Here is a 144,179-nt window from a genome sequence, read left to right on the forward strand (position 1 = left end):
CATTAAAAAATAAGTAAAGGATTTGAGTAGAGATCTCTCCAAAGAAGATAAACACATAGCCAATAAGCACATGAAAAGATGTTCAACATCATTAGTCACCAGGAAAATTCAAATCAAATCCACAAAGAGATACCATTCCATTACCTATAGGATGGCTATAAGTTAAAAGTCAAAAATTAGTGTTGGTGAGGAAGTGGTGAAATAAGAACCCTCAAATGTTGGTTTGAGGGAAGCATCCAGGGCAGTTTCCTGGGGGGAGCAGTGGGGAGTTATTGCTTAATGGGTATATAATTTCTGTTTGGGGTGATGAAAATATTCTGGGATTTGATAGTGGTGATAGCTGCAAACTTCATGAATATACGAAAAACCACTGAATTGAAATGACTCAATGATGCTAAAAAATGATGCTATTGTACGTGGATGATTTCTCAATTTAAAAAAATACCACAAAAAAAAAAATACCACATAGTCCAACGAGAAATTCTCTGACAAAGTACATATTATTGCAAAGAAACATTTGAAATATAACACATATCTATTATGTGAAAATCACACATCTAGTTATGATTTCAAAATGTTGCTTAGTTTAAAAGACAATTATAAATGCACAGTATGAGAAGCCCTTCTGAAGCTTATATTTACTACACTTTTAGATTTATCATATTTCATAGGTTCTGCTTCATTCTGCTTGGAATTTTATTCTGCGTGGAATAAAATCTAAGCAAAGAATGTAACTTTCACTAGCAATGGAACGCACTTAAATCTTAAGTTTCTAACTTCAGAAACTACAGAAACTACAGCATGGTAGTTCGCAAATCAATTTACCAAACGTACAGTTATAGAAGGCATCATAATGTAGTTACTTTAGGTCTGGAAGTCAAACGATCACAGTAGATGTTGTAGCTCTATCGCTTAGCTCTTTCCCACTTCTTCATCTGTGACTGAGATAGGTGGAATTGAAGTTCCTTCTAGCTTTAAAATTTTAAACTTACTCCATCCTATTGTGGCTTTACAGTCAAAAGAATTTTGGAAGTGTTTTCCTTGCTTGGGCATTAAAGCATTCACATTTTAAAATTTAACAAATTATTATTGTAACATTTGAAAGGGATTAAATCAATTAGACCAACTGATTGCATTCCGCTGAGAACTGGCCTGAGGCAATAGCACCATCTGGTGGTGTCTCTTCAAACATAATTTTCTAGAAGACGGTTTGACCTCTCATCAAGTTTAGATATGCCTATTTTAGGAAACAAATTTAATAATGTTGCATATGTTTAAGTTAACTAATGCTTATGTAATTGGTCTTAAAAACTTGTAATTCAACACATTCTCTCAACAAGTATTTGTTTAGTGCCCAAGTGTAAGAACAAAAGAGCAAACAAAAATACTTGCATTCATAGATGTAATAGTCTAGTGAGAGAGAGTAGACAGATAAGCATAATAAGTAAATTATGTTAACTGATAAGTTCTATCAAATATCAGGATAAGGGGGATGTAGGATAGGTTGCAATTTCAAATAAAATCTGAGCAAAGACTTGAAAGAGGTGACGTCAATTCTACACGCTTGTCTCAAGAATAAAATTCCACTGACTTACAATCTAAGTATCTAGCTTTAAATCTAGCGTGCTGCTATAATTCTGCTTCCTCAAATGTTCCTTTCTAGTAAGCAGGGACTGCAATACCAGGTCAATATTAAAAAGAAGGATATTAACATATTAACAGGATAATAAAATATTAACAAGAAGGACTGCATTTTGAAAAATGACGCTGCCCTAAAGATACATACCTTTCCTAGAGTAATGACTTTAGTATCAGGAAAGGTACAGGTGAAGAAAGGAAGGGCTCTAACGCTGACCCTACAGACCACTGCGACGCCTGAAATCTCGATAGCGGTCTCACTGTAAGGCTGCTCCGCAATGGTGACGCAGGGCTCTTCCTATCATTACTATGTAGTTCTATTTCCTGATCCAAGAAAGGAACGGGGGAAAATCAGGTAAACTCCGCAGGGTGCTTCTGGACCAGGAATTTCTGCGACGCCGCAACCTGCGCCCGTGTCCAGTCAGACAGCCGCATCCAGGTCCGACGCGCATTCCTGGTTGGCGGATTCGTCACTTCTTGGTGTCAGAAGTTAAAATGAAAATTCAAATTTCCCTACTTCGGAAGCCCTTCTTGTCCAAGAAAACAGAAGCAAGAGCAACTCTGAGTCCTTGAATCTTTTTTTTTTTTCTCTCGTGGCTTCCACAATATCTACACCCTGTCTGCCGGGGACTTGCGTCGAAAGTGACGACGCGGACGTTCAGGCCTCGGTTTCCAGCGCGCAGTCGCGGCGGCCCCTCGCTCCCGCCCTTGCCGGGAGGTCCGACGTGGAAGTTGCTGGCTGACCAAGCTTCCAAAGAAACTGTCTGGGAGCTGAGTCCGAGCCGGAGCCGGAGCGCAGGCCTAGGCGAGGGGAGGTGGCGGCGCCAAGACTCGAATAGGAGTCGCTGCCGAGGTCGGGGCCAGTCTCTGACAGTCGACGAGGGCGGACAGGCGGTTCATCATGGGTGAGAGATCTGAGAAGGGAGTCTGGGCGCACTGAGAGGCCGAGGCCGAGGGGGCTGGGGTTGGGGAGAGGAGGAACAGAGGGGCAGGCCTGGGAAGCCCAGAGTAACCGGCGCCTCAGGGAGCTGGTTGCTGAGGACTTCACTCACCTTGGCTTTTCACCAGTGTGCATGGACTCCGACTGCAACCTTCGCTTCCTGTCTCCCCGCGGCGTCAGGGGTGGGTCACCGCGGGTCGGTGAACTTTTTCCTTACCTCCTCGGACCCAGCGCCGCTTGCTGGACGGAGCTGGTCTGCGAAGCTTGGCAACATGTCAGTCGCAAGTTCACGAAGGTTTCTTGGGTGAAAGATGAGCTCTGACCTTGTAGTGGCAGCTTGATATTCTCTCCCTGGTCGCTGGGACAGCGTCAGTTTAAAATCCAAAAGGTGTTGCTCGTAATGTTTTATTGCCAACACGGCATTTATCTGCTTGCCTGTAACTTTTCCTGTAAGAGAGGAATGTGGAGGGGCTAGTGGGCAGGGAAGGTATTACGGGTCAGTGATGACGTTTTAAACTCAATTTTTGGAGTGCTAATTGAGAGATCTACATTGTCGTGAAAAGCAGCAGGTAGAGAGCTTCGCTCCCCACTGGAGCCCAAATGAAGGGGCACATTTTTAACTTGCTCACAACTCTCCAAGTGATGCAGATTCTTTGGGTTATTTAAATACCTCAGCTATTTTCTGGGGAGTTTCCATATTGCTCTGAAACATCAGAAGTGCCTTCTTGTCTTTTTGCATAACCCTGTCAGTTTTTTTTCCTACTGCCTGTTTTTAACCTATAAGAAAGGATTTTGTCAAGTCACACTCCTTATGTTACAAACTTTCAAGGTTCTCTAGCCCATGGTGGATTCTTTTTCCAGACTTGTTTTTAATTTTGTCATTTCTTTGTAAAATAACCAGATGTTGTTTGTGAGCATCATTTCTGTTGTCAGCTTTTTTTATATTGTTAGTGTAACTTTTTTCTAATCTTTTCAATTGTCTTTTGGTAAGAAAGGGCCAGAGTGCTTTTATTGGGTAGGGAGGGGTAATCATTAAAGAAAGAACTTATTTTAAAAGAGCTTCTTGTTTGATTGTAGAAATAGTAAAGATTCTGAATTTCCACCTCTGTTACTCTTAGGGGTTATTTTATTTAAACACACATCAACAATTTAATCTAGTACTGGGAGGCCCTGCTGAGACAGAGGATGATTTTAAATTTTAACTTTTTTTCAGCTGTATTGAGGTATGAATGACAAAAATTATGTATATTTAAGGTGTACAGCATGATATTCTGATACACTGTGAAATGATTACCACATTCAAGCTGATTAACATGTCCATCACCTTACAGTTACCCTTTTTGTGTGTGGGATGAGAACACTTTGAGATCTGCTGTCTTGGAAAATTTCAAGTGTACAATACATTATTTATTAAACATAGTTACCATGATGTTCATTAGATCTCCAGAACGAATCTTCTAATCAATGTGTATATCCTTTGACTAACACTGACTGTGTCATTTTCCCCACTTTCCCAGCATCTGGTAGCCACGATTCTATTCTCTGTTCACAAGTGCTTTTATATTACACAATACTTTGTATATAGGAAGCTTTCTGGTAATAGTTCATGATATGTTGAATGTAGCTTTTTATTATTTTTTTAAATGTTTTCCATCAGAAACAATTTTTGTTATTTTTGGCTTCTGTCTCAATTTCTTTGCAAGTTACATTCCTTACAGAGAATTCTCAGTGATTGAAAGTACTTATGGTACTGCTGTGGTTCAGCAATAATAACTGCTGCTCGTGTTCAAGGACTTCATTGTCCCACTACCATTCTAATTTGCCCTTTAATTTCTAGGGGTGATGAGGATATCATGTGAAGCTATCCACATTCTCTTGTTTAGAAAGTGAGCTCCATGAGGGGAGTCATATTTCTCTTATTTTTGAGGATATCTTCTGAGCCTGCCTAACATAGTATCCAGGACATGGTAACAATCAGTAATTACTAGTGTGATGTTGAATGATGTATTTCACTGGAAGCAATGCACCTATGAATGGAGGAAAATATTACAATGTTACTGAATTTAGTATAGCTTTTAAAGAGCAAGATTAAATGTTTTGTGGATTTAGTTCTTGAAATGATATTGAAATACATTTTTGTTATTTTCTAAGGTGGCTTTTTCTCAAGCATTTTTTCCAGTCTGTTTGGAACTCGGGAAATGAGGATTTTAATTTTGGGATTAGATGGAGCAGGAAAAACTACAATTTTGTACAGATTACAGGTTGGAGAAGTTGTGACTACTATTCCTAGTAAGTGTTGGTATGATAAACTAATTATAGGGGCTTTTGTTTTCCATTGAAAAAAATTTATTTCTGAATACATATGTAATGTAATTAATAAGATTTGTAGACTTCTATGAGCATAATATTGACAACATTTTTTTCATAAATTTACAGACAGTTTGGCTTAATTTATGAAACCCTGTGCATGGCTGAGTTCTGCTGTTTAGAGCTGTTGTAAAAGTTGGGTAGAGTTAAGCCACATAGTATCATTGAGAGCCAGTATCTTTATTGATAAAATGAAGATAATAGATATTCATTGGCTTTGAAAATAAAGCCAGTGAATAAGGAAAATGAATCAGGTATATAAAATACTTTGTAAATCTGAGTAAAGAATTACCAGTATGTTGATACTAAGTCATACTATTACATGTGCAGTGTTTTTTTTTCTGTACTTGTTGTTATTTGATTAAGATTAGTTTTTTTTTTAGTAATTCTATTGATTATTTTTAAAAATCTGAGTTGAAGAGACTGAGTGTTGAATTAATCTGGAATTTAAAAATATCCAGAAAAGTAACACCTTTAAATCAATTGATATCTTAGAAAAATATTCTTCAGTAGTCCTAATTTACTACATAAGAAGACTGTTCTGTTACTTGCCCTGAAGATTAGTATACTTAAACTAAGTTCAATAGTTTGTAGACTTTGCTCAAGAATACTTATGTCTTTAAGTTACTCCATCACTCAAGGTATTTCTGTTTAGTACTATTTACATTTCCAGATTAAAAAAGAAAAGTCTAGCTTTTACAAAAGAACTTTTCGAGCCGTGTCATCTGTTAGTTCTTGCTACCACCTTCAAGAAATTTCAGCTTCTTTGGTTTTTGTTTCTCAAATCGCCCGTCTGTGCTGCAGTTGAGTCATGGTGGCCCCTGCGGTACCCACAGCTCAGTGGATTGCGTTTCAGCAAATGTGGTTTATACCACGTCCTTCTCCTGTGCAAATAAACAACATTTGTAATTGAGGTTGAATATGGTGATTACACTGCTACCTAATTCTAAGGGAGACATCATGAACTTGGTTTTTACTTTTTCACTCAGATTTGCTATAGTAATTTTTTTATACTTGCCATATATACTCTTCAGCATTGTTTACCAGTATAAACTTAAATCTAAAAAATTAATTGTCCAATTATAGCTATGTTATATTTTACTTTGATTTTTTTTGTTTGTAAAATTTTATTAATTTTTATATGTATAGCTCCTAAGTTTTTTCAGCATCCTCTCCAGCTCCTCTGGATTCCTTTCATTGAAAATAATAGTATCTTGCCTTAGGCATGTGATGCCAAGCCCCACCTAAGAAGGATGGCAGGGGAAGGGGTTGAGACTCCTCCCCTTTGACCATCTAGCTGTGACCTTACTGTGGATGAATTCTTGAGGAAGTCTTCAGAGGGCCTGTGAGATTCCCTGCCTTAGTGAACTCAGCTTCCATAAAGAGGTATACAGCCATTGCTGTGCCTTACTGAAGTTTAGAATCTAGGCTTTTGTCCTATTTGCTACCTACCAAAATTCCATTTTTTGTAATGTGTTTACAACTGTCCTTTCTAAGTATAACTTTCTGAATGCTTTTGTATGCCAGTGTTTAACATAATAGGATTTCCATTTAGCTAAGAATATCTAATTGCAGAGGTGGCTGGGGGTTCTTCTATACCCTGAAAGTGGGATTGATCTTGCTTATTGTGGGGGGGAGGTGTGTGTGTTGTATAGCACAGCATACTGTCGTAAATGGAATAATATTTGAACTAATAATGTGATTCAACAGTTACCACTAATTGCTGAAACCCAGGGCACTTTGAAGACAGAATGTATCAGTCTACATATACTGTTAATTTGCTTTCTTTTCCAGCCATTGGATTTAATGTTGAGACAGTAACATACAAGAACCTTAAATTCCAAGTCTGGGATTTGGGAGGACAGACAAGCATCAGGTATGGTACAAAGGCCAGACCATTTTGTAGTACTGGGATCTTTATTGCTCTTTTAGGGTTAGCAGCAGTAAACCAAAATATGTCTTCTTTTGTAATGTAATGGGTGCCACCTAGTTTAAAATGAGGTAAAACCGCCTTATTCTCTCAATTAAATCTGAGAATTAAAGATTTTTAACTAAAAAATTAAAATCTACAGAAGTCAGTTTTTCCTATATCACTTGGATGAAAATTTTTTCCATGCAAGTCTCAAGACCTGATTACTTCAGTCAGTTCAGTTCAGTCGCTCAGTCATATCCGACTCTTTGCGACCCTCTGAACCGCAGCATGCCAGGCCTCCCTGTCCATCACCAACTCCCGGAGTCCACCCAAACCACGTCCATCGAGTCGATGATGCCATCCAGCCATCTCATCCTCTGTCGTTCCCTTCTCCTCCTGCCCTCAATCTTTCCCAGAATCAGGGTCTTTTCAAATGAGTCAGCTCTTCGCATCAGGTGGCCTAAGTCCTGGAGTTTCAGCTTCAGCATCAGTCCTTCCAATGAACACCCAGGACTGATCTCCTTAAGGATGGATTGGTTGGATCTCCTTGCAGTCCAAGGGACTCTCAAGAGTCTTCTCCAACACCACAGTTCAAAAGCATCAATTCTTCGGTGCTCAGCTTTCTTTATAGTCCAACTCTCACATCCATACATGACCACTGGAAAAACCATAGCCTTGACTAGACGGACCTTTGTTGGCAAAGTAATGTCTCTGCTTTTTAATATGCTGTCTAGGTTGGTCATAACTTTCCTTCCAAGGAGTAAGCATCTTTTAATTTCATGGCTGCAGTCACCCTCTGCAGTGATTTTAGAGCCCAGAAAAATAAAGTCAGCCGCTGTTTCCACTGTTTCCCCATCTATCTGCCGTGAAGTGATGGGACCGGATGCCATGATCTTAGTTTTCTGAATGTTGAGCTTTAAGCCAACTTTTTCACTCTCCTTTCACTTTCATCAAGAGGCTCTTTAGTTCTTCACTTTCTGCCGTAAGGGTGTAGTTTTTAAATAAAAACAATCCTCTAGTTAATTCTTGTCAGTCCCTTCCTCTGTGAAACAGACTGTTTTGGATTTCATGAAAATACCTTTTGGGCCCACCATTTAGGACTGGATGCATTCCCCAAGTATTCTGCTGCCTTTTAACTCATTTTATTTGTTGAACTACTTTGGAGTCATTTGTTAATTTTAGCCATTTCTACTTCGTGTCTTCAGTGATCAATTTAAAGTCTGTGACTAAAATTATTTTTAAAGAACCCATTTCTCTTAAGGAGTTTCTAGTTAAAGATTTATAAGATACAGTGATCAGGTCTGTATGAAACATTTTTTCATCAGTACATTTAGTGATTTTATAGATTCTTCTCTCAGCCTGTAGTCTAAACTCACTCTGAAGCTCCTTGATCCTGTGTTCTATCAATATTCTTTCTACCCATCCCCATCTGAGGCATATGATACATGTCCATCAGAAACAATCATTATGGCATTGATACTGATATGGGTGGGAAAGGATTGGCAAGTAACACCCTTCACCCCACCATAGCCAAGTCCTAGCATATAAATTAACCTATCAGTTTCATTTTCAAATAATAATATATTCTCCCTTTCTGAATTTTCTTTAGGCCATACTGGAGATGTTATTACTCAAACACAGATGCAGTCATTTACGTAGTAGACAGTTGTGACCGAGACCGAATTGGCATTTCCAAATCAGAGTTAGTTGCTATGTTGGAGGTAAGAAAACTTTATTAAAATGTGGGTAAGTCATTTATATTTCCTTGCTCTTTTTATTATTTATTGTCACATGCAGAAATAATTAAAAGGGAAACAACAGGGGTCTCCCCCACACCCACGTCTTTAGTATCATGTTCTTTTATGCAAATTACTTTCTATTCCAAAAATACTGTTGGGGAGAGAGTTGAAGACAAAAAAAAAATTGCAGTCCTATAACTTCCTTTAAATTCCTTAACTTCCAGAAAATTCAGAGCTAAACCCTATCTAAACTGAAGTGACCATTCTAAGTCACTCCTGTGAAGTGATTATTTCTTTAATGCCTTTATTTCTGGTTGTATAAATTAGCATATGGAAGCAGATTTATTATATAAGTATATAAATAATAAAGTATATTTGTTTTAGAAACACTGAAGCTCAGAAAAGTCTGGATTTTTGGCACAGTTCTGGCCTGTTTACCTCTCCCAGCTGTATCATTTTTTCACTCTTCCCTGCGTTTACAGTACCTCAGCCATACCGATATTTCTTTTCTGTGCTCACTGAGTTTGTGTGCCTGACACCTGGTTTAGGGTTTTGCACTTGCTTCTCCTGCTTGGAATTCTCTTTCCCCAAATCTTTGTGTGGCTGTCTTCATGACATGTTTTATCTCACATGTTTCTTCCTCAGAGAGGAGGTCTCAGTTATCTTCTAACCCTTTATCTTACTTTATTCTTTCATTTCTTTCCATTATTTTAAACATATTTGTTTACTTATATATGCTTCCCACCCTAAAGTGTAAAGTTCTTTGCATTACCTTGTACCCCTGATGTGTGGAACAGTGTATAATAGCTCTTAACTGAGAACCCAATACATTATATTCACTGAGGTTTGTAAGACACTGATAAGCTAACTGAATTTAGAGGGTACATTCAGTAGTCATTTAAAAGATTTTAAAATTGTTACATAAGCTTCTCAAATGTACTAGTGATTAACCTAATAATGAAATTGCCTTTGCTTGAGAAAATTAGATGTATAGGTTTCCTTTTCCCACTGAAACAATGATTCTGACTTACTCAATTATTGAATGTTTAAGTTCTAGACAACTTGATTCCTAGTTAGAAGCAAGACTTAGACTATTTTGGACTTCTGAGTTCTTGGATGATGAACTTCTTAGTAGCTTCCAATTATAAATTTCAACCTAAAGTTTTAAAGTTTTGCCTAAATTTTTTTTTTAAACAACATAGCATCACATTTATCATAAGAGTGTCTTAGACCAAATTTAAAGTATAAGGAATTTTAAGGGACTGGTTAATTGCCTTGGGTATAACATATTTTTAAAATATAAGCTTTATTTAGCTGTAATTCACATGGTATAATAAATTTTTATTATATAAAGTATGGCATAAAAGAAATGGATTATTAACTTCAGTTCACAGTTCTCAAATTGTATTGGATTGTTGTTATGTTATTTGTGGTATTAGGATTTGACTTGTGTAATCTTTCTCCATAGAAAACTAAAAATTGTATTCATTCTTTAGGAATTAACTTTTATTTGATTCAATCAATATTTATTTATTAGTGATATAAAGTACATGTGGAGGTTGAATCAGGACCTATTAAAACTTACAGACATAAAACCAATTTGTTTTACCTTTGTACATAAAAACTTCTAAGTGGAGTAAAGAAATAAAAAAAGGAGCTAGAAAATATGCTTTTAAAATAACGATTTTTTTTTTTTTTTTGGCGTTTCTTCCTAAACTCAGGAGCAAATTGATTAGAGGAAATATTTTTTTATTTTATTTAGGAAGAAGAGCTGAGAAAAGCCATTTTAGTGGTGTTTGCAAATAAGCAGGACATGGAACAGGCAATGACTCCCTCAGAAATGGCAAATTCACTTGGGTTACCTGCCTTGAAGGACCGAAAATGGCAAATATTCAAAACTTCAGCAACCAAAGGCACTGGCCTTGATGAGGCAATGGAATGGTAAGTGTCATGTTTCCAGAAGCCATTTGTGGATTTGTGTGTCCATGCATTTGTAATTTCCCTTTGGTCTTAAGGATGAAATCAGATTACTTTGCAGTTTATCATATTAAGTTCCTCCACCCTTTTCTTCCACTGGTTTTCATCTACATCTGCTTTTGTTTTAGCCACAGGTACTAATTTTAGTTAGGTAAACCACCTATCTGCTACATTTCTAGCTTTTTCCCTTACTCACCTCACCCTCCAGTTCCTTATCCTCCAGGACTTAGGTTGAGGCTCTCTGCTTCTCAAGAGCCTTCCATACCTCCGGGCCCACTGCCTTACCACACACACAGATGTCCTTGTCAGAGATCAGTGATATAATAGTACTTGTTACACTGTCTTGTAGTTGGTTTGTGCATTTGCTTATTAAATTATCATCTTGAGGACTGAGGCTAGTTTTCATCTCTGAATTATCCACATCTGGCCTGGCTATAGTAGGTAGCAGCCTGGAAAGTGGCTATTTGGTTGTTTTTGATTTTTCATTCAAAGCATAGACAAAGTGAGAGCTAAGATACACCCTTGTGGAAATTGAGTCCATAACCTCATTCTTCTAATATAACCATCTTCACTTTCATCATTTAAAGTGCTTTGGAATTCATCTTCAGCATGAAATTTATGTTATAAACAGTCATTCTCTATACCTGAACATTTGAAGTTAATTTTGTGAAACTGTTCATTTTCTCTTCACAGGTTAGTTGAAACATTAAAGAGCAGACAGTAATTCAGTCACTTTCGCTCCTCTGAAACGAGACCGCATCACATATCCCTTTGGAAACAGTGAAGTGTGCTCCACACTACTAAATGCTAAAGCTGTCTGATTGTCGGCATATACCGAACTGACTGGAACATTTATAATACATGTTAAAACTAAGTATTTGGTTGGAAGGGTAACTCATTGTGATTGAACCAACTGAATGTCTGTCCTATATAATGTAAAATATTCCTTCCTTGTTATCTTGTGTTAAGGTATATATTCTATTTGTATGCAATTCTTATTCAGATACAGTCCTATTAAAGAATGTTCTCTTAATGAGGAAAAAGCCCTCCGGTTTTTAAATTAGTGGTTCCATCCTGTTTGTATTCACACCAATTTATATCTTAATTCAGATTTTTCCCTCTAAAATGAATTAGGTTTTTCCAAATTTCCTAATCCAAAAGATTAGGCTCAATAGAGTAGGCCAAGAACCTAGCGTGGGTAATTATAGTCTTCATTTGCTTAATGACCATTTGATCTAAGCTGTTTCATTTAAAAGCTTTTGGTTATAGGCATGAAATAATTATTTTGGTGGCTAACTTCACTGACTTATCTGTAATTATTATTTTATAGTATTTTTAGCTGTTTGGAAATTTTTTTCAGATTTGGACCTACTCAGTCAATTTGTACAGGAATCCTGCCATGTTGCTAGGACATCATTTTTACATCTTCATTTTTATGGACATGGACCCAAAATGCTGATAGACTGGCTTGACTAAAGTCACCTGCAAGGGAGGTGGGAACAGGGCTTACAGAGAGATTTCAGGGTCAGAAGCTTGTCCCATGAACTATACTATAAATTCCTGGAAGTGCCAACATTGACAACACAACTTAATTCCTTATGTAAAATTAAGCTAATAGAAGTAGACATAGTAGATTCAAAATAATGTCTATAAAATTTTCCATACTAGTAGAGGTAGTAGAAATAGTCCTAAATGGTTATATTTGATTGAATTCACAACACAGTAAACAAAATTTCACATTAAAGGAAATTTTTTGAAAACAAGACTTATTTTAAGAAGCATTGTAAAGGATTTTTTACTGCCTTTGGTTCCTTCTGTCTACCTGTAATTGAACATGTAACTTTGAATGGTGAAAAGTCAAAATCTTATTGATTCTAGAGGGAGAGAAACTAAGTATTCCTGATTTTAAAAATTAGGCTTACTGCTGCTAGACTATCAAAAACAATTATTTCCTAATGGACTTTTAAAAGGAACTTTACAAACAACCCAGTCTACAGTGAGACAGAAATAAATAGAGACCTTAATAATTACTAAAATTGGGAGCAATTTTTTTCAGGCCTTCTTCCAGGAGCATGTGTTCCCAGTGTACCCATTAGTACTAACAGCATATAACTGACATTGTGTCATAGTTTGCCAGGCACTCCTGATGGGCAAACTGTCTTTTTCATGTTCTTATCCCTAACGTCCAGTATGATGCCTGGCACATTATGGCACCTCAGAATATGTTCATGGTTAAAAATGGTAGGCTGTGTTTGTCAGCTAGGAAGATAGTACACCAGCACTTTACACTTGGGTCCCTTTCTGGTCAGTGGCACATAGCTAGTGTTAGACTTGGACCCAAATGGATAAGCACTCCCCAGTGGTTCAGGAACACTGTGAAAATAGAAGTGTGGGGAGGTGCAACCCTGGCAGGCAAACAGTGCCTGACAAATAGCCGTGGTAGCAAAGGCCTGCACTTGGGTGATCCTGATCCCCCTGATTTGCCACAAAGAATAGGATGGGGTAAATAGAGCATGCACTGACATTAAGCTGGTATAAATGAGAAGGTCCTTGTGTAGTAGGAATAGCTGTACAGGTGTGGTATAGGAGGTTGAATGTTTGTATTTATAAAAATCTACTGAGTCTTGTTTCATGAGAAGCCTGAAAAGGACCAAACTTGAAATCAGAGCATATGAGTTCTAGGCGCAAAGGGCCACTCCATCAATTTCTGTTTGGTTTTTCTTTTTGTACAAATAATATCAAAGGTGTCTTAGTGCTCACATTCTATTTTATGATTGTTTGGTAGTGGTACTGTGTCATGTGATCAGATTTAAAGACAAATCGAGAGTGGAGTTCTATTATCAGAATACCTGAGATGCTCTTTAAATCGTGGACATGTAAGCTCCTTGAGGGCAGGGACCATACCTTAACTTACTGTTAGAACCCCTTGCATCTAGTGTGGTGCACCTGGCACATACTTGGTACTGGGCTCTCAATAAATATTTACTGGAATAAATATTGATTAAATACTGATTAAAATGATTAAATATTGATGAAAACAAAGCCGTGCTCAATATACTTCAGATATTTATTTTTCCTGACTTTGCCTTTAGTATTAATAACTTTTTTGATTTAGAAATTTTTTATAAAAGCAAATACCTGCACTTTAAATCACTTAGAATTGGGTCTGCTTTCCAGGATGCCCCATGTTTATTCTTTTGGGATATTACAAACACCTTGGAAGTGTGAGAACTCCTGTTTGAGATACAAACTGCACCATAACACAAATTGTGAAGTTCATGAATGTTTGAACATTTGATTCCTATGCTACATGCTGTAATATTCTAACCCCGTCACCATAAAGAGCGTGGGCTTTCAGTCCCAGGTTTAATCTTGACTTCTGCATTCAACCTGTGTCACCCTTAGGTAGATTATTTAACCCGAGAGGAGATTCCTTATCTGTAAAATAATGAGTTTAAGGAAGCTGTCAGAAAGACTTAAATAAATATGAGTTAAATAAAACATAAAGTGTAGGATGCTTTTTCCTCCCCCTACCCTTCCAAATGTATTGGATACTAAAGTATATTGCTTCTGTTTAATACATCAAGTGTAGAGAGGCAAAAGATACCATATGGTTGAACAAGATAATGCCAGACTGTTTTCCAAAGTGTTTTATAAAAAAAGTTCCCTTTCCTCCACCACGCTTGTCAACATTTGGTGGTGTCAGCCTTGTTAATCTGAAGGGTTCAAAATGGAGTTTCATTTACATGTTAATCTGCATTTTCCTGATTACTAACAAGGTTAATACAGGAGTGACTCAAAAAAAGTAACTAGCAGACACAGCTGATACTCTGACCCTACTGGTGCAGGCTGTAGCCCTTTCATCTCTGGTTGGGGAGACAGTGGTGTCCAGGCCCTCGCCAAGCCAGGGTGGCCGTTCTGAAGCTCATGAGCGCCACCACCAGGTGGTCTCACGGCAAGGACTTGCTAACCAGTACAGAAGTACCTTAAGAGCCTATTTGCTAACTGGGCTAGAGGGCCACTTACATTTCCTCTGCAACGCCTATTTCTGTATTTTGCCACTTTTTCAACTGTGTTATCTTCGTTGATTATAGGTATTTCTTACATAGCCTGGGTACTATTAATCCTTTATCAGTACAGGGTACATACCACGTCCCAGCTGTGTCTTCTTGTAAATAGAAGTTCTTAATTTTTATCACATCATCCCTCTCTAGATAGCACTTTTTGTCTTATTTTTCATCATCTGACAGGGCAAGCCCCTCACCCTATTTTCCTTTTTTAAGAGTATCATGGCTATTTTCAACTTACTATTCTTCCATGTACATTTTAGAATCAGCTTGTTGGGATAATATGAAGAACTTCTTTGGGATTTTGCTCCGATTTGTATTTAACTACAGGTTTCCAACTGGGGAAGAACTAGCAACTTATGATACTAAATCTTCCTACCCATGAATGTAGTGAAACTTCTCCATTTGTCCAGGTCTTTCTTAATGCTCACGTTTTCAGCTCAGCAGTCGCTCAGTTGTGTCTGACTCTTTGCAACCCCATGGACAGCAGCACACCAGGCCTCCCCGTCCATCACCAACTCCCAGAGCTTGCTCACATTCATGTCCATTGAGTCGGTGATGCCATCCAACCATCTCATCCTGTCGTTCCCTTCTCCTCCTGCCTTCAATCTTTCCCAGCATCAGGGTCTTTTCTGGTGAGTCAGTTCTTCACATCAGTACTGGAGTTTCAGCTTCAGCATCAGTCCTTCCAATGAATATTCAGGACTGACTTCCTTTAGGATGGACTGACTAGATCTCCTTGTAGTCCAAGGGACTCTCAAGAGTCTTCTCCAATATCACAGTTCAAAAGCATCAATTCTTTGGCCCTCAGCTTTCTTTATAGTCCAACTTCTCACATCCACACATGACTACTGGAAAAAAATAGCTTTGACTAGACAGACCTTTGTTGGCAAAGTAATGTCTCTGCTTTTTAATATGCTGTCTAGGTTGGTCATAGTTTTTCTTCCAAGGAGCAAGTGTCTTAATTTCATGGCTGCAGTCACCATCTGCAGTGACTTTGGAGCCCCCCAAAATAAAGTCTGTCACTGTTTCCATTGTTGCCCCATCTATTTGTCATGAAGTGATGGGACCAGATGCCATGATCTCAGTTTTCTGAATATTGAGCTTTAAGCCAACTTTTTCACTCTCCTCTTCACTTTCATCAAGAGGCTCTTTAGTTCTTCCTCCCTCTCTGCCATAAGAGTGGTGTCATCTACATATCTGAGGTTATCAAGATTTTTCCCAGCTATCTTGATTCCAGCTTGTGCTTCATCCAGCCCAGCATTTCACACGATGTACTCTGTGTATCAGTTAAATAAGCAGGGTGACAATATACAGCCTTGACGTACTCCTTTCCCAATCTGAAACCAATCTGTTGTTCCATGTCCGGTTCTAACTGTTGCTTCTTGACCTGCATACAGATTTCTCAAGAGGCAGGTCAGGTGGTCTAGTATTCCCATCTCTTTCAGAATTTTCCATAGTTTATTGTGATCTATACAGTCAAAGGCTTTGGCTTAATCAATAAAGCAGATGTTTACATGGAATTCTCTTGGTTTTTCTATGATCCAATGGATGCTGGCTATCTGATCTCTGGTTCCCCTGCCTTTCCTAAATCTGGCTTGAACATCTGGAAGTTCATGGTTCACGTATTGCTGAAGCCTGGCTTGGAGAATTTTGAGCATTACTTTGCTAGCGTGTGAGATGAGTGCAGTTGTGTGGTAGTTTGAGCATTCTTTGGCATTGCCTTTCTTTGGGATTGGAATGAAAACTGACCTTTTCCAGTCCTGTGGCCACTGCTGAGTTTTCCAAATTTGCTGGCATATTGAGCGCAGCACTTTCAAAGCATCATCTTTTAGGATTTGAAATAGCTCAGCTGGAATTCATAGTGATGCTTTGTTCATAGTGATGCTTCCTAAGGCCCACTTGACTTTGCATTCCAGGACGTCTGGCTGTAGGTGAGTGATCACACCATCATGGTTATCTGAGTCATTAAGATCTTTTTTGTATAGTTCTTCTGTGTATTCTTACCACCTCTTCTTAATATCTTCTGCTTCTGTTAGGTCCATACTATTTCTGTCCTTTATTGAGGCCATCTTTGCATGAAATGCTCCCTTGGTATCTCTTATTTTCTTGAAGAGAGCTCTGGTCTTTCCCATTCTACTGTTTTCCTCTTTTTCTTTGCACTGATCACTGAGGAAGGCTTTTTTGTGTCTCCTTGCTATTCTCTGGAACTCTGCATTCAAATGGGTATATATATCTGTATATATCTATATAAAATTTTGTAATTTTGCAAATCATCTGCTTGATTTACTCCTAACTTCTTCTACCTGTTGTCTTGCTATTTTAATGGGTATTTTTAAAAAGAAAAGTACATTTTAAAACTATCATTAGTGTCAAATGCTTTTTAGACAGTGAAGATACAGTAGTAGTATGAAATATTTTAATTAAAAACAAACAAATTATATTAAACTGTATAATATTATACAATCTATGCCAAAGTTTAAATAATAAAACCTGCTATGATTTTGGACCAGCAGGTAGACCAGAAAGTTCATGTTTAGGGTAAATTTGGACACTGTTAGCACAGGACACTGTTAGCACAGGGAACACTTTACTCCACCATTGCTAAATCTTTCAGGCTGTGGCTCTTTTGTCTTTTGGCCTTATAGCCTGGACGCAGGAACTCAATCTTTCTCTTCTTTGCTTCACTTTTGTTTTTGTGTTTCTTCAGCTTTTTCTTGGCAGCAATATCAGGATTAGTTACAAACTTGAAAAGAGAATAGAAATTTTGTATTACTTTTAAAGTAAATGTTAAACCAATAAAAATCAAATGCAGAAATGGACCATTTTTGAAAATCACAAAATCTGGAGCCCCAGCTATAAAGTCCCACCTCTCAAACACAGCCAATTTCTCTTCCCCCCCCTGAGCAAGTATGACACACACATGCACACACGCCTGGTTAAAAATAGTTAAGTCCAATGAACAGGTCGATTTCAAGCAGCAAGCCTACCTCCAAAGCCTTTCTCTTTTTCCGGAGTGCCCTTTTCTCAGTAGCCTGTTTCTGTACAGAGGCAAAGGCTAATGAGAAACTCTCGAGCCCGACCAGCTTTTTCAGTAGTTCTATGATTTCCTGGGATAGATTCTTCAGTGAAGGGTCTAATGACACACAGAGAGTAACAATCAGGAACACACAGGAAAGGACATATTTGAACATCTACAAAATTAACATGCATTACTTCAGCATTAAACACTGATCTAAAAGCTAGTCTCTTTGTCTCTGAGTTCCTGAGATAGGGGAATAAGCAGAAATGTTGGACACAGCGTTCCAAGGCACCTCCTCCTCAAGGATGCGGCAAGAGATCAGAGACCATGAAACACTTTCCCACGGGGATCCTGGCTCAGAAGACATTCAAGTAATTTGAGAACTGGACAAATGTTTTGTGTTACCTTTATTAGCCTGCTCAGGTCTGTGCAGATGGTGGCAAAGAAAGGTAAGCATGTATCTCTAGGTCCTCTCTAATTCATGGGTCACAGAGGCTTGGCTCTGGCTGTAACCTCTTCTTTTTGGGGCGGGGGGTGGGGTGGGGGCACGGAATCAAAGACTCTGTTAACCACCAGTGCCTGACAAATATTCGGTGCTCAGTGAGTGCTGGTTGAGAGCCAAAGCCAACCTGACCTACTCTAAGGAAACTCTCAGGGTTGTAGGAATAAGACAGCTCCTGTTTTGACATTTACTTCATTTGTTAATACTTTAAAACTCTTAACATTCACTTTACTCCCTTGCTTTCCACTAGTCCTGTTACCAAAAGAGATAACTTAAGGATCACTGAGGGAAAGGTACCAAATGAACCAGGCAAGAAAATATCCTGGGAAAAATGAAAACATCTGAACTAAAAACTATTTGATAGTTCTGCCTTATAATTCTTAAGAGACTATAGTGAAATTTGTTCATTATTGTCCACAGCACTGTGAGGTTTAGAACCACCCCAAATTGGTTTTCTTTTAATATTTAATCTACACTTAGGAGTTAAAAACATCATCCTTTAGGAGAGAAACCTTCACTCTTAGACACAAGAAAGCATATAGAAGATAGTGAAAAATAACACAAATATGCCTTATTTGTTTGCTGTTGCCTTGATACCTAGGCAAGTTTTCTTTGTTAAACTCTGGCAGAAAGGGAGGACAGAAAAGAAGAAGGAAGCATTCAGGAGAGAAGATAGGTATTTTAACATGTAGAAAAGGACGCAGAATTACCCTGCTCTGAATAGGTGCTGTTCAGTTCCCGGAACAAAGGCGCTATGATCACTGGGAGGTACGGCTTCACCTTGTCTATTCCAAGGTCCATTGCTATGGCTCCGAGAAATTTAAAGATGCATGTTCTCTGAAAGTACAGATCATTTTTCTTTTGTACTTGTAGCTACAGAGTTAACTTAGAAAACAAGGTCTATTTAGGAGCAGATATTATGCTACAGTTCTGGGTTCAAAAGGTTCTAGGGACTTGGGAGGATAGCTAGTATCATTAAAATTAAAAAAAAAAAAAAGAAAAAAAAGACTGCTTTCAGGCATTTTGCATATGCACCACACCTTTAAGGGGTTTCTAGGTGAATAAGCAGCTTCCACTGTTGCGATCCGGGACAGTTTCTGGATCAGCCAGAGCAGTGTGGCTGGCTTGCCGTGCTCTTCCTTCTCATCTGCACACGCCTTGTGTTCTTCCACACCCTCTCTGGCCGTGCCATCACCGAAAACTTCCTGTTCTTCCATGTCTTCTTTTATGTCCCCTTGCTTATCCCCAGAATCAGGTTCCAGTAAATATAAGACTTTGGCTACAAACAACAAATTCTTAACAACCTTAGAAAAAAGGGGTGTGGGGAGGGGGGGAGAGGGGAAAGGTAAGAATTAGATTCTGATTTTGCAGTAAATATGGCTTGGTAAAGCAGAAGCTAAAACAGCTATCCTACAATTAGACAATAAAAAACTGGTATTCCAATATTCTTGAGCAGTCCCGTTTTGTAAAAATTCAGTTTACCCTACAGTGTGTCCAAATCTACTTCCATGTAACTTTTATCCATTTGGCCTACTTTTGTTCTTTAAGGTCCCACTGAGTAATTTCATTCTGGACCATCCATTTACTATTTTTCAAGAGGCTTTCATCCTCATTCCATTAAATTCCTTCCTCTAGTCTTCACAGAAGTAACAATTTTCATTTTTTGAGCACTGACTAGTTGCTTTGTATACATTCCAATTCAACTTTAAAATACCCCTATCAGGTACTGCTGGGCTTTCCAGGTGGCACTAGAGTCTGCCTGCCAATGCGGAGACGCAACAGACATGGGTTTGATCCATGGGTCAGGAAGATCCCCTGGAGCAGGAGATGCGACCCGCTCTAGTATTCTTGCCTGGAGAATCTATGGGCAGAGGAACTTAGCAGGCTACAGTCCATGGGGTTGCAAAAAGTCAGACACAACTGAGCACATCAAGTACTGTTATCAGCAGAGAAAACCAAGGCAGGCACAGAGTTGCTGAATCTCACCCAAAGACAAAGTGGTCAGCCAGAAGTCAAAGGTCTTTGGAATTCAAGCCCAAGTTCTTGTATACTGAGCCTCTTCTTTCCCACATATCCCATTAAACTAAACTGCCCAGGGGTGGTACTTTCAGTCTTGTAATAATGGACCCATTTATCAAATCCTAATCTTGGGACATCTATGAAATCTCTGGTGTGGGTATTTCACACCTGTTGTGTGGAGGAGGAAATCAAGTCGGTTTTGAACTCCTTCGCCATCCTGGCCACTCAACAGAGGAGTAGCCAGGAGAGGCTGCTGTGTGCCTCTAGAGGAGCTATGTGCCTGAAGTTCCCCCAAACGTGGTACTCAGATACTACACGCTGTCCAAGACTAGCCTGGCCATCAAGAGTTAATGCCAAGAGGATCACTTCCTTCTGGAAGCTGGGCCTTTGTGAGGACAGTACCAGATTTGGAGGCCTTTTCCCCCTTAACAACCACTCCACATTGTTAACTACAAGATTAAGGTGAACTAAAATCCATAATTTCGTTCATCCTGGGTCAGTATTAGTCAATCTCTTCCTACCTGTCCTGAGTATGTATGGTTTATCAGCCTCTACTAAAATACACTGTGTGAGACCCCACCCACTGTCCACCCTGGCATGAGTTCTTTGGCCTCACTTTGCTATCCATTCCCCCTGCATTGGGAGCACAGTCTTAATCACTGGACCACCAGCAAAGCCCCCAAATGTACCATTTTTACTGGTAATTTTAAACAGAGCCAGGAGTAATCCCAGTATGGACTCGAGTCGATTAAATATGTGTGCCTAATTGATCATGTATATAATTGTTCATTTATATTTCATTTAATTCCCCAAGACTTAACTAGGAAAAACAAAAACCAAATGTGAGCTTACTCCTATACTGTTGGTGGCATAGGTCCCTTATATTTAACTGGAAGGATTATAATACTCACCTGCTCTCCTAGAGACTGGTCCAAGAATTTGGAGTGCAACTGATGGCAAGAGGCTAGGGAGATACTTTTCATCTGTGAAAAGAAAATGGACATTGGCAGACACAACACAGGGTATTCCTGACTGTTTTTGAAAAACTTTAAGTAACTGTAATAATGCAACTAAGGTAGCAGATTTTTCTCTGAATGACCACCTGCATAGATCTGGAGAAGAAAGGTTCATGAGCAGAAATTAGATGTTCCCTTCTATCTGTCATAAGCATTTTAGCTAAAGGACATGGGGAGAGATAAATCATAATCTTTAGATTACTGGTAGACAACTTTACAACCTTCAAATACTTTCCCTTCCTCTTTTCTTTTCTTCCATCCTCCCCTCTACCTCCCCTAAGAAAAATCTGCTACCTTAGTTGCACTATTATAGTTACTTGAAATGTACCAAGGGAACATTTCATGCAAAGATGGGCACAATAAAGGACAGAAATGGTATGGACCTAACAGAAGCAGAAGAGATTAAGAAGAAGTGGCAAGAATACACAGAAGAACTGTACAAAAAACACCTTCATGGCCCAGATAATGATGATGGTGTGATCACTCACTTAGAGCCAGATATCCTGGAATGCGAAGTCAAGTGGGCCTTAGGAAGCATCACTATGAACAAAGCTAGTGGAGGTGATGGAATTCCAGCTGAGCTATTTCAAATCCTGAAAGATGATGCTGTGAAAGTGCTGCACTCAATATACCAGCAAACTTGGAAAACTCAGCAGTGGCCACAGAACTGGAAAAGGTCAGTTTTCATTCCAATCCCAAAGAAAGGCAATGCCAAAGAATGTTCAGACTACCGCACAATTGCACTCATCTCACATGCTAGCAAAGTAATGCTCAAAATTCTCCAAGCCAGGCTTCAACAACACGTGAACCATGAACTTCCAGATGTTCAAGCTGGATTTAGAAAAGGCAGAGGAACCAGAGATCCAATTGCCAACATCTGCTGGATCACAGAAAAAGCAACAGAATTCCAGAAAAACTATTTCTGCTTTATTGACTATGCCAAAGCCTTTGACTGTGTGGATCACAACAAACTGTGGAAAACTCAAGAGATGGGAATACCAGACCACCTGACCTCTTGAGAAATCTGTATGCAGGTCAAGAAGCAACAGTTAGAACCAGATATGGAACAACAGACTGGTTCCAAATTGGGAAAGGAGTACGTCAAGGCTGTATATTGTCACCCTGCTTATTTAACTTATATGCAGAGTACATCATGAGAAATGCTGGGCTGGATGAAGCACAAGCTGGAATCAAGATTGCTGGGAGAAATCTCAATAACCTCAGATATGCAGATGACACCACCCTTATGGCAGAAAGGGAAGAAGAACTAAAGAGCCTCTTGATGAAAGTGAAGAGGAGAGTGAAAAAGTTGGCTTAAAGCTCAACATTCAGAAAACTAAGATCATGGCATCCGGTCCCATCACTTCATGGCAAATAGATGGGGAAACTGGAAACAGTGGCAGACTTTACTTCTTGGAGCTCCAAAATCACTGCAGATGGTGACTGCAGCCATGAAATTAAAAGACACTTGCTTCTTGGAAGAAAAACTAAGACCAACCTAGAGAGCATATCAAAAAGCAGAGACATTACTTTGCCAACAAAGGTCCATCTTGTCAAAGCTATGGTTTTTCCAGGAGTCATGTGAGAGTTGGACTATAAAGAAAGCCAAGAGCTGAAGAATTGATGCTTTTGAACTGTGGTGTTGGAGAAGACTCTTGAGAGTCCCTTGGACTGCAAGGAGATCCAACCAGTCCATCCTAAAGGAAATCAGTCCTGAATATTCATTGGAAGGAGTAATGCTGAAGCTGAAACTCCAGTACTTTGGCCACCTGATATGAAGAACTGACTCATTTGAAAAGACTCTGATGCTGGAAAAGACTGAAGGCAGGAGGAGAAGGGGACAGCAGAGGATGAGATGGCTGGATGGCATCACCAACTCAATGGACATGAGTTTGAGTAAACTCTGGGAGTTGGTGATGGACAGGGGGGCCTGGCGTGCTGCAGTCCATGGGGTCACAAAGAGTCTGACACAACTGACTGACTGAACTGAACTGATCCTCCACTCATTTAATGTTTATGGCGTTCCCACTATAAGCCAGGTGTCGTGCTAGGCCCTAAGACATGGGAGACAGATATAACATGGTCCCTGCCTAACATTTTCATGAACATGATGATCTCACTGAGGCACCAACAAGGTTATGAAGGAGGCACGACAGATAATATCTTACTTTCCAGCACTGATAAAGAACTTAAATATGTAATGGAGAATAAATATGCTAAATAAGCAAATAAAAAATCTGATTAGTGGTCTAAAATTTTTCTTCAAAAAACTTTGGCCTTGAAGGTGACCCCTCTCTAGTTACTAACACTCGTGTGGATCCACATGTGCATCAGGTTGTTGATGAAGAGTTCCTCCCAAGGGCCAACCCCAAGATAGTAACATGAACCAGAATGAATACCTCACGAAGATGAGGGAAGGAAAAGGTGTTAGAGGAAACTTACCTTTTGCTCAAGGTCAGTTGTTAGGAAGCGGATTGCAACAGGTTCCGAGACTTTCTTTTTAGTTTTTTTGACACGCCGTTTCCTGATAAGTTCCTCAGGTTGGCAGGAGGCAAAGAGCAATCCAAAAATCTGGGCTGCTGTGAGCCACACCCAGCTGTGCGGGTATCTCAAGTGGGCGTGCACGTGACCTGACGGAGCCAAAACACATTCTCAGGCGTCTCAAGGCTTTCCTGACTCTGTGGTGGTGAGCACGACTAATGTCGGCATTTCTTGAGTATCTATTATGTGCCTGAATTTAGGAACCAAAGATGAACAAAATAGTCCCTGCTTCTCAGAAGTGAGGTGGAGACTGAAATAACTAGAGAACCAACTCCTACCATGGGAAATGACATGAGAAGAGAGATCTGAGTAAGCCTAAAAACAGGTCAGTTTCATAAGAACTTAGCTTCAGATTCAAGGAGGTAAGGTAGCATTAACAACTGCAATTTCAAGTTAAAATTAATATAAATATATATATGGGTACACACTCATTTCTCCTAACTGCTGAAATCAGTGGCATCAAGTATTTGACTGGAAAGGTATCATTTATTGAGGCATTCTGTGTGCCAGCCATAGGCTAAGGGTGTTACACATATTAGCTCATTTAGACCTCACAACAGTTCTGTGAGGTTGGAATTGTCATTCCCAGTTTATAGTTCCAGAGGGGGCTAAGTAATGTGCCAAGCTGTAACAGGCAGAACCAAGCCTGGCCCCAAAGCTCATATCCTTCAATATGACCTCTTAAAGGATCTTCACTGTGCACCCTTAAAGCTCATACCCTTACGCTCCTCTCAGGGCCACTCTCCATGTACCACACTTGGGAATTACAATAGAAAAGCCTTGTGTTGGGCAACAGGACTAAAATTTTGAATGATCCATGTCATATCTGAATTTTAGTCTATGCTATATTTCATAAAGATGGTTTTACTTTTTTTTATTCAAGCAAAATTCACTTTGTGTTTTTTTGCTTATTTTATTATTATTATTTTTTTTTTCATTTATTTTTTATATGAACCTTTGCAATACCTCAAAGGAGCCATACCAGAGTAGGTTATACAGTAACTTAGTAACTGGATTGTCTTTCTCATAAAATCATGAGTTCTCTTGAAACAAATGGTTATTTAAAGCATTCACTGCAGTGTCTTTTTCCTAGTATTTAGTTTTGATTAATCAAAGCTAAAATGTTAATAATTCTAGGATCTTATTTTTTATTTAAAGAGTGTTACATAACAAATATTCCTATAGCAATGAAATGATTTTGTAAATTAGGGCACATTTACACACAATGGATTATTTATAGCCAATTAGAAGGATATATACTAAATATGTTATATATATAATATGCTTACTTAAATATAAACAGGATATAAAAGTTTATATGGAATTAGGCAACCTCAAAAAAACCCTATGGCTATTTGACAAAAGGAAGACTGGATGGAAATGTGTAACAAGTAAGTAGCAAGGAGGACTTTGGGAAACTTCTTCCTTTCTTTTACTCCTCCATAATTAACATAAATTGGTGGCCCAGTGGTAAGGAATCCACGTGTGATGCAGGAGATACAGGTTTGATCCCTGGGTCAGGAAGATCCCCTGGAGAAGAAAATGGCAACCCTCTCCAGTATTCTTGCCTGGGAAATCTCATAGACAGAGTTGCAGCCTGGAGGGCTACAGTCCATGGGGTCACAAGAGTCAGACAATACTTAGCAACTAAACAATAATTAACATAATTAATTTTTTTATTTATAAATGAAATATATTATTTATGAGATTATATAATTTGCTTTTTCTCCCAGGAAAAAATACTTTCACTGTAATCAATCTGAAAGGCCTTTTAAATCTTTTTCTTATGAACTTTCCCCCTGATATTACATATTTCTAATGTGTTTATTTTTAAAGAAAAAGGAAATACTCACTCCAGATTTTACTCAGAGTTTCAGAGGGCTTGGTAAACTGAATGATATTACATTCCTTGATGAGTTTACTTATCAGTACAAGAAAGCTGAACAGAAGGCGATCTGCAGCTTTTTCTTCAGTCTCTTCCATGATCTAAAAGTAGGAAGAATGTTAAATTAATTAAGACAATAATTTCAAAGTATTTTATGGACATTTTTACTCCAGGATGTACATCTATAGCAGGGTTTCTTAAGCACAACACTGCTGACATTTTGGTCAGGTAATTCTTTGCTTTGGGGGACTGTGCTGTGCATTAGAGGATGTTTACCAATACTCCTGGCATCTACCCATTAGATGACAGTAATGCCCTTCTGTCCTCCAGCTGTGACAACCAAAACTGTCTCCAAACATTGCTAAATGTCCCCGAGGGGCTTATGGGATTTTGATCATCATACACTATGGAAGATAACTTACTTTAATCTTCATTTCATAAAAGAAGATAGAACTGCACTGAGTTCTTACTTTTAGTAATAAAAAAAAATTTTTGACACAAATACTTAACCTGTTAGCTATACTACCTCAAGTAAAACTACAAAAATAAGCAATACTTTTACTCCGTAACAAATAACTTACATCTGTAAAGTTTTCAGGATCAACCTCCTTTTCAATCACAGGGAGAACAATTCCAAGTCTTCTCTCAAAATTGACTCCTTCACTTTCCACAAAGAAGCCACAGATCAGAGCAGCTAGTTGTCGATTTAAGCGCTACAGAAAATAAAACCATCACAAGACAATAAACTTGGGAGGCTGTTTCCAAAAGTGAAATGAAGGTGGTTATGACTCTGTCCTCAATAGTTCTTTATGATACCAGAAGTCAACAGGATGTGGATTTTTGGTAGCTAACATGAAAAATACAAAGAAATCTTCATCTCCCTAGAACAAAATTTTTAAAAATTGGTATTCATGATTATCCACTGAAAAGCGTTCTAGGCCCCCTGCCCAAAATCACATTCTGATTTTAAAGCCAGTGTTAAGTTATGATGTGTTGTTTGTATTCCACAAAGATGGGCCAGTGATGATGGTGCTAAATTTAGCAAGTTGATACAATTATTGGCAAGAAATACATTCTATAAATTGTATAAGCAGATATTCATCAATGGGGATGAATTGGAAACAAAGATATCAATGGAGATTGGTTATGTAAATTATAATACATTCATGTAGTGGAGTTAACTGGGCAACACTGACCATGTTGTAGGAATACAGGTGATTTTTATGTTATTCTCTATTTGTTGTTACTCTCTATAACTTCTTATATTTTCTAAAATTTTCCTACAAGCATATATTATTACCATAATCAAATAAAAACAATAAAGCTACTTGGGAAAAACTAATTCAACAATGTATAATATGCATTCTTAAAGTATAAACACCAAAAGCTCAGCATTTTCTTTGCAGTTTGACTATAAGCAACCCTGACCTTCTTTGCCCCAAACCAGGTGGTAACCATATCGAACAGCCAATCTTTCTTCTCAAGGCTGATTTTACTGAGTAAGGATTTGATTGCCATGGACGCCATCTTCTTACACATGGCAGAGTCATCGTTCACCATCATGAGACAGAGAGGAATAAAGAACATCCCACAGTTCTCATGGAGCAGTCCCTAAAAGAAAACAGACACTTATGAGCACAGTGAGACCAGAGTTCTCACGTATGTCCTACCAAAGGAGGCCCATGGCTCCCAGAAGCCACAGCTAAGAGTCTGTCTCCCTGATTCACAGTACCTGAGGGAACGTGTCAAAGAGATAAGCAATCATTTCCAAGGCGGACTCTCTCCCGGTCTCATGTTCATAACTAGGGTAAGAACATCAGAAGGACTTGTTAGTAACTTTAAAATTGACCAATAATTATTTTTAAGAATTTAAAATATTGCCTCAAGGTGCCAGTCTATTTCTTAAAAAGTGGGAAAAACCTCCATTTTCCCAACTTTAATACAGGTACTTATCAGACTACTTTGCAGTTTAAAATATAATTGTTAGATTTTTAGTGTTCTCCTAAGCAGACTTTAAGGACAACTGATGATCAGACTGAACTGAAAAGCAGCTTACAGAATTGCTCTATGAAGCCATGTACAGTGCTTGGCAGTCAAGCCAGTGGCTCACAGGATAACACCCTGGGAAAATGTGCCATTATGTTCTGACTTTGCCCTTTTCAAGACAGCCCACACATTAAAAGGAGAAGGAACTACCCCGCCACTACCTTGCATGGTTTATGACTCCAACTTACTTCAGCTGAGCGAGCATGAATTCCAAGTTTGGTCGCAGTTTGTCACCCAGAGGATAGTCAAGAATGTATTTCAGAAAAACCTAGAGACAGAAATCACACAAGAGAGTACTTGGAGCCCGTCTCTCCAGGATTCCTTTTTCCTGACCTGCTTTCTGGGACACACTGGTAGGCTACAAATAGCAGGGTGATCATTAGGTGAAGTCCACCTCCTGAGTCAGTAACTGTGCCTCTCCCCTCTGCCCACCTCACTTCCTCAGGTCCCGCCTGGTGAAGAGCCAAGTCCTGGCCCACCGTCAGCCTGGCTGCTTAGAGCTCCAAACTCCAGCTCACACCCTGGCAGCTCCTCACTCTGGAAGGAGGCTTTGGTGAGCTGAGTATGGACTGTGGCTCACCCTACATTTCCCCTGAAGTGAGAAGGGCAGTAACAGCAATAGAAACAGTGCTAATAACCACTGCACTCACTGAATGCCCTCTGTGTGCCACGCATGGGGTGAAGTGTTGCTCAGCTGGTTCTCATGCTCCCTTGGGCAGCAGAGGCGACCCCTTTTACAGATGAAGAGAATGGAACAGGCACAGAAGCTAAGTAACTTGCGCAGGTGGTGGTCCCAGAACCCCATGCCTAGGGTGTCCACATCCAAAGGCTCTCCTTTCAGAGCCTCCAAACTGCTGCATCATTCCACTTCCTTTATTAATAAGCTGTGAGAACTAGGCACATCATTAACCTTTCCAAAGCCTGTTTTTCCCTCGACCATAAACCGGTGGTACTGTTTCCTTTGAAGGAAAGTTACAAATAGAGGCTTCGTACGTAAAGTGCTGGGCGTGCAGCTAGTGCTTAATAAACTGCACCTGGCCCTCCTGCCTCCTAGATAAGTAAACTTCCTCTGAATATAGCCTCGGCAGCCCAGGCCCTCCTTTAACTCCGAGTTCGTATTTCCAATTGAGAACCTTCTATTTCCTGTGTTGATACGTGGTCATATATCAGGACAGATTTTTATGAAAACAAACCTGCTAATGTCATTCCTCGGCCTACTGATTTCAATGACTTTTTGTTATTCTTAGAACAAAGCCCTAAATATTTAACAAGACTACAAGGTCTTGCCATATCTGGCACCCTCCCCTCTCATTCACCTTCAACAAGCTAAGCTCTTACCTACCTTAAGGCTCATCTTCCAGCCTGCAAGGCTAAGCCTTATTTCTTCCTTCAAATTCTGCTTACATGCCAATCCTCAGGAAAGCTTTCCCTCACTGTCCCACTAAGATGGTCTTCCACTGTGTCATATGTTCTTCCATATTTTGTAGATTTTAAGAAGCACAGTTTTCTACATTTTAACGTATCAGACTGAAATTGAGATATCTTACAATGAATGGCATCATACCACTATGTCAAAGTTTTTTCTTTCTCTGAGGTATATAAGTAATGGTGTGTCTTTAAGTGATGAAATAGAAATATGACAGTATTGTTTTCCTCATGGAACTTACAATGACTGTAATTAAATAATCATTCATGGGATTTCTTTTTTTTTTTTTTCATTCGTGGGATTTCTGCTTTGTGCGTGTCTGCTATAGGACAGATAGGGACTCTGAGTGGACCACCATATGGAAATCTTTCTTGCAGGTTATCATGCTGCAGAGACAAACGTATTTCTTCATCCATCTGATATATGCCACATAAGGGCTATACTCAAAGTGCTCCTTACACTGAAGAATGGCCTGTACTTGGTATGTGAATGGGCTCCTGCGTCTCAAACAACAGCATGACACAAAGTCCTCAGAATTCAAGCAGTGCTGACATCTCTACCTAAAAACCAAACAGAGAAGGCTGGCCCGACCCTCGCCATGGGAAAAACTTCTCTCCACAAACCTGTCTGCACTGGACTCTGGCAGGTTCGCTCTGTGCAGAGATTGCCAGCTTGGATACTTTCCGCATGACATCATCAATTTCTGGGACCAACAACTTTCTTGATAAAATGGCCTGAAACACAAAACGAGAAGACATACTCATTTCATGTTTTACTGCAAATGGCCTCTTGTTTACTAAGCCGACCTGATGTTCAAGTAGCCTCAGGCAGTTTTCAAATATAATGAAAGTATCTCCAAAAGGAAAAGAATATAAGCTTAAAAAAGTGGTTATAATGGTCAATTTTATGAAATGTACAAGTAAAGTACCTGCCTTTGTATAGAGCTCACATTCAAACATTTTAGTGAGGGTGGGATGTTTAGAGAGAATAGCATCGAAACATGTATATTATCTAGGGTGAAACAGATCACCAGCCCAGGTTGGATGCATGAGACAAGTGCTCGGGGCTGGTGCACTGGGAAGACCCAGAGGGATGGGATGGGCAGGGAGGCGGGAGGGGGGATCGGGATGGGGAACACATGTAAATCCATAGCTGATTCATGTCAATGTATGGCAAAAACCACTACAATATTGTAAAGTAATTAGCCTCCAACTAATAAAAATAAATGGAAAAAAAATTTTAGTAAGTAGATATGTTAGCTTATAATTAATCAAAAAATAATAACCTTTATAAGAACTATCTACAGCTAGTCAGGGCACTATGTTCCATGTAGTTCTAAATACCTGACATGAGGCTCGTACACTGCACAGCCCAACAATCTGGTGATGCCATACCTTCAGAAGACCAAATGCAGTGGCTTGTCTTGTAGTGTCATAGATGTCCTCCTCAGCATATGCTAGTAGAACCTGAAGCTGCTTTTGAGTTATCTGGTACGACTTCACTTTCTTCACAAGTATGGTCACACACTGCAAGGCAACAACAGTGAGGTTAACAGAGCACCTCACAGACCAGCATCCAGTGGAATGAGGAGGACTCAATACAACAGCAATGTTTTTTCACACAGTATACTAACACTCTGGCCTTACCAAACTAATCTGGAAGAAATTTTGACCAAGACCATAAAAATGATGAGGAAAATTCACTATGTTGCTAGTCTTGGTCCCAGCTTTTTCTGAGTGCATGTGAAAACATCTCACCTTGAAACAATTTACCACCAGGTGGAAGTTCTGGCCCCTGGCTGCCCCAAGCTTTGCATAGTCCTTCAGCAGAATGAAAAGGTGTTTTGTCAGCTGTTCTGCTTTTGTGCCTATAGACGGCAGGGGGAACCTCAAGATCCAGATCAGGCACTGCAAAGCACCTGTGATCACCTGAAAAACAAAAAACAGAAAAAGCCAATCAACTGATGAAGTGACCAAACTCAATAATCCAGCACCCAAGGCTGTGCAGACTCTGGGCAATCGAGTTGAAGGAATGAAGTGCTCTGTCAGTCTATTCGGGAAGCACTATGCCCGAAGTGTAAGAGTAAGATAAGGAAGTTTCCTCTTTCCTGTTGGAGAAGCTTAAGTGCTTCTCCACACAATGGAAGGTACAGCCCAAACAAGTGAGAAAAGGTGCTCACTTATCACATTCTTAACCTACTATGTAAATGATTAGATGGGCTGGCTAATTTTAGCATTTCTTTTTTTGAAAATCACATTATAAATGCCTTTCCAATTTTCTAGAATGGTTCTTTCATGTAATCCATTCTTATTGAGCTTATATTATGTCACAAGACACTCTACAGAGTGTTAGAAATACAATAAAAAGGATGCCATTCTGCCATTTAAAGAACAGATAGCTGACTCAGAAATTAAGCATGGGAACTGTGACCTATAATTTGATATAGTTATGTGGAGTGCCAAAGATAAGAGAAATGTGCTGGGATCAAGTGACTACAAAAGGATCCCTGAGCCTTGGAGATTATCTAGACCAGCTGGTTCACTTGGCTCAGCTCTACCCAATAGACACCTACACTCTGATTGCTGGAATGGCCTTATGGGTCTGGATCAGATGAAGACAAAGGAAAGAGCTTAAGAGTCACAAAACCAGGGCTTCAATCCCAGATCTGCAGCTTATTACCTGTTTGACTGCAGAGATGTTCCTTTACCTCCTGGCACCTTTACTGTGAAACACGCCATCTGACAAGGTTGGCAAGGTGTGGGCTTTGGAGTCTGACAGACTGAGGCTCACATCCTAGATCTGTCATAGGTGACAAGTCACTTAGCTAAAGGCCTGGAGTTCTCATCTTTGAAGTAGAAGCATTAATAATATACGGCTTCATGGGCTGTTATGAGGAATCACGGCAGTGAGCAGTAGTGACAAGGAGAAGGAGATGATCACTGCCATGGGGACAGCACCTCTTGCCCTCAGGAAGCTGTGAGGATCAAACGAAACAACTAATGTACCTAGAAGGGCTTTTTTTGGCCTCACTGAATGGCATGCGGACCTTCCCAACCAGGGATTGAACCTGTGACCCTTGCACTGGAAGCACAGGGTCTTAACCACTGAACCACCAGGGAAGTGCCTTAGAAGGGCTTTTGTAATTATTAAGGGCTCTCCATTGTTACTAAGTTGCTGTTAAGGGAGCGATTCAATGCAGGGAACAGAGGTGGTTCATGTTGTTGTAAATCTCTTTAAACACTTAACCACCCAGAGAAGCATGAGCCTAGAAATAAGCTTTGTATTCTGCAGGACACGGGCCCTGTGACGCAACAGACTCTCACCTTCACGTCCACGGAGCCCAGGCAGTCTACCAGGAGAGACACAAAGGGGTCCAACATCTCCATGACATTTTCACCTGAAGACTTGATCTTGGAGGTCTTCAGACTAAGGTGCAACAGCTAGAAGTTTTAAAAAAATACTTCATGTTAGTTGGGCATAAGAATGAGGTTAAGGTGAAATGATTTTGAGGGACTAATGTGAAAAGTTAAGACACTTCTATCTGAAATCATAAAAAGTGCAAAGAAAAGGGAACCACCTGGGAGAGAGTCTCAGTAAATGGAGAAGGTGGGAGCTCACCCTGCAGCTGAGATTCGAAGTTCATTTACCAAATGGTTATTGCTCAGCATCCACTTTGATTCTATGCACTGGCCCAGCATGAAGGATGTGGCAATAAACCAAGATGGGCAGAGTTCTTGCCCTGATGGCTCTTGGCCAGGATGACAGACTCTAGCGAATAATTCACTATAAAAGGAGGGTGCTTTGAGAGTTCTGTGGGGACCTGGGCAGAGGGAGGAATAGATGGTGAGGTACTGGGGTGGGAAAAGTGTAGGGACTCTGGAGAACTGAAGGGAAGCCCTGCATCCAGTGTGAGGCTATTATTGCCCTGTGGCCCAAAGGAAAGACACGGCTCTCTCCTGGGAAAAGGGGAGCCAATAAAGGATGAAAAAAAATACATACAATAAAGTGATCAAATTTGTGTTTTTAAAACCTCACCATCTTTTAAAAAGATTTAAGAGTAGTTCAGAGGTACAAACTCATAGGCAAAGCAACAGTGAAAGCACTGTATTAGGTCAGAATCACTAATTCTGAGAAAGTTCTATCATCAAAGTAAGTAACAAACAGTAAATGGACCAATGCACCTTAAAACGAATTCCGTAACCGATGGTAAAAAGCGTGTCCAGTGGAAATGAGCAGCACCGGGGACTCAGCAGAAGATTAAAGGGCACAGACTCCCTGTGGGCAGCAAGGCTCACTTAAGGTTCATTCTTACCCGAAGCCCAGACTCAACAAATATGTGCATGTTGGTCTTCTTGCTCACGACAGCTTTCTGTCCGCCTCGAACTGGAGCTGGGGGGAGCAGAAGACAGCTCTGGGGTGGCAGGCGTGGATCTGGTGCAGGGGTTGCTGGATTTCTGTCAATCAAATGATGAAAACCAGTGGAGACAAACACATTGTAAGCTGCATCCCCAGAAGCTACTGTGTCTCCTTCTTGTGAGGAGTGTCCAGCACCAAATAATGTGCTGTGAGGCTTTTCTCCCTTAACCACGAGACACAGAAGGGATGATCAGGTTGCTGATCAAAGTTTCTAGAGCCCCAGAAGCAGAGGTCAGAGGGCTGAACGCACGTCTAAGTTAAAATGAACAGCAAAGGGATGCTCCCTTTGATTTCTGAAAACAAACGCCAAGGAGTCTTTCTTAGAGCACCCCAGAAGCAAAATCCAAAAAAAGTTCACAAATAAGGTATTTAAAAATCTCTGGAGGTCTAAGACTCTGTTTGGTCAGAACAAGAAGTATATATTTAAAATCTACTCTAACTTGGATTGAATAAATATCTAAAAAGTGGTGTCAGAGAAATGTTAAAATAATCGGTTGCCTTCACAGCTACTTCATTCAGCAGAAAAATAATCTTGTGTTGACATGTATCACTTGGAAGGACCTCAGTCCGAATACCACAAAGTAGTACCATCTCACAGCTCAGATAAATATACTCTTTTTCTTTTACTAAAGCCAGTTAAGAATCCACTTAAGATGCTGAGGATTGAATGGCTTATTTGAAGTGAGGACCTAAGGATAGTTGCTTTTTTCAAACTTACTTTTCTTTCTGTGTTAACAGGGGGAGATTTTCGCTGACCAAACCATAACTAAGCAACAGAATGGATTCCGCTGTCATTTCCTGGTTTACAAGTAATCCTGCTATGATTCGGCGTAAGGTTTCGTGAACTTTCCGGGCCAGTTTTAAGCTTGTGGTATTTTGCAAGATCTAAAGGCAAACACAAATACATGCTGAGGTGACAGAACTGCATTTTGATTTGTTATAACAGTATTTTCTTTTATATATTATTTCTAAAATATGGTTTTTCCTAATTAAAAAAGACGCATTCTTAATGAAATTTCAAATATAAGAATAACATAAAATCAAATTTACCCATGACCTCAACCCCAGAAATAATCATTGCCATTAGTGTATGCCTCTGGAGATTTTGGGCCTCCTCTGTCTTCTCTTTGTTGTTGAGGTCTGGGCACAGGGCTGGAGATAGGATGTGACACTTGGAAGGTGCCAGCCTTCCAAGTGCATTAGGTGGGGTGGTTTACAGACAAGCACAACATACCAACACCATGCAGTCACTCCTCGCAGGAAACCGCGCTAATGAAGACACATGACGGCCAAGCCACAGGGCTGGGTATCAGGTACTGGGCCAAATCAGAGGAACTTAATGGGCACTCAGCACCATCACCCCAGGAAAATCCTCAGCGCCTCACAGCTAGTCCTCTGCACAGGACAAGGTATTAGGAACTTTCATTACCTTGCAGGGACTTGATAATTTACATGGGAAACACATGTGCTTTGTTGACTTTCTTTCATCTTAAAAACATATCTAACATTCTTAGATCAGACTCAGATAAGCTAAATGTACCTTAGGAACAATTAGGACTTACATGGAATTAGTTAATTTACGTCATTAGATAGGGTTTTTTGCTCTAGGTTTAGTATGTAAAACTGTAATAAAGTGAATTAATAATGCTTGCTGAATGTTCACCCTTGCAACAGGCATAGCGAGCACTCTGAAGGCAGGTAAATTACAGTCCCTGCCCAGTAGGAGGCAGAATGAAAATGGAAAGAATGTGAGCTTTGAAATTCCAGCTTCAGAAAGATCTGGCATGAAACCCTGGCTTTTCTCCTTATTCATGTTCCTTCTACCTGTTTGAGCCTGAACTTTCTCATCTGTCAGACGGAAGCACTGTCAATCTCAGGGATGGCTGTGCAGATCAGAAGTAATGAAGCACAGTGCTAAGAACACTGATGTGTTCCAAAAACGCCAGTGCGCGTGCTCTTGGCAGTCTGGGAGCAGCAGTCTCACTCCAAAGGCTATTCTTAGTTACTGATGGGACTCAGCTGTGTAATTCACCTATAATTCAATTCTTGTTGCCCTTTCTTTTGCATCTCATGGTTTACATCTGGCTCCTGGATCAGAATGCCCATCTCAGGGCTGCCAGACACATGGTACGGGTGTTCTTAGTACTAAAGTGAATCATGATGTTCAAGGCTCTTTTCAAGAACTCAAGATACTGAAAGGTGGTGATTTCCTATATTACATTCAAGTCCTTACCTCTTTTAGTGGAAGGATAAGTTTGGTAACCTGATCTTTTCCTACAAACTTGCCCAAGATTTCGTAAGAATCATAACTCTTGCTTCTTCGTGCCTCCATGACTTTGGAGAGGATCTGCTTTACTTCCTTCTCTTCAGCAACAGCACCAAACAACTCGTGGTTAAAAACCTTTAAAAGGAAAAAAATAAAAAATCTTTAAAAGAAAAAAGCTAAATGGTAATTATGTACACTCAAGCAAGATATGCCAACATAAGCAGTCTCAAAAATGCATGGTCTGTTGAAGTCAAGGAAAGCATATTGGACTGGATTAAAATTAGACAATAGAAATTTCTATTAGATTTCACTTTTTTCAATGTAGCTTGGAGACCAATTACAGAAACACTTCGAGGTTTATACCAATGAAAAACAAAAGAATACTACATAGATTTACATATATAATTATATAATACACATACAGGGACTTTTTTGATATTACCAAAAGTAGCTTAATTTCCCTTTTTTCCACAATTATACATACAGTTCTGGTGAGTATACATTTGTACAAACCCCAGATCACACACCTGATTATATCAACTCAGGACCTACAGCAGGGCACCCATCTCATGTCACTTGAAACTTAGCTTTTTAAACCTCTGCCAGCCGAAGAGATGAGATAGTACATTATTTTCATGTTTCATATTTATGTTTTATATTTATTAATATGTTCATATGTTTGTTTATAGGCTATTATTGTGTCTCATTTTATGAAATGATTTGTGTTCTTTGAACTCTTAAAAAAAAAAAATTAGAATTCCTTTCTCTAAATCTTACCTCAATCATTATATCCAAACAAGAGTCCAAACTCCCGACTTGTAGCTTGTTGGTGAGGCCTTGCAGCAACATATAGACAGTGAAAGTCAGCACATGGACCTGAAGTGAGATGTATGAGAAGAGTATGGATGGTCAGGAACACCACAGTAGGAAGAACAAGATCCAGGAGGACTACAAAGGGTACACTCTGATTATATATCTGTCAGCACTGCAGGAAGCTTTGCTAAACAACACATACGTATATCAGTGTCTAAAGTCCTTTAGCCAAATGGTCTTTTTGTAGAAAAGATGCTCAGAAACACATCACATGCACAGGGTCTATCACTGTGACTAAATCAGGTCAATCATTTATAAAGAAGAGCATGCATGATAATACGCTTCAGTCGTGTCAGACTCTTCATGACCCTATGGAGCCCAGCGGGCTCCTCTGTCCATGGGATTCTCCAGGCCAGAATACTGGAGTGGGTTGCCAGGCCCTCCTCCAGGGGATCTTCCCAACCCAGGGCTTGAACCCTGGTCTCTAATGTCTCCTGCATTGGTAGGAGGGTTCTTTACTATTAGCACCACCTAGGAAGTTCATAAAGAATAGCACAAGTCTTGAACTTTTAAAAACCACCCTCTGAATTAAGGAGCCTACATGAAGAAAACAAGTTTCTGCCCTTAACAGTGATCACACCTAGCATTCCTTAGAGCTTACTATGGGCGAGACACTGTATTACTACTCACATGTACTATATCGTTTAATCCTCACTCACTCTATCTATGGTGTGGGAGAAATATCATCAGAGCTTTCACTTGAGGAAGCTGAGACACAAAAAGGTCAAGCAACTTGCCCAAGGTTACAGGAACAGGAAGTGGTGAAGTCAGGATCTGAAAGCAGATGGCGCCAGAGTACCAACAGAGTATGTTCTCTACACCGCTTCCAGTGCCGTAAGTTATCAAGGTAAACAGGTAATGACCGCGTGCTAAGAAAATACACTTGGCTGTCAATATACAGATTGGATTCTAAAGGCATAATTTCATATATATCCACTTACGATCTTTAAGTACCTTTATACATTTAAAGTGTTTGCTGGGGACACTGGATGCATGGAACCGCTACTGGGAAGAACCACCAAACTTCCAGTGAGTTTACCCCTGTTTTCTACATGGCTGTCCCCCAGCCAACATGGAAACCGTGCTAGGATTCAGAGAATTCTATGAGAAGTCCTGGGGCTTTAGGAATAGGAGAGAAAACTCAAGAATGTTCCAAGAGAATAAGGAAACCTATTTTTTATTTTTTCTTTCCTCCATTTCCTACACCCCAAGGATCCTGTGGTGGTCGTGGCAGTGGCCTAGACACAGGGGCTGCAGCAGCCACAACTCTGCAGGGAGACCTTCCTCTCCCTCAGTGGGACTGCAGTTTGGAAAGGGTGGGCCCACGAGCTGCTTTTCTCCTCTGCAGCTTGCCACTGCCTGGCCTCTGTGTGGTTACAGCTGTGGGAAGTGTGTGGCAAAGTAGGAGAAACAGCCCCAGCTTTGTAGCAGGAGATCTGAAACATGGAAAAATAAAGTGTTAACAAAGAATCAGAAGATATAAGGAACTAAGGAAACTTGAGAAGTGAAAAGAAAAATAACTGAGGTAAGAAAATTGACTGGGTGGGTCCAACAGTAGGAAGGAGACTAAAGAGGAAGGAGTCGGTGAACCTGAATGTGAATCAACAGAAATGATGTAATCCAAACAGAAAGCAAGGAGACTGAAAAATAAACATGAACCGCGCATCAGGGACGGCTGCTGCCGCTCAGTCGCTCCAGCGGGTCCAACTCTGTGACCCCATGGACACTCTCAGGCAAGAGTACTAGAGTGGACTGCCATGCCTCCTCCAGGGGATCTTCCTGACCCAGGGATCCAATCTGGGTCTCCTGCATTGTGGGCAGAGTCTATTGCTGAGCCATCAGGGAAGCCCCCAGGGATGGATGGGACCCTTCAAAAAAGTCTAATATACAGTTCACTCAAGTCCCAGAAGATGAGAGAGTGCAGTGCAGAAAAGTATTTGAAGAAATAACAGCTGAAAACTTTCCAAAGTGACCAAGAAGCTCAACAAACCTCAAATAGGGTAAAACCAAAGAGATCTGTGCTCACAATCCAACTGCTGAAAAAGAAAAAGTCTTTATAGCTGCCAGAGAAAAATAACGTGTTACTCAGGGGAAGAACAATTCATCAGAAAGGCCAGAAAAGGGGCATGACATTTTTACAGTGCTGAAAGGACGTCCTTCAGGGAAGAAGGTGAAACAAAGACAGTCACAAGGAAAAGAAAACAAAGAGGGCCTGCTGCCACCACAGTGCTCTACATGCTTGCCTAGACCGAAGGGAATGATACCAGGGAGAAATCTGGAAATTCAGAGATGAAGAAAAAGCAGTAGAAATGATAAGTATCTGAGGATTAAAAACAAAACTCTGCACTGCACTCTGTCTGCGGAGCATGCTTCTCTGAATCTGAGTAAGTCTACTTCTTACCTATCAAAACAAAACAAAGCAAAACAACTCTAACACTGCCTGAAAAGTTTTCAACATATGTTGAAGTAACACATAAACAACTATTAAACAAAGGAAGGGTGAAGGGATCTGTACTTTTACATTCCACTTGAAGTGGTAAAATATTGATTCTAAACAGATGATTAAAAATTAAGTATGGTTATGGTAACCTAGAGCAACCATTCTCCCAGGAGTCTTGGCTGGTTACCTCAGAAAAACAAGCTGTAGTGTTTCTCAAACTTTCAATCACTTGGAGATCTTTAAAAATGCAGATTGCGTAGGTCAGGGCTAAGGCCCTGATAGTTCTCCTAACAAGTTCCCAGGTGCTGCTGATGGCATGTGTCCAAGGCCCACATTTGGGAGCAGCAAAACAGCCAGGAAACTACTCAAAGAGCTCTGCATTCCACCTGGTGCTGTTACTAACTTTACAACATATATGTTTCAACTCAAAACAAATTTTTATTGTTCACATTTGTGGCGATACATTCAACAATAAGTTTATTAAGAACTCACGGAATACAAAACCTGATATCAAGTGATTTGAGAGAAAATCACAGGTTATGAAATGTAGGTCTATAAGATTCTTCCAAAAAATAAGGCTTTTTAAAAACTAGATTTTTAAAAAATATGGATTAGAAATTTTAAAATATTCTTGCCTGCACTCTTAGTAGATCAACTTTGCAAAAGACAGACCCAAAGTACCATGACTTAGCGTTTAAAGTGCAACTGTGAATTCCAACCCAATTTGAATATAAAATGCATGATGCCATTTACCTGATAGCCACGCACAAGCGTAGTCTGTAATTCTTTTAAAATATATTGTAGATAATGCACACCCAGATCCTCTATTATTTTTGCGAGGGTGCTGCGTGCAATGTCTCTGATTTCCTGTGCTCTGTTCTTGAGGAGGGCACACACTTTCAGCAAAATACTAGAACATGAGTTGAAAATCTAATTAGCAGAAACAAATAAAAATACAAATATCCTTTTGTTTCTTAATTATTCATAATCCAAATTATTCCAGTTAGGATTCTAAATTATAGCAAACTGTGACAGTGCTTCTCTTTCTAACAAAGAACCAATTTCTGACTTATCACATAACATACCTTGGCAGATTAGTTTCCATGACTTCTCTTGGGAGGGACTGCATTAGTTTAACCATGGCAAAAGCTAAAGGGACTCGAACTACTTCCTCATCATTCACAACCTTTGATCTTACGAGTTTGTGTTCTTCGTCTCTTTTAGTCTGTAAGAAAATAAATAAATAAACTGAAACAAAAGTAAATGGATTAGGGACCCAGCAACACTACAACCTTGCAGCTGAAAAATTATCTACTGGTATCAAAATGATCAAGAAGAAGGATCATGAGGGAGGAGCCAAGATGGCGGAGGAATAGGACGGGGAGACCACTTTCTCCCCTACAAATTCATCAAAAGAACATTTGAATGCTGAGCAAACCTCACTTTCGACCGCTAGCAGAAGACATCAGGCACCCAGAAAAGCAGCCCATTGTCTTTGAAAGGAGGTAGGACAAAATATAAAAGATAAAAAGAGAGACAAAAGAGCTAGGGACGGAGACCCGTCCTGGGAAGGGAGTCGTAATAGAGGAAGTTTCCAAACACCAGGAAACCCTCTCACGGGCGGGTCCACGGGAAGGTTTCGAATCTCAGAGGGCAACCTAACTAGGAGGAAAAATAAATAAAACCCACAGATTACATGCCTAAAAGCAACTCCCAGCAGAAAAGTACCCCAGACGCCTGCATCCGCCACCAGCAAGTGGGGGCGGAACGGAGAGGAGCGGGCGGCATTGCTTAGGGTAAGGGCTGGGCCCAAATGCCCTGAGGGCAATCAGAGGGAGCTATGATGAGATAGCAACTTAAACTGTGGGATAGCAAGAGAGAGAGAGAAAATTAACCTGCCCGAACACACTGCCGGCCATTCGCAGAACAAAGGGACTGAGCAATTCCAGAGAAGAGCTAGCTGGCGGCAGACCGGCCCATCCCTGCCAGAGGCAGGAGGCACGCTTCTGAATAACCAACAAATCATAGAAGAAATAAAAAAAGAAATCAAAATATGCATAGAAACAAATGAAAATTAAAACACAACAACCCAAAACCTATGGGACACTGAAAAAGCAGTGCTAAGGGGAAGGTTCGTATCAGTACAGGCTCACCTCAAGAAACAAGAAAAAAGTCAAATAAATAACCTAACTCTACACGTAAAGCAACTAGAGAAGGAAGAAATGAAGAACCCCAGGGTTAGTAGAAGGAAAGAAATCTTAAAAATTAGGGCAGAAATAAATGCAAAAGAAACTAAAGAGACCATAGCAAAAATCAACAAAGCTAAAAGCTGGTTTTTTGAAAAAATAAACAAAATTGACAAACTATTAGCAAGACTCATTAAGAAACAAAGGGAGAAGAACCAAATTAACAAAATTAGAAATGAAAACGGAGAGATCACAACAGACAACACTGAAATACAAAGGATCATTAGAGACTACTACCAGCAGCTCTACGCCAATAAAATGGACAACTTGGAAGAAATGGACAAATTCTTAGAAAAGTATAACTTTCCAAAACGGAACCAGAAAGAAATAGAAGATCTTAACAGAGCCATCACAAGCAAGGAAATCAAAACTGTAATCAGAAATCTTCCAGCAAAAAAAAGCCCAGGACCAGATGGCTTCAAAGCTGAATTCTACCAAAAATTTAGAGAAGAGCTAACACCTATCTTACTCAAACTCTTCCAGAAAATTGCAGAAGAAGGTAAACTTTCAAACTCATTCTATGAGGCCACCATCACCCTGATTCCAAAACCAGACAAAGAGGCCACAAAAAAAGAAAACTACAGGCCAGTATCACTGATGAACATAGATGCAAAAATCCTTAACAAAATTCTAGCAAACAGAATCCAAGAACATATTAAAAAAATCATACATCATGACCAAGTGGGATTTATCCCAGGAATGCAAGGATTCTTTAATATCCGCAAATCAATCAATGTAATACACCACATTAACAAATTGAAAGATAAAAACCATATGATTATCTCAATAGATGCAGAAAAAGCCTTTGACAAAATTCAACATCCTTTTATGATTAAAACTCTCCAGAAAGCAGGAATAGAAGGAACATACCTCAACATAATAAAAGCTATATATGACAAACCCACAGCAAGCATTACCCTCAATGGTGAAAAACTGAAAGCATTTCCCCTGAAATCAGGAACAAGACAAGGGTGCCCACTCTCACCACTACTATTCAACATAGTTTTGGCCACAGCAATCAGAGCAGAAAAAGAAGTAAAAGGAATCCAGATAGGAAAAGAAGAAGTGAAACTGTTTGCAGATGACATGATCCTCTACATAGAAAACCCTAAAGACTCTACCAGAAAATTACTAGAGCTAATCAACGAATATAGTAAAGTTGCAGTATATAAAATTAACACACAGAAATCCCTTGCATTCCTATACATTAACAATGAGAAAACAGAAAGAGAAATTAAGGAAACAATACAATTCACCACTGCAACAAAAAAAATAAAATACTTAGGAGTATATCTACCTAAAGAAACAAAAGACCTATACATAGAAAACTATAAAACACTGGTGAAAGAAATCAAAGAGGACACAAACAGATGGAGAAATATACCGTGTTCATGGATTGGAAGAATCAATATTGTCAAAATGGCTATACCACCCAAAGCAATCTATAGATTCAATGCAATCCCTATCAAGCTACCAACGGTATTTTTCACAGAACTAGAACAAATAATTTCACAATTTGTATGGAAATACAAAAACCCTCAAATAGCCAAAGTAATCTTGAGAAAGAAGAATGGAACTGGAGGAATCAACCTGCCTGACTTCAGTCTCTACTACAAAGCCACAGTCATCAAAACAGTATGGTACTGGCACAAAGACAGAAATATAGATCAATGGGACAGAATAGAAAGCTCAGAGATAAATCCACGAACCTATGGACACCTTATCTTCGACAAAGGAGGCAAGAATATACAATGGAAAAAAGACAACCTCTTTAACAAGTGGTGCTGGGAAAACTGGTCAACCACTTGTAAAAGAATGAAACTAGAACACTTTCTAACACCATACACAAAAATAAACTCAAAATGGATTAAAGATCTAAATGTAAGACCAGAGACTATAAAACTTCTAGAGGAGAATATAGGCAAAACACTCTCTGACATAAATCACAGGATCCTCTATGACCCACCTCTCAGAATATTGGAAATAAAAGCAAAAATAAACAAATGGGACCTAATGAAACTTAAAAGCTTTTACACAACAAAGGAAACTATAAGCAAGGTGAAAAGACAGCCCTCAGATTGGGAGAAAATAATAGCAAACGAAGCAACAGATAAAGAATTAATCTCAAAAATATAGAAGCAACTCCTGCAGCTCAATTCCAGAAAAGTAAATGACCCAATCAAAAAATGGGCCAATGAACTAAACAGACATTTCTCCAAAGAAGACATACAGATGGCTAACAAACACATGAAAAGATGCTCAACATCACTCATTATCAGAGAAATGCAAATCAAAACCACAACGAGGTACCATTACATGCCAGTCAGAATGGCTGCTATCCAAAAGTCTGCAAGCAATAAATGCTGGAGAGGGTGTGGAGAAAAGGGAACCCTCTTACACTGTTGGTGGGAATGCAAACTAGTACAGCCACTATGGAGAATAGTGTGGAGATTTCTTAAAAAACTGGAATTAGAACTGCCATATGCCACTGAAATGTTGTGAAGTAATTAGCCTCCAACTAATAAAAAAAACAAACAAAAAAAAACAAAAAAAACCTGCCATATGACCCAACAATCCCACTTCTGGGCATACACACTGAGGAAACCAGATCTGAAAGAGACACGTGCACCCCAATGTTCATCGCAGCACTGTTTATAATAGCCAGGACATGCAAGCAACCTAGATGCCCATCAGCAGATGAATGGATAAGGAAGCTGTGGTACATATACACCATGGAATATTACTCAGCCATTAAAAAGAATTCATTTGAATCAGTTCTAATGAGATGGATGAAACTGGAGCCCATTATACAGAGTGAAGTAAGCCAGAAAGATAAAGACCATTACAGTATACTAAGTTCTAATGAGATGGATGAAACTGGAGCCCATTATACAGAGTGAAGTAAGCCAGAAAGATAAAGACCATTACAGTATACTAACACATATATAGGGAATTTAGAAAGATGGTAATGATAACCCTATATGCAAGACAGAAAAAGAGACACAGATGTACAGAACAGACTTTTGGACTCTGTGAGAGAAGGCGAGGGTGGGATGTTTCGAGAGAACAGCATCGAAACATGTATATTATCTATGGTGAAACAGATCACCAGCCCAGGTTGGATGCATGAGACAAGGGCTTGGGCCTGGTGCACTGGGAAGACCCAGAGGGATCGGGTGGAGAGGGAGGTGGGAGGGGGGATCGGGATGGGGAATACATGTAAATCCATGGCTGATTCATGTCAATGTATGACAAAAACCACTACAATATTGTAAAGTAATTAGCCTCCACTAATAAAAATAAATGGGAAAAAAAATAAAGAAGAAGGATCATTACTCCCTTGGCTGCAGGAGAGGAATCTGAAGATGAGGAGACCACAGAAGGAAAAGTGAAACGTGAAATGTAGAAAAAAAGAAAATCCAAAAGCTGATGTCAACCCACGCAGTTAGGAGCCTCAGTCTGACATGGGTCCCACAGACACCCGAGTTCACAAAGGCCTGCTGGGTCCCGGACAGAATGATTACCGTAGATGCCAGGCATTTGTGAAGCCTGGGCAGGATGTCCCCTGTTATGGTTCCTTGGATATTTTTAATTGTTCTCTCCAATTCTTCCTTATTCTGAGGAAGGAAGGAGATGGACTTTGTGATACAGTCAGATTCCTCAGCTGCCGCCCCTTCATAATCAGCTGGGTCAGGGTTTTCTGGCTCTTCGTTCCTGCCCGACAAAGTCTTATCACATTCGCCCTCCTCGTCCTCATCCATGGGCTCCAGTTCCAGGGCTCCGTGCTCTGGCGACTCAGTCACTGCTGTGGTGTCTGTGTTTAGTAACAACACAAGTCAGCTTAAATGAGGAAACAACACAGGTGTATTAAGTAGTCTTTTCTAGCAACATAATAAAAAAAAAATCAGCAACTACAAGGGCACAATAAAGACTGAGAAAACAGAAGTAAGTGAGTGTTGTGGCTCTTCACTTTCTTACTTTCACTTTCACTTTCTCTTAATGAGGAAGAGACACAGGTAAACTGATAATTATAAAAAAGAGTGGAACAGCAAGTACAGGGTACTTGAGGAACACATGGGGAGGCTGTGAAAAAGGAGGGTCCTTAAACGAAAGAAAGCTTCCAAAGTACTGTGGTTCGGTTCAGTTCAGTTCAGTTCAGTTGCTCAGTCGTGCCCAACTCTTTGCCACCTCATGGACTGCAGAAAACCAGGCTTGCCTGTCCAGCACCAACTCCTAGAGCTTACTCAAACTCATGTCCATTGAGTCAGTGTTGCCATCGAACCATCTCATCCTCTGTCGTCCCCTTCTCCTCCTGCCTTTAATCTTTCCCAGCATCAGGATCTTTTCAAATGAGTCAGCTCTTTTGGAGAAGGAAACGGCAACCCACTTCAGTATTCTTGCCTGGCAAATCCCATGGAAGGAGGAGCCTGGCAGGCTACAATCCACGGGGTCCAAAGACTCAGACACGACTGAGCGACTTCATTTCACTTGCTTATTTTAACTGGAGGATAATTACTTTGCAATACTGTGATGGTTTTTGCCATACATCCCACTGTCACTCTTTTTTTTTTTTTTTTCCCAACGTAACGTATCATATTTATTACTGGTCTCAGACTGATAGTGAGGAAATAAGAAACATGAGGAGCCAAGCATTACAGTAGTGATGTTCTCACTGTGATACGGCTGCTTAAATAAGTGATCTTAACATGTGTGCCACTTTTTATGTGACGCTTCTTACAGACCCAGCTTGGTTCTTCTCCAATGTCTTCTCTTGGAGTTGTACCTAATTTTATTGCCAGTTTTCATTCGAATCCATTGAGGAATGGGACGATTCTGCTTTTGCTTCTTGGCCAGGAATCGCTTGATCCTGAAAGTCTTGTGAGAAGACATGGTGCGGACAGAACTCAACCGCACATAGGATGGCGGGGAAGAGAAAAGAGCCCCACTGTCACTCTTAACGAACTAATAAAAATCTGAGCCTCATGATATAATCGTCTCTAACCATATCAAATATGTTATTTTTCCTCTTTGTTGCATCAGTTTAAAAAGTTTTGAAGGTCAAAGTCTCTAACTCTAGTTCTTCCTGGGTAATCAACTCAGTATCTTTCATATACATGTTTTCCAAATTGCTGACAATTAATTGCATGGTTCCGATTTTAAAGGAAGAACTTCATGGTTAGGGAAGAATTTACTGTGTATTTGCCTTCTAAATATTTTCACTTTACATTTTTGTTCCATTCCATTAGAACATTTAGATGAAAATACCACTTCCAGACTACTTCAAGTAACTACAGAACATAATTAAAATGTTCTCATAGAAAAATCTTTGCCCTAAATATGTGTGGTACTCGAAAAGAGCAATACATAAATTACAAAGTACATCAATATAAAATCCTACATCCAATATAAAAGGTAAGAAAAAGAGCAACAGAATAAACCTAAGGGAAAAAGAAAAAGATACTTAATAAAAGACAGGTATGGATTGTTAGGAAGAGGAAAATAAATTCAACTAATAAAGACAATGTGCTAGTTTACATAATTTTTTAACACACATATATACATTTTTTTAATATTCTTTTCCGTTGTGATTTATCACAGGAGATTGGACATAATTCCCTGTGCGGTATAGTAGGACCTTGTTGTTTATTCGTTTTGAGTGTAATAGTTTGTATCTGCCAACCCCAAATCCCCAGTCCATTCCTCTCAGTTTACATAATTGTGAAGAAAATGGACAAAGCCCAAATATACATAATAAGAAATATGAACAAGACACTAACAGTTAGTATATTACAGAATTAAAACAGTATAATCTGGAACTCAGATATTTTCAGAATATTGATGAAATGGCTAATAGGATAGAAAAACAAATATCATTTAACATACCCCACAGTGACTAAATAACTAAACATCACTGATACCGTAGATGAATTTTTGAAATTGGTCAGAGTTGTGTCTTAAAAGCCATTATCATTTAGAAACAAGGAAAAATATCTGCTTTTCCAGACTTTCTTTCTGTCTTCCATCTTGCTTTTCTGTCTCACTCATACTCCCTCTTGCTCTCCCTTTTCTTCTCTTCTCTCCTTTTTTTCTTTCTTTTTTTGGTGTGGCTAGGAGAAACAGTTCTATTTCTGCTTCACATTTCGATGTCACCATGTCGCCAGTGATAGTAATGACTTAAAATTAGTGTCACCATATAATTTATTATACCAACTGGAATGCTTTCCAGGGTGAAAAGAAACATTTAGAATTATATGAGGACCACAAGGAAAGAGGGGGACAAATGTTGAAGCAACTTAAAACAACCATATCAGGGATAAACTAAAACAAATGAAAATTTCTATACTTTTCCACAGTAGAGAAGAAACAAATGTAATACTGGCCTTTTTATTTACTTCACTTAAGCAGTAACAGAGGTAACAACTGTTTAGCTATCCTATATTCGGAATATTATTTCAAATCAATACATGTAAATGATACTTTGGGGGGATTTTTTTGTTTCATTTTTTGTGTGTTTTGTTTTCCTTAGGGTGTTGTTTGTTGTTATATATTTTACTGAATGTGTACACAGTTTTGCCTTCTACTGAAAACTACCTTCTGATAGGTTCCATTGATTTGTTCTGAACTCAGTGTCCTTGTTTTCTTGTATAACTAGGAAGAGTAGTGTGTTTTTAAAAATACTCATAATGTGCCTGAAAAGTCTATAAAATCTCTAGAGAGGATAAACTGAAGGTAAGCCAAAGGGTCGCCCTTAGTGTTCTTGTTTTAGTCGATTTTATAGTACTACAACTGCAGTGAACTTTGTATACCTCTCCTATCATCGAAATAAAGTTCTGCTAAGTAACTTTAATGTTTATATTATAGGTGAAGGGCAACCATTTGCTTGAAAGAAGATAAACTGAAACCATCTATGCTGTTCTTATGCTCTATATTTGACTGTTAAAGTTCTGTCAATAAAGTTTCATTTTCTTAAAAAAAAAAAAAAAAAGAGTCAGCTCTTCACATCAGGTGGCCGAAGTATTGGAGTTTCAGCTTCAGCATCAGTCCCTCCAATGAATATTTAGGACTGACTTCCTTTGGGATGGACTGGTTGGATCTCCTTGCAGTCCAAGGGACTTTCAAGAGTATTCTCCAACACCACAGTTCAAAAGCATCAATTCTTCGGCACTCAGCTTTCTTTATAGTCCAATTCTCACATCCATACATGACTACTGGAAAAACCATAGCTTTGACTAGACAGACCTTTGTTGGTAAAGTAATGTCTCTGCTTTTTTTTTTTGTCTCTGCTTTTTAATATGCTGTCTAGGTTGATCATAGCTTTTCTCCCAAGGAGCAAGCATCTTTTAATTTCATGGCTGCAGTCACCACCTGCAGTGATTTTGGAGCCCCAAGAAATAAAGTCTGTCACTGTTTCGTTTCCCCATCTACTTGCCATCAAGTGGTGGGACTGTATGCCATGATCTTAGTTTTCTGAATGTTGAGTTTTAAGTCAACTTTTTCACTCTCCTCTTTCACTTTCATCAAGAGGCTCTTTAGTTCTTCTTTGCTTTCTGCCATAAGGATGGTGTCATCTACATATCTGAGGTTACTGATATTTCGCCTGGCAATCTTGATTCCAGTTTGTGCTTCATCCAACCCAGTATTTCGCATGATGTACTCTGCATATAAGTTAAATAAGCAGGGTGACAATACACAGCCATGAAATACTCCTTTTCTGATTTGGAACCAGTCTATTGTTCCATGTCCAGTTCTAACTGTTGTTTCTTGACCTGCATACAGATTTCTCAGGAGGCTGGTCAGGTGGTCTGGTAGTCCCATCTCTTTAAGAATTTTCCGCAGTTTGTTGTGATCTACACAGTCAAAGGCTCTGGCGTAATCAATAAAGCAGAAGTAGATATTTTTTTGGAACTCTCTTAGTTTTTCGATGATCCAACGGATGTTGGCAAAAACCTACATTCTTGTTCATGAACATCATAATGGCAGCCAACAGGGCTCATGCAGAAATGTCCCTTATTACAGGATGCAAACTGGGCAGTGTGGTGGGGCAAGTTCAGACCTGGCTCTGCTAACAAGCCAAGACTACAGTCCATTAATTTAACTCTTGTGAGCTTTGGATTCTTCACCAGTAAACTGGAAATGGTTTACTTGTAAGGCTATTATAAGGATTAAATGCGATAAAGTCTCATTTCTGACACTTCACTGACCTTAATAAATGACAGCTATCCATTAGCCTTTGTTTTGTTTACGGACTGTGAAGCTTTAGGAAAGTTACTTTACATCTGAAATCTCAATTTCTCATATAAAAAATATGGAGTAACTAACACCTAAGGTTCTAGTATGATTCTTATGAGGATAAATGAGAATTTCTGTGTAAATAATCTATAGCTCGGATTTTTGCCCCGTACATTTTAGACTGGACTTCTCTATTGTTAAACAAGTTTTCAGAATAATACTCAAGCCATTCATTTTAACTTCCTCCTGACTCATTCACTGGTCACTACTACAAGAGCAGAAAAAGGAAGTTAAGCTGAATTTTGCCATCTTTAATTCATAATAATAAATAATAGAAGAATAGGAAGGAAATCTGGTTTAAGAAAGTTTAAAAAACTTACCCTCTTCATTCTGAAGTTTTCTCATTTGTTCTTCAAGAGTTTTGTGGTCAAAGTGAAATGCTTCTAACACTATCACTAGCAAACTGTTAAAAAAATTTTCACAGAAACATTCATTTGATTAATAATATCATTTGACTCTTAAAAGGAAAGTTAGACTTATAAAAATTACTTTTACCTATTTTAGGTATTTTTTTACTTTAACAAATCTTAGTATCACCTCATTGATACAAATTAAAAATAAATTGGGATTACAGAAAGGTTATTTCAGAAAAGAATCCAAATTTTACATTTCAAAAACAAAACAAAATTAAGAAGTTTGGCCATACCTGACACCCAACTTTTGATTGATCTGTCCCGCCTGTAAGACATGAATGAAATGTTTCAAGTAGTATACATATGCTGACCAAGAGAGATGTTTGCAAACAGCTCCAATAACTTCTGTGGCAGCAATGGTTATATTTTCATGCTGTAAAACAAATCAAGAGCATCAGTAAGAATAAGTATCTGCAAATAAAATACACATACATAGCTAACTTGGTACAGTAAAAATCTTAGATAGTAGGTGATCAGAAATTATAGAAAGGAAAGAGTGCCCAAACTATGTTAAATAGTTTTCCTCTAGCTCTGGAAAAGCCTCTGTCAATTTCAAATGATATCTTCCTTTCATTAAAGGATTTAACACATTTTAGACTCTATTTCATTCAGACCTCCTTTACAGGTTCAAGCCTACAACTGTGAAGTAAATTCAAGGTGTAAAAGTTGATATATGTCAAAGCTAACTCTAGATTGCACTGGTGAACACTCATCAGCATGATGCTTTGGAGACAACTCTTTCAGACCTCATGAAGAACAGAAGCTGGATTCACTCTCATACCTTAACTAGGAAAGCAGAGAAAAATATATCAAACAGTTTTCAGACTTTGGACATCAGTGTAGGACAGTGACCCCTGAGAGAAAGGAAACAAATGAAATGAGCCTTATAACTCCCCTCAGCTGATTGTGTGGGGATAACTGTCAGGCCATAGCACAGGAGAAGAAACCCCAAGAGAGACCTGCATCTCCCTGAGCTAAGGGGTCAGAGTTGAGGCTGTGGAGCCTGAGTTCATAGGGCAGAGTACCAGAGAGAAGAGAGTTACACAGAGAGAAAAGCCGCCCAAGAGCCCCTTAAGCTTCAGCTGCGAATTGACCCGTACACGCTGAGTGAGGAAGAGATGAGGAGAGAACTACCAGAAAGGGAGACATGCAGCAGTCGTCAAAGACCACACAAGGACGAGAGCAGCTCACGCTCCTCGCGGCCAGGGTGACAAAGCTCCCGATACGTGGAGTACTGGGCATTCGGGCACTCAGGTTAGTACCTCAGTGGTAGGTTCACACGAGCGTCACACCAAGGGCTACTCGTGCCTACAAGCTTAAAAGTGAGCCTCAAAAGGACCAGGCTACTCACAAGCAGCCTAACTGCGTCTGAAAACAATCCCAGAAACACCCAGCACCTAGCAAAGGCAAATTTATGATGTCTGGCGTCTGATAAATAATTACCAGGCATACAAAGAAGCTGAAAAATAAATCTAATGAGAAGACAAATCAAACAGAAGCACAGAAATGACACAGAAAACCACGATATAACTGTACTGCAAATGATCAAGAAGGGAGACGCAAGCATGAGCATGTTAAGGAGACACATATGAGGCATAAAAAAGGCCCAAACTGAACTACAGAGACGGAAAAGAAAACTCTGAGGGAAGATATACTGGATGGGATTAACAGTAGATTACACAAGGCAGAAGGAAACACTAGTGAATCTGAAGACACAGTAATAGAAAAATGAAACCAAATAAAACCCAGAAGGAAAAAAAAAGCCTCAGTGAGTTATGGGATATGGGACAATTTGGAATAGCCTAATATATGATGTAATCTCCAAAGACAAGAAGGGGAACCAAAAATATCTTTGAAAAAGTAATGGCCAAAAGATTCAAAGTTTGACAAAGACTACAAATGTATATATCCAAGAAGCTCAAGGAACTCCAAGCACAAAACAGGAAGGCAGGAAGGCACCTGATAATCAAATGGCTTAAAACTAGTGATAAAGAGAAAAAGGGTGGGGGGTGGGAGGGGGAGAGACATGGGCCACTCAGAACAAAGGATGACTTCTTTTGCAAACAGTATAAACAAGAAGTCAGTTCGAAGTATTCTTAAAGTATTGCGGAAAAAAATCCAAAACCTGTCAAACTAGAATTCCATACCTAGAAACATTATCTTTCAAAAACAAAGATGAGAAAAGACAAACAAGAGCTGAAAGAATTCATTACCAGTAGACCTGCACTACAAAAAATTTAAAGAAAGTCTTCCTGTCAGTAAAATGATACAGGGTGAGCATCTGGACCTACACAATGGAATGAAGAATACTTGGAATTATAAACATGGAAACAAATACAAAAGATCTTTTCTTTAGTTTTAAAGATCTCTTTGGAAGATAGCTGATGGTTTGAAGCAAAAACAACAGTGTATTATGTGGTTTAAAGCTAACATACAGGTAAAACTTATGAAACAAAAACAGCACAAAGATAACTAACAGGCCAACAGAGATAAAATGAAATCACTAAAAAACTCATCAAAACGCAGAGACTGTCTGATTAAGTAAAAAAGCAATATTCAGCTATATATGTTACCTACAAGAAACCAACTTTAAAAAGAAAAGTAAAAATCACAAATAGGTTAAAAATAATAGAAAGGTATACCAAACCAATACCAACCAAAGCTAAACAGTTTATTTTTTCCACCTACACCTCTTTCCTGTTTTACTGCCATCTAACTCTGAGGTGCTTACTGGCTCCTTAAACCGGAATTTAGGGACACATTCTTTTACCTACTTAGGAAATTTTTAAAAATCCTTTAAACATCCTGAAAATACATAGAAAACCTATCCTTGAACAAAATCATATAATCAAGTCACAAATCCTGCTATTAGGTCCATTAGACTAAATATTTATCAAGTCTTTACCATGTGCAGGCACTGTTCTTAGGCACTGTGTCAGTTGCTCAGCTGTATCTGACTCTTTGTGACCCCGTGGACTGTAGCCTGCCCGGCTCCTCTGTCCATGGAATTCTCCAGGCAAGAATACTGGAGTGGGTTGCCATCTCCTTCTCAGGGGATCTTCCTGACCTGGTTCTCCTGCATTGCAGGCAGATGCTTTACTGTCTGAGCTACCAGGGAAACCCATTCTTAGGCATATGTAGTATAAAACTGAAGACATTCTGAGTTCAAATACAGGTGCTGACTGTATGTCTCTGAGAAAGTTATGTAACCTCACTGATTCTCAGTTTATTCTCTTATAAAACAGCGGTAACAGTCCCCACACCATAGGGTTGAGTTGCTGTGAGGATTAAATCAGAATTGTGCCTGTATCTGGTATAGTGCTGAAGAAAGGCAGCTATTGTTTTATTTCATTTCTTATGAGCCATTTGGGAAAATAATGACAATTAAGGCCTACAATACAAAAATAAAAGTATGACATCTTGGTGATGTGATCATTTCTGTGAAAGGAAATATTCTGTGGTTAGCCTTTGTGAGCTAATAATAGTGAACATAAAATAATAGACACCGTTTTTAGAGCATGTGCCTGGCACAATTTTAAGGGTTTTTATAAGATCTGTTTTATTTTATTTTATTTATTTATTTTTTTAAATTTATTTATTTATTTATTTGACTGCATGAGGTCTTAGTTACAGCACATGGGATCTTGTTCCCTGACCAGGGTTTGAACCCAGGCCCCCTGCATTGGAAGCACAGAGTCTTAGCCACTGAACCACCAGGGAAGTCCCAAGATCTGTTTTATTAAAGAACTATTTTAAGTCTCTAATTATGGTGAACAACATCAGTATGGATGCCACGAATCCCACGTATACTTTGCAGAAGTTGTCATGGTACAGGGAAAAATGTACTGGCTTCTACAGCTAAAGCCCTACCTTGAGCATTTTCTCATCAAAAACTGGCGCCATAGCATAAGGCATGATGTAATTCTGCAGAGACTTAGAAGACAGCACGACTTTGCCTTCCACTAGTTGTTTTGCCAGTTTCTTCAAGGCTCTTGCTCTTCTGTGGATCTATGAGTTAGATAAAATATAAATTAGTTACTGAATGAGCTCACCACCCACTGGCTCCATTTCAGTGTCATATTCCTCTTCGATGAAAAGATTAAAAGAGTGAAATACAGTCCAAGTGTTACATGAGCAAACACCTGTGCCTTGATTTGTTTCCAGAGACATAATGCATAGCGTTTCTTTACCAATGGATCCGAGAGCATTTAAACTTCTTAGCAAATGGCAAAGAAAGGTGACACTCTTATTACGGCTTGTGACACCACCAAGTAAAGAAGCATGTCCTTTGCAAAGCTGATGACCACAAAGACCAAGAAATGAGAAGCTCAAAACTTTTTGGAAAATTAAAATATATCTTTTAAAATGAGAACCACTGAAATGTTTGTTTCAAAGACAAGGGGGAAGAAAAAAGAACTGTCTTCTACCTGAATGTGCTTCATATTCTCAAAGAAGTCCATTTCTGGATCATGGCAATTAGTAAGCTGAACCAAGTCTTTAAATTCTGGTTGATTTGGAAAGGTTTGAATTAAACAGGAAAGCAGTGTGGTATAATCCTGTTGAATACTCTGCAAATATCAAGTTAAGAAAAAAAAAATTTTTTTTTAAAGAATTTGATTAATACAAAGAAAACACCAAAAAGTCATTAAATTTTTTTTAAAAGTAAAACATTCCCAATGTAAAAACAAACTACATAAAATCAGAAATGATTGTTCTCTTCTCCGTTTCCACTCCCCTGTTAAAAGTCTGGTAAGTATTCATACAATTAGGTATTTTAATTAAGTGTACTGAGGCTGACTGCTTTTCCACAAATTACAGCAGAACTGCAGGAAAACAAAACAAAAACCCACAGATAACAAGTACTTAATTGCAAACCCCAATACCTCTGTCTGGCTCTTCAATCCTTTCCTCAGTTTCTCTAGGAGAGAACGATGAATGATTTCTCTATATTCTTTCTCTGTGGCATTCAAAGCAGCAAGCTTTTTGATGATATTCATCAAGCACATGCTTGCATTATCACTTAAAGACATGTCTCCTAACTGGACACAGGAAAAAGCCCAAATTATACTGTGCAATAACTGTTAACATGGACTATTATTTCCCAAATAAGATTTAGCCACTCTTCTGTATAAAACTCTCTACTAAGAAATGTCCCACAGGTACTTCACACTTAAGGAAGAACAAATATAGGGGTGTGAGGAACACAGTAAGTGACTTGGAAAAATCATGCTTACCGAGAAGGGTTGATTATTTGAGAAAATACTATGAGATGTACTTTTGTAAAATTACTGCTTTTGTCTTTTGAAATTTGGTATTTTATACATCATGGGTTGTTTTTCTTTCTCTCCCCCCTCCCCCCACTTTTAATTGAAGTATGAGATACACTTTTTAATTATCTTTATTTTTCAAAGCAAAGAGAATAAAAGGTTCCCTAAAGCCAGTTTCAATATTCAAAACCAGCTGCTCACTCAGAAGGACAGAGCTGGCTGGTATAATTCTGGTGAGCTGCTCCAGAGTTCCTCATTTATAAAGAAGGTGGGTTGTAAGTGTAGAAAAGTATTCTCAACTACGCCAACCAGGCAGTGATTCAGAATCCCTCATGTTGAACTTTGATAAGATATATGAAGAATGAGCCCCAAATGGGGAGATTCCTTTTTCCTCTATTACTTAATCCTTAATATTTGACAAATAACTATAAAATATCACAAAAGATTACTGATACCACTACATAGTTAACTATTAAGCAAGGGCTTCATTTTCCCTAATTTTGAAATTTAATTCATTTTAGCAACACGGCACTTAATATATAGCTCCAAACCTTTTTATTTCTACTGTATCAATAAAAGAGGGCAACTGTCAAATGATATAGCTATTTAACTTAAAAAAATTGATATTTAACTGACACACTATGAAATTTACCCTTTTAAGTTGTATAATTCAATGGTTTTCAGTATATTCCAAAGGTTTTATAACCATGACCACCATCTAATTTTAGAAAATTTTTACCATCCCCAAAGGAAATTTTGTACCCATTATAATATAATCACTCATTCTTCATTTCTTTTTCCCCTCACAGCTCCTGATAACCACTAATTTATCTTCTGTCTCTGTGAATTTTCCCATTCTAATACACAGCTTTTGACTTTTCAAAGTGCTTCCACATATATTATTTTTTTCAAAATATCTGCCTTTCATATCATGAGAATAACAGTATGGTCTCTGCTAAATATTATGCAACTAAAAGAAATTTTCTACTAAAAATCCCACTGCCCTCAAAAACCAAATTAAGAAATTAGGTTATACGGTTGTACTGTCAAAATAATAAAAAACAATCCACAAAGTTTTACTATAAAAAACCTACCTCCATGTTATAGAAACAATTATGCATAACTGGAATTAGGTAGTTAATGTCCACAGTTTGCATCTCTTTAATGTAAGAGGTAATGCTCTGGAACGCCGAGAAGCGAACATCAAAGTTGATATCATCAAGATGTCTTTGATCAAAGGCGCTAAGCTACAAAAAATGCCAGTGAAACCGTATAAATGAAGGTATATAAATCTTAAATAAGGAAAATAATAATAGTTTTGAAGCAAAAGAGACTTAAGATTTTCTTTCTTACCTTGACAACATCAGTAATATATGTTAATCCACTCTTAAAATCAGAAAGGGTCTAAAAGGAATGAAATCAGTATATTATTAGTGAATACAACCTTAACTTCTCTGCTCACCATCTCCTCTGATTCCCTGCCTGCACTCAAAAATATATGGAAACATCATACTGGCAGCAAGAAAGCTGCTAATATGCATTCCATGTCATAGTTATCTTTTGAAAAAGGAGGGATTTAGGATAGAAATGAATATTACAGACCTGGAAAACTGTACAAAGCAATTGTCTTGACATCTTGTTCTTAATAACTGAGAAGAGTTTTGCTAGAGGCTTGAGGAAGCTTGTAGGCTCCAGACAGTGTTTCAACAGGTTTTGTATTGTCACCAGAATGTCGATTTCTGTATCCTTAAGAAGTAATAACATGGAGAGAAATCATATTTCAGTAATTCAGAAAACTGGTCATGTTGTTTTTAATATATTACTGCACAGAACACAAATAAATATGTGTAACAAGTAAAAGTAGTAGTAATTAAAAAGTTATTTTTATGGTCTTTTAAAAGTTCTTAACATTTTAACTTGACCAAAAACCCATAATAGTGTCCATCAACAGTTTCTTCCTTTAGTTCTAATAGAAAATATGCACGGTTTTAAAACATAATTTCTTCTATTTTCTAGTCAAAAAAGAAACAAAGAAAATGAACTTGCTGACAAAAACCACACACTTTTGGTTGTGCAGAAATGCGTGGTCTTCTAAAACTAAATTACTACATGGTAAGAGTCATTTAGTATAACTACTAAGGCTTTATAAATGAGGGTGAGAAATGGGGAGACTCTTTTAAAAAATAAAGACTAAACTAGGGTTTGAAAATCATACCAGAGACTCTCAGCAATGTGTGAATATGGAAACAGTTTGACTTTTCACTCATCGTTTGCCATTCATATTTAAGATCACTATCATTCACATTTAAGATCAATGCACACCTCAGGTTCCAGATTTGTTATTGATCAAAGTCAGAGGGGGGGAAAGAAACCCTGAAATGGATTAGAAGCTAAACAAAGGCAAACAAAGAGGTGAGACTTTTACTGTGATAGCAGGTGATGAAGTCTTCACTTTCTGGCCTGCCCTCACTCCTTTCTGTCCCAATTTTTCTCCCCTGTTTTCAGTTTTATATTTCTTTATGAAGTCTTCTCACAAATACTCTGAGACAAATATCTCACAGACTCTAACCAATTTTTTCACAAATAAACCTAGTAAACTGTCACTTCGAGAGCAAGTCACTGCTGTGAGTTCACACCTGAGCAACACCGCCGCGGCACAGGGAGGGCAGGAGCAGTGTGATGAGCAGACAGCTCTGCTCTTTCTCCTTCACAAACTTGCTGATCCTGGAGAAGGAAAAACAAACGGGACAGGTAAGGAAGACGTGTAACATAAGAATATTTCCCAAGAAGTTAAACTTTTCGTAGAAGAACATCAGTGAGGAAAGACCCAGGCAGCCTGTAACTGTGTGAACAGTTTCTGAACAGCACCCACTCTCCCTCCACCTTCAGGCTGGTGGCTGCCATTCCACTGTCTTTGTGACATCTGACTGTGCATTGGTAATTGCTTATTTTGCAAGGAAACAACATTTTTAAGTGTCGAGATTTGTTTTAGGCTTTATATACATTTCAATTTAACTTCCACAAAAGCTGTATAATGTAGGAATTATTAACCCCACTTTGCCCAGAGAACACTGAGGCTCAGAGAAACTGATGTCACCAAAAAGGCAGTGGCAGAGAAGGTCTTTTAAACCCCAGGCTTTCTGGCACTAATCATCATCATCATCTCACTACCACATGGCCTATGATAAAATGTTGTAAGTATATTTGATGTGGTTTTCCGTTCTGCATAAGTTAGAAATACACTAGTATAAACAAAACATTTAAAAGAAGTTCTTGGAAGATTTAACACATCATTTTCTGTTGTTGCTGAAAGTAACAGAAAAAATAAACTTTCAACAACTAAGTCCTGTAACAATTTAGAGTTTAAAATATAACCATTCTGGGGGAATTGCCTGGCGGTCTAATGGTTATGACTCTATGCCTCCACTGCAGGGGGCAAAGGTTTGATCCCTGGTCAGGGAACCACATGGCATGGTCTATCCCCCCACAAAAAAGGCAGAATCATCCTTGCACTCAGATTTACCAACCAGACACTTCATAGAAATCACAGTTACCTACTACCAGGTCTAGTAGTATATACAGAATTTTTAAGAAAATCTTTAAAAACCCTTGCAAGATCTTGACTCTTAAAAAAAAAAACACAGCAACCTGTTCTTTTAAGTTAGTTATTTTCATCAATCCCACTAAAAAACTACAACTTTATGATCTCACATAATTCAAAATTCTAACTGAACAAAATATGCAAAGGCTAATAAAGCAAATCTATTAGTCTACCTTAGAATTTTGAAAATTCTGTTATCGTTTATAATAAAGGCAGATGCCATAAAAGGTCTATTCAAGCAAAGAAAAAGAATTCTATATAAACTTAAAACTGGAGGACATTTAAAATACTGAAAACCTTTTTAGGTTTAACCTAAAACCTTTAACCTAAACCTTTAACCTTTACCTTGCTAAAGCAAATGAAAAACCACATATAATTTTAAAAAATTAAAATCCCAAGTTGTAACATTACCTTTTAAGGACCAATAGACCACTTACTTTGAAAGAATGCCAAGTTCCTTGCTGACTTGTGCTCTATTCTTCTTCTTTTTCAACTTTTCTGCACTTATTGTGGTTTTGCTGAGATACTGGAGAATAGCAGGTACATGAGGTAGAATTAATCGTCCTCCTATTGTGATAGACTCTGAAATAAAGATAAATGTACTGATTTTAATTAACTACACTCTTTTTTTTTTTTTTAATTACACTCTTAAAAGATAACTGTACAATATCTTCTCAATGCCAGAAAAGGCAGGAACTCAATTAGCATGAAAATTTCATACATTTCAACCTCTAAGATTAAATAAATTTCTTCTTAGTTAAAACATCTATGTTGTTGTTCAGTCACTAAGTCATGTCTGACCCTTTGCGACCCCATGGACTGCGGCATGCCAGGCTTAATCATTATCTAAAGTAAAAATCCGATATGAGACCTTTGAGGTTTTATTTAAACCACTTTCAGTAGCATTAAAAGAATTGTTAGGATAATATGGTAAGAACAATTCAGAGACATGATAGTGGGAATCATTCGATAATGTCCTAGAGGACAGTTGAGCTTTCTGGAGTGTAAATAATCTGAATTTCTAACTACTGCAAAGAAAATTCAGTTTATATAAACTGAATTATTAGGCATTTAATTAATGTAGGTATTGATTCCTAGAGAAGAGAAACTCTCTTAATAGCCTAGATTATCTGAAGTGTCAGATTCTATTGATTTTTTCATTCTGAGGGTGCAAATGATGCCTCAAAAGTAGAAGAACCCTTTGCTCTGTACAGCTTACATACCATCTGCACTTTCTGCGTATACACATCCTGTCACTGGCAAGCTCAAAACTGCTTCTGAGGGTTCAAAATCTGGAAGGCTAAGAAGGTCGTCGGCTATTTCCATCACAAGACTAGCTGTGGCTTCAGAGAGGTTCTTTGCTGAGAGAATCGCAAAAACATTGGTCAGGATATCACATTCTGGGTGCCCAGGTTTCTGTTTAGCCAGGAAACAGAAATATCTGCAAGAGGAAACATGGAAACAGTCACCTTTCTCAACACGTTTGTTTCTAAAAACATGTTCTTTGTGGATTTTCAGAGTTTAATGAAGATATATGTGTATGTGTGCAGATGAATGCTAGCGAATAAGGTTACTCAGAAGGGAAATTACTTTAAAATTTGATGGATAATAATTCTAGGCACCATACAAACATTGTATTATCTTGTCACTTTATGTGTATCTCTCGTATCATCTGGGCGCTTGATGTGTATCTCTCGTATCATCTGGGCGCTTTATGTACATCTCTCATATTATCTTGGCACTTTATGTACATTTCTCATATTATCTTGGCACTTTATCTATATTTCTCATATTATCTTGGTATTTTATGTATATTTCTCTTTTTATGTATATGTTAATCTTCGTAACAACTGTATGTTATGGTGGTATGCTTATCTCTACATTACAGATGCAGAAACAGAATTGTCCAAAGCCACTGAGCTAATAAGTGGTAAAACTGAGCTCTGAACTGCTAGTTCTAAGAGAAATGTACTAAAGACAGGCTATTTTTCAATTATAAGCCTTCTAGGATGTGAATGTTTATACACTCACATAAAAACCAATGTACTACAACATGAAAGTTAGGAGTACAGACCACAGGTCAAACCAACATTTGCTGATCTAGGATATGCAACCTTCAGACTAGGATCATTTGTGATAGGAAAGGTGATGAACCCATCCCCAATAATGAAAGCCTCAGACAAACAATGCCCCAAAGAGCAGGGAACACAAAAACTTTCTAGCTACACGTAAACCAGCAGTTGTTTTACAGCCAGAGATGCGTTCCTAAAAATCAGTAGGAAGGTCAGACTGAAAAAATCCAAATAGTTTGGCTTTACCAATTCATCATCACTGGAAAAAGAGCTCAAGCACTTGAACATGTTTAGTTCTGACAAACTCAAGGAAAAGTTCTAAGAGGTTATATTCATACAAGTTTGTCCAACAGATACTGGGGACAGTGTGGGCAGGCACCAAACAAGACAGTTTACATATTATCATCTCTACTGTCAATGAGAGAGAAACTGTAGAAAAGGATGAAATGGCATCCAGTGATGTGGCTCTATCCTTGATGAGGACCTAATTAACATAAAAACGGAATCACTATTGTAAAGTCTTCTTCAGTGAAAGTCCTTCATACCTTATTTGTGTAACAATGATACAACTATAAAACATTTCTCAAGTATGCCTATGAAGTGCTGCTTATAAACATCCAATGAAAAAACAAGATATGAAATCGCTTTATCCAACTGGGAATTAAAAGAGCCCTTCTGACAGTGAAGACAAAATAGGCTTTCCTGAGGAAGACAATGTCAAGGTGTACAGTTTGTTTTTGAAGACTACTTAATGACATGGGGAAATGTTCATGACAAAATATACAAGAAAAAACAAAATCAAAAAATTGCTATACGGTATGATCCCAATTTTGTAAAAACTGATGCCAAGATTTTAACATCACTGAATCAATGATAAAACATATTTTCCTTTATTCTATCTTTTGTTCTTCAAAATAGATAGAACAAACTTAAGTCTGCTTCCATCACTCTTCAGTAAATATACATTTAGTTTGTAACATAGCATCTCTGAACCATCAGTCGATGAAGGTTCTGTTAATGGCTCATAATGTCCATAAAGGGATACTGACTTGCGACCATGAGTGCTGTGTGCAAATTTAGATGGCGTTTTATAAAGAATAGAAGAAAATGACCTGGAAAATCCAGGGAGCCTATGAAATTTTTTAAGTGGGAACTAAGAAAAAGATTAGAATGCCAATTACAAATTAGTTTTTACTGATTTCCTATTTCATTTCATATTTATACATAGATACACATGTAAAAGCATTTTTCCTGGATCACACTACACCTATTATTCAGCAAATTGCACTTTTCTTTAAACTATGGATTTTGAGATTCAATTATTTTATTCTTTTTAACTGCACTATACATAGTTCACTATGTGGAAAGAGCATAAATGACACCATTAGTTCCCTTTATTAGTTCTGACTAGATTAGTCTAAGACACCACCATTTTTAAAGGTACAAAAAAAAATTTTTACCTTGCATTTCTGCACCAGATACTAATTAGTTTCAGTAGAGGAGTAGGAGAATACTGACTTTCAGATCCAAGCCTGCTGATCTAGATACAAAATAAAAACAAGACAAGATAAGAACATATGCAGACTTGAAGGAAAAAATCAAACTGAAAAGCAGAACAAGAACAGAAGCCACACGAGGATACAAGAGCCAAGAGACAAGAGATTAATATTTAAAGGACAAACTGAACTGTGAGCAACTGTGCCTAAGACCAAGTCTCTGCTACAGTCTTAGCTGTAACTACACCAGTTATCGTCACCAAGTGGGGACAACCAGAGAAATCAAACAAGGAAACATGCAACAAAAATCCCGGTGTATTTTTTCCTCATGCTTGTCAAAACCCAGAGGCATACCCTGTGAGGTGCTACAAAAGTTATATGGCATTTGCTTAAGAGACACAGTCATATTCAAATTAGCCTTAAGTATAAATGCTACTATACCACAGAAACTAGCTCTTGAGCTTTTGGTGGTAGTGGAAGCAAAGAAAAGTGTTCTAAAACTTCCAGAAACAAAGAACGGCTTGACATGACAGAAAAGGCCAGGATAAGCATTTGTGCCGGGGGTAGACTGTGTGGGTAAAGCAGTAACAAAGGAGAAAGCAGACAGCATCTGGGCAGAAGGCGGGCATCGAGGTTTACCTGGGGCCAAACTACACCATGAAACACTGCGTCAATTTCTTCTGTTCTGAACGGATAGGACTCCCAATCCAAAAAGATATCAGTTACCATTTTGATTCCAAGACGTCTTAAATTTTTCAGTGGGTTAATAAACCTCAGCTGAATCTGTAAAATAAAGATCTTCTATTAAAAAAAAATATTGTTTTTATCTTTGACTCCTCAGGGACGCACTCCTGCTCAGTCAGCGAAGAATCAAGCTAGAAATCCTGCTATTAAGTCCGTTGACTCTGGTTCTGATTCACATATTGCTTTTCTCACTGAACAAGAAGGGAATACAGACTTAAAAAAAAAAGAAAATCAAATGGTGAGATGTGTTCTATTATCAATGTCCAGCAAAATCACACGAAGTGTCCTCAAGGCAAAACAAAATCTCAGTGGGAACATCTGTTTTGCATTCTACATTGTTTTACTTTTTTATTCAAGCAATTGTCTCAAGTAAAATTCTGCTTTCTTCCCACAAATAGAACACTCTAAACAAAACTTCTTCTGCCATTATAATGCTTCAGGTTAGGAAAAATAAAATCTAAATGTTCAATTCAAATGAAAGCCACTTTTCTGGTTTTTTTTTTTGTATTTGTATTATTATTATTATTTTTTTAAAGACTATGAGTTTTTGGTTATTCTTGTTAAAATTAGTCCACGGGACTGAAGAACTTATAGTTTCTTCAAACAGTGAAATACTTTGTGCAGTAAAGGAGAATGAAGTGACTGAATTAAGGCCTGCAAAGATCTCAAAATATACAGCTCAAAGGAAAATACAATTTGGAGAAAAATAAGATTAGTCTGTTTAGAGGCATAGAAGCTAGAGTCGGCAGATGTCTAAATTAACAGCAAATTTCTTTTATTAACAGGTATTGCTACTTCCACTGGCATCTCCTTCCTACGAGCTATAAAATATAAATAATGCAGCCAAATTTTTAGGCTCAGAGTAGAAAAATATACTGAGCCTATACTAATGAGTCCAATGGTATGCTAGCCATAGTCCTGACCTCAACTTATAATCTTCCTGAACATTTACTAAACTACATGAGAGATGAAAAATGCCAAAGATATTTGACTTAGGACAAGAATTACTATAAATTAAAGAAAGGTTAACTTCAGGCAGAATTTCCACTGGATCTTAAAAGATGAAGAGATTTAGGTCAGGCAGGGGAAAAAAAAAGCCTCAGAGAGATTTCTCCCAAGCACAGAATGTTGTAAAACCAAATAAATGGGAGAAGATTCAAACCCTAATTGTTTTTCCACTTGATTAACACATTGTGAGCTCTGGATATATAAGTGGCAACTTATTTTCTACACTTGACTTTAATTAGTGACATTTAAAGCACGCTAAAATGTATGAAGACTGCACAAGTAACCTAACATAATGAACATCATCAAGTTGTGTGGCCACGGTAACATAGAGAAAACTCTTAAGCTACTTGTCATAAGAATCTGATAATCTGATGAATGGAAGTATCTGCATATGAAACTGAACATTTTAAATTCAAGAGAGTATGAAGATGCCATTAATTTGCTATGTAAACCTGAGGAATCATGATGGCTGACACACCCGTCAAGTTTCTGCCACTCACTTTTAGCTAACTATCTCATCACACAAGTTACAAAGAGTGGGCATGGCAGACAAGGCGGCGACACTGTGACAAGTCACTCTGTTTTGCCTCAGTCCACTGACAGTATTTCCATTATTCTCAGGATCACATGTGGCCAAAGATAAAAACTATGACTGATATTTGAAGAAGCATGCTATCACGATCCCCTGGAGCAGTAAGAAACTAACCTTGCAAACATGACACCAAATCAGAGGCCCCATTTCCCCCGCCCATCAGCCCCCCAAGGCCCCCATCAAGTAGAATCTGCATGTTCTATTCTCTTTTGTAACTACAGGGCCAACTGCCCAGGCTGCTCAGTGATTGTTGAGAAATTAAACTGGAGAAAAATCCTAACAATGAGCAATTGCAGACTTTAATTCCTAGAGGAATACTCCATATGACGGAGTTTATGGACATTTACAAGTTACTTCCTTGCTTAAATATACCAAAACAAAACAAACACAAAAAATGAAAACCAAATCAAAACAACCTTCAAGACACCATTTCAGAGTTAGTCAATGCCCTGAAGGATCTGAAAGATACAAAAAAGTCAATGTTTGACTTCACTCAAATACACAAGTGCAGAACTTTAACTCACTTGAGCATATTACTGTGCAATAATTCATTACAGAAACTCAAGGAATTCCTTGGACTTGTCCAAGAATTAACAAGAAAGAAGAAAAGAAGGCTCTTATCTGTCAGGAAGGCTAGCACGTCACTGTCTAATGAACTGTGAAACTGTATAAATGATCCTTTGAATTACTGATTGTTGACTCAGGAGTAAGGCTGCATTACTGAGTAACATCTTCCAAGTTAACCAAAAAGTCAGAGGACTTTCATGATTTAAAATGTCCACGTACAGGCAGTCACTGTAACTCACTATAAGACAAAAACTAGAATTGTTTCTTCCTGGGATGTGAATACTGTTCCACTCCAGGACTTTGTGCTACTAGTCATTTTCTCTGCCTGAAATGTTCTTCCAGTGGCTGGGTAGGTGTAAGCTCAAATATCAGCTCTTGAGAGGTGACCCTGAACACCCTACTAAAAGCAGCACCCATCTACCTCTAGTTTGGTCACTTCCTACCACATTCCCTCATTTTATTTTAAATTCTTTACATCTTCATGTCTTTCCCCAACACACTCATGCTTTCCTCTACTTTTGTGAATGTATGGCCCATATTTCTAACAGTTGTCTTAACGTCCTTGTCTAATTCTATCACCTGTGTCATTTCTGGGCCTGATTCTATCCACTGGTTTTTTTTTTTTTTTTTTCATTACAGGCAAAATCCTCCTCTTGCCTGCCTAATACCTGACTGTCAGACACTGTGAAATCTAATTTCATTTAAATCACCCAAGAGGTTTTGAGCTTTATTCTGGGATGCAGCTGATTTACTCAGGAAAAGTTTGATCTTTTTAGGCTCTGTTAGGTGGAGCCTTTATGCCTGGGCTAATCTGGCTCCACTACAGAGACAATCCCCTTCCAAGGACACTCCTTGATGCCACATCTCATGAGGTTTCTGCTCTGGCTGTCGGGAACATGAGCTACTCCCAGCCCTGTGTTAGTTGCAGGGCTGCTCTGCCTGCTCCCTTAGGTGGTTTTACTGCTTCTAGACATGATAAAATAACAGGGACAAGATTTAGCCTCCCCTCTCAAGACACTGAAGAATATATGAAACAATGATTTTTTGGACACTGGACAGCAGGCAACAGAGGACAGTCATCCCCAAGAGAGGAGAAACAGCGGAGATGAATCCTACACATTCCTTGGCTTCCTGCCTGCAGACTTTCAGACCTTGGTATGGGAAGGAAGTGCCCAGGAAGAGTCCGACAATCCTCCTAAAATGAGGGGACAATTGTGCAGCTTGGGGAGGCCAAGGTGGCTGGAAGTCACAAACAGAGGCCTAGAGAGAAAACAGGGACACAGAGGATGACTTACAGACATCTGCAGAGGGACCGCCTGAGTTTATCTTCCTCTTAGAACTTACCAACTGATGGTCTTCTGATCATCTGGCTGTTTATCTATAGTCTCCCCAAGGTACCGAGTCCTTACCATTTCATTTCCCATCTACAACGTTGTCTGGCAGATAGCAGGTGTGAAGTAAGTATTTACTAAATAATTAAATGGACAGGAAGTTTTGTTTGATCCTCACCCCAGTGCTTAGTACAGTGTCTGACACACAGTAGGGGCTCAATGAATAAGGCAGCGTAAAATTCTGGCTGTATCTCAGAGGCAGTTCACCAGGCACATCGATAAAACATGATTTTTAGCCAAGTTAAAATTGTGCCTATTTGTCATTAACAACAGCAGAAATCTGAGGTAAAAATCAATAGCAGAAATCTGAGTGTGGATTTTCACTTCAAGTCCTATCTCCTTCAAGAAGTCTTCAGTCCATAAAAACATTTTAAGTTCCCCTAAATTCCACAGAGTAAACTTATGTTCACATACCTGTTTCAACAGAGCATAAATATATCATCTTCAAAATCATTCAGAAAACATTTCCTAAGCACCATCTCATGAAGCCTCCAGGCAGTTAGCTATTTGGCTTGTCATGCCCAATCTTGCTACTTACCTTCACTTAATACATTGCATTTAGAGTAGGTAAGCATTTACTTTTACAAGAGCTCTGGGCAACTCTGCCTCAATAAGGACAATGCCAACCGTGTTCTCTTCATTCTCCAAACACTGAATGAATGAGAGTTAGAAGACATCTCTCACACTTTCAGGCTTCCGAAATTAAAAATCTAAGAAACATCAGTTTAACTATCCCAGACTTTGGTTTCTGAGACATAGATAGAACTAAATGCCTCCCTACTGTTTCACCTCCTTTTTAAATAGACACTTGATATAACCTGCATTTTCTAGCTATTCATAAGTACTTATAACAGTGAAGATTCCCATTAACAGGAAAGGTCATTTTAGAGAGACACCTTACATAAGATTTAGCCTAGAATGATGTCAGCTATTCAGGCTCCAGCCAACCTTCCAAGTAAAACACCGACCTGTATGAGCCCCAGAAGAAAGTGATAGAAGTCGCTCAGTCGTGTCCGACTCTTTGCGACCCCATGGGCTGGAGCCCGCCAGGCTCCTCTGTCCATGGAATGCTCCAGGCAAGAACACTGGAGTGGGTAGCCGTTCCCTTCTCCAGCGGCTCTTCCAGACCCAGGAATCAAACTGGGATCTCCTGGATTGCAGACAGATTTTTTACCAGCTGAGCTACCAAGGAAATCCTACGTGCCCACAAAGAAAGCCAAAGTTTACAGTGAATCTCGCTCACCTTTTCTCGTTGGTCAAGGATGTGTGATACAGTTGCAGTTATGCAGAGCAGCAGCTGCAGAATCTTTGGTAAATATGCGTTGATCAGGTGACTAATGTTCTTCAAGACTATCTCAAGGCTATTTAATATGCCGTGCTGACGACCCAAAGGAAGAACTTTAGACAAATCTAAATCTTCTACTGCTTGAATGACGGCGGAATGGCACTCTCCTGGTGAAACACAGAGAGCAGAGACAGCACGTGCAGTGAGATGCGAGCTCGCTCCTATTTACAATTACAGCTGCCTTTCAATTTCTCCCAATAACACAGCATTTCCTACTGTTTTAATTTACAGATGATAACATATTTTACTTATTTTTTTCTGCTTTTGATTCTTACCAAACATTAAATGAGCTAGATAGAGTAGGTTTTACTATTATCACTTTGTAGATGAGGAAACTGAGGAATAGGAGAGAGTAAGAAATCTATATCTCTAAGCCCAATTCTTCCCCTATTTATACAATTCCTCAAAACCTGAGGAATTCCATTTTATCAATATTCTGTCTATCAACTTCCCACATTTTTCCCTCTGAGCTTTCATGGACTATGCTAATTTCAGCAGTTTCAAAGAAAATACCTTGCTATGTGATAAGCTCTTTTAAGGCTGAGAATCAAATGTTTTATTTCTCTTGCAGCCGCTTGCAAATAAATAAAACAGTAGTCCTTTATAAACAGGTGCCAAACTGATTTCATAATTTACTTAAATGACCTGAATAGTTATTGCTTGAGCTTTACTTCAGATCAACTGGTATGAGATCATGAGCTTGCTGATTCATACACCTAAGTGGTTTATCCATAAGGGTATCATTTATAGCTACCCTCTTACAACAGAGGCCATTGCACTGAACAAAAACTGCATTTGTTAACAGCCAACATTCTTCACAGGGCAATATTATACTGAATGAAAACTTTTTAAATAGCTATACCTATTATTAAAAAAAACAAAAAGCAACACATTACCCTACAAATAAATCTATGTTTGCCTAAAGCAAAGCAATTATAAAACTGGAACAGAGGTATTGTAGTCAGGAAGATCTGGGTTTGAATCCCAGCTTCATCTGGATTCAAATCCCAGAGCAAAGTACTTACCTCTCTAAGCCTGTTTCCTACTTGTAAAATGGCAACAAATAAATACTGAACCCTAAAGTGGCTGCTTTAAGGGTCAACCGAGTTGTAGGTAAAGCAGCCTGTCATTAATTCTGGCACGAAGTAGATGCTCAATAAATGTCAGCCATTATTACTTTTAATTGCTAACCTTGCTTACTGGAGAACATATGACAGAACATCACATTGTATACAGTTACTAATCCACTTTGTTTAGACTGTGAGGTTAAGAGCAGAGGTTATAAATGCTCAGTTTTCTATTTTCAGCAGTGTCCATGGCACAGGAGGTATTTGACAAATCGTTATTTAGTAGGTGAATGACTCAGTGAAAGAATACATGCCAGGACAATTAGGATTCATTTCTAAGGAATTCATCGTATATGGAGAAGTACCACTTTCCAAGGGCTTCCCTGGTGGCTCAGATGGCAAAGAATACGCTTGCAATGTGGGAGACTTGGGTTCGATCCCTGGGTTGGGAAGATCCTCTGGAGAAGGGAAAGGCAACCCACTCCAGTATCTGTGCCTGGAGAATTCCCAGGGAGAGAGGCGCCTGGCGGGCTACAGTCAATGGGGTCGCAGAGTCGGACGCGACTGAGCGACTAAGCGCTTGGCACATGCTCTAACCTGGCACCGCTTCTCAAACGGCCGAAATGTACAACAGAAGCAGAAAACACGTTTTCTAACCAGGGGCTTATTAGCACAAGGCTGAGGATAATCCCAAGATCATGTGTGAGGTCCACCTAATTCAATCAAATGTAAACGTCAGCATGTCAGCAAAAAGACCACCACTGAGACTGGGAGGAGCAACCACGCCCCTGAGAAGGATGCCCAGAGCGCGGGGAACAGCCTGAGACAGCAGAGGTCTGAGCAGAGAACGCGCACTCAGAGCGCGGCAGGCGGCTGGTACCTACCGTTCCTGAAGTGCTTCACAGGCTCAAAGAGCAGGTCTAAGAATATCTCCATCTCTTCTGGCTGGCTCCCAGCCAGGAACCTCAGGACGATGGACATGCGGGTACCAGAAGCAGATTTCCCCTGAGTTTTACTTCCAGTCTTATTCTTCATTCGACCATACAAAATTCTAAAATGTCCAAAGAAGGTTATTTGTTTGCACATTAATCCTAAAACAGAGTTGTTTTGTTTTCCTAGGAGGCTGGAATAGCAGCTCAACAGATTTAAATGAATGTATTCTAAAACAGGGAAGAATGAAATAAAAATTAAATTTTTAACATGGAGATTTAAAAGTAACAACAAATAAGGCAAAGGGAAGCAGGAAGAAGAAAATGATAAAGACATTGATTGGAAGCTGGTTCTTTGGAGGAGAGAAAAAAATAAATACAACAGGCAAGCCAGAGATAAGTCTCAACAAGGAAAAATGAAAACAGGAATATATAGATTAGAAGGAAGTGAAATAAGAGAGTACAACTGTAAGTAAAACAAGGAAACTGGAAAGATTTCAATGAAATGGGTAATCTTCTGGAAAAAAACTGACATCTATAAATAGTCAAAAGGAACCTAACAAAACCTGAAGAGATCAGTAACCATGAGTAAACTTGGAGTCAACACAGTTTTACAGATGAATTGTTAAAACTTTCAAGGAAAAACAATCCCCATGATATAGTTCCACAGCAGGGAGAAAGAAGGAAATAGCCCTTTTTTAGGGATGGATCTAGAGATTATCACACTAAAGTGAAGTTAAGTCAAAGACAAATATTATATGATATCAATTATATGTGGAATCTAAAAAATAATACAAATGAATCTATATACAAAAACTGACTCACAGGCATGGAAAACAAACTATGATTACCAAAGGGGAAAGAGATGGGGAAAGGGATAAATTAGAAGTATGGGATTAACAGATACAAACTATTATGCATAAAATAGATAAGCAGTAAGGATCTACTGTATAGCACAGGGAACAACTATATTCAGTATCTCACAACAACCTAAACTGTAAAATAATCTGAAAAATACACACAGATAACAATCACTCTGCTGCATACTTGGAAGTAACACAATACTGTAAATGCGTCAATAATAAAAATACACAACCAGGGGGTGGGGGAAGTCCACAACATTGCTGAAAACAGTACCCAGTGCTGCATTAAAACGGTGTTAGAGCTGAACAAGGATTATTCCAGGAATGCAAGAAAGAATCATCAGTAAAATCTACTGATACAGATCAATGGCTCATAGAAAAAAGCTAATATGATCATTTAAATACATGTCAATAGTCATTCTAATAAAATTCAACATCCATTTAGTAAAAAAACTAAATAACATAGTAATAAAAGCTACCTTCTTAGCATGATAGAACTACTGACTTAACTTTCAAAATTTAAACACAATGGTTTTCAAACTTTTTGATATTAGGATCCCTTTTTACTCTTAAAAATTACTGAAGAGCTTTTGTACATATGTCTTCTATCTATTAGTATTTATCATAGTACAAGTTAAAACAAGTTAGCATAACTAACATTTTTAATAAAAATTGTATTTTCCAAACCTGCCCCTCCCCAAATTAGAGAGATCAGAGGCATTGTTGTACACTTTTTTCCGCTCCAAATTTCTTTATTGCCTGGCTTATTAGAAGATAAATGAATCCTCATATCTGCTTCTACATTCAATCTGTTGCAATATACTGTGGTTGAAGAAATTCCAGTCTTACACAGATATGCAACTGGAGAAGGGAAATATATTTTGTAAACTTTCAGATAATTCTTCTCAGATAATTGTGAATATTCCACTTTGATTCTACACCAAAGCTCAAGAAAAGGCAGTTTCTCAAAGGCTAGCTGCAACGTGGAATCTAAAACCATTATCAGTGAACTCTGTAAACTCTGTTACATTAAAATCCATCTGTCTACTTTGCACTATGAACAGATCTTTACCCATGAATGATTCTGTAATATGCATCAGTTACTTGGAAAACCTGAAAAAAAATTCCATGGAAACTAGTGAGCTGAAGGAGTGTTTTATGCATACCTCTCAATTCATACAGAATAATAAAAAGACAAGCACTCAAGGCTCAAGAGTCAATAAGGGCAGTGAGTGAAACCAGCTTTTATTTTTTTTTTAAACTCTAGGCCTGTGGGAATGAAGAACGACTAGCACAGTTTGGAGCTACTGTCTTGATTCATTAAGCGCCTGGAGTTTTATGTATCACTGCTTTTGTCTGGTCAGCACAATCAGGAGCACAACGAAAAAAGTAATGTCTTTATGAATAAAGTTTTAACCGCGTGGATGTCCTAAAAGCATCTCTGGGACAGCCCCCACCAAGAAGGAGCAGACCACACTTTAAGACAAGAACAACTGTTCTAGAAACATTACTGTTAAATACAGTAGCAAGACAAGGACAACCACGACTACCACCACTTCAATTAATTCATCGAGGCTCTGTAGGGAACATGCAGATCAAACAACAAAACAGTGAAGGGGGTATTTATACCAGAAAAGGGAAGACAAACTTCATCTGATCACTACTGACTAAGAGGCATGGAGTTTGTCTTCTGGTAGAGAAGATGGATAATAAGAGGCCATGTTGGATGATTAAGTATTGTGATGAAAGATTGTGGTGTGGGCTCTGAGAGGGGTGGTAAATCAAAGAGATGTTAGAGAAGCAGGTCTAGGCTAGGTCATACCAGGCCCTTAAAGGAGTAGTAAGGACTCCATTTGTTGTTCTCAGTAAAATGGGACCTCAAAAGGTTTTTAAACAGGGACTAACAAGCTGACTGATGACTGTTATTTACAATTATTTTTTGACCCAGAAAAATACAATGAAAACTATAAAAACTATAATAAAGTTTTATACATGGATGGTTAGTTTTTATATCTCATAGTTACCTATCAAACAAATGCATTATTTTTTACTATTTCTCAATGGCTTAAACCTTAGAGAAATACTGGATTTAATTTTAATGTCACTATTAAAATAACACAATGTCAAGATCTTTCCTCATATTAGGGACAAAATATTTAAAATAAGTCTCTATAACAATTTGACTTTCCCAAAAGAACCAATTATAAAAATAAATAAAATTCAAGATGAAATATTCCATTACAATTGCTGAAAGAATTTCACAACTGTTTTTGTGATCAATCTTTAAAATATCAGTTTTGAAAGAGTATAAATTACCTCATCAGAATAGGAAACAGTTCTATTCGGTGGGCTGCTTTCACCACTGTATTATCTTCAGAAATGCTAAAATGCACTATCTCTTCCTTAAAGTTTCTGTCTTCAAGCAGTCTTTGTAGGTTTTCCCTTTAAAAATGGAATTTAGCACAAATCATCACTTAATCAAAAATACTTTTTGAAAATATAATTGAGTGATAAATATATACATAAAAGAAATAGGCATTAAGAATATTTTATATTGTAGCTGACATCCATAAAAGAAAGTCTTTACATAAATACTTTCCAAAATGGCAAGTTTCAAATTTTAAAAGGTAAGAGGGATCATAGTGAAAGTCAAAGTGGCTCAGTCGTGTCTGACTCGTTGTGACCCCATAGACTGTGTGGTCCCTGGAATTCTCCAGGCCAGAATACTGGAATGGGAAGCCTTTCCCTTCTCCAGGGGATCTTCCCAACCCAGGGATCAAACCCAGGTCTCCCGCACTGCAGTGGGTTCTTTACCAGCCAAGCCACAAAGGAAGCCCAAGAGGGATCATAAGGGTTTAGTTAGTAATGCAGCTGTTTAAAAAAGCATAATATGGGGGGATCGGGATGGGGACTACGTGTAACTCTATGGCTGATTCATATCAATGTATGACAAAACCCACTGAAAAAAAAAATAAAAAAAAAATAAAAAAGCATAATATGAAAGCTTTCTTCAGTTCTTGGAGCGTAATTACGATGATTCCTTAAGTAATCACCAAGATTTTAATGCCATCATATAAGCAAGAAGAAATGACATAACCTTCTCAACACATATTTTTCAATCAATATTCTCTCTCCTACCTTATTACCTATGAAGAAGCACTCTTAACAAATATATTTCTAGTTTTCATTTCTTACCTGAAAATAGCACTATGATTACCTTAGAAAAGAAGGTAATTTCCTGGGGCCTTTAAAAAATTACTTTATAAGAGGCTCTCTGGTAAAAAGAGTAAAAACAGCATTTCTTTAGCTTCAAATAACTTACCTGTAAGGGAGAATATGTGGATGTTTATATGTCATTATGCAATCCAGTGTTATTTTTTGTACCATCTGATCCTGATGTAGCAACAACTAGGAATGATATTTTATAAAATAAATTAATGAAGTCAGATATACACATGCCATCAGACAGCAATTTACTTTTACTAATTTGCTAAATTAAAATTCTTAGAATCTAAATTTTTAGATGTGGGTTAAAGATGATTCATGACAATAGCTTTACATTGTCCTGGAGGTAACGGAAGATGAACAGAATGTATGCAGAGAACAAAACAGAAACACAACTCTGACACCGGCGTCCCACATGCCAGACTCTCAGGTCTGTCTTTTGGCCAAGGCCAGTTCCCTACACGACTTCAGGTTGACACCAACTGGATTGGTCCTGTGATGGGGGAAAGCTCTTTGCTGATAACCACAGCCAGTAAGATGCCAGGAAAGACCCAGCTCTGAGGCCTCTCTGATCAGTCCAGATTTTTGCTTCCTGTTGACAACTGAGAGTTTGGACTTCTGATTCTATAAACAAGTTATATCTGAATTACAGACAAAATAAGGATAAATTCTGCCAAAATAGTGTTTCATTTTAAAAACCTCCAAGTGAAAAGAGAAAATCTTACTTCCCCAGATGGCTTAGAATGACATCCCATGCTTACTCTGCTTCTCACATCAGTTTTTTTCTTCTGCAACCTTTTCTGGAATTCAAGGTCATATACCATAACTGCAACAGACTACTACTGCACCTACTTTCATTCAGTCTACCGGATCCTGAAACGCTAGGGCTCCATAAGGCTAACTCGCCTAGCAGTGAAAAGCAGCAGCTCTCTTGGCACAAACCCCTACTCCCTTCTAAAACCTAATTCTCATGAGACAACCAACACTTTGCTACACCCATTGTTAACACAGCCAATCAATGTTTAGTCACCCTCAATTTCTTTAAAATCCACTAAATCAGTACTGTCTAAAACTGTTCCTCAAGGTATAGACAGTATCTGTTAGTTAAAAAATATATACTTAAAATGTAGAAATCAGCCCTAGTCAACAATTACTGAAATCCTACAAGTTACTTGGGTAAAGAAAATGGTAGAGAAAAGTTCACAACTAACTACAGTGACAAGAATTAATTTTACTTACCTGAAGATACAGCTCATATAATTTGGATTCCAGATATAAGGCTCGTGGATTTGAAAACTTAGAGAAAACTTGCAAATGTGCAATTAAGTGCCTAAAATGCAAAAAACAAACAAACAAAATATACAGAGAGAAAAACAGAAAAAAGAAAAACCAGAAATAAAAACAGACATTATTTTCTTAAGATGATAGTATCTACCAGTTTTCTCTGACAAGTACTCTAAACATCTCAAATACAGTTTCACTGTTAATTACACTAGCAAGTTTTAACTACTTGAATTTAGGAAATCATTCTCCAGAAATTCCAAATCTCAGGCAGGCCTTTCCCTGAAATTCAGGCTCCCAACCTCAGAAAATCATTCAGGATGTGCTTAAAATGGTTTAAATGAAGCCAAATATAGAAAGAAAGTAATCAAAACACTTTAACATATTCCAAAATTGAACACAGATGATTTTTGGAATGATCCTTTTTTTTCTGTCTAGTTTTTATGCAGTAGACAGGAAAGTGGAACATACTACACTTCCTCACTTTCATATAACATAAAAACTGACGTCAGGCAGCAGAGGTCCAAGTTTGGATAACCATGGCTCTTGCTTACCAAGAAACAGAAAGATGGAACAATGTTCTGTGGTTGGAATTTAAATTTGAAGATGGGGATGCCTTCAAATAAGTGGTACCATCAAAACAGAATGAGCAGAGAGCTTCCACTGCATTTACATGTTCAACTTCCTAATACTTAAGACTCTGTGAAGCTTTAAAAACACTTGAGAAAACTGTTTTCTCTCTGTGTATAATTTAAAAGAGGTATTAAAACTTAAACCCCCCCCCCCCCAAAACTCTGAATGAATAAATTAAGATCAGGAGAGATATCATTTGCCTCTTTCAAGAGCCTAAGCGGGGAGAAGTGAAGAGAGTGGAACCCAAGCCGCATGCGTGGTTCTACCATTCTGAGCTGCTGACTCTGGGGAGAGCCACAGAATGTTTCAGCGACTCATTCCTCATCTCAGCAAAGAGCAAGACTTCCAGCTTTTCTGCAGGACTGAATTAAAGAAAACAAGCTGTGGCACTTCAGTTCCTAAGAGCTTAGTGAACAACGCATTTCTTTGTTCTTAGGCAAAAAAAGCAAAACTGAAAGTCTTACTAGTTAATACAGAGAAAAACAGCTGGAAATTATGACCTCTTTAGACATTGTAGAAAAACAGGGGTAAGGGAAGCACTATTATTATATTTAGCCTAAATGCCTGTGATGATTAGTCTTATGTGTCAATCTAAGTTACCGTCCTAGTTATATAACAAAACACTAATTTAGGTGTTGTGATGAAAATATTTTTGTACATGTGGTTAACATCCACAACCAGCGGACTTTAAATAAAGGAGATGACCCTTAATAATGTGGGTGGGCCTCATCGAGTCAACTGAAAGCTGGAAGAATAAAAACTGATGTTTCTCAGAAAAGGAATTCTGCCATAAGGCTGTCACATAGAAATCCTACCCTATGAATTCCACGTTTAAGACTACAGCATCAAATCCTGCCCCAGTTTCCAGCCTGCCCAGCGAATTCTCTGGTAAGCTCTGACTGATACAACGTCCCTGGAATTACTTAACACTGAGCCTTTGCAGTTTTATAAAACACGATTTTAAAATCTACTGAAACCTACACTCCTTCCCTCAACATTCACTAATTATTTTTTATGTGCCATGTAGCCTTCAAGAGACAAACAGAAGTTAATTTACAGGTTCCCATTATGTCTCTTGAAGGCTACATGGCACATAACAGGAGTTGATTTATAGGTTCCCATTAAATACCTACCAGTGAGGGGTGTGTTCCATGGGTTAATAAAATTGGACTATGAATATACTGAGATGGCCCCCAGAAGAATGTGATTATCCATTTACTTACACTTTCAACGATGGTGAATGCTAGCAACATTCTAGGTTTGGCTACAGGGGGCAGGGAAATTAATCAAGACATGGAACTTGTCTTTAAAGAGCTTTAAATTTACATGGAAGATTTATTTTAAAAAAATTAATATCCAAGGTAAGGAACAGCATCTGATCAGAGGAGCTGTGATCAAAGTTTGAAGGTGGGTAGACAACTAGATAAATCCAGTTTAAAAGACAGGAAGAGTTTCATTGAAGAGGCAATGTGAGAACTGGGCCTTGAAGTTATGACTAGAATTTCCCTTGGCAGCAATGAGGCAAAGGTACTGCAAAAAGAATGCTACAGCAAAGGTCCAAGGATAAGACAAAAGATGCACAAGTGCCTGAGTAGCTTATTCATTCACTCAGCAAACAAATATTAGGACAAACCTTTGGCCAGCTGTTACGCTGAAGCATACAAAGACAAACACAGCGATCTCCATCTTAAGGGAAGCAGTAGGCGACAGGTAGGAACAGAGGCTGGGCCGTGACCCTTCTCGCCCCTGTGCTTCATACACTATCTCCATCAGCCAGCAAGTCCTTCTGGGCCTGGTACACTTATTTTTCAGCTTCAAAGGTGATCTCCTCTTTATTAAAGTCTTCCCTTTGTGGTAGAATTATTATTTTTTTTACTGTGCTCCTGTAACTTCTTTAAAAACATTTCTTCTATTAATATATTTCACCAGGCATGAGACTGCTTCCAGCTCTGCAGAGGCTGAAGACCGTTCATCTCTGTGGCTCTGCACTTAACAGAAGAACCTCAATCCAGCTGCTGAATGACGGGCTAATAGACGACTCATGGGAAAGTCTCAACAAGTGGGCACGTGGGACTGAGACGCAGAGTGTTACAGTCACACAGCTGCACCGTCTGCTGAATCCCTGACACCTCAACTCAGACAATCTTTAAGTAAGCTGAAAGCACAGGCTCTTCATTTTTCTAAGATTTCTAACAGTTTCGGTAAATGAATAATCCAGAGAGCCAGAAAGAGAATATAACAACATGAAAAAGTGAAGAAAGCCAGAAGTAATCAAGACAGAAGTCAAAAGACAAAGTTGAGAGTGCTGACGCCCTTATTTGTAAGAGAAAAGATGTTCCATTCTGTGTTCCCCGAGCACACAAACATAATGCCCCAGTGCTATGAAGTGAACAGTAAAGGTCAAGGCCATTTAACTGCTACAGGCCCCAGGGCTCTCATCTATAAAAAGGTGCTATGAGCAGATGATTCCAAAGTCCCTCAACTCTAACACACTGCAGCTAAACAAGAAAAAATAAAAAATAAGCAAGCAAAGAAAAAAAACTCAGAAGGCTGGCAGTTTTCTTTAGGCTGTAAAAGAAAATCCTGGGAAGATGCAGCAGTTTGGTAAATAATTATCTAAGCAATTTCATCTCATTCCTGGCTACATCACAGGCGGTCACACGAGGTCTCCTCCTGCCCCGCCCTGAGCCCTGGACCCGTGATCTTTCAGCAATGCTCCACCTACTTTGCCGCAGCTCTTCTTGTCTTTTTCTTCTGTGAGGGTTCCTCCTGGGGCCCCAGCTCTTCCTCCAACTCTTCGTCATCTCTGGCGGCAGTTTCCTCTTCTGCTTCCTCCACCACCAGCCCTCTGCCTTTTCTTCGCAGATCCTGGGTTGGTGCAACCTGCAGATCTGCTGGGTAATACTCATTGCTACAGTGGAAAGAGAGTGATAGAGACAGATATCCTAAATGCTCGTGACAGATATGTGCCCCCAGCTCCTAGACTCACACACAGAAGAGACGCCAGAGGCCCCTTAGTAGAGGTCTTCTACAACATTTAAAGTCAGCCTCTCTTAAGGACCTTATTTGACAAGTCAATCACTAATTGCAGAAGAGAGCCCGCTTCATTGCTACACTGTTGAGAATAACTGAAATGTCTATTTTGGACTAGGCTGAAATTGTCTCTGGACAATTCAGTTGTGGTTCCCTGTTTCTGGAACCACAACTCGGGGAGGAGTGCGTAGGGGCAGATTACATTACAGTATTTAGACCACGCTGTATGTGTATCCCAGATACATTGTTTTGAGGATGTCCTTTCAAAAAGAAATGTCACAACAAATTCCAGTCCTCCAGGTATGGCTTGGTAAGACAGGGGGGGGACTATCAATTCTGTTGCTTTTGAGGGAAGTCACAATATGACACAGACTCGAATGGAATGTCCAGGAAATGAAAATGAGTAATGCTTCATGTTTTGGCTCCTCTAAGCTTGTGCAGTTGGTATTCATATGGGTTCTTATTGAATTCCATCCCTTAAATTTTGGTCCACTGTTGTAGGTAACTAATACTACCTTGAAGGCTATTGCTCAGTACATTACTTTTGGGTCACTTTGGTTCACTCATCTAACAATTATTACTATGTTGTCTATTCTGTGCATGACGCTGGGTTATAGATGTGAGGAAACTGATCAGACTGACTTTAAAGTCCTCACTCAAAAATATACTGACACATGTTTGAGGATAGCATCCTACAGACACACCTTAAAAAAAATATACTACAGGTTAATACACTACACCACGCCTGGAGGGTTGAGACACTACCATGCTCAATGCTGTATTCTTAGCTAGCAGGGTCTTCCCCTTAACAAATTTTAAAAAAAAGTGAATGAATGAATGAAATGAACAAAGTTGCTCTGTCCTTTACAAACTGTACCATCACTATTTAAAAACATCTGTATTACACTCTCAACGCTCAATTAACCAAATGACGTATTTTTAACCTTTACCTCCAAGCACAGCATGCTCACTCATTCATTTACTAAATAAGACAATTCATACAAAGCACTTATAAGAGTGTCTAAGCCACAGCGAGTAGTCATTATATGTCACCTATTATTAAGATACTGTTTCTACTGTTAGTCATTCATTCTTGCTGCTGGTTTGGGGCTTCTTAGAAAATGTTTACAAGGGATTCACAGTTAGTACTAATATCAAATTATTTGGAACATATTTAGAAGTGTAAATGTATAACCCCCCCAAAAGTAAAAGCCCATAATGTATTTCAAAGCCAGACTTAAAGGTGACTCTTGGGTTTTCCATTAGATTGGATCATCTACCAAGATATTGGTTATAGGCAGTAAGTGCCAATTAATCTTAAAACATTTTTTAAAAATTGTATCTTTTTAGTCATTGTCTTTTTAAACTCAGAGACTCACTTCCTACTACAGCCTCCTCTCTCCATCCCCACCCCCACAGTACCTAGTCCTACTAGAGGTAGATGTTTACATGAGGCTAAGGAGTAATTTATTTCTTTACGGAAAAACTTAAAAAATCAACATGACAGGAACATCTTACTAACACCTTTAATACCAGCTTACATAGGTACAGCTCCTTGAAATTCATAAAACAACTGATAAAACATTACTTTACATGATCTTCAAAACAAGGATGTCACTGTTTCATTCTAGAAATAAATTAAAGCCCAAAGAGTGAAAAAGAGGAAATCATTACACTACTACCGCCGTATCTATTGACCTGTGTGCATCTTTGCTTGTAACCTTTCCCAGAATGAATTATTCATGCAAACCTTTTTATTTACTCATGGGATCCTTTCTCCTCTTGCCTATTCAAAGACAGGGCTCTGGCGACCTCACCCCCTCTGGCGTGACTAACTCCCTCTCCCTCCTGGTTCACTCACACCAGTATTACATACACAGAGACTGTCTAGGCTGGACAGCAACGCCGCCAAAGGCCCTTTCCGTTCCCACACGGCCTATGCCTGCTTCCCTTCTACAAGAACTGCCCATACTTGCTGTTTCCATTTTCCTTCTCCATTTTCTCTTAAGCCCATTTTAATCATACTTTCATCCCTATCAGATTAACCAAAACAACTCTTGTTAAGGTCAATTCTAAAGACAAGTCAATTCTTATTCTTCATCTAATTGATGTCTTAGAGATCTGATTCCACTGATTACTTTAAGGAATACTGAGTGGTCTTAGTTCTTCTATTACTCTTTCCTGGCCTCCTTTGCTGGTTCCTTAACCTCTGTTGCAGTTGGTCCGTGGAAACCTTTTCTCCCTACATTTACACTCCAGGTGTGACTTCACTCCTTATCTCATAATGTTAAAATCCACCCATATACTGATGAGTCTCAAATTTAATATCTTAAAACCAAATCTTTCCTTTGAACTTTAAACTCCACATTCAACTTGAAATCTCTACTTAGATGTCTGTTTAGTATCCCAAACTTAATATTTCTTTTAAAAAAACAGAACAAAACAACTCTTGATCTTCCCCACAAATTGGTAAACTTCTGCATTTCTTCCAATCTCAGTCAATGGTTAACTTTCTTCTTCCAGTTGCTCAGGCCCAAAAAAACCTTATAGATATCCTTAATTTCTCCCTTTTTTCCTTCCTGCATACCCCCCACCACTCACAACCCCCATCCTACATGTAATGTTAGCAAGTGCCTCAGGTTAATCTAGTCGCAATTCCTCAAAAACATATCCTTTAAAATTGAAACCTGAGAAGTGTCCAGAATTCAACTACTTCTCACCGTCTGCATTACTCCCACGATGGTCAAGCCACCATCATTTCTTACACAGATTTTTGCCATCTCCTCCCAACTCTCCTCCCCAGTCCCTCTGCTCTCTCACTTCTGTCCCACAGTCCATTCTCAAAACAGAAGCCAGAAAAATTCTAGAGAAAACTTTAGTTGTGTAATCCTTGTTTAACCTTCCCAAAGGTTTTCTATTTCACTGACAATAAAAACCAAAGTCTTGACTGTCACTTCAAAGCCCCTACACAAATTCATTCTCCTGTTAAATTGTTTGCTCTCACCTCCAACTACTTTCTTCCTGGATCACCCTGCTGTTCCTTGAAAAGGCTGGCAGGCTGTGTGGTCTGCGGCCTGCCTAACCCAACTCTACACCATTTTCCCATGTAACAAAATGATAATGGAAAATTTACCTTTGACTGACTAGTACTGTTATATATTCCGCACCCCTTATCTTTAGTGTTTTAAAGCAATCTGACTCTCACAGAGCATATCTAGTCAAAGTAAAACAGTGCTGCAGGAAGTTCTTGTTATTCTTTGAGAGCACATTCCTCAGCATCATGAGAAACATTCAAGAGGTTTGAAACAGAGTGGCTGGGGTTGAGTTACCTGAAAGTACGTTTAAGCCCGAGGCAGGCAAAAAACAACGAACAATGGGGCAAGAAATCACAAGGCCATTGTGCACTGATCTAAGTCAGTATGGCCTTTCTTACTTTGCAACCTGGAATTTTTTATTAACACCATTTATGAGCTGGTTAGATTTTGATTCATGTAAGAACAAGTGAACAAAACAAGTTTATTTGTTACCCATAGAGCCAGTGCTTTAGAGATACGCTAGTGATTTGAAAAGATGACAGACGTAAGAACTCAGCCAACCTGGGAATTTCACTTTGTACCTTCTCTTCCTCACACCCTACTAGGGACACATTCCTAGGAAAGAACACTTACTTGATAAATCTCAAGAAAAGAGGGGAAAGTTCCCTGGACCGTGGCTCCACCCTTTCTGGGAACTTCGCCAGAGCGCGCCAGAGCAAAAAACGAAAATTGGTGTGGTCCAGTCTTTCCTGAAGGTCAGTTTTCAATGTCAACTGCTTGTGATAAAGAGCTCCAATGTTTCCTTCCTGAGTCTGCTCCCAATTTGCATCTCCAATAGACTTCTCCTCATCTCTTGTGTCATTCTGCAATTCTCTCTCTGAAAGAAAAAAGGTCATCATAACCACTAGAAAAATGTTACTAATAACATCTGCTCTATGTATGTCTTCCAGTGGGGGAATTTCCTTCTCTAGTAATACAAGCAAACAATAAACCGTATCCAAAGGTTACTAAAGATAATATATTTCTCATTCTGCTTCCCAATTTCATGTGTAATTAAGCAAAAGAAATGAGAGAATTCCCTGGCTGTCTAATGATCAGGACTCTGCCCTTCCACTGCAGGGGGAGCAGGTTCAGCCCCTGGTTCAGGAACGAAGATCTTGCAAGCCCCACAGCACGGCCAAAAAATAATTAAAATAAACAATCATTCCCCCCACTCCTCAGTTCTCTCCTTTAAATTCCTTTACATACCAGCATGTGTAGCTGCTTTTTCTAGATGCTCATAGTAGACTTTCCAAAACTGCTTATTTTCCATTTCATGTGCATGAGAACTAAAGTAAAGATCATAAAACAGATATGTGGTACAGGTCTTATTTTGAGAGATCTCATAGGAAAAAAAAAGTAAAAAAGGATATAATTAAAATATTAAGTTATCCCTGAATGTGGGTCATAAGCAACTTTTGTACTTCTTATTTTTCAAAATGCTTGCACTACTTAGAACTAATAGGGTTTTGAGAGGGCACACATAATATTTCCAATCTGACAAAAAGTCAGAGTAGACCACCTGAAGATAAATGCCTACAAAACAATAGATTTCTACAAAACAAAATATGCATTTTTCATGTGATTATGACAGTCCTTTTTGGAATTAAAGGGTTTTGGATACTAGATAGCAAAGGTTTTAAGAAGTCCTTATTTTTAAAGTTTGGCTCAATGATTTAATATATATATAAATAAAATTATGTAATTATTATAATCTCTACTTTATTATTATAATTTTACTGTTACTATAAAAAAATTCAATAATACAGACATGCAACATAAAGGAAAAAGAGAAAGTTCCTCAAAGTGATTTCAAAGCACAGAGAAACATATATAAAACACTTGACTTGTCAAACTCCTGGTATCAGACAGAGTAATTAATGTTTATTTTTTCTTCACCTTGTCCCACAAGTTACCTTGTCTTTAAGGTAACTATAAATACTACACACATTCAATCATTTAAATCACACCCTGGAGTATAATACTGGCTCCATCATTCTGCAGTCAGGAAAGCACAGCAGCTTATCCATTTCACCCAGGCTTACCTTATGAGTTCAATAACAGGATCCCAGAGAGCACTGAAGTTTACATACAACATGCCTAATAAATAACGAAGTGGCACCTGCAATCATAGAGAACAAGTTCAGATCAGCATCAAAATGCATATATCCTGACTTAGGACAACCTGAGGTTTGGAAGGAAGCTTGTGTTTTAAGAAAAAAACTTCTAGGTACCAATTCAGATTTCAGTTACAGGAATTTTCCTCCTCTCCCCAAAATGTCACTGGCTATTCAACAGAAAAGAATCACTAAAGCAAACATAGTATTCGAACTCACTCCAGATGTTTATGCAGGAAGAATGTATCTGAATAAACAGATCTGACTCATGATTAAACTCGCTCCTAACAAACACTGCCATCACCTGACAAGACAAAACGTGAACAGTAATCAGGAAAGTAGAGGTGCCTTAGAACCCAGCACAGTACTCTGTGAGTGGCAGCCGAGGCTTCTTGAGCAGATATGTGAGTTCTTTTTTTTTTTTTTTTTCTGATATGTGAGTTCTTAAGACTATACATCAAGAGTTTAGTTCAGAGGATCTAAAGTCTTCTCAGTCCCTTTTTGAATGACAACCATTGTCACCAGCATCCCCATGTGCTCTGGAAGCATCATGCAACACAGTAGTTTCACTGTTATTTGGGGGTGGTGTTTGTATCTCTTTTGCAGCAGAACCCTTTTCCAAGTGAAACATAACATAGGACATACGAAACAAGAACAGAACTGCTCTGACAGAAACGGGAATGCCTCCACTTGGCCTTCTTCCCAAAGGGAGCATGATATATCATCAAGGGTCATGGACAGAAAATGCCTTATAGAACAGGTAGAGTGCAGACATCCTGCTGCATCGAAAAAATCTGGAGGTGAGTTGCTATTCAGTCGCTAAGTTGTGTCCAACTCTCTGCAACTCCATGAATTGCAGCACATCAGGCTTCCCTGTCCTTCACTATCTCCTGGAGTTTACTCAAACTCATGACCATTGAGTTGGTGATGCCATCCAACCAAGAGACTAACAAGTCTCCAGCACCACAATTTGAAAGCATTAATTCTTTGTATGTGGCTGTTAACTTGACCTTGCTGCTCCTGTGGCCACCGACTATTTATCCTCACACGTGTATGTACTTAGTCACTCAGTCGTGTCTGACTCTTTGAGACCCCATGGACTGTAGCCCACCAGGCTCCTCTGTTCATGGGGATTCTCCAGGCAAGAATACTGCAGTGGGTTGCCATGCCCTCCTCCAGGGGATCTTCCCAACCCAGAGATCGAACCCAGGTCTCCTACATTGCAGGCGGATTCTTTACCGTCTGAGCCACCAGGGAAGCTCCCTTATTCTCACATACTATACACATACTCAGGAGAAGGGAGGATAATAGACTATTGTTACTATTGAAAAGGCTGCAGAGTCATTTAACTCAAAACATTGAACAGAGCTAGGAATTTAATTAAATTCTTTTTTAAAAATTCTCTCCACTTTTCTTTTGAAGATTATTTGGTATACTTCCCTTTTATAAAAAAAAAAGCTAGCTAGGCAGACCTTAAAGTAGAAATAATTTAAAAAAAAAGTATTTTACCTCCTGCAACGGCCCATCAGGGACCGCAGACTGCACTACATCATGCCTGAGTTTCCTCAAATGAAGAAGCTTCTCTCTGTAGTCGTTCACAGTGGCTGGCACGAGTTCCGCCTGGCGCAGGATAGCAAACACAGACTGACGCTCTGCAAGTCCATCCTCCTGAACAACCACAGGAAACCAAGAGGAAGGTCAGAGCTTTTATTTTTCCAAAAAGAGCATCAAATGTGCGCAGAAGTCTAAAAGATAAAAACTGGCATATATTAATGTTTTAAATTAAATAAGTAACACATTTTTGGAGTAAATGATTCTTTCTTCTTCACACTACCTACTTTCTGGTCAGTAATTTATGTTTAAGGTCTAGCACAGGCATGAAAAGTTAAAAATCTCTAGACTGGCAACATTTGTCAAAATAAAGCAAATGTATATATACTTTCACTGTACAATTCTACTTCTGGAAGCAGTCATTTGCATCACTGTACAGATATCTGTGCGAGAATGCATACAGCAGTATTACTGGAAATGATTAAAACTACCAATAACCCACCTCAGCATCCACCGAGACAGAACTGGTTAAATACAACATTTTAAACTGTGGGGCAGTGTTCAAACTTCAAAAGAAATGAGGTAGGGCTGGAGGAACTGGTACGGAAATTCCTGCGTGACACCATTTGTTTAAATTATGTAAGTATGTACTAAATTATATACGTATGTACAAAAAGTCTAACAGTCACCAAGTAACTGGATTTTCAGTGACGGCCTTACTGAAGGGGCGGGAAAAAGAATTACAATTTTTTCCCTTCAAATTTTGTGATAGATATTTACCTAGTATTTTAATTTTCTGCAAAATTAATTTTAGGAAAAAATATATCATATTACATTTTCTTAAGTTATCCAAAATGAACAGTTAAAATACCTCCATTAATTCCGGAAGCCGAACCTCAAAGTGGTTTAGGATCCTTATTGTCAAAAGTCGAATCTACAGAAATTAAAACGCATGTTTCAAACTCCAAAGTTGAAATGCAAGAAGAAACTGATAGAGTAAATGACAGCTAGAGTTAAGTTTCATGGAATTATAAACAATATACCTACCACTTGTCAAGAGTAATACATGTTTATTCTATTTCTTATTTCATATTCTAACACCAACCGACATCTTACTCAAATGGTCCATGGGACAATTAATGACCAGACTAGACTGAGAAGATAATGAAACCATAAAACCATGTTGTTTCTTTGAACTACGACACTATAAGCATCTCTATAAATAAGTGCAAAGATTCTGACTGAACTTCTAATTCCACTGAAATTAGTGATCCTTATTTACAAATAACATGTTCAGGTATTTCTATACACCTGAATGAGCAGCAGAATTACCTAGAAGTCTTTGAAAAATCATGTAGATATTTTACTTCCACCCTATGGCTGATGAATCAGAACCTGGGGCTGTGGGGACCCAGAATCTGTATTTTTAGTAAGCTCCCCAATTAATCCTGCTGTAATCAGCTTGTAGGTCAGTGTTTAGGAACCATGGCTTTAAACAGAAACCACCTCAAAGCACCATTTTCTGATTGGGGAGCTCTGACAACCCTTGGCAATACAAATAAAAACAAAAGATGCAGTACCTTGGATATACCAGTTGAAATGTTTGCTTGTAACTTGGGAAATAATTCCATTAAAGCCTCCTCTGAAAGTGGCCCCCTGCAGCCACATAAGGATAATCTCTGATAATAGAGATCAGCCAACAGCAACACAGATGGCTCCAAAGGAAACGTTCTGCAATGAGATATTTATTAGACCCCAAGTGTGCCACACACCCCAAAGAAGTCAGGCTATACTAGAAACCACAGAAGATTATCACTGATGACAGAAATGTAAGACCGAACAGGTAAAAGTTCTATGTGGACATTTAGCATCACTTAAGACATGAAGAATGTGAGGCTCAGCAATAGTGAATCACACGCTCAAGGACAGACACACAGCCAAGCGGAGGCAGAGACAGGATTATAATACTGTATTGTGACTAAAGTCCAATGCTGTCTTTTCAGCAATAAATGACAATGACATATGAGAGGATATGTAACATTTGTGGGCTGTTTTCCACGTGCCAGGCACTGAGCAGTGAGGGAAGAGCAGGGGCCGGCACACCAGCTCTGGGGCAGGGTAGTCAGCCCATCCGCATCAGCGAAGGAACCCCGAATAAGCACTTAACCACTGTGTGCTATCCTCCAAGTATCTACTGAGTGTCTACCATGTACCAGTGACTTTTCCTAGATAGAGCAGGAAACCACGGAAAAAGTCCCTTATTCTAATAGCAGAACGTAGCCCACAAGTAAATAATTAATGACAGTGGTGAGGATGGTGGACAAAAACAAATTGGGGAAAGGAAGCTGGACTGAGAAGACTGGTGTGGGGGAGAGGGGGAGGGTGAGAGGTGGTCACAGAAGGCAGAAACTGAAGAAGTCAAGAAGGGAGCTGCAGGACACCTGGAAGAAAAGCATTCCAGGCACAGGGAACAACAATGCCAATTCCCAGAGAGGTGAGCCTGCCTACGTGAGCAGAATTGAGGCAGCCACCCCAGCTGGACGGACTGGGGGAGGAGGCGTGACGGGCGATGAGGTCAGAAGCCAGGGCTAAGACTACAGAGCCCCAAGGAACACACGAGCACTGTGGGCATCACCCTGCGGGAGCTGGGTGCCACGCGAGCAGGGTTTCTCAGCAGTGGCTCCCCGGTCACGGGGACCAGGGACTTCGCTGTAGGCCCGTCCCGTGCGCTGCAGGACGCTCCTCCACCCACCAGACTCCACTGGCAGCCCCCAGCTGTGACAATCAAAAAGTCTCCAGAAGCACCCCTGGCTGAAATTCAGTGTCAGAGGGCTGTTGGCAAAAGTGACATGTGCTCTTTCAACTGAAAAGAATCGCTGTTGATGGGTACAAAATGGACAGCAGGGCCCGTATGGAAGCAAGGAACCTTGCAGGAAGCTACTGTCTTCATCAGATGAGAGACAGCGGTTCCCAGCGGGGCAGCAGCGGGTACTGCACACCGAGGATTCCGGATTTACTTAAGAACACTTTATGGGTTGTGTTGGGTCTTCACTACTGCATGGGCTTTTCTCTAGTTGCGGAAAAGAGGCCTACCCTAGTTGTGGCGTGCAGGCTTCTCATTACGGTGGCTGCTCCTGTGGAGGATGGGCTCTAGGGCATGCGGGCTTCAGTAACTGCAGTTCCCAGGCTCCAGAGCACAGGCTCAGTAGCTGTGGCTCATGGGCTGAGTTGCTCCACAGCATCTGGGACATCCCCAAATCAGGGGATCAAACCCATGTCTCCTGTATTGGCAGGCCCATTCTTTATCGCTGATCTACCAGGGAAGCCCCTGAATTTATTTGAGAGCTTTAGTTCTCCCTTTTATAATGTGAACAGTACCTCTGGTTCAGGGAGTTGTGAAGATTACATTAATTAACATACAGAAAGTACTCAGAATAAATACAATTTGCATAGTTATCACTGCACTCACGGTTTGATTCAATCTCTAGGAAGGAAATACTGCTATTCCTTTTTGAGAATAAAGTGGAGATGAACTAACTTACTCAAGGCTATCGAGCTGGTAAGTAGTAGAGACAAGGTTGAAATCTAGGTTGTCCTGGCTGTGAAGCCTCTGGCTTAACCAATAACCAGCCCACACCCAGCACAGAGGCCTCCACCTACAACCTTTACCACTAGAGCTTTCGCCAACACCCTCCAAACTGGTCCACTCCTGTCAGAGGCTCCAGGCCTCCAAGGCTACGGGCACCTGCCTGGGAGGCCAGCGGGCCTTCTGCAGGGGACAGACAAACGCTACTCTGTTATGAGTGCCTTTCTGTTTCAAAACCTCCACAGATGCTTCAATTCTTCCCTCCAAAGAACAGAGTGTGAGAAGTTTGATGATTTTTTAAAAAACCAGGGGGCAACATATGTAATATGATAAGTAGGATGATAGCGAATTCTCTCCTTAAAGGAATTTAAGGCAATTCAATTAACAACAGAGACAGGGCTGCCTTGCCCCGATTGTATTATTGCAGTAAGTCTCCAAACTAGTCTCCTTTATCCTCCTTCAGTCTCTTCTCAATACAGCAGCTGGAATGATCCTGCTTCAGCCTGAGTCACTTCCCTATCAAAAAAAAACCCCCCCATGGCTTCCCCTTTTACTCACGAGTAAAAGCCAAGGCCCTGCGATGGCCAGAGGTCAAACTCCGCCTGCCCCCTCCACTCTCCTACCACCCACCCCTAGCTCCGCTCAGGGACAGTGGCTCCCTGAGGCTCTAGTAAGGCACCTGACATCCCCATGGCTTACTCCCTCACTGCTTCTGTGATTCTGCTCAAATGTCCCCTTCTTTGTAAGGACTTCCCTAGTTAAAAATCCTATTGTTCCCAACCTCCAGACTCGCCCTATCCCGACTTCACTACTGTCCAACAGGCTACATATTTTAAAATATGTAGTTGTTTATTTTGTTTAGTATATCTTCTTGCTAGTGTGTTAGCTCCATGAAGGCAGGGAATTTTGTGTTTCATATACTGTTTCTCCCAGTGCCTAGAATAGGGTCTGGTATATGAGAAAAGCAGTAACTATTTATTGAATGAAGTAAATGAACAAATATATTTTTAAAAGCATGGAGATAAACTGGATTAGACTTTGGAAACAGAAGCAAACTACAAGATTTTCAAATGGCCTGATCTTTAGAAGGGGTGCTAAGCTGAATGGCTCCCAGTAACGGCCCTGTGTTACGACTCAAATCAAAATAAACTTAAGAGATCAAAAACTGAATTGTTTGGTATACAGTGAAGGACCACAGGGGAGTTTGCTAAATGTGTAAAGCTGAGAGAGGTGGTGAAAGAAGCAGAAATGTATGTGCTGGAACCACTGTGCAACGTCGTGACTGACATTTAACCCACTACCCTCTGTGACACTATAAATTTACATGCACAGTACAATACCTTTTACAAAGATGAATCGTCTCTTAAGACTGTATCTGAAATGTTCTTATTTTAACTGAAGTATTTAAATCGATAATAAATTTGCTATGTGAATACAGCTCAGGTAAAAAATAGACCCAAGATTTCACAAACACAGAAGCCTTTATATCTTGATTCATCATTAAGCTGAATGGAAGGTATGTCTACTCACAATAGTAAGTTCTTCACACGTTCCACAGGAACCAAATGAAGAAGTTCAGAAGATTCTTCCAAACTTAGCAGAGTATTTACAGCTTGACAAAGAACAAATAAGTTTCCTAAAGGCAGAAAAACAGGAGAGACCACATTATTTATTTCTTTGATACAATAACTATCAGACCTCTCATTTATCTACCACTTGGTATTTATAAAGAATTCCTAAATTAAAGTGAATCTGTGCCTTCTAAAGGATTTTCTGTCAAATGTCAGAATGTAACAGAAAGGAACTGAAAGAGGTTTCAAGTCTTATACTTTAACTTTCTTAAGAGAAAAATATATTCAGAAATACAGAGTAAAAATGTATGCTCCCTTCAACTGAGATGAGAAAATTCAATGGTTCTGACTGGCGTTACAAAATTAGAACTTTTGAGGAGAACAGACTTAGACTTTCCAAAAGCTAAGAAATTATCTTTGTATGAAACTTGGGTTGATTTTATGACTCCAATTTATAAGAAATCACATATCTAATGGCTACCATCTATAATCCACTCAATTTATGTTAATTAGATAATCATCTAATCCTAGATCAAAGGTTGGCAAACTATGACCCACAAGTCAGATTTTGCAGGTAGTCTGGTTTTATATGGGCAACAAAATGAGAATACTTTTCCCATTTTTAAAGGGTTGTTTAAAACAACAAATAAACAGAATATGCCACAAAGACTGAAGACTGAATGTGGCCCACAAAAGCTAAAATCTTTACTGTCTGGTCCTTTACACAAAAAAATTGCTGACGTCTGCTCTAGACCTTACAACAAGGCTATCCAACAGAACTTTCTGCAATGGTAGAAATGCTCTATACTTGTGCCAATGTGCAGTCACAATCCAATATAGCAGTCACTAGCCACACGTGGCTACTGAGCACTGGAAACTCTCTAAACATGTCTGCTTAGTATTTAACACAGAACCCAGTACATTAATATTTAAATGAGTGATTACCATATATACAGAGTAGGAAAAAAAAATACTGAGCTAGAATAAAACAAAATACGTACTTTTATTTATTTCTTAATTGCAGCAAAATTTTAATACTTATTTTGTTCAAAATGCCTACTTTTAAACTGCTGTTATCAGGGAGTGGGGAGAGATGGACAAGTACACAACAGGAATGGTGTCTGGGATAGGGCAATCTAATGCTGCCTGGATGAGTCAAAGGCCTTCCTAGAGATACTGTGCTGGAGTTGTTTTGAAAGCTAAGTACGAGTTCAGTGAACAATGACAGACCTAGAAAGGACTCCAGGTGGAAGGGACACATGGGTGAGGGTAGCTGGGGGGGAACAAGAGAGTGTCTTGCTTGGAAGAAGTAAACGCTGGAGGACAAGTGTACACTGGGGCTGGCCTGGGCACAGAAGATGCGAAGAAGACACAAGCTGGTACTCGCAGTTGTATCTCGTTTCTTTGACAATAGTAGCATTCTGCTGCTTTACCTGCAGACTCAGGCAGATGTTCAGACCATCCTGACCTGGTGACCACAGTACGAGGTGGTGACCTCGTAATTATATCTCAGCCTCTTTCTTCCCCATTTACACTCACGGGGTTCTGCCAGAATACAACAGTGGTACTGTTCTCTGGTACCCATGTGTTTACAGTTCTTCTGGGTGTGCCAGGAAAGACAGACAAGAGAACAAATGGTGATTGTAACTGACCTTTTCCAAAGCTCCCTCTGTCAACAGTCATGAAGAGTGACTCGATGAAGTAGGTGACTAGTGGTATCACCTTCTCTTTCTCCAGGGGCCTGTCCAAGAAGTGGAGAGAAAAAGGGAAACACTCAAACTGGCATTCAACAACTTTTTCGTGAAATAGCAAAAAAAAAAAATGAGTAATAAATATTTTCACCAGTTTGCTAAAATACTTTTCACAATTAAACACCATTGATTTTCTCACCTAACATGAGGTAACACGACAAGGGCTGCCCAAGAACATGAAAGGTAAGTAGTATCTTGATTCGGGGGTGACTGAATTATAGATAAAAGATGCTCCAACACTGAGAGCTGTTCCTTTCCTCCCTTGGATTTCGTCGTCTTCTGCCTTATATGGGATCTGAAAGAAGAAAAGATGAATATTTAAAATAAGAAAGGAGGTAATTGCTTTTGCCCTCTGAAGTTTGAAATAAAATTGGTTCCTCCCCTGATACCATGTATAAAATAGACAACTAGTGAGGACCTCCTGCACAGGATACGGAACTCTACTCAGCGCCCTGCAGTGACTAACCAGGAAGGATGTCCAAAACAGGGAGTATACGCGTACACACAGCCGATTCACTCTGCTCTACAGCAGAAACTAACGACGCTGTGAAACAACTACACTTCAGTTAAATTGATTTTTAAAAACTGGTTCCTTCCCATGTGTGGAGACGAGCAGGGAGGAAGGAATTGGTGCTGATGGTTGAATACAAATAACTAAACACATGTGACTCATTTACTGATTTTCAGTGACAAGGTTTTTCAAATCCATTGGTTCTGCTTTCTTTTTCTATTTTAATTTGCTTCATAATTTGCAAAGCAAGTCTTTTCCAGTTTTAGGTATTATTTCTGAATTTGAACTACTGATGGACAAGTGTTTAAGGTAATTTACTGGTATGAACTGACTTCTTCCACCCCCACCCCTTCCCTTTTTAACATCATAAAACAATTAAGGGGCTTCCCTGGTAGCTCAGACAGTATTAGAAGTTACTTCCTCTGCTGCTTTAATCTGGTAAGGGTTTACTCAACGATATTTTCTGACTTGACACTCAGTTTTAGGTACCTGTTACTTTGGCAGTATTCTTGTTTACCAATGAACTCTACCTCAGTCTTATTTCAAAGACAGAATCTAACAGAAAGAAAAGTCAAAGAAACAATAAATAAAATGATCTGCTATTATAATTTATCCTTCCATGACCAGTCTGGTAAACTTGTTATGAAATTGAAGTAGAATATCAGGTTTTTACTCCTATACCTTTTTATCATTAAAGTTAATGAAACAGTTGCATTCTGATTTGTTTCATATTTATCAGGATACTGAATGCTTAGAAACTACGATAGATAAAAATCAAGTTAATTTTATTGGTAATTTCTAAAAGTTGTTTTAGAACTTGTTTATAGTCTTTCTTGTACTAACCATGACTCAATAATCTGCAAAAAATCTTACAAATAAAAAAAGAATGAGATGCTTCATAAAGGTAAGCCATTAGTTGCTATGTCATCCCCCTGCTTTATCACACCTGCCAATGAGCTCCTCCAATAGAACCCACAATTCTCACCTCACCCTGTGCGGCCCTGGGTGATCTGACCCTCGTCTCCTTCTCTCACTGCCTCTAATTCCACTCTCTTCCCTTCGCGATGCTCTTTATCTGCCCGGGCTTGCCTTTAGTTCCTCAAACATACAGGCTTATTCCCATCCTACAGTCTCTGCAGGAACTCTCCTCTCTGTCTGGAAAACCTTTCACCCAGCCTTTCTCTGCCAGGCTGGATCCTTCTACCATTACAATCGGACCAAAGGTCCCCCTCCAGACAGGACTAGTGCTGTTCTCTATCTACTCTCTCTCAACACTCTGTTTTATTTTTCTTTTATCACTATCTAAAATTATCCTGTTTATTTACCTGCTTCACGAGCTTCCCCCACTGAGAGTGTCATCTCCTCCAGAGGAGCCCTTTTTCATTATTACATGCCAGTGCCTAGGACAGTACCTGATATGATAAGTATCTGTCAAATGACAGAATACATTTATCTCTGATGACTTTTTTCACATCTATTATCTTCTTTAATTTCCACTATAAATTTGTGGATGAAGTGTGACCAGGAATATTCAGACAAAGACAAGTTATTCTACCGGGTGACAGAAATTTTCTTAGTGATGGAAGTTTTCTTACAGAAAGAAAACACAGAACCTGTGGCACTTGCTTTAAATTAATATGCTTCCATTTATTAGGAATGACAATTTCCATTTGAAAAAATAATAAGCAGAATCCTTTCAAGTAACTACATAAACTTTGCTTTAACTTCCAAAGAGTATCATTTTTAATAAAACTGAGAAAGTAATCCACAGCACTTTTAACAATTCAAACAATGCAAAAGTGTAAATCTAAAAGCTAATAATCACTTCTTTCTTCCTCTTACCATCCTTCTGACATTAATAAAGGTAACGGTTTTGTGTATCTTGAGGGAGTTGTCAAATCTCCCCAAACTGACCTTTAGATTTAATACAATTCAAAACAAAATCCCAGCAAGGATATTTTTGTAGACATAGACAAGTTTCTTCAAAAATTTATATAGAAGAAGAAAGGATCAGGAATAGATGAAGCAATTTTGAAAACGAAGAACACAGTGGAAGGATTTAAGATTTCCTGATTCATTTTACTGTAGTAATAAGACAGTGTGGCATCAGAGGAGAAGAGACACATAGATCAATGGAATAGAAGAGACAGCCAGAAAGTTCCACACATTAATGTCCAGCTGATTTTTGACACAGACGCAAAAGTGCTTCAATGAGAAAGAAAAGCCTTTTCAACAAATCTTGCCAGAGCAGTGGACATTTAAAGGCAAAAAAGGAAACTTGATCTAAAGTTCACACCTTATCTAAAAATTAAGTTAAAATGGATCATGGACTTAAATGTAAAACATAAAAAGACTTTAAGAAAAATAGGAGGAAATACTTGAGAACTAGAGCTAGGAAAAAAGTTCTTAGACTCGACATCAAAAGCATTATCCAAAAAAGAAAAAGGGCCTCGTCAAAATTTAAAACTTCTGATTTGTGAAAAATCTTGTTAAGTGAAGGAAGATAAGCTACAGACTGGGAGAAAATACTTGCAGAGCAGGTGAAAGGATTTATATCAGAATATATAAAGCATTCTTGAAACTCAACAATAAAGAAACAATCACAATCAAGTTAGAAAATGGATCAAGGAAATGAACATATATTTCACTAAAGATGATATGCAGATGGCAAATAAGCATATCAACATCCTTAGCCACTGGGAAATGCAAATTAAAACCACCATGAGATATCACTACATCCTATTGGACTGGCAAAACCAAAAAATCAGTGACAATATCAAATGCTGATATTATATTTGATAATATCAAATATCAAATGTGAGGATGCAGAGAAACGGGATCACCTATATCACCTATACTGCTGGTGGGAATGTAAAACGGCACTACCACTCTGCAAAACTATTTGACAGCTTATCAACATGAACATGCCCTTATCATATAATCCAACAAGTCTGCTTTTAGGCATTTATCTCAGAGAAATGGAAAGCTATGTACGTGAATGTTAATAAGAGCATTATTCATAATAGCCAAAAACTAGGAATGGCATAAATATCTTTCAACAAGTGAATGACTAAACAGACTGCTTCATCCATTACCTTGGAATACTACTCAGGACAACACACAGAAATATGTTCAACATAAAAAAGAACGGGTTACTGATGCACGCAACTTAGATGGGTCTCAAGGGAATTATGTTGTGTGGAAAAGTCCATCTCCAACGCTGTACAGTATAATTCATTTATATATTATTCTTGAAATGACAAAAGTGTAAAAACAGAGTGTAAGATTAGTAGTTGCCAAGAATTAGGGATGGAACGCAGAGCCGCAGGGTAACTGTGGCTACTGAAAGTAGCACCAGAGATCCTTGCAGTGATGGAACAGCTCTGTACCTTGACTCTGGTGCTGGTTGTGAACAGACATGAGATAAAACTGCACAGAACTATATATCCATATACATTTACACACAGAGATGAGTGATGTAAAACTGGTAAACCTGAATAAGGTTGGCGGATTGTACTGATGTCAATTTTCTGGTTGTGATACTACAATAAGTTTATGTAAGATGTTGCCACTGGGGGGAAAGTACAGGAAAGGTATATGGAACCTCTCTGTCCTGTTTATTATAACCACACATGAATATACAATCGTTTTAAAATAAAAGGTTAAGAAAATAGTGACTTCTTTCTTCCACTTACCACCTTACTGAAGTTAACAATTTAACCTGTTTTTGTACCACTCCACATGTGTTCCTATGCTAATATATACTTTCGATTCTAACTTTGCAAAATGTGATGGTAATACACATACTCTCCTACAACTTATTTTTTTCATGTAACAATATATCACAGACATTTTTTCAGTTAATACATGTAGATCTTCAGTTTTTACAATATTCTGAATGCATTATTTTTAAATGGGTAACCCTACCAAGAATATAGGAAATTAGGACTTTAGAACTTACCCCACCGTGTGCTGGGAGAAAAGCAGAGGGTACTTCTCAATCGCCATGGAGCCAGCGGTGGGAGGTGCTGCTTTGTTAAGAATGAGCTTGGCCAAAATAGCCAGAGCTTCATCTCTGACTGCAGCATCATTCGTCAGGAAGCAATTCTCAATATACAAGAGAAAGCTGGGTAGGAAAAGCTAAAAATAAAAAAGAAAAATCACACTTATTAACAGATGTAAATTTCAGAACACCTAATGAAGAGAATATTCTAACACTTCCACAAAGAAAAAGAGATCATAAACAAAGACACCAGACCTCTCCACAGGAGCAAAGGAGGCAAGAAGACAATCGAGCAAGGCCTGAGAAACTGGAAGAATCAAAGAATCTGAAACGCTGTGCCTGGGGAACTGGTGGCGTAGAGTGAGGAGACAAGACTAAAGATGGACTAAAGCTAGAATTTTACCACTGTTCACCTTTTCTCAGGAGCCTCTGGAGGATGTGTTTCACCAAAATAAGAAAGTAAACTACAACGTAAGCAAGCAAGCTGTAGTAAGAGAAAGACATGGGACCCAGGAAACAGGCAAGTCCCAGCATGCCATCTGTGCAGTGGGCAGAGAAAGCAACCCGTTCAGAGTTAAATGGCTCCGGGAAGACTGTCTCCAGAAGAGAAAAGATCTGTTAAATGATCTGCTAGTTTGCTGTGTGAAAGGCATCCTACAAGGCTGTTGGAAGGCTCTATGACGAACAATTTTAAAAAAGCAATTTCCAGTTTTTAAAGAATGAGGCAACTGGAAAAAATGAAAGAGTACACAAAAAAGGAAATGTAAATATAAAATACTCCTTGCTTATAAGGAGTACTGAAAATGACCTCAACGAAACTTTGTGATGTCAACTCTCTATTGAGAAAAGTAGTATAAAAGAACTAGAATCCACCTACCCAGGAGGAAGCCTACAGATGAGGACTAAAATTAATGTGTCAAGAAAAAGCAGTATATTCAGATGACTTAAAAATATAAAGTAAATACTAGAAAAAAAAATAGCTTAAAAAAAAAAAATCATTAGGTGTGCTTGTTCCTGGTGAGGAAGATGGGGGTGGGAATCAGCAACTGTTTTTTAGCCCTGTGTGACCTTTCAAACTACATGCATAGGATACTCTGATAAAAATAAGTTATTTAAAGAAAAAGACCAAAAGGAACAGAGGAGAAGGAAAAGATGCAGCTGCCAAGAAAATCAGAGAGATATAAAGGGTCCTCACTGGGCAGGAAAGGAGCGCGCTAGGACATGTCTAAAGAAGTGGTTTTTTTTTTGAGACAAGCAAAAGTATATATTATTAAAGACTAAAGGGGAAAATGAGAGAACAGATACAGAGATAGATTTCTATGAAGTACACAGTAGGATCACCAGTTTTAAGGAGTGGCAAATGTTTGATGCGGGTGAGGGGAAAAGATAAACCCAGGATTTGATGACACATGGTTTTGTAACTTCCTAAGTGAAAAGTGTGAAAGTGTTTGTCGCTCAGCTGTGTCCAACTCTTTGCAACCCCATGGACTATAGCCTGCCAGGCTCTTCTGTCCATGGGATTCTCCAGGCTACTGGAGTGGGTAGCCATTCCCTTCTCCAGGGGATCTTCCCAACCCAGGGACTGAACATAGGCATTCCACACTGCAGGCAGAGTTCTTTACCTTCTGGGCCACCACTACAGGCTATAACTTCCTAAAAGATTATTAAAACCAAATTGGTTGCCTATTATAATTTAAAATGCTTAGCATGTGGAATAAAGTTTCACATGTGACCTAGAACTGGAATATAATTGCTTAAAAAAAAAACTTACAACATCAAATCCTTTTCTGTTCCTTTCAAAAAAAACAAAAATCACAGGATTTTTAAAACTGATCATTTCATCATGACAGAGTCAAATCCAAGACTTAATAATCTCACTCACCTGCTCAAACTGCTTCATAGCAAACATGACTTCTGAAAAATCCAAAATTAAGCGTCTTTCAAAGTTGCTTTCAAAAATCTGTGGCAAAGAATACTAATGTAAGTACAAAGAGAGTACTCTCCCATTCCTGAAAATAAAAACACCCCAAATCTTCAAGGTCCTCTAGCTTGCAATAGGAAGCACTGGGATGCTCAGTATAAGTGAAAGTAGTCATGGGAAGCAGAAAGAACTGGCTTGCTGAATCTGCCACTGCATGCCAGGTCTGAGCCCAGGCACTGGGCCCTCCTCCACAGGAGAGAAACTACCCACGTAGAGGAATGGCCGGCACATTCCCACCAGCGCTCTAAGTGCTCGGCCTTCTCCACAGGGACTTACAGATTCGAAGGGCACTGTTCTCCCAATGATCTACACAGGGACTCTGCCTAAGACCTGCTCATTCTTTCCCAGCTACACAGAAACATCAAAGGGCGCGCAACACTTTACACCTTCCTTGTAACTTTATACTGCTGCCCTACGAAGAACCAAACTGATTTTACTTTTCAGTCCCACCTCCCTCCAATTCATCTTCTTAACTCACTAAAATGCCAATCTCATTCAATTATTTCCGTTTATCATTTTTCCAGGACCCTCCACTACTTGTAGAGGAAAAAAATCCAACCTAACTTTTCAAAGCCAAGCAGAGCCTTGCTGATATGCATCACACTTCCTGTGCCCATGAGCCCATATGGCATAGATTTTTGAACACATCTTTGTTCTTCTCTCTCCTAGAGTTTTTAATCCCTTCTCTGACTGGCAGACTGATATTTAACCTTTAAGGACTATCCAAAATATAAGTCCTTTGAAAAGCATTTACTGTTCCACAATCCCAGACAGAATTAACCTTTATGTTTCAATGTGACACAAATGTCGATAGACTCACTCAACAGATTTGAACTATATACTACCAGGACCTCACCTCCCTAACCATAAAAAAATCACAGGCAAAAAAAAAGTGTCCATCCTACCATATCTAGTCCATAGCCTGCACCTGGTTAAGTAAATACTTGTTCGGTGAATATTTGCTGAGCAGATTTAGCTTTTATCATGTTTGTTTTATTTCCAATACAGCATGTGATTCACATCTCCTTAACAAGATTACAAATTCCATGAAGGCAGAGCCTTTGTCAGGCTTCACTGGTATTCCGCTGAAGGCTTACTCAATGCTAAACATAATATTAACTACTTGATTAATATTTGCTGAAGTAAATTACTTTTTCTATGGTTTCTCTGATGAGGGTCTCTGGCAAGGAAACATTTTCGCCTAGGATCAAAGCAGAAACTACACCCAAGAGCGTCTCCCGGCAAGAGGTAGAGAGATGGGCTGTTTGTAATGTTTGAGACAAGACCTGTAAAACAAAAGGGAAAATGATGCACACTTAGCAATCAGCTTCTAACAAACATGCTTTAAGCAAATTAAGTTGGGAACTTACTTTACACACATCAACAGGTTTGGTTATCTTTGATCCATTTCCATGTTTTACAAGTATCAGGTATGTTTCTAACAACCTTTTAACCTGTTCAGAACTTTCACCACAGTTAGTTTCGGTTACTTTTGTATGTAGATCCAGGAGTGATTCCTGCAAAGAATTTAAGAGAGAAAAACTATCAACTATCAAACTCATCTGTTAATAATGAAAATATTATGTGAAGCCACTCAAATTTTCATGTTCTTTTGCTATGAAAGAAAAAGACACCTTTACTGGGAATCACTAATGATAACCACGAATGTTACTCCCATCCAAGTACTAACCAGGGCTGGCCCTGCTTAGCTTCTGAGATCAGATGAGATTGGGTGAGTTCAGGGTGGTCTGGCCATAGACATAACCACGAACGTTTCTGAGTACACTGTTCCAAGTATTTCCTCACCATTCTCACAGGTAGAGAATACTATTACTCTTATTTACCAGATGAAAAGACTGAGGACTAGACACTGAAATAACCTTCCCAAGTCAAAGAAGCAGTAAGTGACAAAGCCAGTTTGCAAAGAGGCCATCTGTATAGCTCCAAAGCCTGTGCTCTTAACCACTATGCTCTACTGCATGCATCTCAAGATGCTGAAAGCAAGTAAAAATATTAGCACAGGGGATAGAGGGAATGAAAATCCTAGTTAAGTGTGTAAAATTATGGTAATGACAACTATAAAATATAATCTCCAGCAGCAATCCGCTAAGCTAAGAACAGCAGCAGTCAACTCTTGGACTCCTAGTTACACACAAATACTTAAAAACCAGAACTCACTTGCAAACATTCAAAGAATATTCCAAAATGTTCTTTGTAGATATAGAGTGCAGTGGATTTGACCATGTTTTTCAGTGTTTCTCCAACTAAAATCCATGGAAGTTGAGCTTCTGTTTCTGTAACTGGTCCGAGCTTTTGCAAAATTAGCTTTATTGCCTGTGGAAATTCAAGAGCCATGAAAATGAATATGTACACTCTTAGTCTCAAGTATTACACTGTTATTTCCACTCTTGATTATTCTCCACTCTATCTTAAAATCTGATTCAGGACAATCAAGGATATGACAGTTTGGGTGGTTAACTATGTGTCCCAAAAGAATTTCAAAACTAGGATTAGGAATTTTATCATACAACTGCCCACCCCCCATCACCTTCACTCACTGATCAATTTACGTTACTTTCCAGCATGCAGGATGAAAAAGAGAGCAGTGATATTTTACATGAGAAATACCTAATAACCCAGGGCCTATATTAGATAAACACTGCTTTTAAAGCCCTAATGCTCCCCAAATGTTTTCTATTTATTCTACGTAATCCTCTCTCTGAATCACCTGTGTATATATCATCCATTTCCTTTTTAATCCTTTTCACAAAGACTCAAGGAACTCCTCTAGCTTATTTACCTTCTCTGTACAAGAGTGAAACATATTTCTAACTCCTTTGCACATTTCAAACAGCAACTGTCCAACGCCTTCTACCTTTTCTGGATGTTCATCAAGATCAAGAAACATTAAATTGAAAAGTGCATTTTTATCAGAAACCTGAAACACAAAATGCAAATGGAAAACTGCATTTACAACATAAACATATCCAAGAGAAGAATTATTATTTGCTATTCTGCAGATTTCTATTTAAATGTAATAAGGACAAAAATTCTGAAAAGCAGAGACACTGGCAATGATTCCAAACCACTGCAGGAGTACAGCAACACCTGTGACATCACCCGAGCGCGGTGAGGTCACTGGTGTATGAAGGTGTGTACCGAGGAACACTGTATAAGGCAACACTCGACCTTTTATGAGTGTGAGAGACATGTAATAGCGATAATTTTATCATAAAAACTCTCATAAAAACAAAAACAAATGACCCTATACAATCAGTTGCTTACAGGAAACTATTATAAAAATCCCTGTTAATCTCACTGTTCATGTCTAGACTGACATGAATTAGAGAACGTATATACACCAAATAACAATAAAAGAAACAACCAGATTATTTCACATTAGTAAAGCAAAAACCACCTTATGATTAGATAACCTCAAAACAGTAATAGGTTTCCATTTTTACATATATGTCAGTCCGTAATAACCATATTACAAAAGATATTGCCTTCTGTTCATCAGATTCTTGAGGATTAATGAGCAATAAACATATAATTATCAAACTAACCTTTCTCATCAAAAAAGTAAAGCTTTCAGCAGCAAAATTTCTTATATGTAGCTTTTTATGAGCCAGAAGTGTACTATACATGCTATAAAGGAGAAAATAAGACATTTAATTAATCATTTTAATAAAGATGTATTAATAGTACATGTCAATTATGTTCTCAACACTATGCAAGGAATTCAAGGAAGGTATAATAAAATAAGCAGTTTAAAATCTCATTCAATTACCATGACACTCACATGTCAAATGGAAGACTGAAGGTAACAGACATTAAAAGTTCTAGGATTGGTTGTTGTCAGTACCAATAAAAACTGCCTGGACTTCCCTGGTGGTGTAGTGGATAAAGAATCTGCCTGCCAAAGCAGGGGACATGGGTTCAACTCCTGATCTGGGAAGATTCCACATGCTACGGAGCAACTTAGCCCCTGTGCCACAACTACTGAAGCCCATGCATCTAGAGCCTGTGTCCACAAAAGCAGCCCGCACACTGCAACTCAGGGGTATTGCCTGTTTGCCACAACCGGAGAAAGCCTGTGTGCAGTAACAAAGATCCAGTGTAGCCAAAAGCTACAAAAATAACTTCCCTTGACCAAAAGATAAAACCTTAACACAACTGAAACGCTAAAAACTATCATTGTAGAAGAGGCTCACTCTTCCGAGGGGCTTCGAGCACACAGCTGTTTCCACAGAGGAAATCTTGTGTTCGACAAGTGCATATTGCTCTTGCTCTCAAAGCTGATACAGACGGGGAGCAGGAATGACTGCAGAAGGGCATGGGAAATCTTTTGGATTTGATGGAAACGTTCTTAAACTGGATTGTGGTGATCGTTGCATAACTTTATAAATTTACTAAATAGCACTGAATTATATACAAAATAAAATTTTAAAGAAAAAAAAAAGAAGAGGACAAAAAGAAAAACCTGAATGAGAGGAAAGGGTTACCTGTATATCCTGGACATATCCTTCACCATCAGTCTCCAAAGATACTTGTACAGATACGACAGAGAGGTGAAAGCCCATTCTAACAACTCCGTGTCCTGGGTCTCCAGGATTGAAGTGATGGTCAGAAAAAAATCCCGAAAATGGGGATAGAAGTCTGTCTGCAGATCTCGGGCCAACTGTACAACCAAACTGGATGAAAAAAATAAAGGAGGTAACTGATTCTGAGACATAAAGACCAAAAACCGAACACTACAAATCTAGTTCACAAATGATAACCAATTGCTTATGATGAAAGGATTAACTGAACCTTCTAAACCAAGTCTCAAGAGAAGTATAAAATTTTTCATGTTTTAAGAGTTGAGCAAAGAAATCAGGCTAGAGCAAGAAAATACATTCTATCACAAGTTACGGTCAATCATTCCAAGACTGTCAAAAATCAGGTTCTTATAAAAGTAGAGAAAGCAAAAGAGTATGTATCCCTAAGATTCTGCTTTACAGTAATGTACTAGTATTTTAATCTAACAACAACAAAAAAAGGTAAATTCTTGCTTCTACATTACAAACACCAGATCTAAAGCACATGTAGCTATAAAGCAATCTTTCTTAAAAATCAGATAAATGTTGTCACCTTTCTGTCAACATGCTCAGTTCAGTTCAGTTCAGTCGCTCAGTCATGTCCGACCCTTTGCAACCCCATGAATCGCAGCACGCCAGGCCTCCCTGTCCATCACCAACTCTCGGAGTTTACTCAAACTCATGTCCATCGAGTCGGTGATGCCATCCAGCCATCTCATCCTCTGTTTTCCCCTTCTCTTCCTGCCCCCAATCCCACCCAGCATCAGGGTCTTTTCCAACAAGTCAACTCTTCGCATGAGGTGCCTATAGTATACTTACTCCAAAAGGGGTTGATAGGCATAACTGTTCTTGATTTGCAGGTGAGTCTTCAAACTCTGAACTATCTCATTTTGATGATACACCAGCTGATTGAATGACTGGCATTTGTCAATAACTTCTTTGTAAAATTTCCCTGGGTGAAGAAAAAAAAAGTTCTACTTTTCCATCACATCACTCTTTAGCTGTTTTGACCGTTTTCAGTGCAAATGACAGATGAATAAAATAGAAACAAAACAGAAAATACCAAAGTGTTCCGTCAGGTTCAATTCTCTCCACTTCAGCAGACCCTCAAAAAAGTAGGTTTCAACTTCCTGCCAAGATTAAAGCAGTCCATCAGACAACTCAAAGAAAAACTATAATCAAGGTAAATAAGAACAAAGATATATTAATATTTTAAGACAATGATGATAGACAAGAGTTGAAAAACTCCTCTTAGTTTTTTTTTTTTTTTTTAGAAAAGGGCATTAACTAACACACCTTAAGAAGCAATCAAGTATACAATATGGGCAGCAGATTTAAACACATGCAATAGTCACATTAAAAAAAATTTTTTTTTTTTTCCACAATTTTAGGCCAAGAAAAATGTTCACTTACAGTTCTTTCATTCTGCTTTTGGAAATATGAATTGCTACACTCTTGCAGAGAAGTAATCTGGCATTACTATTAAAATTAAAAACAGGTATGTCCTTTGACCCAGCGATTCCATTTTTGGAGATTTTCTCATAAAATTTGTGAATATATAAGTATAAAGATGTTCATTCAGCTTTATTGTAGGGGGGAATATAAAAAAGTCTAAATATCCAACAATAGGAAAATGGTTGACATATACCTCACGGTCTATACATAATAAGATATACCATGTGTCTATCAAAAAATTATATCTATTACTGAATTAGAAGGATGTTGACAGTATTCTTTCAAAGTGAGAAAAGCAGGTTTTATAGTGAGGAATATGGTAGGAACCAATTTTTCTTAAGAGAGAGAAAAAAAAAAAAAAACCTCTTTAAGTGTTTGCACATATTTATATGAAACTAAAGTTCTTTCTTCAATGACTGTCAAATCCTCAAAAATGGTTGCCCTGACTCCAGCCATGCTCTTTCCTCCACATTAAAGCCAAAGAGATCTAAAACTTACATTTGGATCATGTCACACACTCCCCTGCCTTATAATACTAGAATGATTTCTCATAGCTTCAGGATAAATTCAAACTTAGCTGGATATGAAGTCTGTCATGGTCCTTGAATATCTCTTCAGCATTATCTTTCACCAGCTACCTCTTTCACCCATTCACAGTTACCATCAACACAAACATCTCACATCCAATTATGAGCACACCAAAATGCTTTGCAGGTTCTTGAATGTGACATGCTCTCTTTAGCCTCTATTCCTTTATAAAGGTTTCTTTCTCAGCCTGAATCAGCCTTTCTTGCTTTCTTTGCCATGCTAAAATCTGTAGAAACAAGACTCAATTCACGTAACACCTTGTCTATTTAACCTTTTTTGACACCTCACTTTTCACCCCCGAAGAATCTTGGTTAGGCTCCCTTCACTGTGAGCTCCCAAAGCATTATATGCCTACCTGGATAACATCACTTAGCTGAATTCATATATTGATAACACTGAATTCACATATTAAAGACAAGGCATTCAAAGTGACAGTGAGCAGAGCCTGACTAGGGTCAAGTGAAAAACTGTAAAAACTGAGGTTGAATCAAGTTGATGGCATGTTATAAAAATGTTGGCAGAAAATTGATGCAGTGATTTTTTGAATAGAGTTATGGCTGAATTACAGCATGATCAAAAATGGAAAAAAGTTATATGGTCAAGGCCCTCCCCCCCCTTTTTTAAATAAAGGAGGAAACTAAGCCCCAGTAAAGTAACTTGCTCAAAATCTCTTTAAAACCGTGGTTTCAAGAATACAGATCTGCAGCAGGGCTCAGAATGCACAAGGGAAGGGAGAGAGTGGAGTCAGAGGTCACCTGAGAATCCAGTCAATTTTCTAATATCATCCAATAGAACTTTTGCAACGATGGAAAATGTTCCATATCTGCATTTGGTCAACACGGTATCAACTAGCCACATACAGCTACTGAGCACCACAATTTTTTATTTAATTCTATCTAATCTGTCAAGTGTGGCTACTGTTTGAGACAGCACAAGTCTAATCATTTCACGTTCATAAAAGAATTGCTTAAGAAATAATTCACATCTCAGACTGAGAAATCAACTATGAGTACTTGAAGATCAGCTAATTTAACATTCTCTTACCTCGTCATAGCTTGCAGTTCTATCAATCCGGTGAATAATGTCGATATTCACATTCCCCAGTCGCTCAGCAAATGTAAGAAACTGAAGGGGAGGAGTATATTTAAAATACATTATCATTTTATACGTTTCACATCTTGAATATGTTTTAGTGTTATATAATCATATGTTGACAATTTCCTTGTGAAAGTATAAAGTTTAAAGCTTCCATACACCGCCTCATGTTCTATCATTAGAAATGATGATATGCTTTACTTTCAATTTCAGACTTGTATTTTCAATCAATCATAAAATGTATAACTGAGTTTTACAACTAGAAGTAGACATCACTGATGAATCACAAAAGACAACTTTAAACAAACGGAACGAGGGTTAAACAAATGCACTGCACTACCATAGGAAGAAAGTGAAATATTTCCATGAGTTTATTTGCAAAATGTTTAAAATCAAATTCCCATACTAGACTGTTAAAAGATAGCAATGTGGCCTCGCCTGATCTACTGCTAGGTTTCATTCATATCCTAATGCAAGCAGAGAATCTGGCGAAGTCGTTTCACCAATTGTATTTTTAAATATACACAGACCTATGGCTGTGGAGTAACAAAAGAAACCCTCAAGAAACAAACAGAAAGTGGTGTATCAACCAGAAACTGTAGAACACCTACCTCCTCCACCGGCCCGCCTCCCCAATTCGGTCTTCAAGGATAAAAGAGCAAAAAAATTATTCCTAACCGGTTAGTCTGTGATACTGAATTTAATTCTGGTCTGAAGGGACCTCTCAAGCAGGCCAGACCCCACAAACCACAGCGGAAATCTGAAGTTCGGGCTTCCTTCCCCATCCCATTATTTACTACGCCAGGAGAGAGGAAGGCTCGTTTGCCAGAGCCTGCGGACAAGAGACTCCGGCTCGGTCCGGAGCACGGTACTTCTAGAGTCCCGCTCAGAATCAGGCCCACCGGCAAGTTCCCTCGCTCACCCGGTACGTGTTCTCGGTCTTGTGGGAAACCGGCTTTGGCTTCATGGCTGCAGAGGGGCAGCGGCCCGCGAGGATCTCGGGAAGGGTCGAAGGGATGCTACCGGCTGTAGAGAAGGAAAACTGGTTCACACACTTGCACTCCCACGTATTTAGACTATCTCACGTGCGGATTGAGTCCGTGGGAGCCGCCATGTTGGAAACAGGGAGGAGCCTGGGCGGATCACGTGAACGGAAGTGGCGGACGGAGCAGGCGCGCCAGTCCCCAGAGCCTTCTGGGAACGGCGGAGTGTCTGAGTGAATAGGTGGGTGTGGAAGTTTATCAGCTGCCTTGAGCGAAGGTTTATAAGAAAAATGTGCATTTTTATCATAAAAGAAAACCCGCCCGTCGTCATTAACAGCTGACCATCACTAACCCTCACTATGTACCCTACACCAAGCAAAGTTCTTTACCTTCATGGTTTCACAGTAAAACGCATTGTGAACGTTACATGATTCGAAATGAGGTACATATTTTTAAGTTTCTTTGGCCTACGAAGAAAGCAAGGACGAGCAGCCGGTAAGTGGCAGTCTGACAGAGGTCACTCAGCTTAAAAGTCTGATATTTTTAACCCTCCTGCCAACGCAGGAGATGTAAGAGTAGCGGGTTCAATCCCTGGGTTGAGAAGTTCGCCTGGAGAAGGGCATGGCAACCTACTCCAGTATTCTCGCCTGAAGAATGCCATGGACAGAGAAGCCTCGAGGGCTACTAGTCTGTAGGGTCGCGAAGAGTTGGACAAAACTGAAGCGACTTAGCACGCACACATCGCACAGTAACTCATGGTTTCATGCACAACCAATTAGCTTTTTGTTATTTTCCTACCAGTTTTATGTCCTGTTGTTAAACAGGGGTGTGTGTGTGTGAGAGAGAGAGAGAGATGTTTTTTCACTTCATTCAATATTTCTGGAGAGGCTGTTATGGCCCGTGCTCTGTTCTATTTGAACTGTGGTGTTGGAGAAGACTCTTGAGAGTCCCTTGGATTACAAGGAGCTGAATACAGTCAATTCCAAAGGAAATCAACCCTGAATATTCATTGGAGCTGAAGCTCAGATACTCTGGCCACCTGATGCGAAGAACTGACTCAGAAAAGACCCTGATGCTGGGAAAGATTGAAGGCAGGAGGAGAAAGGGACAGCAGAGGGTGAGATGGTTGGATGGCATTGCCTATTGGGTGGACATACCTTTGAGAAAGCTCAGGAAATTGGTAGTGGACAGAGGAGTTGGTGATGGACAGGGAAGCCTGGGGTGCTGCAGTCCATGGTGTAGCAAAGAGTCAGATACGACTGAGCGACTGAGCTGAACTGAATAATATTACTATTAATAATAATTTTGTTTGGAAATGTTTATTCTGGGGTGCTTACATCGTAAATGTAAGATATTCAGTAGACAAACTGAATATATTCCTGCCTGATGCTCAGTGTAGAGGTCAGGGCTGGAGGTGTGACTTAAATACACTTAACTGAAAGTGTGAAGTTATTTAAAGCCATGGAACTGATTAAGATGATTTAGGGAGAGAGATGATTAAAGGAGAAGGAAGAAGAGAAGAGAACCCAAGTTGAGCAATAGAATGCTCCAACATTTAGCAGCAGCCAGAAGCGTGACAGGAAAGAGAGTCAGTGACATAGAAACAGACTAGTCCTGGCCTAGAAGCAGAGCTGGTCACCAACTATAGTGAAAACCGAGGAGAGAGAAGTAGGTGCTGGGTCTGACAAGGTTATGGTCACTGGTGACTTTGAGAAGTACTGTCCAGTATGGAGGAAAGGAAGGAAAGGAAGTGAGCAAAATGTGTATGGTAAAGAGATAAAGTCGATACTGTACTTTTATATTGTTGATGTTACAGCATCCATGTTTTTCTGTGTTGTCACAGGGTTGTAAAAAATATTTTTTAATGTCTCTATAGCATGTATGAGACTTTTTAAAAAAGTTTTTATAGGAGTATAGTTGATTTACAATGTTGCATTAGTTTCAGGTGAGTAACAAAGTGAATCAGTTATACATATACTCACTCTTTTTAAAATTCTCTCCCTCTATAGTTAATTACAGAGTATTGAGTAGAGTTCCCTGTGCTATTGAGTTTTACTTTTTAATAATAAAATATAGAAGCACCCAGTGTTTGGTTGGCTTCTAGTAGGCTAATTGACTTTTTTTTTCTGTAGGTGGTTGTTTATTTTGTTGGATCACAGATTCTTTAAGGAAGTCTAAGAAAGTTGTAGACTTTCTCTTCAGAAAAAATGCTAATAAGCTCATTCACGCTAAACTGCATAGATGATTTCAAAGAGTTAGAAGTCTGCAGTTACCTGAGGGTAAAAGCCCATACTCTAAGCAATGTTCTCAACCTGTTTTTAAAATTATCCCCAGATAATTGTGTCCTTTTCCTTCTTTGTTATTTATTTTTTGTAATGAAGTTAATGGGACAATAAGGAGTAGAGAGAAACATGAAAATCAAAAAGCTGACACTTGCAAGTTGTATATTGTGTTATTACTCCTTATATGATCCTTATATATTAGCAGCTCTGGTTGAACTGTTTATTAATACACCGTGGTGGTTAAGAGCATAGATGCTAGAACCAGTTTACCTGGATTTCATTGAATCCTAGCTCTGCCATGTATGCCAGGTGTGGTTTGGGGAAAAGTTACCCTCTCTGAGCATCAATTCCTTTTATGTAAAATGGAGCTAACAAAAAATACATACTTCATAGGGGTTGTTGTGCAGAGTAAAGAAGCTAATGGATGAAAGGTACCAGGTACCATAACTGCACAACCTTTCACAAATTACCTAACCTGAGACCCAACTTCCTGACCTATTAAAAAGAAGTTACATTAATAATGATACCATTTTTAAAAGGAATTGTATTGATGCAGAGGATGGAATGAATGTTTGCTGAATGGATGAATGGGCTGCTAACTTGCAACCTGACGAGCTCCTTAAGGGCAGAAACCATGGACTTTTCCAACCTTGTATCACCAGTGCCTCCCCTGAACTTGAGGTGAATGAACGTTTGTTGAATTAACAAAGTGTACAACATTTTGTTTAACCCTGACAAACTCAAGAGTAATGTAACTTCCTACATTGGACGTGGTTTGTGTCACAGGATTTTTAATATTTCTCCCAAAGCTGTTTTTTAGGTTCTATAGAATATCCAAAGCAGCCCTGAAAAGCACCACTGTTTACTTTGGAATCTGCTGGCCCCAGCTATTGCCCTCTATGCCAACGTCTTCAATACCCCATGCCGTCCTCTGTTTCCTTTTACCACAATGGTTCTGCCTGCCCCATCCCTTCCAGTCAGTTTGCTTAGACAATAATTCTTTCATTTCTTCCTTCATAAGTTTGATTGGGAAGTCTTGGAAATTTTGCTCTTTAACCTTTGTTTCCTCAGTGCCCTCTAATTTAAAGCCCAGGGACTACAAGAACACAAGGAGTTTGCCCACCTGCGTGAACCTCAGTTTACTCACCCACAAGTGAGGGGTAATACCAGTGCCCCTCACGCAGTTGTTGTGAAGAGTCAGTAACCTAATACTTTGGTTATCAAATTGTGGTCCCCAACCAGCAACATCAGCATTGTATGGGAACTTGTTAGACATGTGAATTCTGAGGCTTCACCCCAAACGTGTCGAATCAGAAACTCTGGGGAGGAGATATTTGCTATTAAATATTTGCTATTGTCATTATTTTATTCTCCTATCCATATCACCAGGGTAGGTTGTATTATCCTCACTTTAAATATAAGGGATCTGAAGCTCGGAGGACTTCTAAGCAGTGGAAGGATTTGAATTCGGGTCTTCCAATTCCAGTGGTTTTTTTGTTTTTTTTTTACGGCCCCACATTTTTTTAAACTTTTTACTTTATATTGGAATATAGTTGATTAACAATGATGTGTTAGTTTCCGTACAGCAGAGTTATACCTATACATATCTCTATTCTTTTTCAAATTTTTGCCATTTACCTTGTTGTATAGTATTGAGCAGAGTTCCCTGTGCTATACAGTAGGTTCGTGTTTTCTATTTTAAATAGAGCACTGCTGCCCCACGTCTTAAGGGTGTGAACCAGGAGGGACAGACTTAGAGAAATAAATGCATGGATGTTGTGGTAGATGTTTGTAGATTTCGCGACAATGTTTGTTCTCTCTTCTTCTGAAAACAGCATCCTGATTTTCTTTTCAGGACTCACTCTTCCCTCATTCTCACTATTTGAAGTTCAGATAAGACACCTAGGAGGGCCTGTCCTAAGAAGTATTTCTTTGACCAACTCACTGTTTCAGGGGTGAGTGTGTGTCCTAAACTGGGCCAAGGGCCCTATCTGGAAGTTTTGTTAGTGCTGTTGGGAAAGAGGTGCTTCTTTTTCTTGGATTTTGCAAGATGATAGTAGCCTTAAGCTGTCGGTGGCCATTGTGTGACTTCATGGAGAAGTCTGCCTGAGAATGAGCTCTGCTGAAAGTAAAGGAGGGAGAGAGAGACAGGGAGAAGGGGTGGGGGGGTGGGGGACGGAGATTGAGATGAACTTATGTGAGCCAACAGATCCCTCTATCCAGTTTTTGGTCTTTTCACTTGCCCTGGTTCACAGATTCCCCCTTTGTGTGCTTAAGTCAATTTTAATTAGGTTCTGTCACTTTCACCCAAAATGATACTTAACACATCGGATTTAAACTTTTTGTGTTGCTGATAAATAAGACTGGAAACTTAAGCCTTCCTCTCAACACAAATGTTTATATGGTGAGTCAGAGTCAAAAAAAAAAAAAAAAAAAGGACAAAATCTTGATAATAGGAGTCAGTGTGATGGACTGGAAAGACTATCAGACCAGGAGTCATAAAACCTGGTTTCTAATTCTGGGAGATTCACTCAGCTGTGTGACTTTGTAAATTAATGCTGCTCTGAAAGAAGTAATGTACACATAAGTGCTTTGAATGTTCCATTTAAGTCAAATAATTATTAGAGTTTCTCCTTAAACTTCTTACATGTGTACAATGGTACGTTTTCAGTTAATTTAGTGGTGGAGGTAGAGAAGGAGACCCTTCTCGGTTTCTTATGTACCGATCTTTGATCTGGGTGATAGAATACTTTAAAGATACATTTAAAAATACATCTTTGGAAAGGCAAGTCACAGACTGGGAAAAATATTTTAAAAACATATATCTGATAAAAATATGTGTATCCAAAATGTGCAGAGAACTCTTAAAATTCAGAAATAAAAAGAGCTGAGTTTAAAAATGGGTAAAAGACAGCAATCCCACTTCTGGGTATACACACCGAGGAAACTAGATCTGAAAGAGACACATGCACCCCAATGTTCATCGCAGCACTGTTTATAATAGCCAGGACATGGAAGCAACCTAGATGCCCATCAGCAGACGAATGGATAAGGAAGCTGTGGTACATATACACCATGGAATATTACTCAGCCATTAAAAAGAATTCATTTGAACCAGTTCTAATGAGATGGATGAAACTGGAGCCCATTATACAGAGTGAAGTAAGCCAGAAAGATAAAGACCAATACAGTATACTAACACATATATATGGAATTTAGAAAGATGGTAACAATAACCCTATATGCAAAACAGAAAAAGAGACACAGAAATACAGAACAGACTGTTAGACTCTGTGGGAGAAGGCGAGAGTGGGATGTTTCAAGAGAACAGCATCGAAACATGTATATTATCAAGGGTGAAACAGATCACCAGCCCAGGATGGATGCATGAGACAAGTGCTCGGGGCTCGTGCACTGGGAAGACCCAGAGGGATGGGATGGAGAGGGAAGTGGGAGGGGGGATCAAGATGGGGAACACATGTAAATCCATGGCTGATTCATGTCAATGTATGACAAAACCCACTACAATATTGTAAAGTAATTAGCCTCCAACTAATAAAAATGAATGGAAAAAAAATGGGTAAAAGATGTGGACACCTCACCAAAGAAGATACACAGATGCAAATAAGTGAATGAAAGATGTTCAACATCATATGTCACTAGACAGTTGCCTATGTGTTAGATTGACTAAACTCTAAAACAGGGGTCTCCAGCCCCCATGCCACAGACCAGCACCAGTTTGTAGCCTGTTAGGAATGGGGCCACACAACAGGAAGTGAGTGAGTGTCTTCCACGAAACCAGTCCCTGGTGCCAAAAAGGTTGGGGACTACTGCTCTAAAACATTGGCAACACTAAATCCTGGAGAGGAGCACCACACACTCTTATTCATTGCTGGTGGTAATGCACAGTGGTACAGCCACTTTGGAAGACAGCTGCGTATTTTTTGTAAAGCTGAACGTAAGCTTATCATATGATACACCTGTCACTCTCCCAGGCATTTATCTAAATGAATTTGAAGTTTATGTCCACACAGAAACCTGCATATGGATGTTTATAACAGCTTTACTCATAATTGCCAAAATTTGGATGCATTCAAGATGTCCTTCAATTGGTGAATGGATGAACAAACTATGGTACATCGTTAAATCTGGTATTGTTCTTTGATAAAAGGAAATTAATCTAAAAAAGAATGGATATATGTATATATATGACTGAAGCACTTTGCTATACACCTGAAAATAACACAGTATTGTGAATCAACTGTACCCCAATATAAAATAAAAATTCAATTAAAAAAATGAGCTATCTTGTTTAAAAAAAAAAATGAAAGAAGCTTAGATACATATTGATAAGTTTAAAAAGCCCATTTGAAAAAGCTCCATACTGTGTGACTGCAACTTTATGACATTCTGGAAAAGGCAAAATTATAGAAACAATAAAAACATTGGTGGTTGCCAGGGGCTGGGAGGAGGGGCCAAATAGGTAAAGCACAGCGGGGTTTAGGGCAGTGAATCTATTCTGTATCATACCATGATGGTGGGTACATGACTTTATGCATTTGTCAGTACTCAAAGAACAGTAGAACACAAAGAGTGAGCCCTTGGTTAAATACAGACTTTAGTTAGTAATAATGTATCAGTATTGGCTCATCCATTGTAACAAATATCCCACGTAATGCAGTGCAATTAAAACTCAGGGACAGACTTCCCTGATGGCCCAGTAGCTAAGACTGCACTGCCAGTGCAGGGGACCAGGTTTGATCCCTGGTCAGGGAACTAGATCCCACATATTGCAACTAAGAGTTTGCATGCTGCAACTATTAATAAAAAATACCACGTGCCACAACTAGGAAAGAAAAAGAACCTGCATGCTGCAACAAAAACCAAAGATCTTGCATGCCTGCAAATAAGACCCAGTGTAGCCAAATATATAAATAAATAAAAATAAAACAAAAAATGGGGAAAATTGTACGGGAAGGGAAAGTTGGCATACAGGAGTTCTCTATGCTTTCTGTTCAAGTTTTCTGTAAACTTAAAGCTGCTCCAAAAATAAAGACCATTAGCTTAAAAAAAAATTGCATCTCCTCCTAACTCCTTCTTGTAAACCCAGAGTTCTTTGGAGAACATCATGACTACTTGAGATGGAATCTGGAAAGACAACACCCTGCTCTTGAATCCTGGGCACTCCAAGAGGAAGTCGGACCAGAATCTTATTAACACTGGAAACCAAGAAAATTTGGATCTGTGTGATTCAGAATGAAAGAGAAGCAAGTGACTCACGATGCCAAATATGGAAAAAAGTCTATTTACATACTCAGTGAATTTCTATTGAGTGCCAGCTATATGTCAGAAACTGATCTAAAAGCTTAAGAGACAACAGTAAACAAATGAATTCCCTGTCTTCATGGGGCTCGTGTTCCAGTGTGGGGAAATAAAAAATAGTAGATTATCAGATGGCAATAAATGCTATGGAGATGAATATACCAAGTGAAGAGTGTGGCAGAAACTTTTAACTATTATTCCACAGAGTTCATTCCCCTTTTCATTTTTTAGAAAAAGAACCCCTGTCTCAGCTTTTAACTGATAACATGCCCATGGCATTAGTCAGCCTTCATTTTGCATGTGGATATATAGTGCTGTGACCAAGTTCAGTTAAGTGGGGTATGAGTGGAAGTGTTTTGTGTAACTTTCAGGTCGTTAACTGAAGGATAAAGCCACTTTCCTCGTATCCTGTCTTTCTCCTTCCAGCTGGCTGGGAGATGGCACTGACCGGAGCATCCTTGGAAGCCCCGTATGGAAGATGACAGAGCCCGCAGATTTCGAGTGCTCAATTACTGACTATTACACAAGAAGGAAGTAAACTAACATAAGCCACTTTGGGTTTGGATCTCATTTCTGGGTCAGGAAGATCTGCTGGAGAAGGGACAGATTACTTAGTCCAGTATTCTTGGTCTTCCCTAGTGTCTCAGCTGGTAAAGAATCCACCTGCAATGTGGGAGACCTGGGTTCAATCCCTGGTTGGGAAGATCCCCTAGAGAAGGAAACGGCTACCCACTCCAGTAGTCTGGCCTGGAGAATTCCACAGACTGCATAGTCCATGGAGTCGCAAAGAGTGGGAGATGACTGAGCAACTTTCACTTTCACTTTCATTGCAGCTTAGCTGGTACTTAATTTGGAGAGCACCAGAGCAAAGTGGGGAGGATTTACAGTGTTATATAAGGTAATCAGGGAAACAAGCTTGAAGGAAGACAGGGAGGGAGCCATGGACATGAAGATAACTCCAGGCAGAAGAACAACAAGTGCAAAGGCCCTGAGGTGGTATCGAGCTTCAGTCTGGTCCAGGAATAGCTGGAAGTCTAGCATGTCAGGAACACAGCAGGTAGGAGAGGAAGTCAGAGAGTTGAGGAGCAGATCACATATAGCGGGTTATAGATCATACTAGGAGACTGCTGAAATGGCTTCTTAGAGAGTGGCCAGGGTCCCAGGGCAAGGACAGTGAAAGAAGGTCCATGGAAGAGGAAATCACCAGATGCCTTGTAGGAGCAGTGAAAGAAGACTGCTATGCATTTCTCGATCATCTGTAAGTTGATTTATGCTTATATTCATGGGGAATTATAGAGACAAAGACATTATGATTTCAGTATATACTCTTGGATGTATTCTATTAAACAGATACTGTATTTGTAATCAAATGCTGTCTGAGCAGGTGCATTTTCCAGAGATTCAGTGATGAGTAATCTTCCACCAAGAATAACCACAACCCAATGCCCAGGAACATCTTTGTCACAAGAACTATGCAGTCACAGTGTTACAGGCATTCCCCATTTTACAGGCTAGGGTAACCCAGAGAAATCAAATGACTCACTTGAGATGACACAGGAAACTGATGGCAGAATTGGGAACTAGAATCCAGGTGTCCTGACCCCCAATTTAGTATGCTTCCCATTACAATTAACTTTACTTCATGGTAACTACAAAAGGTGATGGTGGGTATTTCAAATCACAAAACAATCCTAATGACATTTGCCACTGGATTTGGCAGTATTCTTGCTTGGAAAATCCCATGGACGGAGGAGCCTGGTGGGCTTGGCAGGCTCAATCCATAGGGTCACAAACAGTCGGACACAACCGAGCGATTTAACAACACTTCGGTTGAGGGATCCATTCTTTTGTCAGCAGCAGATTTTCTTCCCCCAATGATTCTTTGTCCAAAGCACCATGGAATGAAAAACTGCCTTGATTGCACACAGTCAGATAATCTTGATGTAGATAGTGTTAATAAGGCCTTTTATTTATAAAGGACTTGAAGATTTGTAAGGAATTTAACATCTGTCAACTCCTCTGATCCTTACAGCATCCCTGTAAGGTAAACAGGGTAAATATAAGTTCTGTCACATTACAGATGAAATAAAGTAATCCCAGAACATGCGAAGTGACTCAGCTGAGGTCATGCATCTCTGACTGATGATGCCAGATTTTCTCGCTCCAGGTTCAAAAGACTTCTTGCAACATGCATCCACCCAGATGATTAATAGCTGATACTTTATAGCTCTTGCTATGAATCAGGTACTGTTCTGTGTTTTACATATTATGACTCATTTACTCATCTTACAAGGTAAATGCTGTTGTTATTCCCATTAGTGATGGGAAAACTGAGACTGAGTTACTTACCCAAAGTCGCAGTTTCATAAAGCAGTCAGAGCTGGAACCCAAACATATGTAGACTCTATCCAGAACCTGCGCTTTTGGCCACTGCACTGTGCTACCTCTTCACTTATGACTCTGAAGCAATTTTATGATTCAGGTAGCTCATGGGCACACATCAGGAGTCTGTGAGATGAAATTAAGATACCTCATAGTTCTAGTGACTGTCCTAAGCCCTACCTTAATGTGAATGGCCTCTTGATCATTATCTACTTATATGATAGATGTAATCAAGATTTGATTTGTAGACCATTCTTCTGGGTGGGATGGAAGAAAACTTGTGCATAACTACAGCTATTTTGGCATCAGTGTTGAAAAGTTTTTACAGATAGTGAACCACATATGTTCTGCAAAGGAATTAGTGCTGAGAAGTCATTGCTTCACTCTCTTTTTCTTTAATTCATTAGTAATATGAAGGAGTATAGAAGAATATAGACGAGTATAGAAGTACATTCAATAGAATACAGTGGAAGTAGCATGTGACAGTTGTGAATCTAGGTCTTGCACTGTTCCAGGCTCTCTCAGGCCTCTACCAGGGCAATCGAAAAGCCCAAGCTAGCTTTTTGGGTGATGAGAGACTACATGAAGAAAGCCTTGTATCCAAGTCATCTAGAGCCAAGGCCATGCACGCATGTATACTAAGTCGCTTCAGTCGTGTCCGACTCTTTGCAACTCTGTGGGCTGTAATCTGTCAGGCTCCCTTGTCCATTGGCTTCTCCAGGCAAGACTGCTAGAGTGGGTTGCCATGCCTTCCACTAAGGGTCCCTTCCTGACCCAGGGATTGAACCTGCATCTTTTATGTGTCCTGTATTGGCAGGTGGGTTCTTTACCATCAGTGCCACCTGGGAAGCCAAGATCATGCATAGTATTCATCTATTCTTTTGATAGCACTACTTTAATTTTCTTTTAGGGAACCCCCTCTTGACTTATTCTCAGTCCATGTGTTTTTATCACCAACCCATCTCCTATCTCCGGGTTGGATGAAAATGATCCAGACCCAGGCACAGCGTATCGCCCTAAAAAAACAAAGTGGTTGATCAGGGATAGGTGTGTGACCCTAGTCAGTCCAGGGAAAGTTGTCCCTGATCTGTTTACCTGAACTCTTTTACCAGACTCTTTTACTGTTTACCAGACTCTCTACGGTGGCTCAAACCGTAGAGTCTGCCTGCAATGCGGGAGACCCGGGTTTGATCCCTGGGTCAGGAAGATCCCCTGGAGAAGGAAATGGCAACCCCCTCCAGTATTCTTGCCTGGAAAATCCCATGAACAGAAGAGCCTGGTGAGCTACACCCCTTGGAGTCACAAAGAGTCAGACACGACTAACATACACACACACTAGAAAACAGAAACTCTTTCTGCTTAACTAATATAATATAACCTAGAGGCTGCTGGTGGCCATCCTGACCAATAAGGGAATATTTGCGTGAAAATGAAACTAAGACAGACGGAAGTAGAGCCAAGAGATGGAGAAAATCAAGTTCCCAATGACAAATTGGGGCATCTAGATCTAGCTGTGTCTACTCTTGGACTTTTAAATAATGTGTGTGCATGCTCAGTCATGTGTGACTCTTTGCAACCTGACCCCATTGACTGCAGGCTTCTCCGTCCATGGGATTTTCCAGGCAAGAATACTGGAGTGGGTTGCTCTTTCCTTCTCTAGGGGATCTTTCTGACACAGGGGTTGAACCCATGTCTCCTGTGTCTCCTGCATTGGTAGATGGATTCTTTACCACTGAACCACTTGGAAGGCCCATATGAACTGATAAATTCCCTTGTGTATTTAAGGAACTCTGAGTCAGGTTTCTGTCACTTGCAACCTAGATTAATTTTCCTGATTAATTGTTCTGGTTAATACTGGCATAATTCATGCACTAGACTCTCTGCTTTGCCTGAGAGCAAACTGTACCAGTTATCTATTGACACAGTAAAGCTGCATGAAAAACAGTCTCAGTGGCAAGCAACAAGCCTGGGGCTGGATGGTCCTCATGTTCTGGGGTGGTCGTGGCTGATCTTGGCTGGGCTCGCTGGTGCTGGTGGTCTGCTGACCAACTAGGGGCTGGCTAATCTAGCATGGCCTTGGCTTGGATAACTTGGCTACATACCTCTGCTTCATGTGGTCTCTCTTCAGCAAGCAAGCCAGCTAACTTGGACTTGACTCATGGCCAAGAAGAGGCCTGAGAGAGCCTGAAAGAATGCAAGACCTAGGCTCAGAACTTCACACACCACTGTCACCTTACTCTGTTTGGCAAAGCAAGTTACAAGAATAGCCCATATTCAGTGGGTGGGGAAATAGTCCATCTCTTGATGGGAAGAGCTACGAATTCCCATTGCAAAGGGCAAAGCTACAGGGAGGAGCCAAGGATTAGAGCCATTTTTGCAGTCCGTCTTCACACTCATCCTTGTTACATTTGATACAATGATAGTAGAGAGACAAAATAAGTAAATGGGGACTGGCACTTAACATTGCTCACCAAAGGTAGCATGTTCTTTCAGTGCAGGAGATGCTGCTGCCCTGTCCTAACTTGGCTCATTTAGCATGTGTGATTTTTCTATAAGTTGGAAATAGATACAGAAACTGATTCTGAAAGAGATTTTGAAGGTCATCTGGCCTAACCACCACATTTTTAAGAAGAGAGCAGACTCCAACATTAGGGAACTTCCTGAGGGTCCTGCAGAGGCAGATCTGGACCCTTATCTGGTGACAGAAGCAGGCTTTCCATCATCTTGTGCTGTTCCCTTCTCCAAGGCAGTACAAGCGTGAACTCTGGAGTCAGTCAGCATGGGTTGTAATCCTGGCCTTATTACTTATGAGCTGAAGACTGGACAAATTATTTAAGCCCTCACTGGATGATGGCAGTCATGCTCACCACATAGGGTTGTCATGAGGGTTCAATGAGAGAAGATAAATAAAACACACTGTTCTTCAGTCACCCGGTCATATCTGACACTTTGCGACCCTATGGACTGCAGCATACCAGGCCTTCCTCACCATCTCCCAGAGTTTGCCCAAGTGCATGTCTATTGCGTTGGTGATGCCTTCCAGCTATCTCATCCTCTGATGCCCTCTTCTTCTGCCCTCAATCTTTCCCAGCATCAGGGACTTTTCCAATGAGCTGTTCTCATCAGGTGACCAAAATACTGGAGCTTCAGCTTCAGCATCAGTCCTTCCAATGAGTATTTAGGGTTGATTACCTTTAAAGATTGATCGGTTTGATCTCCTTGCTGTCCCAGGGACCCCCAGGAGTCTTCTTGAGCACCACAGTTCGAAGGCGTCAATTCTCCAGTGCTCTACCTTCTTTATGGTCGAGCTCTCACAACTGTACGTGACCACTGGGAAGACCATAGCCTTGACTACACAGACCTTTGTGGGCAGAGTGATGTCTCTGCTTTTCAACACACTGTCTAGGTTTGTCGTGGCTTTCCTGTCAAGATGGTAGCAGATCTCTGGCTCTGAGGCAATGAGGTTGAAAGTTAAGATCCCCCTGAATTTTGTTTCTCAAGTCTTTCTGCCAGTTCTGTGACACCCAATTTCCTGTATTAAATACCCTTCTGCTTGAAATATCTACAGTGATATCTGTTTTCCCTATAGGAATCTACATGATACAAACTTCAAATTCGGGGCTCTAAACTGTCGTCTCTCACATTTGTTAACTTTATTATTATCCACTTTTTTTGTGTTCCCGGCCTGCTCCCTCACAGCCTGCCCTCTTGCCCACACATCTAGCATACCCTTAGGAAGAGAGCTCTGCTTCTTATTGCTGAGAAAAAAGAATGTTCTAGGTATGACCTCCCTCAGCTAATCTGTCTATCCATTTGGAACTGTAGCTACCCTTTTTGTTTCCTTCTGCTGCATCTGTACTTCTGGGGTAAAAAAAGGATAAGACTTTTATGTTACATGGCACCTTTTATTTACTATTTTAACCTAATTTTTTGCTGTTTTTCATATGTGCCTATACTAATTATGGTAGACTGACTGCACTGATAAATAAAAAAGATGGAAATGTTGCTGTTACAAAAGACCCAAAAGTCTGTAGTAGCTCAAATACAGTAAAAGCTTATTTCTTGCTCAAATAAAAGTGCTGGACAGGTGAATAATCAATGGGACAAGCCCTCCTTTATTTAGGGACCCAAATTGATGGAGACCCCAACCATTTTCAACATGTGCTTTTCAATGTCACCTTTCCAGACATCCAGGAGAGGAAAAACATATGAGGGATATAATATGCGGAGTTTTTTGTGGGTCGGGTCTAGAAATGTCTTTTCTATTCCCATTCCATTAGCTAGAACTCAGTCACATGGCTATACCTAACTGCAAAGGAGGTTGGGAAATGTAGTCTAGCTATGTGAAAGCTGAGTGCTAAAGAATTGATGCTTTTGAACTGTGGTGTTGGAGAAGACTCTTAAAAGTCTCTTGGACTGCAAGGAGATCAAACCAGTCAATCCTAAAGGAAATCAGTCCTGAATATTCATTCAAAGGACTGATGTTGAAGCTCCAATACTTTGGCCACCTGATGTGAAGAACTGACTCACTGGAAAAGACCCTGATGCTGGGAAAGATTGAGGGCAGGAGGAGAAGGGGACAACAGAGAATGAGATGGTTGGATGGCATCACTGATTCAATGGACATGAGTTTGAGCAGGCTTCAGGAGTTAGTGGTGGACAGGGAAGCCTGGCGTGCTTCAGTCCATAGGGTCACAAAAAGTCAGAAGTGACTGAACGAATGAACTATGTGTCCAGGAGGAAGGGAAAAAAATGGATTTTGGTGAATATCAGTCTGTGCCATTATGCCTTAAACCTTGGAAAACTTAATTTTTCAACTATTCAACTTTGTCTCTTCTAAATTAAGGATAATAACAGCATCTCTTTATGGCTGTTGTAAGGATTAAATGTATTTTACTATAATCCTTAGAATATGGCCTGGCACATAGGCAGCATCCATCCATAACCATCAATGTTACCTGTTGTCATTGTTATCATTATCATTGTTATCATCCTTAGAGACTCAGCTTAAATATTACTTCCTAAGTAAAGCCTTGGTTCTCCCCTTCTCCTGCCCATTTCTTGCCCACAGTTACACTGTATTATAACTGTTTTATGATTGGTGCCTCCCCTACATGCTTCTTGAGGGCAAGAAGTGTGTTTAGTTCTTTTTATATTGCAAGTATCTAGCATTGTCCCTGGGGTATGATAGACATTCACTAATATTTATTGAAGGAGGAAAAGGGGAAGGGGAGGAATGGAAGAAAGGGAGGAGGAGGGAGAAAGGGAAGGAGGGAGGGAGTAACAAGAAAGGAAGGAAAACCATGCAAGGGTCAACATCTTGCCAAAGGTAGATTCATGAAAGGGCAGCCTGATAAGCTGCATAGCGGCTTTAGTCGCTACCATATCCCAGATCCCAGAGGCTCTGAGCTCCTGCCAGCTCGGGACCACGCTTCACACCCTCGCTGGCTGCCCTGTGCACACCTCCATCCTCTCAGCCCAGCTCTACTCCAGCCGTTGCTGCAGCCCCCAGGCTGCCAGAGGTATGAGCCTGCCGTCCCTCGCCTCAGATGTTTGCATCTCATTCTGCCCTGGGCCTGCTGTCCATTTCTCTCTTGGACACCCGCAGAAATGTGTTTTGACTTTCACATGTGCAAACAGCGCAAGTGTGAGGGAGGTGGCATCTCGTGGGGCAACTTAACCATCGAAGGACAGGAGCTAGTGGATAAATGTTCCTTTTTTCCAGCTCTTGGGCAGTTGATTCTGGTAGGGTGACCATCTTGTCCTGGTTTTCCTAGCACTTTCCTGGTTTTTACCCTGAGAGTCCCACATGGCAGGAACCCCCTAATTCTGAAAGGCATTCGACAGGACTCTTCATGAGGTTCCAGTGGGGGTCAAGTCCTAGGGGCCCAGAGCTCAGTAACACACCTGGACTGCCTTTCCCTACCTACTTCGATGCAAGTCCTGTCTCAGGCTCTGCTTTCTATTGGTGTTTGAATGGACTTCCCTGGTGACTCAAATGGTAAAGCGTCTGTCTATCAATGCGAGAGACCTGGGTTCGATCCCTGAGTTGGGAAGATTCCCTGGAGAAGGAAATGGCAACCCACTCCAGTACTCTTGCCTGGAAAATCCCATGGACGGAGGAGCCTGGTGCAGGCTACTGTCCATGGGGTCGCAAAGAGTCGGACACGACTGAGCGATGTCACTTTGAGCTTCCCTGTGTAGTGATGTGTCCCCAGCTCTAGAAAAGTAAACAGGGCAGGGCCAGAGGAAATGAGTCAGGGCCCCAAACAGCCAAATTATCACTTTCCTAATGTTGCTACAAAATTAATCTGGAAGAGATGGTATCATTTAAAGATATCTTGAAACAAAAACAGAAAACCTATTCATTCAGTAAAAAAAAAAAAAAAAAGATATTATCATGAAATGTTTATTAATTGCTCAAGCAGCAGGGTGTTGGAGAGAATGGCAGACAGAAGACTTAGCTTTCCTTTTTTTAATGTTTTATTTATTTGGCTGCATTGGGTCTTAGTTGCGGCCTGCTAGATCTTTGTTTCATCACTCAGGACCTTTTGCTGTGGCAGATGGGCACGGTTGCCCTGCAGCATGTGGGATCTTAGTTCACCAGCAGGGATCCAACCTGCATCCCCTGCATTGCAAGACAGATTCTTAACCACTGGACCACCAGGGAAGTCCTGGAAGACTCAGCTTTTAGCCCCACTTGAAGCCTCCTTGTGGCTCAGATGGTAAAGAGCCTGCCTGCAATGCAGGAGACCCAGGTTCGATCCCTGGGTTGTGAAGATTCCCTGGAGAAGGAAATGGCAACCTACTCCAATAATCTTGCCTGGAAAATCCCATGGATGGAGGAGCCTGGCAGGTACAGTCCATGGAGTTGCAAAAGGTCGGACAGGACTGAGCAACTTCAGTTTCACTTTCTAGCATCATAATCCTCTGTGACCTTTGTCGCTTTTCTTCTCCTTGGGCCTCAGTTCCCCATCTATAAAATGAGGACGCTGGACTTGTCCCTTCTTGCTTTTACCAGTTGTCCTGTCCTTGGCTGTTGCAGTTACTCATGGGGTTCTGTGGGGAGGACAGAGGCTCCAGGGGTGTCAATAGGTCAAGCAAATAGATGGGGGACAGGAGCCGAGGTTCATACCTGCATCAGTAGTTGAGTACATGTTGCAGAAAGATTATATAAATGGATCATGGTGGACGGTGAAGTATCCCTAATGAGTGTCCCTAATGTTCTTAAGATTTATCAATTAATCAAAAACCCTCTACCCACCTAAACAAGATTTCAGGGCCAAGAAGATTTGCCTTTAACTTTTTTTTTTTGCCATATCTCTTAGCATGCGGGATCTTAATTTCCACAACCAGGGATGGAGCCTATGCCCCCTGAAGTGCAGTCTTAGCAACTGGACCACCCAGGGAACTCCCTTCCTTTAACTTTTAAGAAAGATCTTCATAAAAACTGAAGAGCTTGAGGCCATGACCTTGACAGCCAGATGGAAAACCCAGCCAGTGGTGTGCTAGAGTACCTTGTACCTACTTGTAAGAGGTGATTGTGAAATATTCAGGAATTTTGTGAGCCTAACAACCACTGGTAGTTTGAAACCAGTCTTGGGAAGAGCACTGACACCATAGAAATTGGCTGATGCTAAAACTGGGGTGCTCTCTGCCTCCTGAGTTGTTTTACCAGCCCTTCACTGCATCCAGCTTTGATCACTGTTAGCTTCTTATCCAGGATTGTGGCTAAATTAAATGTGTGTGTCTTAAAAATAATTTTTTTTCTCCTTTTTTTTTTGATTGTGGATACAGTGATCAGAGTCATTAAAACCTGTCTTTCTCTCTCCCTCCACAGAGGTTTTCTTTATAGATTCTATGAATTTGAAAGATGCAGAGCTATCTGGCAGGATTCCACATCCCCAAGTCCTGCAGGTCCTGGCAGGGCCCAGCTCTGCCTGTGGTTCTCAGAACCACATCAGGGTGTCATGGTGTTGCTTCAAGAGTGTTTGTCCTCATGAATTGCCTCTTTGGGGGCTTTGGGCTATTCTTAAAGGACTTTGAAAGCTTGGTTGGAATCCTGGTTGTGCCACTTGGTAACTGTGACTGGACAAGTTACCTAATCTCACTGAACTTCGTTATATGGAGACTGACAATACCTACTTGAGTTTAACTTCTGGGCTTAACTAGAAGCTAGGGAAGTTTAAGGAACCTCACTTGTGTGAGCCTCTCATGGGGGAGCCTTAGGCATGTTGTGATTTTTTAAAATATTTATTTGTTTGGCTGCACCTGGTCTTAGTTGCGGCAAGCAGGATCTTCTACCTTCGATGTGACATGCAGGTTCTTTAGTTGCCACATGTAGAATATTTTAGTTGCAGTGCGTGAACTCTTAGTTGCCGCATGTGGGATCTAGTTCCCTGACCAGGGATCGGACCTGGGCCCTCTGCATTGGGAACACAGAGTATTAACCACTGGACCTCCAGGGAAGTGCCTGCATGTTCCATTTTAATCTCGTCATCTAAACCCAACCCCTTACCCCTACCATAAAGTACATCATCTTCAGAGATTCACACAACTTGGATCAGCTACTGCTTGTGGAAATGAATCATGCAACACATGTAAAAGGCTTAACCCAGGGCCTGACCCTTTGGAAGAGCTTCATAAACAGTCCCTGTTGTAATGCAAATGCTTCCCCTCCATCACCACACATCCCTGTCGTTTTCCTCCTGTCCTGAAATGTCAGCACTCGTCCACATTCTGTTCGTAGTTTGCTTCTGCTCCACCCACCACACTGGCTTCCTGCCAATCACTTGCCACTCGGCCAGACTTGTTCCAAGAAGTGCAACATGCAGCGCCTCACTGCCGCGATTGTAATGGTGAGAAAACAATGTTTAGCATTCACGTTCTTCATCTCCTTGTGATGTGGCAGCAAGGAGAAGCCATAAGTGAATTGCCTGAGGCTCCTTGGTGTGATGGGGAATCAAAGTCATGTTAATACTTGACAAAACATCCAACAGGACAGGAAAACAAAGGGCAGTTGAGGCAAGGCTGTGATGCTCTGCCAGTTATTAAAATAAGAGGCTGATTGTCAGTCCACCATGAGGTAGAGAGCTTCCTTTAAGAGCATAAGTATCTCAGAATTATCAAAAGCCTCTAAGTCCCCATAATGATGGGTTTTTACCACAGGCAGAGGGAAGGTAAACCACATTTAGTGCATTTGGCACTACAGGTGTAACAAGAATTTCAGAGCCATATGTCTTTACTCATGGTGAGTTAGGGAGTGGTTGGTGTGCCTGTGAGCCCGACTTGCACTCCTTCCCTGACCTGGAAGAAGGGACCTTGAGTCGGATGAAACTTAGGTGCAGCCATTGCTGACAGACTGTTGTGTGCACGGCACCTGGAGTGGTGGTTTCTATTACGCAGTGTTGAAAGCTGTCCAGTCAGGCAGAGAGTGAGGCCATTAGGATCACATGAATCTGATTTAATCCTGTCACTGCTTTGTGTTGTTATATGATTTAGACTGTTTCTGCAACCTCTGATTCTCAGGTTTCCTCATCTGTAAAATGGGGAAAATACCACTCACCTTGCAAGATTGCTAAGTTTGTAATAAATGTTCATTTTCTTACCTCCTTCTGAAAGCATAGAATCCAAGTGCAATTTTGGTATTCTCAAAAACTTCTCATGTAGCTTCTCTGAGTCTTGTATTATGTTAGTAGTTAAAACATTTTGTCCTGTTATATTTTTGTGGCACAAGAATTAGAATACTTAGATGAGCATGGTAAAGAATCCACCTGCATGAAGGAGACCTGGGTTCAATCCCTAGGTTGGAAGATTCTTTGAAGGAGGAAATGGCAACCCACTACAGTATTCTTGCCTGGGAAGTCCCATGGACAGAGGAGCCTGGCAGGCTACAGCTAATGGGGTTGCAAAGAGTCAGACACGACTGAGCAACTAACACTTTCACTTTCTTTCAAAAAAGATTACACATAATTCCAACATGTAGCTTGTTCCAACAAGCTTCTATTAAAACCCTTCGCGGTAACCTTCCAGAATATTTTTATGCATATAAATACTTATATTATTGAAATTTAATTATATAATGCATAGTATTCTATAACCTGCTTTTTAAAGAAGACAACAGATCTTATTTATAGGAATCCTTGGGAAAAATCTCTTCCCTGACAAGCCAGGTAACAACTCTTCCTTGTCATGGGAAACAGTTGAGATTAACACACTATTACAATTGTCTATCATTATTAAATAAGTTATAGTAAAACTTCAGTGCCCTTTTCCCAGAGAAAGGCCATACAGCTGCTATAATGAAAGAAAACAAGTGACATTTTTACAAATCCCATTGCTGAAACTCCTTTGTTTAGAAATCATGTTGGGTTTGTTTTTTTTTTTTAACAATTTTATAAAAGCTAGAAAGAAACTTATCCCTTTGTATTCAAAACAAGGCAACAAGAGATTTGTAATTGGATATTGTCCTAGATCAAGCTGCTATATCAAAATCCCATGAACTGGGAACCGTAAACAATGGACATTTATTTTCTCACGGTTCTAGAGAATGGAGGTCTGAGATCAGGGGACCAGCAGATCTGGTTCCTAGTAAGAATGTCATTCCCGTCTTGCAGATGCCCAGCTGCCTTCCAGCTGCAACCCTGCATGGTGGAGAGAGAGTGTGCTCTGGTGTATTCTTCTGCTTGTAGGGACGTTAATCTTAACTGTGGGGCTCTACTCTCATGACACTCTCATGACCGCATCTAAACCTAATTACCTCCAAAGGCCTGCCTCCTGATACCATCACACTGAGAGTGAGGGCTTCAACATGTGGATGATGGGGAGGGTAGAAACATGTGGAACAGAACAAACATTGTTATAGGTCCATAACCCCTGCCCTAAAGAGGATAATGGACTTCTCTGGTGGCTCAGACGGTAAAAGAATCTGCTTGCAATGCACGAGACCCAGGTTCGATCCCTGGTTCAGGAAGATCCCCTGGAGGAGGGAATGGCAATCCAATCCAGTATTTTTGCCTGGAGAATTCGATGGACAGAGGAGCCTTGCAGGCTACAGTCTATGGAGTCAGAATTGCACGAGACTGAGCAACTAACACTTTCACTTTTCTGTAGAGAAAATAATAAAAGGGAGCAAAATACCTCTACCCTAACACTGTCCTGGCGCTTAGAAAATGCTCCATGTTTGTTAGATTCCTGTTCTGCCCTCGTTCCTCACAACAGTGATAGAAAACATCCACAGGCTTTGGAATCAGACCAGCGTTTGAACACTGGCTTATCGTTGAATACTGGCTTTACTTATCATTATCACTGGCTTATTTGAACAATGGCTTACTATTTGGTGGAGCATCTTGAAGCCTCATTTTATATTTGAGGATGTCCCTTCCTGGGATAGGGTGACTATCCACTCTTCTTTTAGGGCTCTGGCCCATACCTCAAGGATTTATCTCTTTATAAATTTGGCATTTCCTGAGCAATTGAAATTTCTTCGACATGTAGTTATCTGCAGCTGCTGCTGCAGCTAAGTCGCTTCAGTCGTGTCCGACTCTGTGCGACCCCATAGATGGCAGCCCACCAGGTTCCACTGTCCCTGGGATTCTCCAGGCAAAAGAGTACTGGAGTGGGTTCCTATTGCCTTCTCCAGTAATCTGCAGAGAAAATTTTAAATAAATATGCAAAAAACGGAGATAGCACATTTTGTTATTTCAACCTCTGTAGAGCTAGTGGAGGTGATGGAATTCCAGTTGAGCTATTTCAGATCCTAAGAGGATGCTGTGAAAGTGCTGTACTCAATGTGCCAGCAAATTTGGAAAACTCAGCAGTGGCCACAGAACTGGAAAAGGTCCATTTTCATTCCAATCCCAAAGAAAGGCAATGCCAAAGAATGCTCAAACTTCCACACAATTGCACTCGTCTCACACACGAGTAAAGTAATGCTCAAAATTCTCCAAGCCAGGCTTCAACAATGCCTGAACTGTGAACTTCCAGATGTTCAAGGCTGGTTTTAGAAAAGGCAGAGGAACCAGAGATCAAATTGCCAACATACGCTGGACCATCGAAAAAGCGAGAGAGTTCCAGAAAAACATCTATTTCTGCTTTATTGACTATGCCAAAACCTTTGACTATATGGGTCACAACGAACTGTGGAAAATTCTTCAAGAGATGGGGATACCAGATCACCTGAACTGCCTCTTGAGAAATCTGTATGCAGGTTAAGAAGTAACAGTTAGAACTGGACATGGAAAAACAGACTGGTTCCAAATAGGAAAAGGAGTACGTCAAGGCTGTATATTGTCACCCTGCTTATTTAACTTATATGCAGAGTACATCATGAGAAATGGTGGGCTGGAAGAAGCACAAGCTGGAATCAAGATTGCAGGCAGAAATATCAATAACCTCAGATATGCAGATAACACCACCCTTTATGGCAGAAAGTGAAGAACTAAAGAGCCTCTTGATGAAAGTGAAAGAGGAGCGTGAAAAAGTTGGCTTAAAACTCAACATTCAGAAAACTAAGATCATGGCATCTGGTCCCATCACTTCATGGCAAATAGATGGGGAAACAAACGTTTTTTTAGGGGACTCCAAAATCACTGCAGATGGTGACAGCAGCCATGAAATTAAAAGACGCTTACTCCTTGGAAGGAAAGTTATGACCAACCTAGACAACAGATTAAAAAGCAGAGACATTACTTTGCCAACAAAGGTCCGTCTAGTCAAGGCTATGGTTTTTCCAGTAGTCATGTATGAATGTGAGAGTTGGACTACAAAGAAAGCTGAGCACTGAAGAATTGATGCTTTTGAACTGTGCTGTTGGAGAAGACTCTTGAGAGTCCCTTGGACTGCAAGGAGATCCAACCAGTCCATCCTAAAGGAGATTAGTCCTGGGACTAATTAGTCCTAATTAGTCCTGGAAGGACTGGTGCTGAAGCTGAAACTCCAATTCTTTGGCCAGTTCTTTGATGTGAAGAGCTGACTCACTGGAAAAGACCCTGATGCTGGGAGGGATTGGGGGCAGGAGGAGAAGGGGATGACAGAGGATGAGGTGGTTGGATGACATCACCGACTCAATGGACATGAGTTTGAGTAAACTCCATGAGTCTGTGATGGACAGGGAGGCCTGGCGTGGTGCAGTCCATGGGGTTGCAAAGAGTCAGACATGACCAGGTGACTGAACTGAACTGAACTGAAAGTGTCAAGAGATCCTAGACTAGGACCCCTTTCCTACCCCTGGCCCTGAAAGTAATTTCTAAATTCCTGCCTGAACAGCAAGCAGCCTCTCCTTCATTGGCATATTCAATAGTTTGAAAATCATTGATACCTTTGAAAATCATTGAAATAGAGGTAAAATCAAAGAGGGTGACCTAACAAAGTCAAACTCTGTGAGCTGAAAACTGTGGCCTCAGAGGTCTGAGTGGGTATTTGGAGAGCACTGATGTTTCAGTGGGCAGTGAGAGAAGCAGAGAGGATTAAACCAGGTGTCTGTGCTTAAGTCTTTAGTAAAATTAGAATTGGCACAGTTCTCTTTGGCCGTGAATCCCAGCCATATCCTGAAAACAAGGTGGAAGCCACTGCCAAAAATAACCTGCTTTTTGTTTGACCATTGCATATAAAGTAACATAATACATTTTTGCAAATGTCACAGGACTTCTAATCTCATATGGGTCTCCTACTGTTTTGGGCTGAATGTGTCCCTTAAAAATGTATATGTTGAGTATGTTGAAGTCCCAGTCCTCAGTATATCAGAATGCGACTTCATATGGAGAAAGGGTATTTACAGAGGTGACTGAGTCAAAGTGACATCATTAGGACAGACCCTAATCCAGTATGACTGATGTCTTTGTAAAACATTTGAAGATCTGGGACTTCTCTGGTGCTCCAGTGGTTAAGAATCTGCCTGCCAATGCAGGAGACACAGGTTCAAACCCTGGTCCAGGAAGATTCCACATGCCACAGAACAACTAAGCCCAGGTGCTACACCTGCTGAGCCCGTGTGTCCTCCAGCCTGTGTTCTGCAACAGGAGAAGCCCCCACAATGAGAATCCTTTGCATCGCAGCAAGAGAGTAGCCCCCTCTGGCTGCATCTAGAGAAAGCCCATGCTCAGCACCGAAGACCAAGCACAGTTTAAAAAAAAGAAGGGCCATCCCTGCCAACACTTTGATTTTGGACTGCAGCCTCACTCAGTTTTTGTATTTTGTTACAGCAGCCCTAACAGACTAGTATATCTGCCTAGATGGACTCTTACCCCTTCCCCACAGAGGCAATTATAGACTGTATGGGAGGGGTCTTCTGGTAGCAGGTAATAGAACTGAAGTGAAAAGTGAGAGTCTATTGTAATGGCAGATGATCATCTTAGAAAAGCAAGGGCAGAGGTTTGGGCTGAGCCTCAGCCAGGGACAAATTGGAATCAGGGACTCATTTACTATCCGGGCTGGTGACATCTCTGCCAATGGACTGACTTTGAGCCTCCAGACCTTCTGGTAGGACAAACAGATTCCCATACATAGTTAAGGGCCAGTCACTTAAGAACCTCCAAAACAATCTGGGGGAAGGGACATTGGCTCAGCTGCCATTACTGGTTTAATTTCTGGTGTCCCTGTCTCAGAGCAATCATATATCTAAAACTTTACCAAAGCACCCTCTGTAACCATGGAGATTTTGGAGGGAAAGAGTTAGGCCAATTAGTTAACTATGGTGTAGTCTCCCAGGGCTGCTATAACAAATGACCGCAGACAGAAATTTATTCTTTCACAGTTCTAGAGGCTGGAAGTCCAAGATTAAGGTGTCAGAGGGATCATGCTCCCTCTAATAGCTCTAGAGAAGAATACTTCATTACCTCTTCCTAGTTTCTGCTGGTGGCCATCAGTGCTGACATGCTTTGATTTGTAGCTGCAGCACTCTAATCTTTGCCCACATCTTTACATGGCATTCTCCTCTCTGTATTCAAATTTCCTTCTCCTTTTAAGGATACCAGCCATTGGATTAGGGCTCACACTAATCCAGTATCACTTAATCTTAATTTGGTTACATCTGTAACAACCATATTTCCAAATACAGTCACATTCACAGGGACTGAGGCTTAGGACTCGAACAGATACTTGCAGGGAATGGGTGATGGGTGGAACACAATTCAACCCACAACCAATCACTATTCACTACACAAACTGCTAACAATTTTACTAGTTCTCTTCCTGCTTTGACTTTTTTACCCCTGAAGGTTCACCAGAGACCTTCCTGAGTCAACAGCCCAACTGTTTCTACCCCAGATGTGCTGTGCAGCATGTGGGATCTTAGTTACCCCATAAGGACAGAAACTGTTCCCCAAGCAGTGGAAGCATGGAGTCCTAACCACTGGACCACCAGGGAAGTCCCATATAGTCGAACTTTTCAACTCCTCTGTCTGTATTGTCAGTCATCCCTACCTTTCTCCTGCTTATCTTGGAAGAAGTGTATGAATAGGGTTGTCAAATAAAATACAGAACACTTGATTAAATTTGAATTTCAGATAAACAATGAGTAAATTTTTAGTGTAAATATTTCCCAAATATTGCATTATGTCTTGAATTTTTATTTGCTAAATCTTGCGGTCCAAGTTATGCTCCTACTATAAAGATCTGGAAATTCTTTAGATAAAGTATGGATTCTCCATTTGACCACCACACCAAAATATCTACACCTGACCTACTTTATTTAATTAAGTTATGTACTTGGCACCAGTGGTTTCAGTTTGCAACACCTATTCTGGAGTTTAGTGGTCAGTTAGAGGGTCAAAAGTCAGGTGAAAGATGACCAGAGGCTGAACTAAGGCAAAAACACAGGTGAAGAGGAGAAGGATGGATTTGAGAGCTGGTAGGATGCAGAATAAAGAATTTTGATATCTGTCTGAATGACTCTAGCTTTAAAACCTGGGCTACCAAATGAAACTAGTAATTGAAATAGGAATACAGGAAGAAAGGGAATTGTAAGGTAAAGTGGTAGCTTTGTAGTTGGACATACTGGGTTTGGGATGTCATTTAGGTGGTTGGTTGTGGGGCACTCAGGAAAGAGGTAGGAACTGAAATGTAAATTGAGAGGTGTAAGCATGTGGATAGTAATTGAGTTGTGAACGTAGTTGAGATTTCCTATAGAGAAACAATAGTATTAGAAGAAAATAAAACCCTGTGGAAGACCAAATTTTAAAGTGAGCAGTGGAAGGAATCCAGGAAGGAAATAGACATGGTTAGGAAGTAAATGAATTGGAGTCAGCAGTTTGGGCTGGGTTCTGTTCTTCTGCCCTCCCCTGGGCTTACTGCATCTGCAGACAGATGCCATTCCATTAGGTGCTCTGCTTCTGCAAGTGCTCTACAAGCATCTATCACATTTGATATTATGTCACATTTGCCATTGGTGCATTGGCCAAAGAAAGTCACGGAGCCAACCCAGACTCAAGGGATGGAGAAATAGATTCCACATCTATGCAGAGGCAGAGATGGAGGGAGGAGAAGAATTTGTGGTCATCTTAACAATCTATAAGATGGTCTTACTGCCTGCGTTTTATAGAAGGGAAAACTGAAGCACAGAGAATTTAAACAACTTGCTTATGCTCACAGGGCTCCAAAGTAGCAGATCCAGAATTAGAACTCAGATAGTCTATCTCCAGTCCCCTATAATGAAAACGACATCTTTCTTGGGTGTTAGTTCTAAAAGATCTTGTAGGTCTTCATAGAACCATTCAACTTCAGCTTCTTCAGTGTTACTGGTTGGGGCATAGGCTTGGATTACCATGATATTGAATGGTTTGCCTTGGAAATGAACAGAGATCATTCTGTCATTTTTGAGATTGCATCCAAGTACTGCATTTCCGACTCTTTTGTTGACCATGATGGCTACTCCATTTCTTCTAAGGGATTCCTGCCCACAGTAGTAGGTATAATGGTCATCTGAATTAAATTCACCCACTCCTGTCCATTTTAGTTCACTGATTCCTAGAATGTCGACATTCACTCTTGCCATCTCCTATTTGACCACTTCCAATTTGCCTTGATTCATGGACCTAACATTCCAGGTTCCTATGCAATATTGCTCTTTACAGCATTGGGCCTTGCTTCTATCACCAGTCACATCCACAACTGGGTATTGTTTTTGCTTTGGCTCCACCCTTTCATTCTTTCTGGAGTTATTTCTCCACTGATCTCCAGTAGCACATTGGTTACCTACTGACCTGGGGAGTTCCTCTTTCAGTATCCTATCATTTTGCCTTTTCATACTGTTCATGGGGTTCTCAAGGCAAGAATACTGAAGTGGTTTGCCATTGCCTTCTCCAGTGGACCACATTCTGTCAGACCTCTCCACCATGATCCAACCCTCTTGGGTGGCCCTACACAGCATGGCTTAGTTTCACTGAGTTAGACAAGACTGTGGTCCTGTGATCAGATTGGCTGGTTTTCTGTGATTATGGTTTTAGTGTGTCTGCCCTCTGATGCCCTCTCGCAACACCTACCATCTTACTTGGGTTACTCTTACCTCAGAAGTGGGGTATCTCTTCACGGCTGCTCCAGCAAAGCGCAGCTGCTGCTCCTTATAGAACTAACACCCAAAAAAGATGTCCTTTTCATTATAGGGGACTGGAATGCAAAAGTAGGATGTCAAGAAACACCTGGAGTAACAGGCAAATTTGGCCTTGGAGTACGGAAAGAAGCAGGGCAAAGGCTAATAGAGTTTTGCCAAGAGAACGCACTGGTCATAGCAAACACCCTCTTCCAACAACACAAGAGAAGACTCTACACATGGACATCTCCAGATGGTCAACACCGAAATCAGCTTGATTATATCCTTTGCAGCCAAAGATGGAGAAGCTGTATACAGTCAGCAAAACCAAGACCGGGAGCTGACTGTGGCACAAATCATGAACTCCTTATTGCCAAATTCAGACTTAAATTGAAGAAAGTAGGGAAAACCACTAGACCATTCAGGTAAGACCTAAATCAAATCCCTTATGACTAAACAGTGGAATTGAGAAATATATTTAAGGGGCTAGATCTGATAGACAGAGTGCCTGATGAACTATGGATGGAGGTTCATGACATTGTACAGGAGACAAGGATTAAGACCACCCCCATGGAAAAAAATGCAAAAAGGCAAAATGGTTGTCTTAGGAGGCCTTACAGATAGCTGTGAAAAGCAGAGAAGCGAAAAGCAAAGGAGAAAAGGAAGGATATTCCCATTTGAATGCAGAGTTCCAAAGAATAGCAAGGAGAGATAAGAAAGCCTTCCTTAGCAATCAATGCAAAGAAATAGAGGAAAACAACAGAATGGGAAAGACAAGAGATCTCTTCAAGAAAATGAGAGATACCAAGGGAACATTTCATGCAAAGATGGGCTCAATAAAGGACAGAAATGGCATGGACCTAACAGAAGCAGAAGATATTAAGAAGAGGAGGCAAGAATACACAGAAGAACTGTACAAAAAAGATTTTCACGACCCAGATCATCACAACGGTGTGATGACTCACCTAGAGCCAGACATCCTGGAATGTGAAGTCAAGTGGGCCTTACAAAGCATCACTACAAACAAAGCTAGTGGAGATGATGGAATTCCAGTTGAGCTATTTCAAATCCTGAAAGATGATGCTGTGAAAGTGCTGCACTCAATATGCCAGCAAATTTGTAAAACTCAGCAGTGGCCACAAGACTGGAAAAGGTTAGTTTTCATTCCAATCCCAAAGAAAGGCAATCCGAAAGAATGCTCAAACTACCGCACAATTGCACTCATCTCACACACTAGTAAAGTAATGCTCAAAATTCTCCAAGCCAGGCTTCAGCAATACGTGAACCATGAACTGCCAGATGTCCAAGCTGGTTTTAGAAAAGGCAGAGGAACCAGAGATCAAATTGCAAACATACGCTGGATCATAGAAAAACCAAGAGAGTTCCAGAAAAATATCTATTTCTGCTTTATTGACTATGCCAAAGCCGTTGACTGTGTGGATCACAATAAACTGTGGAAAATTCTGAAAGAGATGGGAATACCAGACCACCTGATCTGCCTCTTAAGAAATCTGTATGCAGGTCAAGATACAACAGTTAGTACCGGACATGGAACAACAGACTGATTCCAAATAGGGAAAGGAGTATGTCAAGGCTGTATATTGTCACCCTGCTTATTTAACTTTATGCAGAGTACATCATGAGAAATGCTGGGCTGGAAGAAGCACACGCTGGGATCAAGATTGCTGGGAGAAATATCAATAACCTCAGACATGCAGATGACACCACCCTTATGGCAAGAGAGTGAAGAGGAACTAAAAGTATGAAAGTGAAAGAGGAGAGTGAAAATGTTGGCTTAAAGCTCAACATTCAGAAAACTAAGATGATGGCATCTGGTCCCATCACTTCATGGCAAATAGATGGTGAAACAATGGAAACAGTGTCAGACTTTATTTTTTTGGGCTCCAAAATCACTGCAGATGGTGATTGCAGCCATGAAATTAAAAGACGCTTACTCCTTGGAAAGAAAGTTATGACCAACCTGGGTAGCATATTAAAAAGCAGAAACTACTTTTTCAACAAAGGTCCATCTAGTCAAGGCTATGGTTTTTCCAGTGGTCATGTATGGATATGAGAGTTGGACTGTGAAGAAAGCTGAGTGCCGAAAAATTGATACTTTTGAACTGTGATGTTGGAGAAGACTCTTGAGAGTCCCTTGGACTGCAAGGAGATCCAACCAGTCCATCCTAAAGGCGATCAGTCCTGGGTGTTCATTGGAAGGACTGATGCTGAAGCTGAAACTCCAGTACTTTGGCCACCTCATGTGAAGAGTTGATTCACTGGAAAAGACCCTGATGCTGGGAGGGGTTGGGGGGCAGGAGGAGAAGGAGATGACAGGATGAGATGGCTGAATGGCATCACCAACTCAATGGACATGGTTTGAGTAAACTCCGGGAGTTGGTGATGGACAGGGAGGCCTGCCGTGTTGCGATTCATGGGGTTGCAAGGAGTCGGACATGACTGAGTGACTGAACTGAACTGAGTCTATCTCCAGTCTATACTTTACTATGTGACTCTACCTGACATAATAAACACCTTGCAATAATAGGCACTCAACAAAAGTTGGCTCTTCTTTTTATAACAAAAGGCAGCATAAAGAAGGACCTCAGAAACCCTTATTAATAGAAATGTTTGTGGAAAAATACTATGCATCCCTGTCAATGGTGGTTGTCATTGATTGATACTGATGTTTTTAAAGAAACAGCATTAACTGTTCTACACTTTATTTATCCAAAAGCATAGAGCAACAAATGTTGCTCTCAGAACTGCAAGAGTTGGAGTAAAATATAGAAATTAAAACAAATGCTAAATTGAGGGAAACAAAACCAGTAGCATTTTGAAGGTAAGTTGGTCATTTATTTATCCAGTAATCATTTGTGAGCTATTCCTCATATATTAACTTGAAACTTGCAAACTGACTCAATTGTAAATCAATTAGTTCAGTTCAGTTCAGTCACTCAGACCAGTCTAACTCTTTGTGACCCCCACAGACTATAGAACACCAGGCCTCCCTGTCCATCACCAACTCCCAGAGTTTACTCAAACTCATGTCCATTGAGTCAGTGATGCCATCCAACCATCTCATCCTCTGTTGTCCCCTTCTCCTCCCACCTTCAATCTTTCCCAGCATCAGGGTCTTTTCAAATGAGTCAGCTCTTTGCATCAGGTGGCCAAAGTATTGGAGTTTCAACTTCAGCATCAGTCCTTCCAGTGAAAATTCAGGACTGATTTCCTTTAGGATGGACTGGCTGGATCTCCTTGCAGTCCAAGGGACTCTCAACAGTCTTCTCCAACACCACAGTTCAAAAGCATCAATTCTTTGACACTCAGCTTTCTTTATGGTCCAACTCTCACATCCATAGATGACTACTGGAAAAACCATAGCTTTGACTAGACGGACCTTTGTTGGCAAAGTAATGTCTCTGCTTTTTAATGTGCTGTCTAGGTTGGTCATAACTTTTCTTCCAGAGAGTAAGTGTCTTAATTTCACGGCTGTAGTCACCATCTGCAGTGATTTTGGAGCCCCCCAAAATAAGTCTGCCACTGTTTCCACTGTTTCCCCATCTATTTGCCATGAAGTGATGAGACCAGATGCCATCATCTTAGTTTTCTGAATGTTGAGCTTTAAGCCAACTTTTTCACTCTCTTCTTTCACTTTCATCAAGAGGCTTTTTAGTTCTTCTTCACTTTCTGCCATAAGAGTGGTGTCATCTGCATATCTGAGGTTATTGATATTTCTCCCAGCAATCTTGATTCCAGCTTGTGCTTCATCCAGCCCAGCATTTCTCATGATGTACTGTGCATATAAGTTAAATAAGCAGGGTGACAATACAGCCTTGACGTACTCCTTTTCCTATTTGGAACCAGTCTGTTTTTCCATGTCCAGTTCTAACTGTTACATCTTGACCTGCATACTGCTTTCTCAAGAAGCAGATCAGGTGGTCTGGTATTCCCATCTCTTGAAGAATTTTCCAGTTTATGGTGATCCACACAGTCAAAGGCTTTGGCATAGTCAATAAAGCAGAAATAGATGTTTTTCTGGAACTCTCTTGCTTTTTCGATGATACAACGGATGTTGGCACTTTCATCTCTGGTTCCTCTGCTTTTTCCAAATCCAGCTTGAACATCTGGAATTTCACAGTTCGTATACTGTTGAAGGCTGGCTTGGAGAATTTTGAGCATCACTCTGCTAGTGTGTGAGATGAGTGCACTTGTGTGGTAGTTTGAGCATTCTTTGGCATTTTACATTTTTCACATTTATAAATTTTGCATTTTAGTGTGAAATTAGAATGTTAAGTAAAGACCATGTCCTAAGACTTGCAGAATACAGCTTACAGTTCAGCTGTGCATTTCTCTTCTAAGTCACAGGAAAACTGAGAGGGAAGTCAGTGCTCTAAGTGCATTTACAGAAGACAAGCAGGATTCAGGGATTCAGAGGAGGGCACTTATGCCCTTGAAGGGGCTTCAAGGACATGGGTAGTATTAGCCACAGTGGGGACTTTGTGTGCATATGAATTATGACTCAAGGAGGAGGCAATTGTCTAAAATGTAGGTTCCCAGGCCCCATCCTTACATATCTTGATTCATCAGGTCTGGAATGGGCTCCAGCAAGCCAGATTTTCTCATCCTCACTCCCACGTGATCCTGATATAGATAAGCCACAGAGCAGGGTTTTTTGTTTTTGATTTTTTTAAGAGCCACAGTATTTTTTTTTTTTTTTAGTTAAATTATTTATTTATTTATGGCTCTACTGCTTTTTGTTTTTGTTTTTGGCTTCACTTTTTTTAGTGCTCAGGCAGGCTTCAGTAGCTGTGGTACATGGGCTAAATTTCCCCATGACATATGCAATCTTCCCAGACCAGGGATCAAACCTGTATTCCTTGCATTGGCAGGCAGATTCTTTACAACTGGATGAGCAGGCGAGTCTGTCACAGAGGACATTTTAAGAATAAGCGACAGTAGACACAGCCTTGGGGGAGTTGAACAACAGAAAGAAGGGTAGAAAAGGATAAGGCCATTGTAGGTGGGTACTTGATTACAAAGTTCTTTTAGTTGGGTCATATTTGCTACATTATCAAAGATAATTTCATGTTTTGAATGGGGGTCTTTGTTTATTAGCTCCTAATGTTCTTCAATTGGAGAAGGCAACCTACTCCGGTACTCTTGCCTGGAAAATCCCATGGATGGAGGAGCCTGGTAGGCTGCAGTCCATGGGGTCGCGAAGAGTTGGACACGACTGAGTTGGACACAAGCTTAGTTGCCCCGTGGCATGTGGAATCTTCCTGGACCAGTGATCAAACCTGTGTTCCTTGTGTTGGCAGATGGAGTCTTAGCTACTGATCCATCAGAGAAGTCCAAAGACATACTGTTAACCTGAAGAAAGCAACATAGAGGGATGTCTCTAGGCTGCTGTGAATTTAGGTATAAGGAGGGGAGATATATATTGATATTCACTTGTATATACAGAAAAATAATTTCTAGAATATTCCTCAAAGAACTAGTGAGAGTGGTCATTTATTGGAGGAAGGTGGGAACTGGCTGGATGGGGGGCAGAGGTGGGAGAGAGAATTTTGACTGTAACTGCTTTTAGATTTTTTTGTTTGGGTGAACACATAATGATATATAATCTCTTTGAGATGTTAAATGAGCAGAAGGAAAGAAGAGAGTGCCATGTGTAGATTCCAGTAGGATCTACTACAAGGTTCTGGGAAGGTCATTTGGCTCAAGGCATGACATTCAAAAACAATCTCAAAATTCTACCTCCAAATGAGATTTTATGCACATTCACAAAGACTGCATTTACCAACAGCTAACAACTTTACACTGTGTCTCATTATTGAGTCACATCATCTGTTGTGCATCTTGAACTAATATTTTTATAAACTCTACCCTTAAAAAAAATTAGTTATTTGGCTCTGCTGGGTCTCAGCTGTGGCACTCAGGATCTTGATCTTTGTTGTGGCATGCAGGTTCTTTCGTTGTGGCATGTGGGAACTAGTTCCCTGACCAGGGGCAGAATCCAGTCCTCTGCATTGGCAACATGGAGTCTTAGCCACTGGACCACTAGGTAAGTCCCAAATTCTATCTTTTAAATAACATGATTTGTACTCCATATTATATTCTGTTTAGAAATTAACTTGTAAATATTTAAGATCAAGTCAGGCTTCCCAGGTGGCCTAGTGATGAAGAATCCGCCTGCCAATACAGGAGACGCAAAAGACGCGGGTTTGATTCTTGCATCAGGAAGATCCCCTGGAGTCGGAAATGGCAATCTGCTACAGCATTCTTTCCTGGAGAATTCTATGGGCAGAGAAGCCTGGAGGGTTATAGTCCATGGGGCCATAAAGGGTCAGATATGACTGAGCAACTGAAGACACACACACATAGACATCAAGTAACCATGTTTGCCTTTCTTTACTTTTTTATACTGTTGGGAGCTTCAAGATGTAATAGTAACCTGCACTTCTTTCTATATGACTCTGCATCAGTCCACATCTGTTTGGAGTTAATGATTGCAGTCAGGAAGGCAGTCTAGGGTGTTCTGTACATTGCATTTATAATTATTCTTCATAGTAGGTTCTCAAGCCAAAGTCTGGTTCATGAATTTCTATGTGTGGTTAGTATGTAAAGGTGTGTGTTTGCAAACTGTTACTTAGTTTGGACTGTGAGGTTTTTTTTCTCCCTAATCCAATTGAAAGAGGCTGTATACTGGGTTGGTCAAAAACTTTGTCTGGGTTTTTCCATTACATGAGTGAACTTTTTGGCCAACTCAATATTTGTAAGTTCTGTGGCCCTCACTGTATTAAAGAGAGTTCATGATTTCAGATTGGGCCACCTTCACAGAATGTGGGTGTGTGTTTACCAGAACATGTATGGCCATACATATGTTCAGATGTCTCTTTGAAAGAAGGTACGGTATAAGCAGAAATTTTGGTTCTGCTATTCTTGTGAGACTGTGTAGTCTAGTGATTATGAGTGCTCATTCCAGAGCCCGACTGCCTAGGCTTGAATTCAGCTTCACCAACTGTTAGCTGGGCAGTCTTCGGCAAGTTAGTTAATTGTTTTGAGTCTGTATTTTCTCATCTGTAGAGTGAGTATAATAATTGTTCCTATTAATAATTATATCTACCTCATAAGGTTGGTGCAAGGATATATATATATATGTGCATTTATATATATATGCATTTTATGTATGTATATATATGTAGAAATAAAACAACTTCAAGCACTTAGAACAGTCTCTAGCATATAATAGAAAATAAATGTTAGTTATTATCATTCTCTTAGTGTTCTAATAGGTCTGTCAAGCAGAACCGGCAGTTTTCCAAGTGACACTTTTTGTTCATTCATTATTCAGACAACACATGATATCTTGATGCCTGGATATGTCAAGTATTATGATGGGCTCTGAGCAGTGTCCATTTTTCCATTTCCTTTAAAAAGAAAAGCTGACTCTCCCTGTTTTCTCAAGAACCTTTGTGACTTGGCATTCCTGGAACTGGAGCGGGAACCCTGGGAGTGTGACGCTCCGTGGCTCACCTGCAGAGACCTCTGTCCCTGAGCAGGAATCACTCATGTGGGGAGTGGCCTGGGATTGCCCAATGCCAGCACTTCCTAAATCTACATCTACATCAGCCCTGCAGCACTCAGAACTGCCGGTTCTGGCAGTGTGCGGTGACATCAGGCTGGGGCTTGGTGTGTGGGGACACACAGTTCCTGGCATTTGTCCTGATGGTCTCCCATGAGGTGGCACCTGTCCTACTTTCCAAACCCTTTCCTTCAGGTAATCCAAAGCCAGGCTAAGGAGGTTACAGATTATTTACTCTGAAAATTCTGACTCTCGTCCAGCTTCTTACATGTTAAATGGCTTGCGTTATTAGAAGAGCCAAGGGACTCTAGAGGTGTTCTTTTCATTTTATTTAAAGAGGAATTCATGAGGCCCTTTCACTTCACATTAAGGATGAGAAGGTGGAAAGGGGAAGAAGGTGGAAGGCTGGGTAAGAGAACTAACATTTATTTAGCACTTGCTCTGTACCAGGAAGTCTATATATGTTTGCTTTTGGGGAACCTGGACATGACTAAGGTCTACGAGGTCAGGAGCCATGGATTCCTTTACTTATCTGTTAGCATAGTGCCTTATCTCACGTTACGAAATGAAATGAATATATGCATATGTTATGAGCCCATGTCTGTCTGTCTACCTGTTTAATCTTTGCCTAAGCTCACATCATTTAAAAATTACATTGACCTTTGTCAACCGAAAAAAAAAATGCCCGTGACAGCTGTGAGTTCAGTTCTATTTAGGGCTTACTGTGGACTCTAGCCCAAGAGATAGCCTTCCGGGTAGCTCTGAGAACTGCCGTACAGAGGGGCGGAGAGGGGGAGGTCAGAATATAGACGTAATTTGGCCAACGGGCAGGGGAAGGCCTGTGCAAACAAGCATCAATCTTATTGGAAGGTTGCTGCCGGTCGCAAGGAGCAGATGATTGTAGTGCCTTTCTAGGAATGAGAAGATTCAAGAAATTGGATTCATAGAATTTTCTCCTGAAAATATCTGAGTATCTGAAGACCTATCCTGTCCATTTTTCCCAAAGCACAGAGTGCCTCATTCCTGATCCTTGCCCTCAACTCTTTTCAGGGTGCCTTATAAGTCAGTAACTGCAGGGCGA

General features: G+C 39.7%; 3 protein-coding genes across 3 annotated transcripts; 1 reads left to right on the forward strand and 2 right to left on the reverse strand.

Moving 5' to 3' along the window:
* The first annotated feature begins 1,754 nt into the window (after positions 1–1,754).
* On the forward strand, positions 1,755–13,615 carry ARL1 (ADP ribosylation factor like GTPase 1). The gene is made up of 6 exons (XM_043880659.1): positions 1,755–2,543; positions 4,730–4,867; positions 6,740–6,821; positions 8,467–8,578; positions 10,359–10,537; positions 11,267–13,615. Exons 1-6 carry the CDS (start codon positions 2,540–2,542, stop codon positions 11,295–11,297), a joined length of 546 nt encoding a protein of 181 aa, XP_043736594.1. The 5' UTR covers positions 1,755–2,539; the 3' UTR covers positions 11,298–13,615.
* Positions 13,616–17,045: 3,430 nt separating this feature from the next.
* Positions 17,046–108,134, reverse strand: UTP20 (UTP20 small subunit processome component). Its single transcript, XM_043880658.1, has 62 exons — positions 107,940–108,134; positions 106,967–107,047; positions 104,943–105,009; positions 104,699–104,831; positions 103,805–103,993; positions 102,866–102,947; positions 102,100–102,237; positions 101,478–101,633; positions 100,670–100,816; positions 100,451–100,585; positions 99,201–99,278; positions 97,277–97,455; positions 92,944–93,099; positions 92,706–92,794; positions 91,013–91,118; positions 87,477–87,627; positions 86,768–86,830; positions 85,855–86,013; positions 84,274–84,350; positions 83,438–83,517; positions 82,823–83,066; positions 78,847–79,032; positions 75,447–75,537; positions 74,305–74,390; positions 73,299–73,424; positions 70,075–70,241; positions 68,022–68,230; positions 63,116–63,259; positions 62,441–62,520; positions 60,132–60,349; positions 59,346–59,490; positions 57,944–58,031; positions 56,910–57,053; positions 56,661–56,711; positions 56,402–56,554; positions 54,924–55,079; positions 54,468–54,608; positions 53,911–54,048; positions 50,274–50,413; positions 49,948–50,030; positions 44,863–45,152; positions 40,178–40,317; positions 39,846–40,002; positions 36,557–36,655; positions 35,747–35,914; positions 34,232–34,398; positions 33,410–33,551; positions 32,421–32,537; positions 30,855–31,025; positions 30,492–30,623; positions 29,721–29,831; positions 27,860–27,939; positions 27,358–27,427; positions 27,054–27,236; positions 26,207–26,338; positions 25,594–25,726; positions 23,642–23,829; positions 21,095–21,166; positions 19,205–19,468; positions 18,875–19,001; positions 17,631–17,776; positions 17,046–17,386 (listed from the first exon to the last, which is right to left on the reverse strand). The coding sequence occupies exons 1-62, from the start codon at positions 107,982–107,984 to the stop codon at positions 17,231–17,233; spliced, it is 8,346 nt and encodes a 2,781-aa protein (XP_043736593.1). The 5' UTR covers positions 107,985–108,134; the 3' UTR covers positions 17,046–17,230.
* On the reverse strand, positions 46,050–46,282 carry LOC122679869 (60S ribosomal protein L39). The gene has a single exon (XM_043880660.1). It carries the CDS (start codon positions 46,226–46,228, stop codon positions 46,073–46,075), a length of 156 nt encoding a protein of 51 aa, XP_043736595.1. The 5' UTR covers positions 46,229–46,282; the 3' UTR covers positions 46,050–46,072.
* Positions 108,135–144,179: the final 36,045 nt, after the last annotated feature.

Source organism: Cervus elaphus, chromosome 22 (assembly GCF_910594005.1).
Source record: "Cervus elaphus chromosome 22, mCerEla1.1, whole genome shotgun sequence".
Classification (NCBI taxonomy): domain Eukaryota; kingdom Metazoa; phylum Chordata; class Mammalia; order Artiodactyla; family Cervidae; genus Cervus; species Cervus elaphus.

Excerpts from the sequence above, each read along its gene's own strand:
- ARL1 (XM_043880659.1), top strand. Across the intron at positions 8,579-10,358 it reads AGTTAGTTGCTATGTTGGAG|GAAGAAGAGCTGAGAAAAGC; the intron begins GTAAGAAAACTT and ends TATTTTATTTAG. Across the intron at positions 10,538-11,266 it reads CTTGATGAGGCAATGGAATG|GTTAGTTGAAACATTAAAGA; the intron begins GTAAGTGTCATG and ends TTCTCTTCACAG.
- UTP20 (XM_043880658.1), bottom strand. The coding sequence starts at position 107,984 with ATGAAGCCAAAGCCGGTTTCCCACAAGACCGAGAACACGTACCGG. Across the intron at positions 34,399-35,746 it reads TTATCCTTCCACTAAAAGAG|ATCTTGCAAAATACCACAAG; the intron begins GTAAGGACTTGA and ends GTTTGCCTTTAG. Across the intron at positions 26,339-27,053 it reads CCTGGTTTGGGGCAAAGAAG|CGCTTAAATCGACAACTAGC; the intron begins GTCAGGGTTGCT and ends TATTTTCTGTAG.
- LOC122679869 (XM_043880660.1), bottom strand. The coding sequence starts at position 46,228 with ATGTCTTCTCACAAGACTTTCAGGATCAAGCGATTCCTGGCCAAGAAG.